The sequence below is a fragment of the Pongo pygmaeus genome, chromosome 9 (genome assembly GCF_028885625.2).
Source record: "Pongo pygmaeus isolate AG05252 chromosome 9, NHGRI_mPonPyg2-v2.0_pri, whole genome shotgun sequence".
Taxonomy (NCBI): Eukaryota; Metazoa; Chordata; class Mammalia; order Primates; family Hominidae; genus Pongo; species Pongo pygmaeus.
The window spans coordinates 30,727,510-30,837,103 of NC_072382.2; the positions used below are offsets into that span (position 1 = coordinate 30,727,510).

Below are 109,594 nucleotides of genomic sequence, written 5' to 3' on the forward strand. Positions count from 1 at the left end.
CTTGGCTGCATTGTGTCCACATCCTAGGGATCTGTGAAGGTTGAACTTAAGAGTGATGACTTAGGGTATCTAGTAGAAGAAATTTCTATGCAGCAAAGTATTTAAGATGTAGCCTGGCTGCTTATAACAGCCTAAGATCAAATACAGGAGCAAAGGAATGACTTAAATTTGGAATTTATATTTAAAATGATAGCAGAATGTGAAAGTTTGGAAAATTTGCAACTTGACTTTGTGATAGAGGAGGAATTCAAGCAGCTACAGAGCAACCACTGGCTAAAGAGATTAGCATGACTAAAAGGGAGCCAAGTGCTATTATCCAAGACAATGGGAAGGTCTTGAAGGCATTTCAGAGATCTTTGAGGCAACCCCTCCCATCACAGGCCCAGAGGCCTAGGAGTAAAGAATGGTTTCAGGGGCCAGCCCCAGGGCCCTGCTAACTTGCACAGCCTTTAGACACTGCTCTCTGCATTCAGGCCATTCAACTCCAGCTTTGGCTCAAAGGGCCCCAGATACAGTTCAGGCTGCAGCTCCAGAGGGCACAGCCATAAGCCTTGGCAGCTTCCACATGGTTTTAAGCCTGCAGGTGCTCAGAATGCAGAAGAGAAGAAGGCTTGGCAGCTTCACCCTGGATTTCAGAGGATGTATGAGAAAACCTGGGTGCTAAAGCAAAAGCCTACTCTATGGGTGAGCACTTGCAGAGAGCCTCTGCTAGGAAAATACAGAGGGGAAATGTTGGGTTGGAGGCCCCATACAAAGTCCCTACCAGGTTATTGCCTGGTGGAGCTATGGGATGGGACCGCAACCCTCTAGCCCCGAGAGTGGTATGGCTACCTGCAACTTGCAACCTCAGCAGGGAAAAGCTGCAGTCACTCAACTCCAATCCTTGAGAGCAGCTGTGGGGGCTGCACCTTGCGCAGCCATAGGGGTGGAGCTGCCCAAGGCATTGGAAGTCCACTGCTTGCAGAAACATGCCTTGGATGTGGGACATGGTGTCAACAGACACTATTTTGGAGCTTTAAGGTTTAATGTATGCCCTTCTGGGTTTTGTGTGGGGCCTATTACCCCTTTCTTTTGGCCAATTTCTACCTTTTGGAATAAGAGTATCAATCCATCCCTGTACCACCATTGTATCTTGGAAGTCAATAATTTGTTTTTTATTTTACAGGGTCAGGAAGAAATTTGCCTTGAGTCTCCAATGATGAGACTCTCTAGACTTAGGACTTTGGGACTTTTAAGTTGATACTTCAAATGAGTAAAGACTTTGGGGGACTGTTGGGAAGGGATGATTGTATTTTGCAATATGAGGAGAACATGAGATTTGGAAGGCCAGGGGCAGAATGCTATGCTTTGGATATTTGTCCCCTCCAATATCCATGTTGAAATGTAACCTCAATGTTGGAGGTCAGGACTGATGGGAGGTGACTGGATTATGGTGGCAGATCCCTTATGGATGGCTTGGTACTATTCTCATGATAATGAGCAAGTTTTTGCTCAGCAAGTTTACATGAGATCTGGTTGTGTAAAATTGTGTGGCACCTCCTCACCCATGTTCCCATTCTCGCCGTGTGATGCTGCTGCTCTCCTTTCCCTTTATGCCATGATTGTAGCTTTCTGAGGCCATACCAGAAGGTGAATTAGATGCTAGTGCCATACTTACTGCAGAACTGTGAACCAATTAAATCTCTTTTCTTTATAAATTACCCAGTCTGATGTATTTATTTATAGTAATGCAAGAATGGCCTAACATAAGCTGGGTGTGGTGGCTCAGGCCTGTAATCCCAGCACTTTGGGAGGCTGAGGCGGGTGGATCACAAGGTCAGGAGATCGAGACCATCCTGGCTAACACGGTGAAACCCCATCTCCACTAAAAAATACAAACAATTAGCCGGGCATGGTGGCGGGCGCCTGTAGTACCAGCTACTTGGGAGGCTGAGGCAGGAGAATGGCCTGAACCCAGGAGGTGGAGTTTGCAATGAGCCGAGATCGCACTTCTGCACTCCAGCCTGGGTGACAAAGCGAGACTCCATCTCAAAAAAGAAAAAAAAAACAAAAACAAAGAAAAAGAATGGCCTAATATAATAAGTATGTGAATTTTCTGGAGAATAAGTCTGTATTTTCACCAGTCTCAAAAAAGTGAAAAAACAAACAAAAAGATTTACTGTTTATTCTATGTATCTGGGGGAAAAAACTGTCTCATCCTACATTAGGATAAATTTTACACATAATCATTATTCTATTGTCCTTTAATCCAAAGACCACCAAATTTATTCTGTATTTCTCTCAAAGTAAAAGATGTTAATTTTTAAATGCTGCACTCAATATTATTATTAATATTTGAATAGAAATTATAATACATACCATTTTCGAATCTTAAACTTTTATTTCAAATATTCAAACATAAAATTGCTGACAATAACCATAATATTAATGAATGGAAATATTAAAATATAAAAAGTATTGAAACTTATATTTCATTTTATTTGAAAACATTTGACATGGAAATACAGGTCCCCTGCATCAAATAAATCCATTGCATCCTGGTACCTGAATTTTCTCTGAAATAGAAAAAAAAAAGGCTCTTGGAAGCCATTAAACAAAATGTAAGGTTATTTGTAAGAAAATAAACTGAAGTGCAATTCTACAAAACAAAAAATAATCACCAAAAATGATTTCTGAGGTATATTTATGTAGATTACCGTAGTTAAAATAAGAAAATGTAAAATGGGTACAATGTATCTACTGTTACTTAAAATCTTTAAACATCAAAAGAATACATCATCTGTCATACAATCACTGAAGACACACACATATCTGCAATCAAAAACCACCTGCATCCAAATAATGGTTTATTCCTCCCAACTACCACTGGCGCTTATATATCCTGCCTCTTATCTGTGTGGAATTTGAACTCTGTTTGATGTAATGCAAGACCCACACTCTCAATCAAAAAAATCTTTATCTTCTTCTATATCTTGTGGGAAAAAAATCTGAGGCAAAACTAAATTCCAGTTCACCTGGAAGAAAAAGACATCTTTTTCTCCTCCTCTTGCTTCTCAATGCATGTTTATTAATCCCAAGGCTCCTTTTGACCTCACCGACCAATCATCAATTTTCATCAGCCATTATCACTGGTCCCTGCAATGCACCTGAGTGGCTTGGCAGGAAAACTTGTAGAATCAGGTTTCACAGGAGAAAAATACATTGCACTTCTGAAGTCCCAGTATATACTTCACACACACACACACAAATGCTCGATTCAGTGTGGCGAATTTCCCTGGAGTACGTAATTGCACTTGCAATAGGCATTGTTAAAAATAAAACTCTAGTATAAAACTAGGGTCTAGGATATTGCAATCTCAACAATAATGGCAAAAAACCATAGGCAGTGTTTCTACATATTGAAATTCCTGCAGCCAGATGTTCCCAGGGTTTATCAAAATGTGATCTGATTAAGGGATTATTGGAAAGGTTGTGCTATAAATCATGCTCTTAGTCACATGCATTCAAAACAGTTCCTACAGTGTTAGAAAAGGATAATTTAATACAGGAAAGTATTTACAGTGCCACCAATAGAGTAAAAGAGTAGAAATGGGTAAAAAAATCTATAAACCAGCATGACCATGCTTCAGGGAATAGGATGATTATGTGAATTTAGCTGTTTATTAGTGCAGAGACATGCTGCAAGGATTAAGCAGGATGAAGGGAAAGGGTGGCTTAGTAGCCCATTCATTTCCAAAAAAACAAAACCAAGAGTTTTCAAAAAAACTAATGTTAAAATATGTATATGTTTTTGACAACTACATTAGAAATGACTTTGATATTCTGCATATAAAAAGCAAGGAAAACTGCTGTATTTTTTAATGAAAGATACTGAGTTCAATCCCTGCAGAAGCACCAAATACATACCATTTAAGATAATGTCACTGATGCACTTTTGACAACTAAATTGTCAAGCTCTTTGATATACTGTGTATGAAGAGTAGCAATTATGGCCAATAAAATCAAAGGAAGAAAAACTAATTAACACTAACATATCATTATGACTCACTAGCATATAAAATTCCATGCCTGCTCTACATTGCCAGCAACTGGCAAATCCCAAATTCCTTAGGATGCAGATAATAGTTTCCAAATAACTGGAGCCACAAGAGGGTTAGGGGGCCCTTTGGAGCTTTTGTGTTGCTTTCTTCTATCAACAGGGCCAGAGCACACAAATGACTTAAAAACTTGCTTACCCCTGCCCCATAAAAATGTAATCCCAAGATCATGTGCTATAGTGATTAGTTGTGAATCCTAAACAAATTCTGATACTACCTTATAAACACAGTGATTAATTTGTGGTGGAAAGAAGAAGGGCTTTGGGGACAAAAGGACTATGTTCAATTTCCAAGGCAAGTATTTATTACCCCTAAATAACTTTGAGCAAATCATTTAAACCCCCATGAAATGGAGATAATAACAACACCTACTCCTCAGAATTGTCGTAAGGAAAAATGAGTGTGAAAACATTCCACAGTGGTAAAAAGCACTGTGTAAATGTTAACTCTTCTGCTGTACTGCATTTGGACTCCATCTAAACTTAGCAGATGGAAAAATACAAGGTTATCCTGCTACACAATTCTGAATCCACTGAAAGTAAACTGATCATTATAGAAAGAATAACACACTGCAGAGGAGAGGACTCTATGAAACCTAGATTTAGAAAAATTGATTCAGGTTTCATTTGGAGAAAGTCTGGCAAAATGTTTCAGTAAGACATGAAATATATTTTTAGACATCAAGCTAACATATATTTTTACAAGCCTCTGTGGCTTCAAGATTGTAAGCAGAAGCTCTAAATTTGGAAACTCTAAATTACTTGAAATTAAAAAGTAAAAATAAAGAATCATACTTGGCTTCTGATAGCTAAGTAAACGTATATTATCAGAAGATTTAATAACTAACTGTAGCTAACAGGTGTATTCTAAATTCATTATTGAAAAATCCGTGACAGCAGATGACCTCCTAAACTCTGAAGGTTACAATAGATACATAATTTAAACATAAAAAAGGACTGATTTTCTCAAAGTTGTCCTGATGTAAGGTATTTCTGCATAAATATAACAAATGGGTAAATGCACTGAGAGCACTTTGTAAAGGTCATCATGCTGTACAAATGTAAGATATTATTAGAAAAATTTAAAAAGTTCTTTTGAATCTTATAGAACAAGCCAAGATATGTAAAATTACAAAAATGAAGAATTATTCAAAAATGAAATAGAAGGCACTTATCATATCTCAATACAAAATATAATAAATCGAAGGGGAAAAAAATGAAAACCACAAGACCAGTTTCTTTCCTGGCCTCACTGGCTGTTCTTTGACAACCTTGGCTTTGATTTTCATGACAGCTCCCCAACACACACAGATATTTGCTCATCTCTGGTCCCCTGCAGTTACTCCTGTTCTGAGTTATTGAGCTTTCAGATAACTGATTTTTCCTGTTGCTTTTCGGAACTCACTAAAAGGCTCAAGTAATCAGCTCATCAGTTTCCATTCCTGACTTGAGAGCATCTGTAGCATCTTACTCCAACCTACCACCTCTTGGATGGTGAAGCCCCATACACAGCAGTAAAGGGTGCTAGGAGAAGCCCTCAATGCAACCCAGAGGGAAACTCAATTCCAAAAACCAACTCATAAGTGGTTGCCCTACTTAAAATTCCATTGAATCTTGGCTTTCTAGAGAGTCCTCTATGCCTAATGGGTCCCCTAAGCTTGCCTGAGAGTTCATGGTAAACCCAGAGGTTTTTAATGAATTATGAGCATTCATAAACTTCTGGAGGTATTTGGAGGTGTACAACCAGTGGTGTTTCAGGACATCTTCCATCTCGTAGCATTTGGACTGCCTGGCATTCATTTTCCGGAAGCGCCTAAACAGTTTGTTACCAGACTCATTTCCCTCACTTGCCCATGCCCCAATGGAGCCATCCCTCTCAATAATTTCAGGAACATGTGCCAGGGTTTTGTGAAAATAATTGGTGATTTTTCCCTCATACCTATACTTGAACTTGGTAGAAAGGAGCTCAGCAAAACGCTGTGAATTGAAACTGTACTGGCAGAGGGATTCTGGGCACTCTTTAGCAGGGCATGATGACCGCCATACTGGTTTCATCTTCAGGTAAAGATCCATCAGCTCCCTCAGAGCCTCATGCCTCCCCTTGGAAGGAATTAACTCACAAACTGCATCCACAGTCTCTTTGGTCATGAGCTTCCTGGCAAAGTTGCCATTCATCCTCATGATTGGTTTGAGGTTCATCTTCTTCCGGAGATGTTTGTCCAGTGTGGCCTGCCATCTTTTCCTTTCCTCTTTGGAAGCATTGGGATTCTTATACACTTCCCCTATCTCTAGCTGGAAGATCTTGTAAAACTCAGCTGCATTGCCAATGTCACAGTGGAGTGCGTCTATGGAAGGGACTGTCTCAATGAAAGGTTTAGCTGAGACCCCTTTCACCCGATCCCGCAGTTCTTCCACAGACTCATGGTAAGGGTTGGAACGCCAGACCTCATAACGTTCCAGGTTCTCAGCATGGCTTCTGGTTATAGAGTGGAAGACAAGATTTTGAGAGGCTTCCAGACGGGTGGCATCACAAAGAGTACAAATGTAGACTGAGCCAGAAGCCTCGAGGCCTTCCACTTCCCGCACAAGTTTTTCATCATAGCCAGTGCCCCTGAAGATGAATTTGAAAGTCCGGAGAATGCCTCCCAGCTCAAGCTTTAATTCACTGCTCTTCATGGCCTCCCTCTCAGCAATGAGAGGGCTCAGGATGGCAGTCAGGGTCTCATGGTCAGACTCATCTGCCAGCATAAGGCACAATGGCTTGCAACACAGTTCAGAGTTAGGTTTGGCTTCTTCAAATACCTTCAAATTCTGAGAGCTGTGGGCAATAGTAATTTTCATGATTGTGAATGAAAAACGGACTGCCTTTTCTGGAACTACTGGCCCACTCCCATGCTTCTCACTCACATCTCCCATTCCATCACAAGACTCCTTCACCACCACAGTGAAGGGGCCATTCAGGTAATCATCAAGGTCTTGGGATCTTATGCCTTCCAAGATGTCTTCTTCCATGTCCATCAAAGCAGACACCAAAGCTGAATCATAGCGGAACCTCTTTGCAATGGTGTCCACTGGGTAATCATCCACAGAGGATGACAGTCCAGACAGCCCATCAATAATGCCAACATCAGTGCTGGAAGACACATTCTTCAGAGGTGGCTGCCACTCAAAGTGGTGGTAGCCCGGCAGAAGTATCTTCTCAGCATTCCGAAGGGCATGCAAAGGCTGAAAAATCTGTCTCCCTGTGATGGCTTTCACAGTCCTGTACATCTTGTGGTACTGACTGCAGCTGAGGAAGGTGTTGACACGGATGGCCAAGCAAACAGCTGGCTGCAGGCCAGAGCCCTTTCCCTGCATGATGGCCTCCAGCTCATCAGCTTGCCTGTGCTCATTCCTCGCCCTCAGAGCCAGCAGGAACAAGGTCATGCACACGGACTTCACATCTCCACCTTCTTCTTTGTCAGCAAAGGCTTTGACTTGCAGCTTGAGCTCCCTCAGCCGGTGCTTCTGAGCTCTCCGAGTCAGCGACAGAAGATGTTGGCGGGGCCGGCCCCCTTTATTAATGTGCACAAAAGTCTCTTTTGATTCCTTGTGACTTGAGATGTGGTGATTATATTTTTCCAAACTGACCTCCTCATTGCACTCTTTTGCTGGACATTTCACCATCAGGGAATTCAAGACGTTCAGAAAGGACTTCACTGGACTCTCCAGGTCAGTAGGGAAGCATGGATATCGGCAAGAGGGACAATAGCTGCCCATGACTTTGAGGCATCTGAGAATGCAGACCCGGCAAAAGACATGCTTACAGTTGGTCTCCACAGGGTCAGCCAGAATGTGTTCACAGATCTGGCAGGAGATGGATTTCACAAAGTGCTCCGGGAAGTCCACTGCAAGGAGCTTGGTACTAAGATGTATCTTACTGCAGTTGGCGATCTTCTTCATGACATCCTTGCTGCTGATCCTTGCCTGAGCTCTTCTCTTGCGCTGACTGGCTTGTCTCGCTTGGTCAAGCACAGTTTTGAGTTTTTTGCTGAGCTGCAAGTTTGGCTGAAGACTCTTCCTCTTGAGTCCCCGACGGGCAGTGTTGCAGATGTCACAGGATGGTGTGTGGGGGTGCCACTCCATGGTCACATTCCTTGGGAAGTAAACCTCACATGGGGCACTGCTAAACTTCCTGTGCATGATGCTCCAGCAGTTATGGCAGAACTCAGTGGGGTGGATCGAGTCAACATCTGCCTTCACATCGATCCGGAAAACCTTGGCAATGAGGTCCGGCCAAGAAGTAGCTCTCTTTTCCTTCTTTCGTAAAAGGCCTAGGGTTTTACCATCCACAGGACCATGGACTGGATATCTCCTGTTGTGCTCATCAGTTCTAAAAGAATTCCCACAGATGCGGCAGAGATGTCGAAGGTTGGCTTGATGGATCGCTTTGCCTCTTGCTTTCCCGTTGTCATGAAATTTCTTTGAAAACTTAGGGTGGACTTTTAACAATGGCTGAGTTGGGACTGGCTTCTGACCATCAGCCTTGTCCAGGACTGCTGGAGATTGCTCCAGAGAGGGTTTCCCCTCAAAGGAATCCTTCTTTTCCTTTTGAGCTTCTTCAGGTGTCTTTTCAAAGGATCTCACCCGGAACAGCTTAAATTTCCATTCTGAAAATTTAATATGTGGGTGCTGAATTTCATCTGGGGCAGAACTGAGTCCCAAGGTGGGTGGGAAAGAGGCTGCCATGCTGGCTGAGGTGCCTGAGAACAATGAAAACAAGTCATATTAAGACCAATATCAATATCCCACTGATGTATCTTATAAATAATAAAAATAAATACATTCAATTATTTATTCATGTATTCCAAAAGATATGTATTAAATCTTCTACCTTAATATATCATGTTAGGTGCTGATCATAGAGTTATTTCCTCTTCTGACAGTGTTTATGGTTACTTATACCTGTTAGACACATATAAATGTTTAAATATATACATGTAAAGTTGTATTTCCTTCCACAAAAACCTTAAGGTCTTTAAGGACAGAATCTTTGATTCATCTTTGCCTCCCCAAGGGTCCCAGTATACATTAGGTGCTCAATAGTTATTTGTTCAGTAAATGTAAAGATAAACAGGCTACTAAAATCAAAGAAAAGTAATATTTTCCACATTGTATTAGCCTCATTGCACTAGCTGGACAATATATTTCCAGCTTTTTAAAGCAGTCTTCCAGGAGGTTGGTTGTTTATTTCTTCCAAATGGGTCATAAAAGGATGATAAAGCTGCAAACCCAAAGAAACTAATTATTCACTACTTGAAAGGATGAAGTGAATTTTGAGCTTTATGAATGCAAACTAATAATAAGTATCATGGATAGTAATTATGCTTACAATTTTAATTAGTGAATGCTGTTGTAAATTATAAGGCTGTGTCTACATTAGAAACAAAAAACACGAACTCTAAACCTGCAACAAACCAGAGTGTACATAGACTGAGATTCTAAGGGACTTTTAAGATGAAAAATTCACATGGTTTCAGATAAAACTCACACAGGTCATCCTGAAAGTCATTGTCGGTCGATGGTCATTAGCACTATAGTTTGTAACATAATAAGAAGAGGTTGGAGTAATGTTTCTCTTCTGGTAAAAAACATTGGCAATTACATATGCCAGGAAACCCTACTGATTTGAGTTGTAGTGCACAGATCGCTAGCGATGCAGAAAAAAACTCTAACAATGCCATGTGAGGTGTACTCTCTAGACCCAATTAGATCAATCTTTCCCAAATTACTTAGTACATAATTGGAAAAAGAGCAAATGTATTTTCAATCCATCATCCCATCCACCTATCAAATTTGCGTGGGTTAATTATTTTGACCCACCAGTTATATCAAGTAACATATGTTTTTCCCTCAATTGATCAACTAACAAAATCGATGACAATTTTTATGGTCACATAGTTATGGAGACAAATTCTCAGACGAATATACTTTGAGCAGGGGTGGGATTAGGAGGCACAGAGGGGCAAGAGTTAATGCTGACAGCTGCTACAAAAGCCTCTTTTCAAGTCCCTGCTTTACTGAAGTTTGTTCCATCTTCTATGCATTACACATCAGAAATTGGTGTTTTGGGGCACAGGCACAGTGGCTCATGCCTGTAATCCCAACACTCTGGGAGGCCAAGGCGGGTGAATCACTTGAGGTCAGGAGTTCGAGACCAGCCTGGCCAACATGGTGAAACTCCATCTCTACCAAAAATACAAAAAAATTTAGCCGGGCATGGTAGCAGGCACTCGAAATCCTAGCTACTCAGGAGGCTGAGACACGAGAATCGCCTGAACCCAGGAGGCAGAGATTGCAGTGGGCCAAGATCACACCACTGCACCGCAGCCTGGATGACAGAGCAGAACTCTGTCTCAAAAACAAAGAAATGGGTGTTTTTCATAAAAATTAAAAGCAAATTTCTAAGACTTGATTCACAGAGAAATCCTATTAGATTGTTCCCTATGCAGGACTATGCAAGAGTTAAACAATACACAGCCATTTCAAATGTCTCATTAACCTCAAAAAATATTTCAACTGCAGCCCAACGAACACCTCAAAATTGCTTATAGTTCAATTCTGCTTCCTAATTCTCTTCTGTGGCAGGTGCTAGGTCTTTCCCTGTGGCTCCCCTGCCTCTTAGGTTGAACTCAACCCCAAATGCCTTCTCATTCCTTTAGCATTTTACTTCCCAGCCTATACTTAAAGCACTTGCTCTCTGGTATTCCAAGACAATATTTTGAGTAATTCTTTTTAAAATGCATGACCGTCTCTAGAGCTCATCAAGTTTAATATTGACTTTCACATTGAGTAAGTCAATCATCAGGCATGTTTGTAGGATCCTTAGAACTATCTCATTTCCCTACACATTTCTCCCCTGACTCCCACTGGCCTGCATTACTATACCAAAATCTACCAAACTACATTTATTTAAATACTCCTGTGGAAGGCAACCAAAGCAAAAGTGGACAAATGGGATTGTATCAAGTTAAAAGCTTCCGCACAGCAAAGTAAACAATCCACAAAGCGAAGACACAATCCACATGATGGGCGAAAATATTTGTAAGCTATGCATCTGACAAGAGATTAATAACCAGAATATACAAGGAGCTCAAACAACTCTATAGGAAACAATCTAATAATCTGATTTTAAAATAGGCAAAATATCTGAACAGACATTTCTCAAAGGAAGACATACAAATGGCAAAACAGGTATATGAAAAGGTGCTCAACACCACTGATCATCAGAGAAATGCAAAACAAAACTACAATGAGATGTCATCTCACCCCAGTTAAAATAGATTGTATCCAAATGACAAGCAATAATGAATGCTGGCAAGGATGTAGAGAAAAGGGAACCTTCATACACAGTTGGTAGGAATGTAAATTAGTACAGCCACTATGAAGAATAGTATGGAGGTCCTCAAAAAAACTAAAGATAGAATTATTATATGATCCAGCAGTCCTACTATTGGGTATTTATCCAAAGGAAATCAAATCAGTATGTTCAGAGACATCTACACTCCTGTGTTTATTGCTGCACTATTTTTTATCCTTACTTGTGATTTTTACTCCCTAAAATAGACGTGTATTACTTTTGGTAGAAGATAAAACTTTAAAGAACTAGACTTAGATTAGATATTTTTTATCTATTCAATTAGCAAAAATTAAAACTACTTATATGGTTCAGCATTAATAAAGGCATGGAGAAATTAAGATATCTCCATACATTCTTGGGAGAAGTATAAATTGGTATAAAATGCCTACTAGACAATTGAGCAATGTCTTTAAAATTTTTGAATATATTATCTTTGGTGCAATAAATCTCCTTTTGGGAAGTTATCCAAAAGAAACATTTCCACAGGAATGCAACAATATTTATACAAAGACAGAGAGAGAGATTTGTTTCCAAAACTGTTACTTTGAAAAAGCAGGAAACAATATAAATAATTACCCAAAGGGCATTTTTAAATAAACTATGGTCCAGACATACAGTGGAAAACCATGCAGAAAATTTAATTTTCTGTATGCACTGATGCATATGTGCAATTTCTGTATGCATCAGTGACATGGAAAGATGCTCACATGAAAAAGTAGAGAATAGAATGACAATAGCAAGTATAGTAGGATTCTCTTTATGTAGATATGTTTGTATTTATACATATATGAAATCACAGGAATTATGAAAGGATATACACTAAAATCTTAACAGTGTTTAATTTCTGAAAAAAATAGAATTGGCATTGTTAAGAGGGCCTTTTGCACTTTTTATTTTATTCATTTTTGTATCATTTGAATTATTCAAAACAAGCAAGTAACTATTTTTATTAATTTTGTGATACCTTTATTTTGGATAAAACTGTTTTAAAGACTAGATGTATATGTGCTCATAGTCACTTTTCCATATTTTCTTCTAAATTTCCCCCAGAAAAACTTAAGATCTGGCTAATTTCAAATCTGACCACCACCCTTAGTTTTTCTTTCTTTTCGGATGAACATGGAGAAAGCAGGCTAAAATATGGACCTGTAGACAGCACGAAGTTAGGACTGTGAAAGAGTTATCTTGGATTCATATTTTTTGACACTCAGAAACCTTGCAAATGCTTGATCTCCTCTCTTCTAACAAAAGATCTCAGCAGCAGACCAGCCTCAGGATGTCAAAGGCCGAGTGGTTGGTGCTGGCTCAGCCCTGTCCTCACCGGCCACTGCCATCTCGACATTGCCATCTGACATCAGAGCTACAGGGGTGCCTCCCTCCACACAGCACAGATTCATTTTGACAGACTAGTTTGGGGTGGCTTGGACAGTGCAGGAACAGTAGTTTCTGGTGAGTGATATCATTAGTTCAGGAGACCAGGGCACAGCAGCAGCAGCAGCCCCCCATTTCCATCCCAGCTGCCCACCCTACACACACACACATACACCCCGTTACTTGGCCCACAATCTTCCCTCCTAACGTCTTCAACTTAGTCTGTACACAATTTCCAAGTAATAACTGTGTGCTCAAGTGTGACCTCTCATTATCACACCCGTTCCACTTATTCATTCACTCTGCAAATACTATCATCTGTTTTTTGCCAAACATCATGTATCAAAAATGTGACAAAATAAAAAGCCTTTTTATAAGTCTCAAGTATCCACAAAATAACACTACAATTCTTGCTCTTCCTTCAGACAACCTCTTGCATGAACCACTTCAGAAAGAGAAATATATCATCACAATCCCTGGCCAGGAATCCTGACTCAAGAACATAACCTCAAAGCAGGGTCTCTACCGTGGCAATTCTCAAAATTAATACAAATCAGAATCATGAGCGAGTTTGTTTTTAAAAAGAAATGCAGTTCATCAGGTCCCAAAGAGTCTGGCTGTTTGGGAAGGAATCCAGAAATTGCATTTTTAAACATTCAGTGATTCTAAAATGAGTGAATATTTTGAGAAACACTGGTCTCCTACTTAGGCCAACCTAGTTCAGGAAATGCCTGGCAATACTTGTTAATACCTGGGAAACCATACATTTCCTCCCACCCTAGAATTTATGTTCCTGATTATTTTTCTCGCCTAAACTAACAGTATTTATTTCCAAGAGTCTCACACCTTACCTTCTGCTGATTTGTACACATTCATTCAAGAAGCACTCCTTAAACCTTTCTTCTGACAATAGCATTCATTTATAGTAATTCAGATATTTTGCATCTTTCTATGAAACTTCAGTGGCCCTAAACTTGGCCTCTTGTACCTTTTTTATTTTCATACATTAAAAAAAAATTGATGTAGCTTTGCTCATTCCATCCCCTCATCACCTGGAAGGAAAAAAAGCTCAAGCACTTCTAGTTAGAAACATAAAAATGTAATAAATATTTTGGCTCAAGGCATGAAAAGTATGAGTGTTACCTTGCTCAGCAGGCTGCCTGGCCAAAGTGTTGAGATGTCTGCAATTTGGTTGATATTACTCAATACCAAAGAAAAGGCAAAGTGTGTTCTCTGCTCTCTCCTTGCTCTCTTGTTTCTCAGAACATACTGCTGAGCTGTTTATCAGCTTCCACTGTCCTTCCCAGCCTCCCCCACCATGGAGGGCTAACCACAAATGATGGCAGCCAATCATGGGCCAGGAGACCCCAGCTCCAGCTGCCACCTGGCTCTTTAGGAAGCTTAGCTCAGGGGGGCCTGAGTGTAGAACCATGTGCAAGTGTTTGCTGGGGCACTGGCTGCCAGTTCCCTCCCTGAGAATGTTTGGGTTGGAAATGGTCTTGTCAGTCAGTATAAGCCCCAGCTTTTGCCAGGGTTCTGTATCTCTGTGCCTCGGTTCCACATCTGTAAAAAGGAAATGCTAGTAGTATATACCTCAAAGAGTCAATAATGCTATACAATGAGAGTTATTATAGGAAAATACTTGAAACGATGTCTGCCTCTTTGCAGATGTTCATCAGATATTAACACCACTATGGAATTTTTTTATTATTATCTTGAAATGTTATCCAAACAATCTCAGAACCTTTCAACCTGGTCAAATCTTGCTGAGGAAGGTTGATGCTCCTTGTAACTACTCTCAGTTTAAACATTACTCGAGTATGGACGTCAACAGACCTGGATTTAAATCTTGACTCAGGCCTTTGATTCATTGCTTAAACTTTATGAACTTGAATCTCATCACCTGCAACCTAAGATTAATAATATTAGTCCCCATTATTGAGAGCAATGGGCTAGGCTTGTAAGTGTTTTATGTGTCATTTAATTTTCACAACAATCATACGCATCTGATAGTATTATGTCTAAAAAGAAGCGACAGAAGTTCAGAGCAATGGAATGACTTGCCCATGGTCACACAGCCACTACTTAGTGAAGGTGGGATGGAATTCCAAAGCTCATGTTCTTAATCACTCCATTATACCGCGAAAGGAGAATAATGAAAGCCACTTTGTAGTAATAGTCTAAGGATAATTCAAGAATGAATAGGTGTATACACACCTCTGTCTCTGTTTCAAAACCCCTTTATAATTCTCAGACCAGCTTTATCCCCAAAGTCTTTCTGTGTTCAGCTAATAAGTGAGAGATTCTTTGCTTGTCTGATTCTCAGCAAAAACTGTCAAGGAGGCAGTTGCAAGGATTTCACTGTTCTGTGCTGCCCTCATTCGAGGCTCCTCTTACATCTCCCACTCTTTCGCATTTGGACCTATTTAACCACGCAACAGCCCTGGGGCCACAGCTGCTCACTAAAGACGAGGCAGAAGCCACTGCAGTTACACTGGGGGAGAGGAGAAACTGGTCTGTGGCTTCTAGGAGCTTCAGTGTGTTTTTCCCCAAGGAGATGCAGCCTTTACCTGAGGGTCATATTTGAGGCAACATGGTGAGAAAAGGCAGGTGAGAGCTAAGAATTTCCTGAAGACAGTGTTCATGTTCAACAGGACCATCAGGAAGCAAGCTTTGTGGCCCTGGGCCCTCCTTACACAATGAGGTCAAGTAGAGAGGAGTCATAACATGACTTACATGCAAGAGGGTGTCCTTCCCCCCCATCCTCCTGCTCCTTAAAATCTTGCATCTCCAATGGACTTAAAGAAAGAAAAAGAAAAGGCCAGATGTTCACGCTTCCCCTTGAAGGAAAGAGCAAAATAATAATATCCCACAGTATTAGAACAAAGCAGCAAGTTCAAGCATCAGGCTTCAGTTCTGTAGGTTCACTTGGAAGTTACATGAAATTAAGTGACAAAATGCACTGGTTTCTTTTGGACTTTCCTTGGTTTAGCACCGAGAGTCTAAGGTGAACAGAGTTTGTTGGTTGCCCATAACCTCCAAAGCAGAGTTAGAAAATTTCTCTGAGCTCAAAAATTTATAAATGGAATCCTTTTCAATTTTTCTTGGACAAGTAAGCTGGTCAAACGGACTCATCAAAGAATGGTGGGGGTGTGAGGTTCAGACCAGATAATGGAGGAGCTTTCTCTCTCTCCCTCTCTCTCTCTCTTTAAAACATATTTAACATAGATTTCTGTATTGCTCAATTTTTCATCAGTCATGTATACTTTTATAATTAGGAAAAATCACAATATTTACAAATGAAGTACTCAATGAATTTTAAATGAGACATAACAAAATATTGGGTGCATATGAAGATACAGTTTTCTAATTGCTCTGTTTGATAAAAGTCTGGATTTGTATACATCACCAGTATTTCCATGTTTGTCCCAATTTCACCTCCCAATTTCTCCCATCCGTGTTGAAATCAAGCCGCTTGTCTCCTATTGAGAAGTGAGACCTCCCTTGGATCACCTGGAAAAAACAAGTTAAACAATGGCCCATTGTCCCTCCGGACACTAACATTTTATTCACTGTCTTTATTTCAAATCTTTCCCACATGACAAGCAAATCTTAACTTGCATCATAAAATAGCAAAGTCAGAGATGCCTAGGATCCATGTTGTTCCCAGCAAATTAAAAATAAAACACTGCCGACATGTATTGGCCAATTGTTGCAAGAGACAAAGAATGAAAAGGGTGAACTAGAGCCTGGACAATTTGATGCCAAGCTCCAGCCTTGAGCGCAGACCTCCCAGACTAGTGATTAGCTGTGGTTAGTCCTGGAAGAGCCGACAGGCCCTTCACTGGCTCTGCTCCTCCAGGCAATGTGCTCCCTGCATCCCTGCTTTCACCTGCCTCTCCATCCAAGCCCCAACCCCCCTTAGCAGGTTGCCTACACTTATTCCCCTTGGCTCCCAAAGGCCCTTTTAAGAGACCTTTTCAAATTCAATTTCTTCCCAGACAGCAATGAGTTCCAATTGCTGATAACAATCAAAATCTACTCCTGCAGCCATGGTCTGAGTGTGTGAACGCTGCATTTTGAGCTCTTATCATAATTCAGCAGATGCTGTTTACGGACATTGAGATTACATACATAAGCATGTGTCTTATACATCTCTAACTAGCAAAACTCTTGTCTTCTAACATCACCAATTTGAAAGCCAGAACTAGAAGGGAACTTAGAGGTTACTTGCCCCAACGCATGTATTTTATTTATTCCTGAAGGGCAGAGTGTTCCTGTTCCATATCACAGAAGGAAATTAGTAGCAGAAATAGCATTACAAATCCGATCTCCCAGCTCCCAGGACAACGTTCTTTCCACTACACTGAAAAGGGAACATCCCTCCCTAACCCATCCAAGATGCATCTTAGACGGTAAAGAAACTCAAGCTGGCAATGGAGCAGAACCTTAAGAGGTCGTCGCTAGATCGGAGCCCTGGGTGAGCATGCAAACTCGCCACCCTGCACTGGTGGTGGAGAGACAGTGTCTCCACACAATCATTTCTCCCCCACTTTCTCTGTCTTAAAATTTTTTTCTAATTAACTCAATGTGAATTACCCCTGTTAGTAAAATCTCTAATGTGTTATTAATTGCTCTAAACGTCGGCTGCAGCTCACTCTCCATGCTTTCAGGAGTGCTGCTGCGGGCTTTCTGATTTTAGCTACACTGTTTTCTAAGCAGCTAGTGCCACCGTGTGGGCAAAGAAAAGTCTATATTCTTGACTATCAGAAAAAGCCATAAGAAAAAGTCTCAGAAGTTGTTGAATCCATGAACTGGTTAAGAAGAAATCATGTATTTGCTTCTCTTCTCTTCCCTCTTCCCCTTATCCCAATCTCTATTCTCTCTACCCCCTCTTCCACCATCACTTACCTTTGTAGAAATCCCCCATAATTCCTATAGACTAGGAAACAGAGCCAAAAGCTTAAAAGGTCAAAGTAACTTGCACAAGACCCCACATTTCATTAACTCCAGTCTTCCACAAAGGTCAAGAGACAACACAGGACTCCATTCTCATTGTCTTGCTAATCCTGACCAGTCCCAGAAATGTGTAATAAATGCCTTCTTCTTATTTCTCAAACAAGAGAAGACATGAGGACCAGGTATTCATGAGAAAATCTGAAGAGCTGAGAGTAAAGGCCGGTGCATAAGATTGCTAAATATCCTTTCTAATCAGGAGACATCTGTTCCATTTCCAAACCTTACAAAATAGTGAGGCATTGTTTTGCCTCCTCATCCTACTTACCTGCAAAAGATCGCAGATTGAGTTCAAACATTGACATAGGAGGAACATGACCTAAATTTCTCAGAGCTAGTATACAGGTTTGGGGAATAAGCTTTCTCAACTCTACAGTAAACATAATGGCCTGAATGCCTAATTGCAGGATACCAATAAATGTCTTTACAAAAAGCCAAACTGGGCAACTGCCCAGTTTGCCTCAGTGAGGGCTTTCAAATTTCACAATATTTTTTTGAGGATAAGAAAAGGTTAGTTTTTAAGACAAAGGAGCTTTAGCTTTAATTTAATTCAATTATGTTTAAACTATAATAACTATGTGGCTTTGTTTTATATATAATGAGAACAATTGCTAAATTTTTCATAAATTTTAATTAAAAACTATATTCACTTTCAACTTATGAACAGTTAGTGCTTCTGGAGAGAGATGGAAAAGGAGCATCATTTTCTGATTATTTTTGTACAAAAATCTGCTATGAGAGAGAGAGATTATTACAGGAATTGGCTTGCACAATTATGGAGGTCAAGAAGTCCCACAATCTGCTGTCTTCAAGCTGGAGAACCAGGAAAACCAGTAGTGTAATTCAGTCCAAGCCCGAAGTCCTGAGATCCAGGAGCACGGTTGTCTGAGGGCAGGAGAAGACGGACATCCCAGCTTAGAGAGAGCAAATTAGGCCTTCCTCCACTTTTTTGTTCTATCTGGGCCTTAAACACATTAGGTGATGCCCATCCACATTGGTGAGGGTGGATCTTCTTTACTCAGTCTACTAACTTAAATGCTAATCTCTTCCGGAAATATGAACACAGACATACCCAGAATCATTTTAGTAGCTATATGGGTATCTCTTCGCCTAGTCAAGCTGACACATAAGATTAACCATCACAAGCCCTAAACGGGTTGATTAAGTTAAGATGGGGTCATTAGAGTGGGTTCTAATCCAATCTTACTGGTATCCTTATAAGAAAAGGAAATTTGGACATACACACAGAGACACCAGAAGTGTGTGTGTACAAAGGAATGACCAGGCGAAGACACAGTAAGAAGGCAGTTGTCTGGAAGCCAAGGACAGAAGCCTCCCGAGAAATCAAACCTGCCTTATGGGAATTGGATCACACAATTATGGAGATTGAGAAGTCCCACAATCTGCTGGCTTCAAGTTGGAGAACCAGGAAAACCACTGGTATAAATCAATAAATCAAACTTTGATCTTCTACTTCAAGCCTCCATACTATGAAAATACATATTTTCTGATGTTTAAGCTACCCAGTCCATAGTATTTTGTTATGGTAGCCCAAGCCAACTAGCACAGTGGAGATCACGTCCCTCATCTTGGGCATTTCCTTCATCCACCCACCCAAGGAGGAAGAAGAAGAGGTCAAATTGGAAGATACTCATTGGGCTTCATTCTTAATGAGCGAGTATGATTATCATGGCCATTATTATCCATCTAATGTTGAGCTGTGGTGTGGGATACTGGTTAAAAACCCAGGGGTTGGAGTGCCGTAACATTGCTTTAAATTCTAGCCCCAACTCTTGCAACCTGTGTGATTTGGGGCACATTTCATAACCTCTCTGACTCCATTTTCTCATTTGAAGATGAGAATAATAATATGAAGCTGGTAATGTTCTTGGCAGAATTAAGTGAGTTAAAACATTTGAGGTGCTTCGCACACTGTTAAATACAATGTTATGTCAAGAACTCACAATCCTCCTCCAAAACCCACTCCTCTTACAGTCTTTCTCAGCTTGCTTAATGGCAACTCTACACTTCAAGGCAAACTCTTAGAATTATCTTTCATTTATCTCTTCCTCTAAATCCTCATGCCCAATCAGTTAACAAATTCTAATCTTGTTAAAACTATAAGTCAAATCACTTTACTTCTCTAATCAAAACCCTCCTATGGTTCCTATGGTTCCCCATCATGGTTAGAATAAAAGCCAAAGGCCTCTCAAGGGCCAACAGGGAACATGACTTTCCCTGCCTTTTCCATCTTTTCTCCCACTTACCCGCAGCCACAGTAGCCTCCTTGCCGGTCCTCAAAATGTCCAGATACGCTGACATTGGCCATTCTCTCTGCTTAAAATATTACCTTAGACACATTAGACACTGCTGTATAGTCAGGGGTCTTCAGAAAAATGAAGCCAATAAAATAGAGAGAGATGAGGAATTGGCTCACACAATTATGAAGGCTATTACACTCTGCCATCCGCAAGCTAGAGACTAAGGAAAGTCAGTGTTATAGTTTCAGTACCAAGCCAAAAGTCTGAAGAGCAGGAACAAATCTTAGTCCAAGGCTAGGAAAACAATAATTTCCCAGCTCCAGCTTCAGCAGTCAGGTAGAAAGAGAAAAAAATTTACCCTTCCTCCTCCTTTTTGTTCTATTTGATTCTTCCATGAATTGCATGATGCCCACCTCATAGGGGAGGGCTTTACTCAGTCAAATAGTTTAAATGTTAATATAATTCAGAAAAACACTAATAGACACACCAAGGAATAATGTTTAGCCAAATATCTCAGCACTCTGTGATCCAGCCATACTGACACAAAAAAATGAATAAACAAACCTGGGGTAATTGGTAGGGCAGAAAAAGCTAATGAGATTGTGAATCAAGAGTGATGAAATTTGCATCAAAGGCTGAAGAGTAGGTCATCCAAAGACCTCACCTCACCCTCAGTTCCCTCTGTGGAATTCTGGGGAAAAGGAAGCTGTAGGAGACCATGCTCACCCATCTGCCTACAAGGCCTGGAGAACCAAGCACCTTGTATAGTGTGGTAAGGAAGGTGTAAAGAAGCCCCAAGAAAATCCGTCTTTTCCTTCCTCAGCCCCACATTGTGCTCCAAGTGAATGAGCCATTTGGACTGCATCACCAGAGTGCCCTCAACCTCCAGCTTCCAGTTTAATCCAGACATTGGGCAACACCATAAGTACCTGAGTATGGCAGGAGGGAGACAGTATAATTGTGCCTAAGGAAGGCACATGGAAGATGTTGTCAACAAGATGGCTGCCTAGACTTGTCAAAGCTCACCTTCTCCACAAAGAAGGACAAAACAACAAACAAATAACTACACTTTGAGTACAGCGTCTAATGCAGAACACTGGAATTCAGCAAGGAAGTGACGAAACCCTCTGAATCATGGAGATTCAAGACGGCAGTATAGAGAAGGAAATGAAGCACACAGCCAAGATCAGCTCAGAGCCAAGAGGGATTCCCTATAGTGGGGAAAAGGGGGAAAGGTAGTCAGGAGATCCCTAGCAGCCCTCATTACCACTGCAGATGCCTGAAATCCTAGGTACAAAAGACCCCCACAGTCCCCACAGTCCTCACAGCCCCTAAGCCCAGTATACAAAAGCTGCCTGGAGTCCACACAGCTCCATTGCTCCAGAGTAGGAAATCATGGTGGGTTCTTCCCTCCCCAGGACCCAAACTACTATGGAACTGCATCATGCTGAGAGCAGAGCCACCAATAAAGTGAATTCTGTTCTGGAAGCCAGTGTCCTGGCATATCCACATACGTGGAGCCCTGCCATCATTCCACCAGACAAAAGACTACAAAGCCAGGAATCCAAGACTCCATCTCGATTCAGTGGTTCAGCTGTAAACCCTGAACCTAAGCTCACACAGTGCCCTGCACCCCGAGAAACAGGCAGTCTAGAATAGAAAATAAACCTCCCCCAAGACCAGGGGCACTGCCATGCATGCCCCCATTGCCCAAGGACTGATCACCCAATGCTTGCCACCACTGGCAATACTGTACTGGTGCCCAGCAGAGCTACCATGCCCAACACATACCCTACCAGGGCCTGAGAACCAGTCCACCTATCATTCCCCAACCCCAGCAAAGCCATATCACTGTCTCTACAAACACCATTGATATTGATTACAGCCAAAGAAATCACATGGATACTACACTACTGCAGCCACCGGTAACCAAATCCAAACCACTTTACCCAATCGACACTATAGGACAGACTCACAGGAAAAAGTCTTTCTCTACAAAAGCTAGTCTGTAAAATTAGAAGAGGCAACTGCTCCAGCAGATGCACAGATGCTAATAAAGGAACACAAGAAACATGAAAAAGCAGGGAAATATAACACCTCCAAAGGAATTCTCCTGTAACAGACCCTAAAGAAGAAACTCTATGAAATGCTTGAAAAGGAATTCAAAACAATGAGTATAAGAAAACTCAGCAAGATACAAGCAAATACAGATAGACAGTTTAACAAAATCAGAAAAACAATTCAAGATCTTAGTGAGAAATTCAACAAAGAGATAGATACCATTAAAAAACAGAAATCTTGGAGGTGAAGAATTATGTAAGTTGAATAAAAAATATAATCAACAGCTTCAACAACAGACTAGATCAAGCAAAAGAAAGAACTTCTGAACTTGAAAACAAGTCTTTTGAAATAACCCAAACAGACAAAAAGAGAGAGAGAGAGAGTAAGAAAAATAAAAAAGAATGAAGAAAGCCTATGGACTTTATAAAATACCATTATGTGAACTAATGTTTAATTATGGGAGTTTGAGAAGAAGAGAGGGAAAAGGCAGAGAAACTCTAATAAAATATTAGCTGGAAACTTTTCAAGTATTAGGAAATATGTACACATATGAATTCAAGAACCTCAAATGCCCCTGAACAGATTCAACTTCAAAAGGTTCTCTCTGAAGCACTTTATAGTCAAACTGTCAAAATTCAAGGACAAAGAGAGAAGTGTAAAAACAGCAAGAGAGAAGTGTAAAAACAGCAAGAGAAGAGTGTCAACTCAAATATAAGGGAATCTTCATTATACTAACAGCATATTTATCAGCAGAAATCTTGTGGGCAAGGAAACAATGTGATAATATAGTCAAAGTGCTAAAAGAAAATTAAAAAACTGTCAATCAAGAATACTACACCCAGCAAAACTATCCCTCAGAAATGAAGGAGAAACAAAGTCTTTCCCAGAGAAGCAAAAACTGAGGAAATTTATCACCACTAGACTGGTCTTACAAGAAATGATTAAGGGAGCCCTATATCTGGAAGCCAAAGGGCAATAACTACCATCAGGAGAACAAACAAAACTATAGAACTCACTAGTAGAGCAGATACACAGATGAAAAACAGAAAGTAACTAAACTTTGTCACCAAGCAAACCACACAAAGATAAACAGTAAGAGATAAAGAAACAAGGAAGAGAAATGCAAAACAACCAGAAAACAATAAAATGACAGAAGTAAGTCTTCACCTATCAATAATAACATTGAAAGTGAATGAATGAAGTTCCTCAATTAAGAGATATAGACTGTTGAATGGACAAAAACAAACAGGACATAAGCATGTGCTATCTACAGGAACTCATTTCAACTACAAAGACACACATAGACGAAAAGTGAAGGGATGGAAAAAGATATTCCATGCAAATGGAAACCAAAAGTAAGCAGGAGTAACTACGCTTATATTAGATAAAATAGACTTTTAAATCCAAAACTGTAAAAAGAGATGGCACCATTATATAATGACAAATGAATCAATTCAGTAAGAGGATACAACAATTGTAAATTTACATGCACCCAACACCAGAGAACTCAGATATGTAAAGCAAGTATTGGATCTAAAGGGAGAGACAGACTCCAATACAGTAATAGTTGGAAACACCAGCAGCCTACTGTATCAACATTTAACAGATTATCACAATAGAAAATCAACCAAAAATGGATTTAAACTGTAATATAGACCAAATGGACCTAACAGACACTTATAGAATGTTTTATCCAATACCTCCAGAATACACATCCTTCTCATCAGCACATGAAACATTCTCCAGGATAGATTATACGTTATGCCACAAAACAAGTCTCAACAAATTTTTTAAAACTGAAATCATATCAAGTATCTTTTCTGACCACAATGGAATAAAACTGGAAATCAGTAATAAGAGAAATTTGGAAACTGAAAATTTAAAATGTTATTGAAAGAAATGAAAATAGAAACACAATATACCAAAGCCTCTGGGCTTTGTAGGTATTTAATAAACATTAAGTGTTACATGGGAGTAATGAAAAGGTACCCTTCCCTAAAAATATTGGAATTAAGTTCACCTCCTGAGACTTACACTATAAGATCAATATACTATAAAGTTTGATCCATAATAGATCAGAACAGACACATGAAAGGTCATATTAAAAAGACAAAATGCAGTGGTTTCCAACTTGGACAAAACTTGAGGATACATATTAAAATATGAAACAAAGATATTTACAAAAGTGAGAGGGTTCATTATTGTTAAGGGTTGAATTGTATCCCCTTCCTGTAAATTCATATGTTGAATTTCTAACCACCAGTACCTCAGAATGTGACTGCATTTGAACTCTTTAAAGAAGTAATTAAGTTAAAATGAGGTCATTATGTGAGCCCTAATTCAATATGACTGGTGATCTTAGAAAAAGAGATTAGAACACAGACACACACAGAGGGAAGACAATGTGAAAACAAAGAGAAAATATGACCATCTACAAGCCAAGGAGAGACCTCAGAGAAACCAATTCCACTAGCACCTTAATCTCAAACTTCTAGCCTCCAAAGTTGTGAGAAAATAAACGTTGGTTGTTTAAGCTACCTACTCTATGATACTTTGTTATGGTAGCCCTAGAAAACTAATATAGCCATTAGTGGAAACTTAGAAAATTATAATCAGAAAGACCTATGATACACACATACACATGCCAAAGGAAGGGAGTCATAAACCCAAAAACTGCCACTTTCTTATCATTGAGGCACATACAGCTAGAAGAATACCTAAAACTATCATTGTCTGAATTTACTACACTTTTTAATCATCCAGCTAAATCCTTTTGCTTTGACTGCATTCTCACCAAGCAACATTCTGACTACAATTTGATATTCTGTAGGAGAGTTGCTATCAGTTACTTTCCCATCTGTCCAATACTTTTGCCAACTGAGAACAACCTCTTCTTTCATAGTAAACCTGACATTGCTATCAGTCATCTGGCCCTGCCTCCTTCACTGAACCAAGGCCAGCCAATCAAAAGTTCCCAATTCCTTAGATAAAGTGATGGATCCAGGGTTAGTCACATGACCCAACTAGGCAGAGTACTTCTGTGGGATTGATATGAACAATAGAGAGAAAGGACACTTTTTTCTCTTAGTCTGTGATACCAAAGGATCTCATATGCTTGGAGCTGCCAAAGTCCATCATGCTATCTTATGAGAAAAACCTACATGAGAATGAAGTCCAACTAGGCAAGAGAAGGAAAAAGGCACTGAGAAAAGACTGATGACATCATTTAAACTCTTGGACGCAGCTATGCCTGAAATAAACTTCAACTTCACAGGCTTCTCTGTAATAAGAGTCAAGCAATTCCATTTCCCGTTTAACCCAAGTTGAATTTGGGTCATCTAACCCTCAAAACCATAAGTCCTAACTAATATATGTGAAGATCTTTTCTTCTGCCATTGTGAATAGTCCTTAGAAACTATGCCTTTCTAAAAATGTGGGGTCACCTCATAAGGAAAAGTTCAGGTCAATCCACGGTATGTTTGGAATTTTAGAGCCTCTTTGATGTTCTAAATAAGTCTCTTTTTTTCTCTTAGGGTAGGTCAAATTTGGATTCCTGATTAAAGCAATTACCTGACCATCTTTTGATTTGGTATACAATTCTTAATCGGAAAACCAAAAACCTTTTTTTATTATTATTATACTTTTAAGTTCTGGGATACATGTGCAAGACGTCCAAGTTTGTTACATAGGTATATGCTTGCCATGGTGGTTTGCTGCACCCATCAAGCCATCATCTGCATTAGGTATTTCTCCTAATGCTATCCCTCCCCAGCTCTCCAGTCCCCAGCAGGCTCCATTATGTGATGTTCCCCTCCCTGTGTCCATGTGTTTTCATTGTTCAACTCCCACTTATGAATGAGAACAAGTAGTGTTTGGTTTGCATTCCTGTGTTAGTTTGCTAAGAATGATGGATTCCAGCTTTATCTATGTCTCTGCAAATGACATGAACTCATCCTTTTCTGTGGCTGCATAGTATTCCATGGTGTATATGTGCCACATTTTCTTTATCTAGTCTATCATTGATGGGCTTTTGGGTTGGTTCCAAGTCTTTGCTATTGTGAACAGTGCTGCAATAAACATACATGTGCATGTGTCTTTATAGTAGCATGATTTATAAATCCTTTGGGCATATACTCAGTAACGAGATTGCTAGGTCAAATGGTATTTCTGGTTCTAGATCCTTGAGGAATCACCACACTGTCTTCCACAATGGTTGAACTAATTTACACTGCCACCAACCATGTAAAAGAGTTCCTATTCTCCACATCCTCTCCAGCATCTGTTGTTTCCTGACGTTTTAATGATCACCATTCTAACTGGTGTGAGATGGTATCTCATTGTGGTTTTCATTTGCATTTCTCTAATGATAGTGATGATGAGCTTTTGTTTGTTGGCTGCATAAATGTCTTCTTTTGAGAAATGTCTGTTCATATCCTTAACCCACTTTTTGACAGGGTTGTTTGTATTTTTCTTATAAAGTTGTTTAAGTTCTTTGTAGCTTCTGGATATTTGCCCTTTGTCAGATAGATAGATTGCAAACACTTTCCCCCATTCTGTAGGTTGCCTGTTCACTCTGATGATAGTTTCTTTTGCTGTGCAGAAGCTCTCCAGTTTAATTAGATCCCATTTGTCAATTTTGGCTTTTGTTGCCATTGCTTTTGGTGTTTTAGTCATGAAGTCTTTGCCCATGCCTATATCCTGAATGGTATTGCCTAGGTTTTCTTCTAGGGTTTTTATGGTTTTCAGTCTTACATTTAAGTCTTTAATCCATCTTGAGTTAATTTTTGTATAAGGTGTAAGGAAGGGGTCCAGTTTCAGTTTTCTGCATATGGCTAGCCAGTTTTTCTGACACCATTTATTAAATAGGGAATCCTTTCCCCATTGCTTGTTTTTATCAGGTTTGTCAAAGATCAGATGGTTGTAGATCTGTGGCATTATTTCTAATGCCTCCATTCGGTTCCATGGGTCTATATACCTGTTTTGGTATCAGTACCATGCTGTTTTGGTTACTGTAGCCTTGTAGTATAGTTTGAAGTCAGGTAGCGTGATGCCTCCAGCTTTATTCTTTTTGCTTAGAATTGTCTTGACCATATGGGCTCTTTTTTGGTTCCATATGAAATTTAAAGTAGTTTTTTCCAATTCTGTGAAGAAAGTCAGTAGTAGCTTGATGGGGATAGCATTGAATCTATAAATTATTTTGGGCTGTATGGCCATTTTCACGATATTGATTCTTCCTATCCATGAGCATGGAATGTTTTGCCATTTGTTTGTGTCCTCTTTTATTTCCTTGAGCAGTGGTTTGTAGTTCTCCTTGAAGAGGTCCTTCACATCTCTTGTAAGTTGGATTCCTAGGTATTTTATTTTTTTTGTAGCAATTGTGAATGGGAGTTCACTCATGATTTGGCTGTTTGTCTATTATTGCTGTATAGGAATGCTTCTGATTTTTGCACATCGATTTTGTATCCCGAGACTTTGCTGAAGTTGCTTATCAGCTGAAGGAGATATGGGCTGAGACAGAGTTTTCTAAATGTACAATCATGTCATCTGCAAACAGAGACAATTTGACTTCCTCTCTTCCCATTTGAATACACTTTATTTCTTTCTCTTGCCTGATTGCCTTGGCCAGAACTTCCAATACTATGTTGAATAAGAGTGGTGAGAGAGGGCATCCTTGTCTTGTGCCAGTTTTCAAAGGAAATGCTTCTAGCTTTTGTCCATTCAGTATGATATTGGCTGTGAGTTTGTCATAAATAGCTCTTATTATTTTGAGATACATTCCATCAATACCTAGTTTATTGAGAGTTTTTAGCATGAAGGGGTGTTGAATTTTATGAAAGGCCTTTTCTGCATCTATTGATATAATCATGTAGTTTTTGTCATTGGTTCTGTTTATGTGATGGATTACATTTATTGATTTGCGTATGTTGAACCAGCCTTGCATCCCAGGGATGAAGCTGACTTGATCATGGTGAATAAGCTTTTTGATGTGCTGCTGTATTAGGTTTGCCAGTATTTTATTGAGGATTTTCACATCGACGTTCATCAGGGGTATTGGCCTGAAATTTTCTTTTTTTGTTGAGTCTTTGTTGGGTTTTGGTATCAGGATGATGCTAGCCTCATAAAATGAGTTATAGGCAATTTTCTCTTTTTCTATTGTTTGGAATATTTTCAGAAGGAATGACACCAGCTCCTCTTTGTACCTCTGGTAGAATTTGGCTGTGAATCCATCTGGTCCTGGACTTTTTTTGGTTGGTAGGCTATAAATTACTGCCTCAATTTCAGAATTTGTTATTGGTCTACTCAGGGATTTGGCTTCTTCCTGGTTTAGTCTTGGGAGGGTATATGTGTCCATGAATTTATCCATTTCTTCTAGATTTTCTAGTTTATTTGCATAGAGGTGTTTATAGTATTCTCTGATGGTAGTTGTATTTCTGTGGGATCAGTGGTGATATCCACTTTATCATTTTTTATTGTGTCTATTTGATTCTTCTATCTTTTCTTCTTTATTAGTCTGGCTAGCAGTCTATCTATTTTGTTGATCTTTTCAAAAAACCAGCTCCTGGATTCATTGATTTTTTGAAGAGTTTGTGTGCCTCTATCTCTGTCAGTTCTGCTCTGATCTTAGTTATTTCTTGTCTTCTGCTAACTTTTGAATTTGTTTGTTTTTGCTTCTCTAGTTCTTTTTATTGTGATGCTAGGGTGTCAATTTTAGATCTTCCCCACTTTCTCCTGTGGGCATTTAGTGTTATAAATTTCTGTCTAAACACTGCTTTAGCTCCAACCTAGCATGACAGGCCAACATTCAAATTCAGGAACTACGGAGAACACCACAAAGATACCCCTTGAGAAGAGCAACCCCAAGACACATAATTGTCAGATTCACCAAGGTTGAAATGAAGGAAAAAATGTTAAGGGCAGCCAGAGATAAAGGTCGGATTACCCACAAAGGGGAAGGCCATCAGACTAAGAGTGGATCTCTCTACAGAAACCCTGCAAGCCCGAAGAGAGTAGGGGCTAATATTCAACATTCTTAAAGAAAAGAATTTTCAACTTGGCCAAACTAAGCTTCATATGTGAAGGAGAAATAAAATCCTTTACAGTCAAGCAAATGCTGAGAGATTTTGTCACCACCAGGCCTGCCTTACAAGAGCTCCTGAAGGAAGCACTAGATATGGAAAGGAAAAACCAGTACCAGCCACTGCAAAAACATACCAAATTGTAAAGTCCATCGACACTATGAAGAAACTGCATCAACAAATGGGCAAAATAACCAGCTAGCATCAAAATGACAGGATCAAATTCACACATTACAATATTAACCTTAAATATAAACAGGCTAAATGCCCCCAATTAAAAGACACAGACTGGCAAATTGGATAAAGAGTAAACACCCATCGATGTGCCATATTCAGGAGACCCATCTCATGTGCAAAGACACACATAGAATCAAAATAAAGGGATGGAGGAAGATTTACCAAGCAAATGGAAAGCAAAAAGAAAGCAGGGGTTGCAATCCTAGTCTCTAACAAAACAGACTTTAAACCGACGAAGATAAAAAAATACAAAGAAGAGCATTACATTATGGTAAGGGGATCAATGAAACAAGAAGAGCTAACTATCCTAAATATATATGCAGCCAATACAGGAGCACCCAGATTCATAAGCGAGTTCTTAGATAACTACAAAGAGGCTTAGAATCCCACACAATAATAGTGGGAGACTTTAACACCCCAGTCAATATTAGATCAACAAGACAGAAAATTAACAAGGATATTCACGATTTGAACTCAGCTCTGGACCAAGTGGACCTAATAGACATCTACAGAACTCTCCACCCCAAATCAACAGAATATACATTCTTCTTAGCACCTATTCTAAAATTGACCACATAATTGGTAGTAAAACTGTCCTCAGCAAATGCAAAAGAATGGAAATCACAAGTCTCTCAGACCACAGTGCAATCAAATTAGAACTCAGGATTAAGAAACTCATTCAAAACTGCACAACTACATGGAAACTGAACAACCTGCTTCTGAATGACTACTGGATAAATAATGAAATTAAGACATAAGTTCTTTGAAACCAATGAGAACAAAGACACAACATACCAGAATCTCTCAGACACAGCTTAAACTTTATTTTTTTTAAGTTTATAATGTTAGTTGCAGCATGGTTTGTTACAATCTGTTGAAAATGGCCTAAATGTCTGCCAATAGAAGAACAGAAGCTGGAAAAAGTACAAAGTGATCCAACTTGTATAGACAGCAATTTGGCAATAATTGTCAAAATTACATATGCACTGTTTGTCTTCTAGGGCTTTTGTGACAAAATATCACAGTCTGGGTGGCCTAAATAACAGAAATTTATTTTCTCACAGTTCTGGAGGTCAAGGTGTCAGGAGAATTGGTTTCTGGTGAGATCTCTCTCCTTGGCTTGCTGATGACCATCTTGCCGTGCCCTCATATGGTCTTTTCTCTATGACTCACTTTCTTGGTGTCTCTTTCTCTTCTTACAAATGTGACACCAGTCACATTGAATTCAAGCCCATCCTTATGACTTCCCTTAATCTTAACTCCTTCTTCATAGATCCTATCTTTAAACACAGACACATTGAAGGTTAGAGCTTTAACTTGTGAATTTTGGGGGGACACAATTCAGCCCATGCACTCACTGTTTGATCTACAAATTCCACATCTATTTAATTTATCCCAAGAATATTCAGATACACTTTAATGCAAAAAAAGATATGTGTAAAAATTATTTATTGAAGTTCGGTTTGTAATAATAAAATATTGAGAACAGCTAAAGTTGTCACTGGATAAATAAATTCTAATCTATCTTTTCAACGGAATGTAATGCAACCATTGTATTAGTCCATTCTCACACTGCTACAAAGAACTACCTGAGACTGGGTAATTTACAAAGAGAAGAGGTTTAATTGACTCACAGTTCCACATGGCTGAAGAGGCCTCAGGAAGCTTACAATCATGGCAGAAGGCAAAGGGGAAGCATGGTTGCAGAAAAGAGAGAACGAGGGGGGATCTGCCACACACTTTTAGACCATCAGATCTCGTGAGAACTCATTCACAATCATGAGAACAGAATGAGGGAAGCCCCGCCATGATCCAATCACCTCCCACAGGGTCCCTCCCTCGACACATGAGGATTACAATTCTAGATGAGATTTGGGTGAGGACACACAGCCAGACCACATCAACCATTAAAAAGAAAAAGAAAACTACTTAAATGCAACGGTCTTCAAGAGTTATTGTTAGTGGGAAAAAGCAGGATACAGAACAATGTACATGACATCATTTGGGTGAAAAGAGAGGGAAAATATATAAACATATATTTTGCTTATATATGCATCAGATATCTCTGGAAAGATGCACAAGGACCTGTTAACACTGGCTGTCTTCAGAAGGGGGAACTAGACTAGAGAGAAATTCTTAGATTCCTCTGGTACCATTTCAGTTTTGAAAGGTTCCAGGGTGGAATTCGTTCCTTATCTCCAGCCCCTAGAGCTGCTTTCTTTGTGTTCTATCAGAGTGGCCACATCATTCCAATCTCTGCCTCAGTGGTCTCCTTGTCAGCCCTTCTATGTTAATAATTCCCCCTTCTTCTCTGATAAGAACACTTAGGATTGTATTTGGGGTCCATCTGGATGATGCAGGACAACCTCCTTAACTTAAAATCTTTTTCACTTGATCACATCTGCAGTCTCTGCCACGTTTATAGGTCCCAGGGACTAAGCCCTGATATCTCTGAGGGCCATTATTCAGCCAATTGTACCTACCCTAAAAAAATGGCTAAAGGAAGTTTACTGGTTCATGAATTGTGGAAAATGTTCCATATGAATATGATTTGTTAATAAAGGAAACCAGGTAGGGCTATGAGAGAATTCTCTGTACTATCTTCTCAATTTCTCTGTATCTTTGAAACTCTTTTTTAATGTCTATTAAATTGGAAAACACCAAACATGCAACACCATAAAACCAAGGAATTGTGCTTCTGGCCATTTATCCCAGAGAAATGAATACTATGTCCGCATAAAAACTTGTCCACAAATCTTTATAGCATCTTCTAATTAGTCTGTTGACACTCATTACACAGAAAAGAAGAAGTTCCCCCAAAAAAGGTTGATTTGCCTTAACCTAGGCCTTCTGAATTTAGTGTATTCCACAAATAATAAATTTGCACCAAGAGGTAAGTCGTTTTATTCCTGTATGTGATCAATATTTCTTGAGCTAGAGAAGGAGGTTGGAAGGAGAGGTGGAAGGGAGAGGCCAAACAAGAGAGAGGCTGGTAAGAGCCTCCAAGAAGGGCCCCTGTGCCCAAGCTGCACTTCTAACTCAGTCAAGAGCAGCGTTAAGTGCCACAACAGAACCACCTCCCAATGAGTTTTGGGATCTGAGGGCAGGGAGGGTCTGACTTCTTGGGTAGAGCCTGGAAAAGTGAGCAAACCCCACAGTTCTGCTATGGCATGCCAGCATGTGGCCTGGCAGCAGCAGAGGCAGTAAAGCCGTGTGGGGTACAGGGCATCAGAGGGATGAGGCAAGCATATCGTGGGTTCTCTGATGCTGGACTGGTGAAAAGCATACTGGGTATATACCCAAAGGACTATAAATCATGCTGCTATAAAGACACATGCACACGTATGTTTACTGCGGCATTATTCACAATAGCAAAGACTTGGAACCAACCCAAATGTCCAACAATGATAGACTGGATTAAGAAAATGTGGCACATATACACCATGGAATACTATGCAGCCATAAAAAATGATGAGTTCACGTCCTTTGTAGGGACATGGATGAAATTGGAAATCATCATTCTCAGTAAACTATCGCAAGAACAAAAAACCAAACACCGCATATTCTCACTCATAGGTGGGAATTGAACAATGAGAACACATGGACACAGGAAGGGGAACATCACACTCGGGACTGTTGTGGGGTGGGGGGAGGGGGGAGGGATAGCATTGGGAGATATACCTAATGCTAGATGACGAGTTGGTGGGTGCAGCGCACCAGCATGGCACATGTATACATATGTAACTTACCTGCACATTGCGCACATGTACCATAAAACCTAAAGTATAATAATAATAATAATAATAATAATAAAAGAAAAAAAAATAAAAATAAAAATAAAAAAAATTAAAAAAAAAGAAAAGCACACAGAAGTAGTTGAGAGGCAACCTCACACTTCCAAAGAGGAGGAGGAGGCAGAGGTACAGTCAGATGACCAGGGTGACGTCCACAGAGACTGGGGTCTAATCAAGGCTATACCTAAGACCCTGAGAGGGTCAGCCAGGGTCTGAGACCCTGAGAGGATGTTAGCCAGTTCCCTATCTGCCATCCCTGAGCCATAATGTCAGAAATGTAGGAGTCGCCAAGGAAGAAGAAGATGGGGGAAGAAGAAAGATCCAGTAGTGACTAGTTCAAATCAGAAGTGACAGAGAAAACAAGGCATTGATTAGATTAATTTTTCCTGCCTTTGAGTTGATGGGGATTCCTAATGGAGATTCAGCTGGCTTAGAAAAATAAAGAAGTGGACTTATTTGCACAACTGAGATCTGTAAATATTTTGCATGTGAATTTTATGTATAAGGTTTTTTTCTATTTTTTTTTTTACACTGGAGGTATATAACATATAGAGCAATAATTATGTGATTGATTAAAAGGAAAAAATTCAAAACATGGTTTATGGCCCCAAGCTCAACAACCATTGACACCAAGCTTCATTGCCTTCATGTGGCACTGCTAGTTCATATGACTGAAAGTCCCCTGTTTTCTGTACCATTCAATGCCACAGAGGCCACACTCCCAATTCTCCTCTCACTGTTCTTCTCCCTGTCTTCTGGGAACAAGCAAAGGAGTGGCTGGTCAGAGACCTTTTCTGTACAGCAGGCATGATCCGGATCCATAGAGGTGCCAACCTCTGGTTACTTCTGGGGCAGCCCCTCTTCCTCTTGGGCATCTTGGTCATAACAGATGCCACTAGTTCACTGTCTATCCCAACTTTCCCAACTCAGACTCTCAGCAAAACATTCCAAAAGAGGCCTCAGTTTCTTTGTGTGTAGAAGGAAAGGGGAGGGGATAGAGGTCGATAATAAACTATGCCAGCATCTCTATGTTACCCTGTGTACCACCTTCACAACCATTCCCTTATCCAGATATCACCCGCAGCGTTATGTGTTTAATATTTGTCTTTAAAGAGACTCACTTTGTTCAGTTAAATTAATTTATATAAAGAAGGACTTTTATATGATATCAAATGGTAGTAGTAGAAATACAATGTAGGAGAGAGAATGCTCTCTAATAAAGAGAGGGAAGATAGTGAATGTGAGAAACAAACTCACCTGTCCAAACCCAAACAATGAACTCAGAAAGAACAGTGAAAGTGAGACTTTTAATGACAGTCTTGCAAGATCGGGTGTCTGATAGGCAGGCACACCCAGCACAGTTTCAACAAGCAATTTATCCCCTAGTGCGCAGGTCCATCCCACTGTTCCTCATAGGCTGAGTACTATGGGGTCACAATCTTCCCAGATGTTGCCTATTGATTTTTGGGTAGGGTTGGTAGGTGGTTTTTTTTTTAGGGTTGTCTTGCTGCATTTTGTTGCAGCCCACAATGCATTGCAATCCTAGTTACCTCAGAAGCTCTTAAAGTATTTGACTTATGACCTAAGTAGCTGGACAGGCTGATTAACAACAGACGGAATGAGCTACTTTGCAGGCTAGTACGCTTTTATATTAGACTAAACTTTTGGTTCTGGTGAGGGCAACTAAGAGTGGGGGGCAAGAGGGAGAAGGGAGAGGCCAACAAGCAGGCATCGGCTATCCAAGCAGGGGCCTAGCATTTCCTGTTTCTTATGTCGTTTGCTGACCTAAGCCAATTCAAGGCACTTTGTCTTGGATATGGACCACTGTATACATTATTTCGTTTAGTGAATATAAACAGAAGTGTCAAAAGGCCTACCAGCACTAAACAGATACTTTCTCCATCCCAAAACTAAAAAGATGGAAAGAATATTGGAAATGCAATTCAGTGTTAATGTGTGTTCAACATTAATATGTGTCCATGTAAAATCATCTTGTGCACCATCTGAAATCATTTCATGTGCCACAATAAGACTTTGTGAAGCACCAAAGAATATGACGTCTAAGAATCCTCCCAATGTGACCTGTGTGTGTAACGAGTCATTTCACATCTGTCACTGATCAGCTGACAATGGAAAGTCAATTCAGGAGTATGCCCAGTGGGTGGCAAGATTGAACCGAATGCTGCAGATGCAGGACTTTCTTAATATAGCTTCATTGTTTACAGCCCGCAGCTGCTGTTTACAGCTCAGCACCACCCTTCCTCCTCACCTGCTATTTGTCTACATCTGCCTCTAGGTCCCTGAGGAAAACAACAGACCAGCATATCATGTCATGTGGAAACCGGAACTGGGGACTCCTAAATACTCATGTTTGTTGGGAGAAGGCCCCAGCCCCTCTTCCCTCACACCTTGTGGAATCTGAATTCACGTTTAAACCTAGGTAGGAAACAGAAAGGATCAAGATCACTGTGCCCCTGAGTCCAATTTGAGGATTTAAACCAATGAACTGTCGAAGTCAAAATAAAAAATGGAGAGACGAATCTCTGAAATGTAAGATTTTATTTGGGAAGAAAGAACTGCAGTTCGGACCATACACGGAGACTGGGCAGTCTTTGGTATGGCCAAAGAACAAAGAGAAGATTGGAGGTTTCATTTTAAAAAATGAAGAAAAGAGGCCGGAGGCTTTGGCTCACGCCTGTAATCCCAGCACTTTGGGAGACCAAGGAGGGCAGATCACGAGGTCAGAAGATCAAGACCATCCTGGCTAATACGGTGAAACCCCGTCTCTACTAAAAATACAAAAAAAAAAAAATAGCCATGTGTGGTGGCGGGCGCCTGTAGTCCCAGCCACTCGGGAGGCTGAGGCAGGAGAATGGCGTGAACCCGGGAGGCGGAGCTTGCAGTGAGCCGAGATCACGCCACTGCACTCCAGACTGGGCGACAGAGCAAGGCTCCGTATCAAAAATAAATACATAAATAAAATAAAGAAAAGAAATGTTAAGTATTGTTCTTTGAAAAGTTCACTGGCACTAGTAAGGCTCTGGGGGGCTGGCAAGCTTCAATTGGCGAGTGACATCGGTGAGTAAAATTAATCTTAGAGCCCTAGCAGGTTGTCTCAGAAACCATTAGACAAAACTGGTTGAAGATTACAGCAGGCAATTTCAGTAAGCAGGTTTGCAGAGAATTACATTCTTGGAGCAATGTTATGTGTTCTGACTACTTCTCCCCCAGCTTCTCGACTCTGTTTTAGTTAGGTATAACAAGAATGACTCAATTCGTAGGATCAATGTTCACACGACCAGCCCTCCAGCACTTTTAAGCATAAACATTGTGCTAGACAGGAATTATAGAACACAATAACCTGCTGCTTGAAAGCTACAGGTTAATTGGGCAGATGATATTAAAGCTATTGCTATTAATGGATGGAACAAAATAGAACATAACTGCTAAGTGACATGACAGAAACTAAAAGAAATGTTTCAGAGGAGATTCATAGAAGACCAAACGAATTCTTCTTTCCCAAATGTCCCTTTAAAATACCTGTGATTTACATTCAAAAAGAGAGAAAATTTCAGCAGTACTTGATATTAGTAATAAAAACTGGGGCTGGGTGCAATGGCTTATGCCTGTAACCCCAATATTTTGGGAGGCCGAGGTGGGCAGATCACCTGAGGTTAGGAGTTCAAGGCCAGCCTGGCCAATGTAGTGAAACCCTGTCTCTACTAAAAATATCAAAATTCTCCAGGCGTGGTGGCAGGTGCCTATAGTCCCAGCCACTCTGGAGGCTGAGGCAGGAGAATCACTTGAACCTGGGAGGCAGAGGTTTCAGTGAGCTGAGATAGCGCCACTGCACTCCAGCCTGGGCAACAGAGCAAGACTCTGTCTCGAAAAAAATAAAAACAAAAAAACTGGACATATGCAAGATCCCCAGAAGAAGTCTCTAAAGATTAGCAGATGATGGGTAGACAGAGTCTATATTAGTCACCTAGGGCTGCCATAACAAAACACCACAGACTGGATGGCTTAAACAAGCATTTATTTCTGACACTTCCAGAGGCTGGAAGACAAAGACCAAAGTGTCAGCAGGCCTGGTTTCTCTTGAGGCCTCTCCCGTTGGGTTGCAGATGACTGCCTTCTTGCTGCGTTCTTCCATAGCCCTTCCTCTGTGCATGCATCCCTGGTGGTGGTATCTTATAAAGATACCAGTCTTATTGGGTTAAGACCCCACCCTTACGACCGCCTTTAATCTTAATTACCTTCTAAAAGCCTGATCTCTAAACACAATAACACTGGGGTTGGGCTTCAACCTACAAATGTGGGGGGTACACAATTCAATCCACAAGAGTCTCAATCCATTCATCAATTTTTTCAGAGAAAATTGCCTGGAAGAAAAACAGAAGAAAAAGACTGAGAAGTAAGGGGAGGGAGAAAGAGAAAGTGCATTAATGATTGAATTGAGGCCTCTTCCTGAGCGACAGGACAGCCCCGTGGACAGGTTCCAGCTTGGAGATGGGTGGGAAAGGAGGTGACCCTGATGAACTGGGCAGCCCAGAGCAAACAGGCTTTGAAGCATGAAACTGAATTGAAAATCCACCTCAGATAAGAAGCTGTCACAAGTATTTGAGAAGCAGACTTCAAAGGCAAGAATAAAAATTTACTTCAGCCACGCATCACTGCACTAACCAAGAAATCAGCCAAAGGAAAAAAGGTTAAAGACCCCCTCAAAAAACCGCTCTAAAACTTCACTGTGCCTTTTTGCAAATGCAGCTTTAGACACATGTAAGATTTATGCTGAGTTCAATGAACATGTATTTGTTTTACCATCTAAAAGAAAATGCGTGAAACTAAAAGCAACCTGCAAAATGTACAACAAACCAAAAACCTGCCCCATTTGCTCTTATTCTTCCAAATAATTACCTATTGAATAGAGCAAGAACAATTTCAATGTGAGTTTGTTTGCCTTTGCATTTGGAAAGAAAGCTAGTATTGCCTTTTCTATATGTGGTAGATTCGGACTTTACACCCAAGCAGGAGCTGCAGCTAGCATTTGGGACTGCAGCTGGCCCCTGGACAGCACCCTGAATGGTGATAGGAGAAATAGGCAGCATACTGTTCTTTAACACTACTAGCTCTACATAGAATTCTCCTCTTTCAAGGATCAATAAGAGAACAAAATCAATGTGATATCTATGAAGAAATTCTACAGTACAATGAAACACATTTTTAATGACCAAATACTTTAGTAGAAAAGGCTTTTTCTAAAACAGAAGAAAAATTGCAACATTTTTACTTTTGTTCCTATAAGTACTTGCCTCCATTGAACAAGTAAGGGCCTTGGTAAGAAGATCAGCCAAGAAGAAAGTACAATGAAACTAACACCCAAGTAGAAGGGGTAAAATAAATTTATGCTTTAAAAGACAATTTTACAGCTTGGTAATGCAGAAGACAAACTGGAGGAACAATCCAGGATCGCATAAGAAATGAATAAAGAGATGAAAATAATCAGGGAAAAAAATGGAGATAGATAGATACTATAGGATAAGTGAAATGGTAAGTGGGTGTTCCCCCAAAGATAACTGAATCAAATCAAATGAAATGGAATGCAATCATTATTCAAGATGTAATTAAAGTCAGTTTTCCAGAGCTAAAACAAAGCTTTAGCTTTTTAGGGCTTATCATCATACTCTCATAAAGATAATGAACAGAGATCTCCTCAAGGCATAAGTTATTAAAATTTTAAAATTTAAAGAATAACAAAGGATCTGGAAAAAATCTTTTTCAAAGAAAAATACTTACCCTTGAAGCACAAAGATAAGGAAGTATGATAAAATAAAATGACTTTTTCTATGCTATTTGGTATTTTATTTGATTTTTTCTGTTTAAGCTTTACTGAGGTATAATTGATAGATTAAAAATATATAAATTGACGCACAAAAATGTACACATTTGATGAGTTTTGACATGTATATACACCCATGATACCATCACCACAATCAAGACCCTAAATATGTTTATCACCTCCGAAAATTTTCTTATGTTCTTTTACATTTTGTTTTGTTTTGCTTTTGTGTGAAGAACACTTAACACGAGGCCTAAACATATTTATTTAAACATATTTTAAAGTGCACAATACCATATTGTTAACTATAGATACTAGGTTGTACAACAGATCTCTAGAACTTACTCATCTTACATAACTGAGGCTCAATAGGTATAAAGATTTTTTATTTCTATTAAAGTTAGGAAAATGATTTCTGCCTCTGAATTGTTTTATTGTTGTTGTTTGTTTTGTATTTAAAATAAATACATTGGCCGGGCACGGTGGCTCACTCCTGTAATCCCAGCACTTTGGGAGGCCGAGGCAGGTGGATCACAAGGTCAGGAGATCGAGACCATCCTGGCTAACACGGTGAAACCCCATCTCTACTAAAAATACAAAAAATTAGCCAGGTGTGGTGGCGGGCACCTGTAGTCCCAGCTACTCGGGAGGTTGAGGCAGAAGAATGGGGTGAACCCGGGAGGTGGAGCTTGCAGTGAGCTAAGATCGCGCCACTGCACTCCAGCCTGGGCAACTGAGCGAGACTCCATCTCAAAAAATAAATACATAAATAAATTTACTTTATATATGTAGTATAAATATAAAATTTTTATTTACTTTATAAAATATAAATATTTTATTTACTTTATATATCCTCATCCTTTCACCTACCTATGCTATTTTTCTTAATTTGTCTTTTTAAAAAACTTTGAAATATATTACACATACAAAATGTTTTTATGCACAGTACGATGAATGTTTATAAAGCAAATACCCATAGAACTACCAAACAAATCAAGAAATAGTATCTTACCAGCATCTTAGATGCTCCTTTTTACTCACATCTTAGAGTAAATGCTTCTTGGTTTTATTTTAGACTTTTAATACCTAGAAATACCTCCCTAAGAGCAAGATTTTTGAAGTTTGTGTAAATAAAAGAGCAATAAACTTTTTTCTGGCTTCTTTCATTCAACATGATGGTTAAGATTCAGCCCATTTGTTGTGTATGGGTCTATTTTAGTTGGTTTCATTGCCATATTCTATTGTATAATATATCGAAACTTACTTAAGCATTTTACAGTGGGTAGCCATTTGAATTGTTTCCAGTTTTAACTAATAGTACTTCATTTCATTAGGTTTTTTGTAAGTTGTTTACAATTGGATTTGATGTTTTAATCCTATCCTTCCCTTGTAATAGGTGACTTCCATCCATTTATATTTATTATTACAAATGATTCACTTGTTTCTATTTTTTATTACTTTAGCTTCCCTAAGAAGTGGAAGACTCACCTAGTTAACTCTGTAGGAGAGAAAGAGAACTTGATAGATATCCACCTGGTCTAGCAGATCTGAAAGAGATGAATACCTGATAAGGACCAGAAATTAAATTATACATAATCCACAATGATGAGCTAACAATAATTATCTTTCATGGGTTAATGATATAGCATTGAAATATTTAAAACAAAAAAAAGACTATAGACAGAAATTCACTTGTAACAAGAAAACACACTACTATGTAATAAATTATATGTGTGTATCTATTTATTTTATTTATTTATTTATTTATTTATTTATTTATTTATTTATTTGAGAGGGAGTCTTGCTCTGTTGCCCAGGCTAGAGTACAGTGGCTCTATCTTGGCTCATTGCAACATCCGCCTCCCAGGTTCAAGTGAATTCTTCTGCCTCAGCCTCCTGAGTAGCTGGGATTACAGGCACACGCCACCATGCCTGGCTAATTTGTGAATTTTTAGTAAAGACAAGGTTTCACCATGTTGGCCAGGCTGGTCTCGAACTCCTGAGCTCAGGTGATTTGCCCACCTCGGCCACCCAAAGTGCTGGGATTATCACATCTGGCCTATATGTGTGTATAGATTTAAACAACGCATATATTATAATTAACGTGTTGAACTTGAAATAGATATATCTCAGACTTTACATCCTATTTTTAAAAAATGCTGACAACTTCTTTCAGGAATCCATAGAATTGTTGAACTTGAAATAGATACATTTCAGACTTTACACCCTATTTTAAAAAAATGCCAACAACTTCTTTCAGGAATCCATGGAATATTTACAAAAATTGATCACATGATAGACCTTGATGCATTCCAAAATGACAGAATTTTATGGAACAATCCTTCAGTCAAAATGTAATATAATGTAGTCAAAGGTAAAGAGAAAATTGTGATGATCTGAATGTTTCAAAACATAACCCTAATGGCTATTAGATCAAAGAAAGAAGTAAAATTACAATTTTAGTCCATTTACAGGGCAACACTACCACGTTAGAACTGGTAGGATACCCCAAAAGCCGTACTAAAATGTACATTGATAGACCTAAATGTATAAGTTTTTAAAATATAAATGAAATCAGCATGCAACTGAAAATTTTTAAAGGCTTAAAAATTAAATAAATTTTAAAAAGGCTTAAAAATTAAATAAATTTTAAAAAGGAAAGAAAAATGAAAGGAGAAAATAATTGTGGTAGACACATTGATTGCAAAACAGTCACAATCCTTCACCCTTCCCTACATCTTTTGCAATGTAACTTTGCACGTCCTCTCAACAAGAAGTAGAATCTATTTCTCCACTCCTTGATTCTAGATTGGCTTTCTGACACGCTTTGGTCAATAAAATGTGGCAGAAGTGAGGATTGCCATGGCAATGGAAAATATCCAGTATGGCAAATTGTACATCCTAAAGTGACACGTGACTTCTGCTCACATTTCACTGGGAAAACAAGTCATGTGACCACACCTAACTCCAAGGGGGCAGGACAGTACAGCCTTCCCATGGCCAGAAGGAAAACTAGAAACATTTGGTGAGCAAAACAGTGTTTATTATTGTATGAAACAATCTTTGTTTGTTTCTTGTTGCTTTTTTTTCTCTTTCTCCACTAGAGCGTACTTTTCATGAAAGCAAGGATCTTGCCTGTTCCTGCTGTATCATACAAAATTATTTGGTAATGAATCTGAAAATTTTATTAATGTAGAAAAATTTCTAAGACTATAATTTGAATTGCTTATAATTTAAATTGCTTAAGAAGTAGCCTATCTGAAGAGAGCAATTATGGAATAATTATAAATATGAAATAGATATAAATATTTAAAAATTACCTCCAAAAAGTCTTCAGGGATCAATATTTTTTTTTAACCAATGAGTTTCTCAAAATTCTTAGGAAAAGCTAATTATAATGCTACATTCATTTGATTTAGGTTATTTAAAGAGCTAAAAATACCAGGAATCAAGTGTAAGCCTTTACCAAAACCTGAAAAAAGTAGTATTACTTAAAAAAGTGGAAATTTTATCTGGATGCTTGGATGGATATTAGGACATCTGTTAGTAACTAATAAATAGTTAAATATAATTAATATCATACATATGATCACCTTAATCAAAAGTGAAGGATGCTTATCTCAATATCAATAATAATGATTACTATCACAAATCAAACATCAGCCAGAATACTACTTAACAAGGAAAGAATAGAGGCATCCCCATTTAAAAAACGGAGATAAGGGAAACAAAACACATTCACCATTATTTAACATTGTCTAAACATTTTAGCTGAGATCATGACATGAAACAGAACTAAAAAATAATCCATGAAAAGGAAGAGACAAAATTATCATTATTCTTCTTCCATATGGTTGCCTACTTAGACATTTTATGAATAAACTGATAAGTCTTTGAATTCATAAAAGTTTAGTAAAGTGCATATAAAATTAATGCCCCTGAATGTTAAGTAGGTGCACTGTGCACTGCTTACCAATATGCCTCAGTCCAATTCGACAGAACACAGGCACACACCCATTACATGAATTGGGTTTATTACTTACAGATGGGCAACAAGGGCAACATAAGCTGAAGATTCATTGTAAGCTGATCTCTCAAGGCTCAGGAAAGTTGCCCAGGGCAAATGGAATCTTATTTACGCGTACTCAACTAGCACAGCAGCTGAGGGACCCCAGAAAGTAGCACCCCCTCCTCTGGTTTTATACCATGGGGTCATATCACATGCTGGGCCTACGTGTTGAAAGACATCCTGTTTCTATGGGGAACCAGAACAGAACCGAGGTTGTTCTGGCTAGTTCCCTCTTATCTCAGGATGTTGCATTCCTAGCACATTCTGCAGCTATTCTTGAGAACTACAAGTGAAAAAAAGGGAACAATTCAGCTGGTCTGACCTCCCAGAAAACTGTTCTGCAACTATAATAGCTTCTTGCATATGCAACAGAATATATACAGCAGTTTTACCCTATACATTTATACCTATGATAAAGTTTATACATTAGGCATAGTAAGAAATTAACAATAAACTAATAATAAAATAGAATTATAACAACGTACTGTAATAAAAGTTAATGTAAATGTGCTGTCTGTCTCTCTTTCTCTCTCTCTCTCTCTCAAAATATCTTATTGTACTGTACCTACTTTTCTTCTTGAGATCTTTTAAACTCATAACACAGATGGCTGGCTAAGTGACTAAAGGGCAGGCAGCATATACAGCAGCAAATAAGCTGAGCAAAGGGACCAGGTAAGATTTCATCACACTTCTCAGAACAGTGTGCAATTTAAAATTTATAAATTATTTCTGGAATTTTCTATTTAATATTTTTGGGCCACGGTTAATCATGGATAACTGAAACCACAGAAAGCAAAACCACAGACAAGGTGAATTTCTGTACTAGAGACAAATTTCTGGAAAGCATCGGTCATAGATGAAGTTATTAAAATTATGCTATTGAATGAAATAGAAAAGTGTTTATAATATATTGCTAAATGAAAAGAGTATATCATATACTAATGTGGTACCATTTTTGTAAAATACAAATATAGATATTTAAAAATGATCAACATAAAATTAACATATATAATACTTCCCACAAAACACATAAAAATATTCCAGACAGACTGGAATGACAGACATAAAATATTAACACATAAAATATTAACACATAGTATCTCTAGTTTAGAATATTAAAAATAACTTTCAGTTTTTTCTCCATATCTTTCTTTTTTCCCAATATTTCTAGTGATTTTCTATTCAAAATAATATATTTAAAGGAAATTAAAAGGGATATATATTTGGGGAGTATATCTCATTAATAAATGCAATAAAAACATGAAATATCTAGAAATAATCTTAAAAAGAAATATATATAACTGCCCTAGAAATCACATTACTTTCCTGAGAGATAAATGGAGAATTAAGAAATGAGAAGGTATTTTGTGGATAAAAATATATAAGCATTCCTCAATCTAAAACTCAACATCATGCTAAATGGAAAAAAGCCATTACAAGCATTCCATTAAAGTCAGAAGGAAGAAGCAAGACTTCCATTTGCATTGCAATAAAGTATATAATATTTTCAAAGTTTCTAGTTCACATCATTTGATAAGAAAAAAGGTTATTGAATGGCCACAGGAAGTTCTTTAAACAGAAAGGAAATGGCAAAGTATCTTGGACCATCAGAAAAAACACATGGTAACTAAAATATCAGTAAATACAATAGACTTCCCTTCTCCTCTTGCGTTTTCTAAATTATGTTTGATGGCGAAAGCATCACCAAAATTATGTTTGATAGTGAAATGTAAAGGAGGTACGTTTTCTACATTACGCTCATATTAGTAAAATGATACCAGTAGACTGTATAGACTGTTTATATAAATCATATGTATACATATATATAATGTAATGCCTAGAGCAAAAATGTTGAAAATCTGTACAAAAAGACATACCACTATATAAAAAATCAAAATGGAATTCTAACGAATGTTTAAGCAATTCACAGAAAAAAGAAAACAGAGAAATGAAACACAGAGATAAAACAACTAATAAAACAGCAGACTTAAGCCACAACATACCAATAATTACATTAAGCAAATGGCCTTAATATACCAATTACAAGACAGAGATTGACAGAATGGATTAAAAAACATTCAACTATATGTTGTCCATATGAAACCCATTTCAAATATAATAATAAGGACGGGTGGAAAGTAAAATAATGGGAAAATTTTCATGTAAACATTAACCAAAAGAAAGCAAGAGTAGGTAGCTATATTAATAGCAGATAAAATAGATGCAAAGTAAAGAAAATTACCAAACACAAAGAGGGAGCTTATATAATGCAAAAATAACCCCTTAATCTGTCAAGAAGATGTAACAATTCTAAATGTGTATGCACCAAACAAATGTGTATGCATCAGACAATGTGTTGAAAAATAAGTGAAACAAAAACTGAAAAAACTGAAAGGAGAAATAGACAAATCCACAGTTATGGTTGGAGACTGTAACACCCTTCTCTGAGCAGTTGATGTAACACCTAGACAGAAAATTGGCAAGGATATAAGAACTCAACAGCACCATCAACAAGTAGGAGCTAAACAACATTTACAGAGCACTCCATCCAACAACAGCAGAATACACATTCTTTTGAAGGCCCTAAGGAAAATATATCAAGAAAAACCATAAAGAAACTCAACAAATTTCAAAGAATCAAAACATATCAAGTGCGTTCTCTGACTAAAATGAAGTTAAACTAGAAATCAACAATAAAAAGTTAGAAAAAAAATATCCAAACACTTTGAAAGCAAACAACATACTCCTAAGTAACCAGTGGGTCAAAGAAAAAACCTCAAAGAAATTTTAAAAATACATTAGACTGAATGAAAATGAGAATACAACTTATAACTCATAGGACACAACTAAAACAGTGGTAAGAGGGAAATCTGTAGCTCTAAATGCATATATTAGAAGAGAGAAAAAGTCTCAAATCAAAAATGTAAGCTCTTACTTCAAGAACCTACGGCTAGCTAGAAGAGAAAAATAAAGTCAAAGCAAGCAGAAGGAAAGAAGTAATAAAAAGAGGAGCAGAAATCAATGAAATTGAAAAGGCATACCTATATAGAAAATCAACAAAACAAAGACTCATTATTTGAAAATGTCAATAAAATGGACACAATTTGCAAAACATCTTGCAAGATGAACAAAGGAAAAACAGAAGTAATAAGTTATCAATGTCAGGAATGAAACCGGGATATCAGTATAGACCCTGCAGATTTAAAAAGTAAAATAAGGGAATAACAACAAACAACTCTGCACATATAAATTTAACAATTAAGGTGAAAATGGACTAATTCCTCAAAAAACATAAACAGCCACTGTTAACCCAAAATGAAATAATTTAAGTAGTTGCATAGTTATTAAGGAAACTGAATTTGCAATTTTAAAGAACTTTAAGAAAGGTAATCTCCAGAACTAATGGTTTCACCGAAGAATTCAACCAAATAGTGAATAAGGAATCGATATCAATTGTACACAATCTTTTCCAGAAAATAAGAGAAAAAAAAACCATTCCCAATTCATTCTGTAAAGCCAATATTAACCTTATACCAAAATGAAATGAAGATATTACATAAAGAAAATTCTAAATCAATATCCTTCCTGAATACAGATAAAAAATTCTTAAATATACAATCATGTCATCTGCAAACAGAGACAATTTGACTTCCTCTTTTCCTAATTGAATGCTCTTTATTTCTTTCTCTTGCCTGATTGCCATGGCCAGAACTTCCAATACTATATTGAATAGGAGTGGTGAGAGAGGGCATCCTTGTCTTGTGCCAGTTTTCAAAGGGAATGCTCCCAGTTTTTGCCCATTCAGTATGATATTGGCTGTGGGTTTGTCATAAGTAGCTCTTATTTTGAGATACGTTCCATCAATACCTAGTTTATTGAGAATTTTTAGCACGAAGTGCTGTTGAATTTTGTTGAAGACCTTTTCTGCACCTATTGAGATAATCGTGGTTTTTGTCGTTGGTTCTGTTTATGTGAGGGATTATGTTTATTGATTTGCATATGTTGAACCAGCCTTGCATCCCAGGGATGAAGCTGACTTGATCATGCTGGATAAAGCTTTTTGATATGCTGCTGGATGCGGTTTGCCAGTATTTTATTGAGGATTTTCGCATCAACATTCTTCAGGAATATTGGCCTTAAATTTTCTTTTTTTATTGTGTCTCTGCCAGGTTTTGGTATCAGGATGATGCTGGCCTCATAAAACGAGTTAGGGAGGATTCTCTCTTTTTCTATTGATTGGAATAGTTTCAGAAGGAATGGTACCAGCTCCTCTATGTACCTCTGGTAGAATTTGGCTGTGAAATCCGTCTGGTCCTGGACTTTTTTTCGTTGATAGGATATCAATTATTGCCCCAATTTCAGAACCTGTTATTGGTCTATACAGAGATTCGACTTCTCCTGGTTTAGTCCTGGGAGGGTACATGTGTCTGGGAATTTATCCATTTCTTCTAGATTTTCTAGTTTACTTGCGCAGAGGTGGTTATAGTATTCTCTGATGGTAGTTTGTATTTCTGTGGGATCGGTGGTGATATCCCCTTTATCATTTTTTATTGTGTCTATTTGATTCTTTTCTCTTTTCTTCTTTATTAGTCTTGCTAGTGGTCTATTTTGTTGATCTTTTCAAAAAAACAGCTCCTGGATTCATTGATTTTTTTTGAAAGTTTTTTTGTGTCTCTATCTCCTTGAGTTTTGCTCTGATCTTAGTTATTTCTTGTCTTCTGCTAGCTTTTGAATTGGTTTTCTCTTGCTTCTCTAGTTCTTTTAATTGTGATTATGTTAGGGTGTCGATTTTAGATCATTCCTGGTTTCTCTAGTGGCCACTTAATGCTATAAATTTCCCTCTACACACTTCTTTAAACGTATCCCAGAGATTCTGGTATGTTGTGTCTTTGTTCTTATTAGTTTCAAAGAACATCTTCATCTCTGCCTTCATTTCGTTATGTACCCAGTAGTCATTCAGGAGAAGGTTGTTCAGTTTCCATGTAGTTGAGAGGTTTTGAGAGAGTTTCTTAATCCTGAGTTCTAATTTGATTGCATTGTGGTCTGAGAGACAGTTTGTTATGATTTCTTTTCTTTTACATTTGCTGAGGAGTGTTTTACTTCCAACCATACAGTCAATTTTAGAATAAGTGTGATGTGATGCTGAGAAGAATGTATATTCTGTTGATTTGGGGTGGAGAGTTCTGTAGATGTCTATGAGGTCCACTTGGTGCGGAGCTGAGTTCAAGTCCTGAATATCGTTGTTAATTTTTTGTCTCATTTATCTGTCTAATATTGACAGTGGGGTGTTAAAGTCTCCCACTATTATTGTGTGGGAGTCTAAGTCTCTTTGTAGATGACATGATTGTATATTTAGAAAACCCCATTGTCTCAGTCCAAAATCTCCTTAAGCTGATAAGCAACTTCAGCAAAGTCTCAGGATACAAAATCAATGTGCAAAAATTATGAGCATCCCTATACACCAATAACAGAGAGACAAATCATGAGCGAACTCCCATTCACAATTGCCACAAAGAAAAAAAATACCTAGGAATCCAACTTACAAAGGATGTGAAGGACCTCTTTAAGGAGAACTTGAAGGAAATAAAAGAGGACACAAACAAATGGCAAAACATTCCATGCTCATGGAATGGATAGGAAGAATCAATATTGTGAAAATGGCCATACTGCCCAAAGTAATTTATAGATTCAATGCTATCCCCACCAACCTACCACTGGCTTTCTTCACATAATTGGAAAAAACTACTTTAAAGTTCATATGGAACCAAAAAAGAGCCAGCATAGCCAATAGAATCCTCAGCAAAAAGAACAAAGCTGGAGGCATCATGCTACCTGACTTCAAACTATACTACAAGGCTACAGTAACCAAAACAGCATGGTACTGGTACCAAAACAGAGATATAGACCAATGGAAAAGAACAGAGGCCTCAGAAATAACACTGCATAGCTACAACAATCTGATCTTTGACAAACCTGACAAAAACAAGCAATGGGGAAGGGATTCCCTATTTAATAAGTAGTGCTGGGAAAACTGGCTAGCCATATGCAGAAAGCTGAAACTGGATCACTTCCTTACACCTTATACAAAAATTAACTCAAGATGGATTAAAGACTTAAATATAAGGCCTAAAACATAAAAACCCTAGAAGAAAACCTAGACAATATCATTCAGGACATAGGCATGGGCAAAGACTTCATGACTAAAACACCAAAAGCAATGGTAACAAAAGCCAAAATTAACAAATGGGATCTAATTAAACTAAAGAGATTCTGCACACCAAAAGAAACTATCATCGGAGTGAACAGGCAACCTACAGAATGGGAGAAAATGTTTGCAATCTATCCATCTGACAAAGGGCTAATATCCAGAATCTACAAAGAACTTAAACAAATTTACAAGAAAAAAAACAAACAACTCCATCAAAAAGTGAGCAAAGGATATGAAAAGACTTCTCAAAAGAAGATATTTATGCAGCCAACAGACATATGAAAAAATGCTCATCATCACTGGTCATTAGAGAAATGCAAATCAAAACCACAATGAGATACCATCTCACACCAGTTAGAATGGCAATCATTAAACAGTCAGGAAACAACAGATGCTGGAGAGGATTTGGAGAAATAGGACTGCTTTCACACTGTTGGTGGGAGTATGTAAATTAGTTCAACCACTATGGAAGACAGTGTGGCAATTCCTCAAGGATCTAGAACTAGAAATACCATTTGACCTAGCAATCCCATTACTGGATATATACCCAAAGGATTATAAATCATGCTACTATGAAGACACATGCACACGTATGTTTATTGTGGCACTATTCACAATAGCAAAGACTCGTAACCAACCCAAATGTCCATCAGTGATACACTGGATAAAGAAAATGTGGCATATATACCATGGAATACTATGCAGCCATAAAAAAAGGATGAGTTCATGTCCTTTGCAGGGATATGGATGAAGCTGGAAACCATCATTCTCAGCAAACTACCTCAAGGACAGAAAACCAAACACCACATGTTCTCACTCATAATTGGCAGTTGGATAATGAGAACACATGGACACAGGGAGGGGAACATCACACACTGGGGCCTATCGGGGGTGGGGGGAGGGGGGAGGGATAGCATTAGGAGAAATACCTAATGTAATTGATGAGTTGATGGGTGCAGCAAACCAACATGGCACATGTATACCTATGTAACAAACCTGCATGTTGTGCACATGTACCCTAGAACTTAAAAAAAAATTCTTAACAAAATACTTGCAAACAGAATTCAACAATATATGAAAAGAATTTTGCAACATTTATCTCAAGGATGCAAGACTAGTTCAATATTCAAAACCCAGTTAATGTAATCGACCATTCTAACAACTCTGACAAGAAAAGTCACAATTACAGTGTTCTTATATAACATAGTGGTAGAAGTTCTAGCCAGTTCAATAGGCAAGAAAAGGAAATGAAAAGCATACAAAACACAAAGAAATGAAACCGTTTCTATTTGCAGATGACATGATTGTCTGTGTAGACAATCTGATAGAATTCACAAAAAAAAACCCTCCTAGAATTTAAAAAGTGAGTTTAGCAAAGCAACATAAGATAACCACTAAAAATATAAATTGTATTTCAATATACTAGCAATGAAAATGTGCACACTGGAAAATGATTTATTTATTTTTGTAATATCATTTAAATTGCTCAAAAAAAGCTTAGCTATAAATCTAACAAAACATATACAAAACATGTAAAGGACTTGCATTCTGAAAACAACAAAATGATGATGAAAGAAGTCATAGAAGATCTAAATAAATTGAGACATACCATGTTCATTGACTGAAATATTCATATATAGTAAAAGTATGAATTCGCTTGCAAATTAATACACAAATCTAACACAATTCTTATCAAAATACTGGCAAGAATTTTTTAAGATTGACAATATTATTCTAAAATTTATATGGAAGGTAAACGACTAAAAGAGCTTAGGGAATTTTAAAAATCTAAAGTAGGAAGAATTTATCTACTTGACTTCAAGACTTATTATATAGCTACAGTAATCACAACTTTGTAGCATTGGTGGAGGGATAGACATAAAAATCAATGAAAAAAATTGAGAAACCAGAAATAGACCCACATAAGTACACCCAATTTTTTTTGACAATGGTGCAAAAACAATTCAATAGACAAAAAATAGCCTTTTAAACAAATGGTACTAGAGCAATTGGATATCACAAAGAAAAGAAGGAAAAAGAGAAGAAAGAGGGGAAGGGATGTAGGGAGAAAGGAAAGAAAGGAAAAAAAGAACAAGGAAGGAAAGAGAGGGAAGGAAGGAAGAAAAGAAAGAAGGAAGGAAGAAAAAGACTTGACCTAAGTCTCATCTCTTAATACAGAAACTCAAAATGAATCACAGTAAAAAAGACTAACAATCCAATTAGAAAACGGGCAAATGATATGAAAAGACATTTTTGCCAAATAGAATATATGGATGGCAAATAAGTAAATGAAAAGATGTTACACATTTTTAGCCATTAGGAAAATGCAAATTAAAACTACATTGAGGCCAGGTGCGGTGGGTCATGCCTGTAATCCTCAGCACTTTGGAAGGCCGAGGTGCGTGGATCACTTGAATCCAGGAGTTTGAGGCCAACTCTGGCAACATAGTGAGACCCCTGTCTCTACAAAAATTATGGAAAATAGCCAGATGTGGTGGTGTGTGCATGTATTCCCAGCTGCTTGGGAGGCTTAGGTGGAAGGATCACCTGAGCCAGGGAAGGTGGAGCCTGCAGCGTGCACTGATTGCATCATTGCGTTCCAGCCTGGGCAAGAGAGTGAGACCTTGTCTGAAAAAAACAAAACAAAACAAAACAAAAAAAAACAGCACACACAACATTGAGATATAAGTACATATTTATCAGATGCCTAAAATAAAGCTAAATCACTTATACATTGCTGGTGGGAATGTACCTTGGTAGAGACACTCTAAATAACTACTTTGCCATTTCTTTTCTTTTCTTTTCTTTTCTTTTTATTATACTTTAAGTTCTAGGGTACATGTGCACAACATGCAGGTTTGTTACATATATATACATGTGCCATGTTGGTGTGCTGCACCCATTAACTCGTCATTTACATTAGGTATATCTCCAAATGCTATCCCTCCCCCCTCCTCCAAAGCTAAAATGCAATTACCATGACTCAGTAATTACACTCCTGGATTTAACCCAGAAAAATGAAAATTTATGTTCACACAGAAACCTGCCACAGGAATGTTCATAGCCAACCCCAGTCCAAAAATCTACACACTATATTATTCCACTCATATAAAATTCTTGAAATGATAAAAGTATAGAAATAGAGAACAGATTAGTAGTTTGGGGGGTTTAAAGGTGGATAGAGGAGGAGAGAGTGGGTGTGGTATAAAAGGGCAACATGACGGATGGATCCTGGTGATAGCAGAAATATTCTATATCTGACTGTATGAATGTCAAGATATTGTCATATTAGCCTACAGTTTTGCATGGTGTTACCATTGGTAGAAACCGAGTAAAGCATAAATGGAATTTCTTATATCTTATAATTGCATGTAAATTTACAATGATCTCAAAATTGAAAGTGTAATTTTTTTAAAAAAATTATGCAATGGCCAGCAAATGCAATTGTGAACTTGGACTGGAAACTGGATGGAAGCCCAAGCCAAACATCCATCTCTAACAGATATTTGAAGTACATTTGGAGAAATTTAAATATGGGTGTGTATTGGATAATGTTTATTATGTAAGTTAAGTTTTCAAGTGTGATAATTATATTATAGTTATGTAGAAAACTCTCCTTGTTCTTAGTTGTATTAGCCCATTTCACACTGCTGATAAAGACATACCCAAGACTGGGCAATTTATGAAAGAAAGAGGTTTACTGGACTTACAGTTCCACACGGCTGGGGAGGCCTCACGATCATGGTGGAAAGCAAGGAGGAGCAAGTCACATCTTACATGGATGGCAGCAGGCAAAGAGAGAGCTTGTGCAGGGAAACTCCCATTTTTCAAACCATCAGAACTTATGAGACCCATTCACTATTATAAGAACAGCACAAGAAAGACCCACCCCCATGATTCAATCATCTCCCACCAGGTCCTTTCCATAACATGTGGGAATTATGGGAGCTACAAGATGAGGTTTGGGTGAGGACACAGAGCCAAATCATATCATTCCACCCCTGGCCTCTCCCAAATATCATATCTTCACATTTCAAAACGAATCATGCCTTCCCAATAGTCCCCCTAAGTCTCAGCTCATTTCAGCATTAACTCAAAAGTCCACAGTCCAAAGTCTCATCTGAGACAAGGCAAGTCCCTTCACCTATGAGCCTATAAAATCAACAGCAAGTTAGTTACTTCCTAGGTACAATGGGGGTACAGGTGTTGGGTAAATACACCTGTTCCAAATGGGAGAAATTGGCCAAAACAAAAGAGCTAAAGAGCTCATGCAAATCCAAAATCCAGCAGGGCAGTTAAATCTTAAAGCTCCAAAATTATCTCCTTTGTCTCCATGTCTCAAATCCAGGTCACGCTGATGCAAGAGGTGGGTACTCATGGTCTTAGGCAGCTCTGCCCCTGTGGCTTTGCAGGGTACAGCCCCTCCCAGCTGCTTTCACAGGCTGGTGTTGAATGTCTGCAGCTTTTCCAGGCAAACAGTGCAAGCTGTCAGTAGATCTACCATTCTGGGGTCTGGGGGATGGTGGCCCTCTTCTCACAGCTCCACCAGGCACAGCCCCAGTAGGAACTCTATGTGGAGGCTCCGACCCTACATTGCCTTTTCACACTTCCCTAGCAGAAGTTCTCCGTGAGGGTCCCACTCCTGCGCAAACTTCTGCCTGGGCATCCAGGCGTTTCCGTACATCTTTCTGAAATTTAGGCAGAGGTTCCCCAACCTCAATTCTTGACTTCTGTGCACTCGCAGGCTCAACACCACATGGAAGTTGCCAAGGCTTGGGGCTTGCACCCTCTGAAGCGACAGCCCAAGCCATACCTTGGACCCTTTTTGTCATGGCTGGAGCAGTTGGGACACAGGGCACCAAGTCCCAACACAGCACACAGCACAGGAGCCCTGGGCCGGGCCCACAAAACCACTTTTTCCTCCTAGGCCTCTGGGCCTGTGATGGGAGGGGCTGCTGTGAAGGCCTCTGACATACCCTGGAGATATTTTTTCCATTATCTTGGAAATTAACATTCAGCTCCTCATTACTTATGCAAATTTCAGCAGCTAGCTTAAATTTCTCCTCAGAAAATGGGATTTTTTTTTCTATTTCATTGTCAGGCAGCAAATTTTCCAAACTTTTATGCTCTGCTTCCCTCATAAAACTGAATGCCTTTAACAGCACCCAAGTCACCTCTTGAATGCTTTGCTGCTTAGAAATTTCTTCCACTAGATACCCTAAATCATCTCTCTTAAGTTCAAAGTTCTACAAATCTCTAGGGCAGGGACGAAATGCATCCAGTTTCTTTGCTAAAACATAACAAGAGTCACCTTTTCTCCAGTTCCCAACAAGTTCCTCATCTCCATCTGATACCACCTCAGCCTGGATTACATTATCCATATCATTATCAGCATTTTGGTCAAAGCCATTGAACAAGTGTCTAGGAAGTTCCAAACTTTCTCACATTTTCCTGTCTTCTGAGCCCTCCAAGCTGTTCCAACCTCTACCTGTTATCCAGTTCCAAAGTTGCCTGCCCATTTTCAGATATCTTTTCAGCAGCACCCACTCTGCTGGTACCAATTTACTGTATTAGTCCATTTTCACACTGCTGATAAAGGCATACCCGAGACTGAGCAATTTACAAAAGAAGGAGGTTTATTGGACTCACAGTTCCACATAGCTGAGGAGGCCTCACAATCATGGTAGATGAAAGGCACATCTCACATGGCAGCAGATAAGAGAAGAGAGTTTGGGCAGGGAGACTCCCATTTTTAAAATCATCAGATCTAGTGAGACTCATTCACTATCATGAGAACAGCACAGGAAAGACTTGCCCCCATGACTCAATCATCTTTCACCAGGTCCCTCCCACAACACATGGAAATTGTGGGAGCTGAAAGATGAGATTTGGGCCAGGCGCAGTGGCTCAAGCCTGTAATCCCAGCACTTTGGGAGGCTGAGGAGGATGGATCATGTGAGGTCAGGAGTTCGAGACCAGCCTGACCAACATGGAGAAACCCCGTCTCTACCAAAAATGCAAAATTAGCTGGGCGTGGTGGCACGTGCCTGTAGTCCCAGCTACTCAGGAGGCTGAGGCAGGGGAATCGCTTAAACCCAGGAGGCGGAGGTTGCAGTGAGCCGAGATCATGCCATGGCACTCTAGCCTGGGCAAAAAGAGCAAAACTCCAACTCAAAAAAAAAAAAAAAAAGAAAAGATGAGATTTGGGTGGGGACACAGAGCCAAACCATATAATTAGTATAATGAAATATTTAAGGATAACATGTAACAATGCCTGCCCCTTACTCTCAAACCATTGAGAAATTATAAACTGGAGAAAGGGAAGTGAGATGAAAGAAGGAAAGGAAAGCAGCTCCATAACCAATAGCTATAAACTTTGTCCCATATTTTAAGAGTTAAGATCTCAACTAACAAAGTAATCTTTAATGTCTCACTGGCCTGGACAAACACAGCAATTCCTTTTTACAACACTAATGTTTTACTTTCTTAGATAAAGTCTGTAACTCTTTTATATATCTGATATGTTTTACTGGATAGATACTGTAACCTTTTTCAAATACATGTTATCACTACATTTGAATAGCTTTTTTCAGCCAGGTGCCATGGCTCATGCCTGTAATCCCAGCACTTTGGGAGGTCAAGGCAGGTGGAACACCTGAGGTCAGGAGTTTGTGACCAGCTGGCCAACTTGGGGAAACCCCGTCTCTTCCAAAAATACAAAAATACAAAAAATTAGCTGGGCGTGGTGACACGTGCCTGTAGTCCCAGCTACTCGGGAGTCTGAGACAGGAGAATCACTTGAACCCAGGAGATGGAGGTTGTAGTGAGCCAAGATCACGCCACTGCACTCCAGCTTGGGCAACAGAGCAAGACTTAGTCTAAAAAAAGAAAAAAAATTAAAAAATAAATAGCCTTTATCCAGTTTGTGAACATATGACTCACATTTCCCTCTTGGCTGAATGTCCTTGGGTCTCGTCTTCCCCACTGCAATGTCAGCAAGAAAACAAGGTGATTCTTTGAGGTGGCTTTAGATTGCATTCCTCTCAAAAGAAAGCTTGTGATGTTGATGAATTTAGGAACTGTGGGATAGTGGTCCTCAAGCCCTGGTGGGTAAGCTCTTCCTTCCTTTCCCAATGTAGTTCTTATATAAACAGCAAGACTATGTTTTAAATTTTTAAATTGGTAGTCAATTTAAATTTAAATTCCAATCACGGTGGCTATTTCAGAAAGTAGAGCTGAGTTGCAAAATATTAAGGAGGACATTTTTACTTTTTATTTTATAATCTGTAACATGACTATTTTCTCTTGTCTGTGAATTTGAATTTCTTTTTAAAGTTGTGGGTGTGGGTTGGTGGGAGGGCGTGGAGGGGTTATGTTCATTTGGTTTTTAAGACAATACTCAATCTTAGAATCCTGGAAAGAACAAATAGGATGATACCAAGAGCCAGATGGAACACAAATTGATATCTTTCTGGGAAGTCATTTGTAACAGGAGTCACAAATATTCACAGCCTTTGGCCTACCAATTTCCATTGAAGGAATCCTTCTTAAAGTCATAATTTAAAATGATGACAAAGATTCATGCAAAAAAAGTTCATTGGCACATTATAAATGCAAAGGTGGAAGAAATAACCTAATGTTCAACCTTAGAGGAATAGTTAATTTATTATAAGTGCAGTTGTATAGATAGGAAACTGTACATTCTTTAATATTATCATGAAACATTTGATCACAAATAAAAATGTTTGATGTGTTTAAAGTAAATATAAGTAACTTTAAGAGCAATGCAACTAAAGCTGTTGAATTTCAGTTTCCAACTGTGTTCCAATGTCTAATATTTTATTTCCTCTCTGGAATATGATTTTTGGCACTTCCCTACCTTAGTTTTGAGGGATTTCCCATCAGAAAACACACCCGTCTGGTCATGGCTAAAATTCTTTGTTGCCCATTGATTTCCAATATTGACCCTTTATATCCCTACCTTACTGATGCAGAAAACAACAAAAAAAATGTGAATGGTCCTTAATAAATGCCTTAAGAAATAATTACCACCATTATCACCCTCAAATAACCATTTTAGAAATCTTCCAATGGGCATATATCAAATCTTCAAAGGACATTAATTTATTTAACATAATTGATATCCCCTACAGAATCTTCTTCAGGAAAGTAGTAGCATTAGCTCATTCAGAACATGAACATTACTTGGTTATAAGAAAGCGAACACTCATACCATTCAGGACATAGGCATGGGCAAGGACTTCATGTCTAAAACACCAAAAGCAATGGCAACAAAAGCCAAAATTGACAAATGGGATCTAATTAAACTAAAGAGCTTCTGCACAGCAAAAGAAACTATCATCAGAGTGAACAGGCAACCTACAGAATGGGAGAAAATTTTTGCAATCTACTCATCTGACAAAGGGCTAATATCCAGAATCTACAATGAACTCAAACAAATTCACAAGAAAAAACAAATAACCCCATCAGAAAGTGGGCTAAGGATATAAACAGACACTTCTCAAAATAAGACATTTATGCAGCCAAAAGACACATGAAAAAATGCTCATCATCACTGGCCATCAGAGAAATGCAAATCAAAACCACAATGAGATACCATCTCACACCTGTTAGAATGGCGATCATTAAAAAGTCAGGAAAAATAGGAACACTTTTACACTGTTGGTGGGACTGTAAACTAGTTCAACCATTTTGGAAGTCAGTGTGGCAATTCTTCAGGGATCTAGAACTAGAAATACCATTTGACCCATCCATCCCATTACTGGGTATATACCCAAAGGACTGTAAATCATGCTGCTATAAAGACACATGCACATGTATGTTTATTGCGGCACTATTCACGATAGCAAAGACTTGGAACCAACCTGAATGTCCAACAATGATAGACTGGATTAAGATAATGTGGCACATATACACCATGGAATACTATGCAGCCATAAAAAATGATGAGTTCATGTCCTTTGCAGGGAAATGGATGAAGCTAGAAACCATCATTCTCAGCAAACTATCGCAAGGACAAAAAACCAATCACCGCATGTTCTCACTCATAGGTGGGAATTGAACAATAAGAACACATGGACACAGGAAGGGGAACATCACACACTGGGGACTGTTGTGGGGTGGGGGGAAGGGGGAGGGATAGCATTAGGAGATATACCTAATGCTAAATGACGAGTTAATGGGTGCAGCACACCAACATGGCACATGTATACATATGTAACAAACCTGCACGTTGTGCACATGTACCCTAAAACTTAAAGTATAATAATAATTTTTAAAAAAAAAGCGAACACTCTCATGTTGTTTGTTAAAGCAATGTTCTACTTAGTAAATCCACAAAGAAATCTGTTTTGTTCTGGCAGGAATTGGGATGAAAGTGACTTTTTGGTGGATGCATTCTGCAAGTTCAATTTGAAATCGAAAGTTATTTTGTTCTTAATAATCACATGGTATTAATGACCACACCATATGAGAGAGGCAAATGTGTGTAAAGACTGCAGGAGTCTGGAATATGTGTCCTACTATATGTGATAGAAAACGAAAAGGTATGATAGCATTAACAAAACACACTCAAACACACACACACTTACACAAACCTTCCATTTCCTTTTATAGTAAAGCCATTTGTAATTTACCTAATTTTGTCATTCTAATAAACCTCATTGAAGGCTGACTCTACTCTAAAAAAATTGTATATTCCCCCCACCCCAAAACATTTGCATTTAGTTGTTTGGAACAAAATACACATTCTTCTATAGAAACAATGTTATAAATTGGGATTAGTTTTCCAGTCAGCCTCACAAGAGACAATTTGGTTCATACTGTAACTAAAATATGTTTGCAATGAAAATACGCAATTATTGAAAATAATACTGTTGCATAAAAGACATGATTTCAACTACATTGTGGGCAATTCAAGGAAACTAATCGTGATTTAGTGTCCTTTTTGGGAAATCATATCACAAATTTGAATCAGGAACACTGGAAACAAGTATCCCGTTTTTCCTACCAAGTTCAAACCTCAGTTTGGGACACTTCCTCCTGTCCTGCCTCAGATTCTCTCCTTTTGCTGCTGCTGCAAGAGCCTTCACACCTAGCAACCATCAGCAATATACACAAACCAGGCTTTTAAATTCAGACACTTCCTAAACGATAAACCTCCAATTGTTTCAAAATACAGATAAACCAAAAGCTTAAATATATGTTTTTGGGCCGGGTTCAGTAGTTCACACCTATAATTCCAGCAGTAAGTAGCAAAGTCAAACAAAGGCACATGCTCCAACATAGATAAATATTTATTAGGTGAACATGTTAAGCAATGATATTGAAAGGAAATGTAGGCATCCTTTTGCTTTATTTCAGGTTTGGGGTGATTTTAGTAATTTTTAAATATGTGTCCAGAAGGGAAGGTACAAAGAGAATTCATAAGGTATTACTTACTTCGGTGAATTAATCTGACCTTTAGCTCAGTTCAAAAACTGATTCTGCAGCCGGGCGCGGTGGCTCACGCCTGTAATCCCAGCACTTTGGGAGGCCCAGGCGGGTGGATCACGAGGTCAGGAGATCGAGATCATCCTAGCTAACACGGTGAAACTCCGTCTCTACTAAAAATACAAAAAATTCTCCAGGTGTGGTGGTGGGCGCCTGTAGTCCCAGCTACTCGGGAGGCTGAGGCAGGAGAATGGCGTGAGCCCGGGAGGCAGAGCTTGCAGCGAGCCGAGATCACGCCACTGCACTCCAGCCTGCGCAACAGAGCGAGACTCCGTCTCAAAAAACAAACAAACAAACAAACAAAAAACACAACACTGATTTTTACCACACCATGTGTCTGGGCTGTAACTCGGCTCACAAGAAATATACAGGCAAATCAGACAAAAGCAATTCATTTGCATTAAAACTATAATTCACAAGTAGATCAGATACTTACATCCTCTGCCTGGTACATTTTTTCCCTCAAGGAAAGCAGTTAATTGGGTGAATTTATCATCTCAACATTGCTTGATGAACAGCGGCAAAATTAAGAACAAAACTGGCTCCAACGCAGTGGATATGTGCCCACCTTCCCCTTTCTTCAAAATTAAGAAAAAAATAGACTCATTCCTTTATCCAAGAGCAGGAAAAATGAGTGTGGCCACAAAAAAGCCTAGGTTTTTGATTGGGATTTGGGGAAGACAACGGAGAAGGAGGGCACATATTTGTATTCCTTGCTAGTAGATGGGCTTTACCAAGGAAAACTCGTTGTCTTGGAAATTTTGGAGAACTTTTGTAGATTTCAACGTGATTTCTAAAACTAAACTTCTGCCTCCTGGTGGCTCAGACTCTGCTTCTAGCCTGGACAGTCGACAACCAAAGGTGCATCTCCAAAGCCTGCCATTACTGTGTACAGTCTCCCCGGGAGCCTCCCTGCACACATCCACATGTCCACACACCTTCCCTTCCCTCTTTGTCACCCCCTCCCACTGCCCTGCCCCTCCACTTCTCAACACCTCCTTCCTCCACTGCTCTGAGCACTTTCCCTCATGTTGATGGAGTACGGCAGTGGGGAGGATGGAGAAGAGGGTGGAATGGTGGGGGCTGCCGAGAAACTTAGGACACTTGGAGTGTATTTTAAGGCCAGAATCCTGTATTCAGAAATATCCCTTCATGTGCTTCTTTGGCTTCATTAACTGCTGGTAGGAATTGTAACATTTAACAACTCAAAGATTATGACATCAGGCCATCTCCAAAATGCCTGCCTTTGAAAATGGGCAACCAGGGGGAGATTTTGATCCAAGGCACCTCCTCCTCCAAACAGCTGCCACGCTAGATCTCTGACCTTGCCTAGGTCCCATCATATCGAATTCCTCTTTCCCCTTTTAATTAACTCATTCTTTCTTGGTCTATACTTTCATAAAAGGTTAGCATATCTACGTTCTTATTCTTGCTTCTGGCACAAGAAAGATTCTGACTCTCAGGTGTTTTTGTCCAGATTGCATGTACCAGGTTGCATTTCTTCTCTGAACACACAGTCTCGCCAGGTTGTGTCACCTCCTTAAAACAGCTGGGCACAGACACCTTCTGGAAAGTTTTGTGTCCCCTCAGGAGTATGCCCACTCTGATCCGAAGCCTGCTGCTTTAGTTCCTTCTCCCTGCCTCAACCACACTGACTTTAAGGCTCTGGATTATAAATGTAGCTTATTTCAGCTTTAGGGCCTTTGCAATAGGTGTTCCCTCTGCATGGACCACTCTGCTTAAAGATCTTTGCATGCAGAAACCATCACTCAGGTTTTTAGTTTAAATCTCTCCTTCACAGATGAGTGGTGAGTGAGGGAACGAAGCTGCATCTGTATTTACAGCCACTCCCCATCCTCACATTACTGCCTGAGCTCCACCACCTGCCAGATCAGCTGTGGCATTAGATTCTCACAAGAGCACAAACCCTTTTGTGAACTGCACATGTGAGGGATCTAGGTGGCACACTCCTTATGAGAATTTAATGCCTGATGATCTGTCACTGTCTCTCATCACCCCCAGATGGGACTGTCTAGTTGCAGGAAAACAAGCTCAGAAATCCCACTGATTCCACATTATGGTGAGTTGTATAATTATTTCATTATATAATACAATGTAATGATAATAGAAATAAAGTGCACAATAAATGTAATGCACTTGAATCAACCCAAAAGCATCCCCCTGCCCCACTCTGCTCTGTAGAAAAACTGTCTTCCATAAATCCACTCCCTGGTTCCAAAATGTTTGGGGACTGCTGCATTGCTGTATCTCCTGGGCTAAGAACAGTGCCTAACACATTCTATTAATTATCTATTGCTGTGTACCAAATTACCCAAACTTTAGAGCTTAAGACAACATTTATTATATCACAGTTTTTGTAGGTTCCAGCTTAGGGTCTCTCATGAGATTGCAGTCAAGATGTCATCTGATGGCTTGACTGGGGCTGGAAGATCTACTTCCAGGATGACTCACTCACAAGGCTTTGGCAGAAAGCCTCAGCAATCGTCTGGCTATTGGCAAGAGGGCTCGGTTGCTCAGCAGCCTTTCTAAAGGGCTACTTGGGTGTCCTCAGGACAGGGCAGTGGTTTTTCCCTCATAGCAAACAAGAGAGAGCAAGACAGAAGCTGCAACGTCTTCTACAGCCCAGTCTAGGGAGGCACATTCTGTCATTTCCACAATATCCTGTTTGATATGGTTTGGCTGTGTCCCCACCCAAATCTCATCTTGAATTGTAGCTCCCCTAATTTCCACGTGTTGTGGGAGGGATCCAGTGGGAGATAATTGAATCACGGGGGCAGTTTCCCCCATACTGTTCTTGTAGTAGTCAATAAGTCTCACAAGATCTGATGGTTTTATAAAGGGAAACCCCCTTCACTTAGATCTCATGCTCTCTCTTGTCTGCTACCATGTAAGACATGTCTTTTGCCTTCCACCATGATTGTGAGGCTTCCCCAGTCATTTGGAACTGTGAGTCCATTAAACCTCTTTTACTTTATAAACTACCCAGTCTCAGGTATGTCTTTATCAGCTGTGTGAGAACAGACTATTATACTGTTACATGAGGCAGCCCTATGTATTGTGGAAGCAAACTACACATGGGCATAAATACCATCTTCAAGGCAGGCTGCCACACACACCTATAATGGTTGTTCAATAAGTGTATTTTGAGCTAATGAATTGTGTCATAATTTTATAATTCAACTTGTAGAGAGCCATCTTATTTCCAAATGTTTGGGGAAGTTTTACCTTCCCAACTCTACCTTCAGCTGTATAAAAGTATATCCTATTTCATTTTTCAAATAGGATGTGAGAAACAGCAACCCAGGAATGATATTGTCTTAGTTCAATCTGTGCTGCTATAACAGCATAACACTGACTGGGTAATTTATAATGAACAGAAATTTACTGGCTTAGTTCTGGAAGCTGGGAAGTCCAAACTCAAGGGGCTGGTATCTTGCAAGAGCCTTCTTGCTGTGTCATCCTATGTTGGAAGGGCAAAGTGAAGGCAAGAGAGAAAGAAAGAGATGGAGAGAAAGACGGGGCCGGACCAAACTTGTCCCTCTATAAGGAACCTACTCCCAGAATAACGAATTCACTCGCATGATAATGGCATTGATCCATTCATGAAGAGTGTCCTTCCATGACCCAAATACCTCTCATTAGGTCCCACCTCCCAAAACCACCACACTGGGGATCAAGTTTCCAACGCATGAAATTTAGGAGACGCATTGAAACTATAGAAGATATGGAGGCTATATTTTTATTCACATTTGATTTACTTATAAGGACAACTGGACAAAATATTTTAAATTATTAGGTTGGTACAAAAGTAATTGGCATTTTTTCCATTAAAAGTAAAGGCAAAGACCACAATTATTTTTGCACCAATCTAATAGCAGCTTTTCAGGAAACCTGATCATTGTGGTTGATATATATAGGTAACTTTACTAATAGGAATATTCAATTATTTCCATCTGCGTAGGACTTCCTAGTTTGCAAGGTATCTTTCCATATGACCTCATTTGAACTCATAACAGCTCTGAAAAGAAGATAGGATAGATTTCATTACAACTGTATAGATAAGGACATCTGACCAGGTTCCAATTTCAATGAGAGTCAGAAGCAGGAGTAGAAGTTTGGCTTTCTTATTTCGAGTATCAGGAAAGACTTCAAGAAAGAACTGTGCATAAAGTAGGCTTAGCTATGCAGCAGAAAAGACAATCCCAATATCTCAATGGCTTAAAATAACAGGCGTTTGTTTCTTGCTCTCGTAAGTCCAATGCAGGTGGATTGACTTTCCAAGGCAACTGCCCTTCATACATCAACCCAGTGAAACATCTCTTCCCTCTTGTAGTTGCCCTTTGCTCCTTGGTTGCACACAGGGGAAAGAGTCTTGCAATGAAAATAAAACGCTTTGACCTAGGAATGATATGCATCCTTCTCGTCATAGCTCACAGGCCAGAACTAGTCACGTGGCCCCGCCTGATTGCAAAAGGAAATGGTATTTGTAAGTTTCCTGTGTGCCCAAGGCATGGATGAGCACTAAAACTCTCTCCTATATTGAATAAATTGGATTTGAAGAAGTAGGAAAAGGCCCGTTGAGGGCACTTATGAAAACGATGTAAAGAAACTTACACAGAACACCTAATCTTTTTGAAAGCCTGGTGCTGGAGTCTCTCACAATAGATTTTTATTATTTTATCCTGACAAAAGCCTGGTAAGGTAGACATTATCCCCTTTTTTATAGTTTTTGGTCATTGTAGTTCATGGAGGTTATGTAACCTGCCCCAGAGCTCACATTAAGAAGTGGAGGGAACTCTGATTCTCTTACTCTTCCTTTTCTCCAGCTCTCAATTTCATATAATGATCTTTTCTTCTATCCCATAAGAGATTTAATTTTTAAGAGGAGCTTCTAGGGAGGGATGCACAAAGGCTGGCAATGTTTTATTTTTTAAAGCTGGGTGGTGAGCACACAGATGTTTGTGTTCTTTTTATGTCTTAAGTATTTCAAAATACAATCTTTTTAAAAGGGGGTTGATAGAACCTGAGAACCAGTGATAAATTCTTCTTAAAAAGAGAAGCATTTTTAATGAATATTGGCAGCCAGAAAGTAGGACATACAGTATTGGTAACATTTATTGAGCCCATACTATGTCCCAGTTTTGGGTTTGTTTGTTTGTTTGTTCCTTGAGACAGGGTCTCACTCTCACCCAGGCTGGAATGCAGTGGTGCAATCATGGCTTACTGTAGCCTTGACTGCCAGGGCTCAAGCCATCCTCACACCTCAGCCTCCAGAGTAGCTGAGACTACAGATGTGCACCACCACACCCAGGTAATTTTTAAATGTTGTGTAAAGATGGGGTCTCACTATGTTGCCCAGGCTGGTCTCAAATTCCTGGCCTCAAGTGATCCTCCTGCCTTAGCCTCCCAAAGTACTGGGATTATAGGCATGAGCCTATTTGTGCCTGGCCAGATAGTTTTAAATAATTTCTTTACATATTTTATCTCATCCTTCCGACAACACTGTGAGATAGATACTATTATTATCCCCATGTTAATACGAGATGAGAAAACTGAAACAAGTACAGATTAAGCATTTTACCTAAATCACACATTTATTAAGGGAAAAACTGGTTTGGAACCAAGCATTCCGGATTCAGGATACATACACATGACTACTATCCTGGAAAACCTCCCCTAAGAGGTGGACGATGAACCAAATATACAGAGGTGGATGAAAATCTTTTGTGCTTCTCCAGCAAAATGCGTGGTACATTCTCTAGACGTTTATGACCAGTTAAACAGGGAATTTAAAATAGTTTTCCCATGACAGAGAAAGACAAAGCGCTGGTGTTCTTCGCAGGAAATTCAAAGAAATATTTAATGCAAGGGCTGACTCCCTTGGACCGGATGAAGGGGAAGAGCAGGTAATAATAGAGGGTTCTATGGATCGCGGAAACTTCCTGGGCAAAGAGGGTGGAGCTGGGGAGGGGTTTAAGAATTCCTGAAGGTCAAGCGATCTAGCCCAGCTGGGGTTTTCTCCTGCTTGGAGAGGGGTGCTATAAAAGCGCAGTTTGGGATTACTACCGTCGCCACTGCTCACCAAATTAAGTTATTCCGGGAGTGATCTTCTCGTCGCCATCCTCATTCCAACACACACCCATTGACACACTCGGGTTCGGCTGTGCGGTGCAACGAATTCCCAGGTGGGACACCCGAGCAGGAAGAACGCCAGGCGGCGGGGCGGGGGGCGCCGCCCGGCCCGCGCCACAGTCCTCCTGGAGGATCACCGCCAGGGGGCACTCTCTCCGAACTCGGCCGCTCTGTCTCCTCTCCGGCGCGCTCCCTGCCCCTCGCTCCCCGCAGCCAGCAGAGAAGGCGGAAGCAGTGGCGTCCGCAGCTGGGGCTTGGCCTGCGGGAGGTCAGTGGAGGTGGCGAAGGCGCCCTCTGGATCCAGAGTTTGACGTCCAAGCAGCCTCGTCTCGGCGCGCAGTGTCTGTGTCCGTCCTCTACCAGCGCCTTGGCTGAGCGGAGTCGTGCGGTTGGGGGGGGAGCCCTGCCCCCCTGGTTCGGCCTCCCAGCGCACTAGAGCGGTGAGTCTCCTTCAGGCGCCTCCTCCTGGCGGCCGCGGCCTCGCTTCCCAGCGGTCAGGGACGCCGTCCCCCGCCCCTTCGCTCTCGGCAGGTCGGGGACGCAGTCCCTGTCCCCTCGCTTCCCACCAATCGGGGACGCCTCCCCTGTCCTTTCGCTTTTCACAGGTCAGGGACGCCGCCCCTACCCCCTTGCTTGCCACAGGTCGGGGACACCGCCCCTGTCCTCTCGCTTCCCGCTGGTCGAGGACACCGTTCCCTGCCCCTCGCTTCCCGCAGGTCGGGACGCAGCCTGTGTCCCCACGCTTCCCACAGGTCGGAGACACCGTTCCCTGTCCCCTGACCTCTGCTCCCCAGGCCTCCTCTTCCTCGCTCACTCCACCCCCTAAAAAACCCCGCGTCGCCTTCCTCAACCTCGCTCCCCTCAACTCCGCTTTTTCCCCTTCCCAGATAAGGAAATTGCCTCCTGCAGTTGTCAGCTCCTTGGAGCAAACACCTGCTTAAATTTTTAAAAAATCCTTTACGTTCCTGGCGACTCCGTCTGTCACTGTCATGGGAAAGCTATTTTTGGATTCCCTGTTGAACTCGATAGAAGTCTCAGGCAGCGAGTTAAAAAAAAAAAAAAAAAGGCTCAGATGACACGAATGTTTTCTCCCCCGCCCCTACACTCGGTGGTTGGAGCGATTGTTCCAGACGCCGGGTTGATAAAGCTGTTCCTAGTATTTGGCTTAAGGGGATCTCCAGCTGAGTTAGGACTGTCTTGAATGTGAACAGAAAGCACCTAAAGTATTAGCAGCTTCGCTGTATGGTATTTAATTGTTTCTTTCTCTGAGAGCAGATTACTATTACTGAATGTCTTGTTACACAGGTTCCATGTAGAAACGAGAAAAACTGGTAAAGAAATTCTGTCTTGGCCTTGTGAACTCGGCTGCTATCATTTCATTCATTCTCCTTTGATTACTAGGGAAGGGAGAGGGGCTTTTCAGATTTTGAGGTTGAGGGTATAGGCAGGAACAATGTGGCCTCTTTTGTGACTCTAGGAAGGAGTCTGGCATGTGGTGGGTACAGGATCACATGAGAGTTTCAGCCTGCATGCACCACAGTATTTCAGAATTGTAACATGAGCTCTTCTCTGTGATAAATTTGGGCATGTGATGCCGATAAACTTTTGGCTACTTAGATTTAGAGAGAAGTTCAAATCCTTGCCTCCTGGAGCAGAGTAAATAGTGCCCAGGAAGGGGAATGCCCCTTGAATTTGGATTCAAAGTTAAGGCACAACAGTTGAGTATTTTGCAGCGTCTCTTGGCCTTTGGAGTATATTCGTAGGTCTTCACACTTTAGAAATTTAAGAAGCTGGTAAACAGTTTCTGTTTCTAAAGCTAGTAGCAAATTAAAGATAATTTCTCATGTTTTCTTTACATGGTTTTACTTTAATAAGTTACATGTTTACTCATGTATGAATTTCAGTTGACTTAAAATTGACTCATTTAAGACATAACTTGTTGACTTCTTTTAACTTGGCACATACCTCCTTAGCATCTGCCTTGGAGGACAAACTTTTTGTAGATTATCCTACTTCCCCCTCCCCCAAGACATGTTACAGTATTCTCTTTTGATTATAATGTACACCCAGATACTAATTTGTGAATTTAAGTCATGATTTATGACAAGGCTGTTTTCAATACTACTCATTTTACAGCTGAAATAAGTTAGCAGTAGTTACATTCCACAATCTTTAAGGTAGTGCTTATCATACTAGATTTCACAACTGCAAAAGGGAATTACAATCAGGACACTCTTAACATACAAGTTAAGGAACAATTTATACTTTGTTCCATCCCTTCATTAATTCCTGTAGAAAGCCACGTAAGTATACTAGAATAGAGACTGTAAGAAATTTTTATTTTAGGACTGGCATAATGGCTCATGCCTGTAATCCCAGCACTTCGGGAGGCTGAGGTGGGAGGATAGCTTGAGACCAGCCTGGGCAACATGGCAAAACCCTGTCTCTACAAAAAAATACAAAAATTAACCAGGCTTGGTGGCACACACCTGTAGTCCCAGCTACTTGGGAGACTGAGGTGGGAGGATCACTTGAGCCCAAGAGGTGGAGGCTGCAATGAGCCGTGATCGTGCCACTGCACTCCAGCCTGGGCAATAGAGCAGGACCCTGACAAAAATATATATATATATATGTATATATATACGTATATACGTATATATGTATATATACGTATATACGTATATATATACGTATATACGTATATATACATGTATGTGTATATATGTGTATATATATGTGTATATATACATATATATGTATGTGTATATATGTGTGTATATATACGTGTATATATACACATATATAATACGTATATATGTATATATACACACATATACATGCATATATGTATATATACATATATAATACGTGTATATATACATGTATAATACATATACATGTATATATGTTTATATGTATAATACATATACATGTATATATGTTTATATGTATAATACACGTATATACGTGTATATATACATACATACATATATGTATATATGTGTAATACACGTATATACGTGTATATATACATACATTTATATATGTATGTATGTATAATACACGTATATACGTGTATTATACATACATTTATATATGTATGTATGTATAATACACGTATATATGTGTATATATACATACATACATTTATATATGTATGTATGTATAATACACATATATACGTGTATATACACGTATATGTACGTATATATATATATTTTACAAAAACATTCTTACTTATGTAAAATCAAAGTTCTATCTCCAGCCTGCTTTTGTAGCAGATCCTATGACACATTAGGAGGTTAAAAAGTAAAAAAAAAACCTGATAGAGCACAATATTTTCTGCATGCATGCCAGATCATCTTTTATTTACTTCTGTAGCTGACACAAAGCACTTTTTGTTCTTCTCTTAGTGTTAGTTATCATTATAATTAAGTTAGAAAGGTGATTTTTCCTGAAGTCATTACAGTCCTTAAAACTAAAGGGACAAAATGTTTTACCAAAGAAAGAGGAAACAAAAATGCTAAATGGCAGTCAAGAATTGTTTTTAATTTAATTTTCCCTTTATGTCTAGTTACATGGAACTAAATACTATGGACTTAAGGGATGACTATATGAAAAAGTTTATTTGGAAAATAGGAAGCTTCTGGATTGCTTCTTAAAGCATGGAAAGTAATGTGAAACTTGAAAGCAAATAGATTTTGAACATGCTCACTTTTATGTGTCACACTGCATTCCCACAGTGGAGTTCCTTTTAAGGAATTATAACTGATTAGACAGATTTTCTTAGGAACACATTAGCTATAAAAGGTCTTCAGACCTAAAGACCTTCAAGCCTTTTGAACTGGACTGGAAGCAGGCAGTGTATAGACTATCCAATAAACTACATTTTAAACTGGACATTTGGGCAGAAAAGAAAAGATACACCTAGCTTCATAATTTCTGCCTTTGTCTTCTGGCCAGCACTTGGATATATGTCATACAACCAAATAACAAATACTAATTTCTGAAAAGTGATTTTACTTAAAAAAAAAAAAAAAAAGGTTCAAGACTGAAATATACCTGATGTTGTCAAGCGTAGAGAAAATGGACTCTTGCATATATACCGTGCTTGTGTGAGTGGAAATTAGAATGTCTTTGATACATATTGGATAACCAGCATTATCTATCAGAAAGCTTGAAAAGTTACATACCCTCTGATCCAACAATTCTACCTCTAGGAAATTTACCTAAGGAAGTAATTGGACACAGAAATGTACAGATATACCTCATTTTATAGCACTGGTTTTTTGCACTTCACGAATACTTTTTTTTTTTTAACATATTGAAGATTTATGTCAACCCTGTGTTGTGCAAGTCTTTCCATGCCATTTTTCCAACAGCATGTGCTCACTTTGTATTTGTCTGTCACATTTTTGTAATTCTTGGAATATTTAAAACTATTATGTCTGTTATAGTGATCTGTGATCAGCAATCTTTGATGTTACTATTGTAATTGTTGTTTTGGAGTACATGCACCACACCCATATGAGATGATGAACTTAATAAATGTGAGAGCTCAGACTGCTCTACTGACCAGCTGGTACCCTTACTGTCCCTCTCCTCAGGCCTCCCTACTCCCCTGAGACACAGCAATATTGAAATTAGACCAATTAATAATCCTACAATGGCCTCTAAATGTTCAAGTAAACCAAAGAGCCACATGTCTGTCACTTTAAATCAAAAGCTAGAAATAATTATGCTTACTGAAGAAGGCACATCAGAAGCCAAAATGGTCCATTTAGCCAAGTTGTGAATACAAAGGAAAAGTTTTTGAAGGAAATTAAAAGTGGTACTCCAGTGAACTCACTAATAAGAAAGTGAAACAGCCTTATTGCTGATATGGAGAAAGTTGTAATGGTCTGGATGGAAGATCAAACTAGCCACAACATTTCCTTAAGCCAAAACCTAATCCAGAGCAAGGTCCTAATTCTCTTCAATTCTGTAAAGTTTGAGAGAGGTGAGGAAGCTGCAAAAGAAAAGTTGGAAGCTAACAGAGATTGGTTTATGAGGTTTAAGGAAAGAAACGCATTTCCGTAACATAAAAGTGCAAGATGAAAGAGCAAGTGTTGATGTAAAACTACAGCACATTATCTAGAAGATCTAGCTACGATCGTTGATGAAGGTGGCTACACCAGACAACAAATTTTCAGTGTATACTTAACAGCCTTTTATTGGAAAAAGATGCCACCTAGGATGTTCATAGCTACAAACAAGTCTATTCCTGGCTTCAGAATTTTAAAGGACAGGCTGATGACTCTCTTGTTAGGGGCTAATGCAGCTGGTGAATGTGAGTTGACACCAGTGCTCATTTACACTTTTGAAAATCCTAGAGCCCTTAATAATTATACTAAATCTACTCTGCCTGTGCTTTATAAAGGTAACAACAAAGCCTGGATGACAGCCTATCTGTTTACAGCATAGTTTCCTGAATATTTTAAGCCCACTGTCAAGAACTGTTCAGGAAAAAGAGATGCCTTTCAAAATATTACTGCTCATTAACAATGCACCTAATCACCTAAGAGCTCTGATGGAGATGTTCAAGAAGGTTAATGTTGTTTTCATGCCTGCTAATATAACATTCATTTTGTAGCCCGTGGATCAAGGAGTCATTTAGACTTCCAAGTCTTATTATTTAAAACATGCATTTCATAAGGCTATAGCTGCCATAGAGAATGAGTCCCCTGATGGATCCGGGCAAAGTAAATTGAAAACTTTCTGGAAAGGATTCACCTTTCTAGATGCCATTAAGAACATTTGTGACTCATGGGAGGAGGTCAAAATATCAGCCTTAACAGGAGTTTGAAAGAAGTTGAACTTGAAAGAAGCCCTCATGGATGACTTTGAGGGGTTCAGGACTTCATTAGAAGTCACTGAAGATGGTAGAAATAGCAAGAGAACTAGAATTAGAAGTAGAGTCTGAAGATATGACTGAATTTCTGCAGTCTCATGGTAAAAAACTTGAACAGATGAGGAGTTGCTTCTTATGGATGAGCAAACAAAGTGGTTTTTTGAGATGGAATCAACTCCTGGTGAAGATGCTGTGAACATTGTTGAAATAACAACAAAGGATTTAGAATATTCTACAAACTTAGTTGATAAAGCAGTGGCAGAATCTGAGAGGATTAACGCTATTTTTGAAAGAAGTTCTCGTGGGGTAAAATGCTGTCAAACAGCATCACATGCTACAGAGAAATACTTCATGGTAGCAAACTTCATTGTTATATTATTTTAAGAAATTTTCACAGCCACCCCAACCATCAGCAACCACCAACCTGATCAGTCAGCAGCCATCAACATTGAGGCAGGACCCTCTACCAGCAAAAAATATTATAGCTCGCTGAAGGCTCAGATGATCGCTAGCATTTTTTAGCAATAAGGTGTTTTTTAATTAAGGTATATACATTGTCTTTTTAGACATAATGCTATTGCACACTTAATAGACTACTGTATAGTGTAAAAATAACTTGGTATGGGAAACAAAAAAAAATTGTATTATTTGCTTTATTATGGTATTTGGATTATTGCGGTGGTTTGGAACTGAACCCAAAATGTCTGAGTATGCCTGTATATGGGAATAAAAATAACAAAGGATATATACCCTAGTGTAGCATAACAGCATCATTTGTCCTCAGATTTGGAAGGTATAAAGGGGGCCCTATACCGTATTTTATGACCCAGCTGTAGTGACTAGTTCTGCTATTTTCTGCTGTCTTGCCATTGTTTGCTTCCTTTCAATCTGTATGAACCTTCCCTAGGAGTCCACATCAGATATAGCAAGGCTATGGGAGCTATTTTTAACTTCGGGAATACTGTATCAAAACTAAATAAACCACAGCCGGGCTCGGGGGTTCATGCCTTAATCTCAACACTTTGGGAGGCCAGGGCAGGTGGATCGTTTGAGGCGAGGAGTTCCAGACCACCCTGGCCAACATGGCAAAACCCCGTCTCTACTAAACACAAAAATTAGTTGGGCGTGGTGGCAGGCGCCTGTAATCCCACTTACTGGGGAGGCTGAGGTGGGAGAACCCGGAGGCAGGGGTTGCAGTGAGTTGAGATCGTGCCATTGCACTGCAGCCTGAGCGACAGAGTGAGACTCTGTCTCAAAAAAAAAAAAAAAAAAAAAAAACCTAAGTAAACCACATGCCAAGTTTCTTTGCAGATTCTTTGGAATTCTGTCAATGTAGTGTAGTAGTGCTGGACAGACCATGTTTAATAGTAGCTGTGGCCAGCACTTTAGTGTAATAAAATAAAGGCAAATAAATTTTAAATGCAGCTTCATGGACAAATTGGTCAAAACATGGATAAAAGTAGTGTAGTACAAAGTGCAAAGCTCCAAGGTCAGGTAGACTTGGGTTCTGATCCCAACGCTGTTACTTATTAGTTGGGTAATCTTAGGTAAGTTACTTAACCTTTTAAGTTCCATAGTTACCACTTTGATAAGTGGTGACAACAAAACTTAAATACTACGTAAAGTTGTTGTAATAACTCATTCTTACTGCCTGGCACTGTTCTAAGTGCTTTGCACATATTAACACATTTAATCCTCTCATTAATTCAGGTGGATTTTATTGTTAGAACCATTTTACAGATGAGAAAATTGAAGCACAGAAAGGTTATATAATTTGCCCAGCTCATAAATGGAAGAAAAGAGTTAAATTCATATCATTCAATTCCAGCACCTGAGCTCATCACCACTTATTAGCACTGCCTTTCCAGCCAGAATAGTGCCTCATTGTAGGCGGTCATCAAGTGCTACTCAGAATCTTTGAAAAGAATAAAAAGGTATTTGTAGTGGTAAAAGGATTGAGTACTACTGTCTTAATCCTCGATTTGGTGAAGTGGCAGCCAGGAACTTTATATAAAAGTGAGACAAGCAGGAGAATATGACTGGAGGCCTACATTTCTGTTTCTTGAATGATATCTGACACGTGGCGTTTGCACTGCTTCTCGTAATGCCATCAGGCAGATGGGGCATTCATACTTGCTTTCCAGGGGTGGGTCAAACTCTACATCATATCCCTGGATCTCCTCCATAAATAGCTAGCACTATTCTGGCTGGAAAGGCAGTGCTAATAAGTGGTGATGAGCTCAGGTGCTGGAATTGAATGATATGAATTTAACTCTTTTCTTCCATTTATGAGCTGGGCAAATTATATAACCTTTCTGTGCTTCAATTTTCTCATCTGTAAAATGGTTCTAACAATAAAATCCACCTGAGTTACTGAGAGGATTAAATGTGTTAATATGTGCAAAGCACTTAGAACAGTGCCAGGCAGTAAGAATGAGTTATTACAACAACTTTATGTAGAAATTTTTTTCAAAAGTAATTATTTAAAATACAGATGTGGTTACATGGGCTGTGAATTGCTTTTAAATATTAGCTTCTCGCTTGTAAATACCATAATGGTTTAGAATTTGAGGGTATCTCCTCTGCTCATGAAACCAATAGTTTTCCATAGGCGAACAAAACATCACTTGTTTTTCCAGTCATTAATAATGAAACATAGTCACTTGACCTGACTGAAGGCAGAAGGACATAAAAATACACTTTTTCTATTCTATTTTTAATACCTAATAGAAATCTCCACACTGAGCATTTGGAAGTCCTTATAGAATTTTAGACCTAGAAGAAGAAACCAAGATCTAAATGGTTAAGTAACTTGCACTAAATCACACATCTAATAGTGGCACATGATCACCTGATTCCTTGTGTACTGCTTTTCCTGGCTCTGAGCTGCTAGCCATACTGTTCCCTTCAGCTCAGGATACTTGAAGGAACTTCAACAACATGGATAAGTTCTTTAGCGATGCTTAGTGAACACTTACTGTATGAAAAATCTTGTGCTAAGTACTGAGGAAATGGAAATTAAAATATTTAGCTCAATCACAGGAAACAAACATGTAAACAGATAAATGTGATATAGAAGAGTATTACAACTGAGGTGCTTCTCCTTTTTTAACTTTATATGCTGTCATTCTGCTAGATCATGAACTTGTGAAGGGACCCAGCTTTCTTTGTGTGCTCCAAGTGATTTGCACAAATAATAATATATATATTTATTGAAGGAGAGAATCCGGTAACTTATAATAGTCATGAGAAAGCTCAAAACACTTTTAAAAGTTTTCTGTAAATAACATACAGCTGATGTACATGAATTAAAAAGTGACTTGTATAGATAAGCTATGATGTATATGTGTGGGGTGTGAGTGTGTGTGTTACTTATAAAGGCATTTTTTTCTTGCTATTTCTACAGAGCAAGTGATAATCAAGTTACTATGAGTCTGCTAAACTGTGAAAACAGCTGTGGATCCAGCCAGTCTGAAAGTGACTGCTGTGTGGCCATGGCCAGCTCCTGTAGCGCTGCAACAAAAGATGATAGTGTGGGTGGAACTGCCAGCACAGGGAACCTCTCCAGCTCATTTATGGAGGAGATCCAGGGATATGATGTAGAGTTTGACCCACCCCTGGAAAGCAAATATGAATGCCCCATCTGCCTGATGGCATTACGAGAAGCAGTGCAAACGCCATGCGGCCATAGGTTCTGCAAAGCCTGCATCATAAAATCAATAAGGTACGTGAGCATGAGAAAAAATGGTGTCCTATAACAGAACCAGATGCAGAGAACATTGTTACATAGAACATGGAACATCCCAAAAGTAGTCTTATACATAAAAAGCTACTTAGGAAAAAAGAACAATGGACAGAAAATTGAGAAAGTTAGATTCTTATCCCAGTTTCCACTGTTGTGTGAAAAGTGACTTGAATCTCTTCCTCTCTTGACCCTTGGATAAATAAGTAAATAATTTGCGACTTTTACTTAAAGCAATTCTAATGCAGACTGGGGAGTGACTCTATGCTTTAAAGAAAATAGTATTTTTTAAATGTACCTTAAATTATGATGCTACTAGATAAGGATAATCTCAACCACACAAAGAATACTGACTCTGTAAGTGATCAGTTATTGTGATTTTAGGCATATTAAGTCTTGTCTATTACCTAAAGTGTATGGTCAACTGTAAAATTACCAGTATTTTTAAAGAAAGTATTAACTGAAGGCTCTACCTTCATAATATATCCAAAATCCAGTCCCTTCTCACTTCCTCCCTCTGCTACCACCGTGTTGTGACTCACCACCAGCTCTCTAGCAGGCCTCCTGCTTTCTATTCTTGTCTTCTTCCAGGCTGTTCTCAATACAGCAGCCGGAGTGAACCTAGTAAAATAAGTAAGATGATGTCATCTCTGCTCAGACCATTGTAGCAGGGTATCTGGGAGTAAAAGCTAAAATCCTTATAAGACCCTGTGTGATAGGCCCATGATTCATTTCCTGACCTCTTCTCTGCTGCACTCTTTGTCCTTCTACCCATTCATTCCCTCTTTGCTATCCCTTGAACATGTCAGGCATGCTCCTGCCTTGGTGAGTGGCTTTAGCTCTTCTGTTTGCAACACTCTTGCCACAGCTAACCCCTTAACTCTTCCACTTTGGCTCAACTCTCACCTTCTCATAGGTCCCCTCACCACCCTATTTATACCACAGTGTGGTTCCACCTTTCTTGCGGAACACTCCCAATCTCTCCACCTGGCCCTACTTTTCTTTTTTCCCTTAGCACTTTCTGCCTTCTAAAGCACCAAATAATTTATGGGTTTATTGTCTGCCCCACTGAATGATAAGCTCCTTGAGAGCAAAGTATTAGGTCTGTTTTATTTCTTGATTTTTCCCAAGTTCTGGAAATAGTGCCTGACCCATAGTAGATGATCAGTAAATCATGGTTGCTTTAACTGAATGAAAGTACTTGCAATTTCCATGGAAATAGATACATTTTACTATAATTCAAAAGTACATGGGAATTTTTTAGGGGACTAAGGAGTCCTATACAGGACAAAAAATTGGATGAAGGGGGGCAGATTTTATGTTCTTCAACAAATAGCCATCTAGTTATATTAGTGAATTCGTTGTAAGTCTGTCCTGGCAATTTGTTAGTCTCCAAAGTTTTTATCTGCCAACTTTTACATTAACTTTTCGATAAAACTTGAATTTAAGAGTAACTACATCCACACTCGGGACTTGGCTTAATTTAAATCACAAAAGATAATGTCTGCTGTTTCAATTTTAGGGAAAGATGTATTACGCAGTGCTGACTTAAGATCTATTTTGGGTAGACTTTCTCAACCTCGACATTATTTTATTTTATTTTATTTTTGAGATGGAGTCTTGCTCTGTCTCCCAGGCTGAAGTGCAGTGGCGCGATCTCGGCTCACTGCCATGCCCAGGAAGGTGGCTAATCTTCAGCAGCTTTTTAATAGCAAGATGTTCATGAAAGTAGTGGGACAGTGGTCTGAAAAGGAAATACAACCCACAAAAAGAAGTCTGAGGCTTTTTTTTTCTGTCTCCCTGTAAGCTTTTTAAAAATGAACACTTAGCTCCAGTGTTCTTAAAGGAACTGCTCTGAAATTTCTCATTGAGTATGTTTATTCAAGGAATCAAAGTGCATCTCAATACAATCCCATTTTCTTTTTCTGAGGATAGTTTTTTCCATCATAAGAAAGAATAAACCACTGAGAAGCAGGACATAGAGGTCCTTTAACTTTCTGTAACATTGGACCCTAGACATACAAATAAAGGAAACTTGTTGCCTGTTAGCTGGAGTGTTATAGTGACTATTTCAGAGTAAACTTTAAAATGTGACCTCATGGAGGTACTGCTTAAATTTTTACTTACGACTGAGCAATTGCATTATAGACATGTTATTAGTACTGTGAGCAGCATATTCCATCTTTCTAGTGTATTGTATAGGTGTGACAACACAGAGGCCAGACTGCCAAAATTCCCATTCTTTCACTTCATTTTATACCAATCAAAATATCTTATTCAGCTAATTTTTCTCAAAAAGCTGGAATCTATCCCACCATATAAAAATCCCTTAGCTTTTGATAGGTTATCAATATGCTAGTTGTACTCATTTCATAAAAGAACAGTTTGTAAGCTGTCCATAAAAGGACAGTTTGTTTTGGTGACCTGCAATACAATGAGTTAAATTGTTTTTACTTGTGAAACATTAAATGGAGAATTTATATATGGTGAATTAAAGTTGTTTGGATTTTCTAATGTGAGTATTTAAATCTAATTGTGTGTATTTTGTTTCTGTTAGGGATGCAGGTCACAAATGTCCAGTTGACAATGAAATACTGCTGGAAAATCAACTATTTCCAGACAATTTTGCAAAACGTGAGATTCTTTCTCTGATGGTGAAGTGTCCAAATGAAGGTTGTTTGCACAAGATGGAACTGAGACATCTTGAGGTATTAAAGTTCTTTTCTAGCTGTTAGCACATGTATAAAAGGAAGTTCCTACAGAATAGGGACTTTGCCGTGTCCATCTGTGTATTGCCAGTACCTAGCATATGATGATTGGTTAATAAATTCTTGCTGAATTAATGCCAACCCTTTAATTATTGAATATAAATGTAAGTAGAAACCAGAAATATACTGTTTTATCTACTCTGGCTTTGCCCAGCAGTAATTTTTTTCAAAAATCAGTATTGTTTCATAAGTTTTTGGTGAGCTTTATCTGCAGTAAAGCTGAGGAGCATTTTAAATACAGGTGTCAGCCAGGCATAGTGGCTCACGCCTGTAATCCCAGCACTTTGGGAGGCTGAGGCGGGCGGATCACAAGGTCAGGAGTTCGAGACCAGCCTGACCAATATAGTGAAACCCCGTCTCTTACTGAAAATACAAAAATTAGCCAGGCATGGTGGCGTGCACCTGTAATCCCAGCTACTCAGGAGGCCAAAGCAGGAGAATCACTTGAGACCAGGAGGTAGAGGTTGCAGTGAGCCGAGATCACGCCACTGCACTCCAGCCTGGGTGACAGAGCGAGACTCCGCCTCAAAAAAAAAAAAAAAAAATACAAGTGTCACATTTTAATCTTACGATTTCATTTTTGTCATTTTGAAATAAGCAGTAATTCCCAAGTAATCATCTCAGTATCCTCATTATACTTTTTTCTCTCTGTTTTTCTAAATTGTGCATTTTATTATGAACTAAATGGAATACTCCTATAGTTTGAGATTAACGGAAACAATCAAGATTGTAAAATAATTTGCTTTTATACTAAATAGATCAATTATTAGCTTGGTGATTTTTACCAGAAATTTAATATTAGTGTTATATTTGAAATTAAATGTTTAAGACAGATATACTACTTGCTCCTTTTACTTATTAGCTCTTAAAAGAGAGTGGCCTTTTTGACACAGTAATAAATTGATAAGTAGGAAATCTGACTTCTTTCCAACACTCTTTGCTAATTGGATGCATGAACTTGAGAGTTCACATTCTTTGTATAAATTTGCAATCCACGACCATTTTAAAAAATTCACTAAAGACGTTCATATTGTGAATGGTTCTGTGGTGTGCACTAGACAAAGTAAGTTCAGTAGCCTGCTGAAAGAAAACAGTATATAATTAGGAGAGATTATATGTAGAAGACTTGAGAGTTGGCTGATACTAATCCATTATTTTTTTAATTATAGGATCATCAAGCACATTGTGAGTTTGCTCTTATGGATTGTCCCCAATGCCAGCGTCCTTTCCAAAAATTTCATATTAATATTCACATTCTGAAGGATTGTCCAAGGAGACAGGTTTCTTGTGACAACTGTGCTGCATCAATGGCATTTGAAGATAAAGAGGCATGTACTAACTTGGATTTGTTAAATTCACTACTTCTTAAAACATTGTTCTTAAATGTGTACTTAGGGAGTTAGCAGTAGATAAGGATGTGACTCCAACTCTGAGTCTACATTATCAATTTTGGGAAAAATGATTTTTAAGAAAATGTTCAATAAGCCATTTTAGTATATAAGTGTAGAATTTGTATTTGCATGTCTTTCTTAAAAAAAACATTTATACTAGTTATCACTATTGTAGATATGCAGGTAACAGAACTTCTAGGAAAGGCATATGCCGATCAGCTTTCCTGTGTGATATTTTAATAACCAATTTTGGATTGGAGACAAGTAGATTAAGATAAGATCTACACAAAATTATTTTGAAAAAGAGGATAGGTTGTTATAACTATTATGAAGAATAAATCAAACCCACAAAGTATGTTTCCTTGATGATACTTCATCGTGCGGCGTATATAATGTATTTACTTCTCATTTTGTATGTTAAATTTAAAAGTTTATCCTTTTTTTTTTTTTGAGACGGAGTTTCATTCTTGTTGCCCAGGCTGGAGTGCAATGGCGTGATCTCAGCTCACCACAACCTCAGCCTCCTGGGTTCAAGCGATTCTCCTGCTTCAGCCTCCTGAGTAGCTGGGATTACAGGCACGTGCCACCATGCCCAGCTAATATTTTTGTATTTTTAGTAGAGAAGAGGTTTCTCCATGTTGGTCAGGCTGGTCTTGAACTCCCGACCTCAGGTGATCCTCCCACCTCAGCCTCTCAAAGTGCTGGGATTACAGGCACGAGCCATCACGCCAGGCCAAAAGTTTATCTTTTAAAAAGAAACTTGGTAGTATCTAACAGCATCATGATTATAGGACAGTTTTTATATTCAGAAACTGAGATAGATTAAGTAGTCTTGTATTAATATTGCCAATAAAAAAAGCTAACCCTGAAATCTAAGCCCTTGATCCCTATCCTATGTATACTTTTATAAAATAACCTGCATATAATTTGTGTTTTTATTCTATTACTTAGATACTTCCTTAAACTACAGTTTTTATAAATTCACGTCGGCAGTTTTTCCCCACTTTGAGATCAAGCATATCCATTACATTGATAAAATATTCAAAAAAAGTCAGCTAACTTGGTATAAATGTAGAGAAGTCTCAGTCATAATTAGAGTAAAATGACAACTCCTTTTTTTCTTTTTTTTTTGGAGACGGAGTTTCACTCCTGTTGCCCAGGCTGGAATGCAATGGTGCAATCTCGGCTCACCACAACCTCTGCCTTCTGGGTTCAAGCGATTCTCCTGCCTCAGCGTTCCAAGTAGCTGGGATTACAGGCATGCACCACCATGCCCGGCTAATTTTGTATTTTTTAATAGGGACGGTGTTTCTCCATGTTGGTCAGGCTGGTCTCGAACTCCTGACCTCAGGTGATCTGCCCTCTTTGGCCTCCCAAAATGCTGGGATTACAGACGTGAGCCACTGCGCCCGGCCCGACAACTCCTTTCTAAACTTTAGTAAATTAGATTGACTTAACCTCGAAGGCTAATTATTTCTCAGCACATCAACTAAAGTCATTATATTCTAGAAAATAAGGCTCACTCTTCTGGGGCATATGAGAACCTGAGCACCAAATCCTCATGTCCTAATAAAAGATTTGTTCTTTAACTCTACTGACAAGAAATTGTAATTAAATTGTCATGCTGCTGCTGAAAATTTTTGGAAGATTACCTTTGGAGAATTATAGCCTCGGCAGATGATGTCCGAGGTAGATACAGGTGTACCGCCTCAGGATAAAAGGAAGGGATTTGAAAAATTATTTTTTATATACTACCCTGCTCTTTTAAAGAGCTGGAAGGTTGAATGAATCTCATTATTACACTGGGAAAGAGAAGGAAAATAGCCTATATATTACTCTCACTTTCACTCACTTTTGCTTTGTACAAATTGATGTCCTTATTTGTTTATAGTGAAAAATTGCTTTTTATCAAAATTAGTTGTTTTCACTTTTTCAGATATTCTCATGCTTTAATTATATTTCTCTAATAAAATTCAGATCCATGACCAGAACTGTCCTTTGGCAAATGTCATCTGTGAATACTGCAATACTATACTCATCAGAGAACAGGTATTATTCATTTTCATAAATTATTATTTTCATAAACAGCTTAAAGAAGTGAATTAGGTTTTTTAATTGAAAATTTAAATCAATAAGGCAAAGAAATACAGACTGAAGAAGTATTAGAGCTGTGTGAAAATTTTTTATATAAATTAATATAAGTAATAAATACTTTCAGGGAGAACAAAACATCCAGCCCTTTTTAAGTCTTTAAAATTCCTAAGTCATTAACATAATATCTGTGCTTTTGTATATTCATAAAAATTCCCAACAGAACCAATTTTAAGATAAAAATAATCAGAAGTAAGGGTCCCCATTTAAAGAAAGAAAAAAATAAGATATATATATATTTACACACTGTGAAATGAGGATCTCAAGTGTCCAGAGATTGGCTGAAAGAATAAGAGGGAACAGTGAAATAAAGGAAAGCAGTTCTGTTCGGTAGGAGAATATTATTTGTAGCTGTAATCCCTGAGGCATACAGGGAAGTTTTCAGATTTTCAGGACCTGTAGCCCTTCTGTTCAGTTGTCCTGTAGGCCACTGACCAGGCATCATTAGAAGTAGTAATTGTAATAGAAAATTATATGGTGGGGTTTTTTTGTTTTTTGAGATAGAGTCTCACTCTGTTGCCCAAGCTGGAGTGCATTGACGCAATCATGGCTCACTGCAGCCTCAAATTCCTGGCTCAGGCAGTCCTCTTACCTCAGCCTCCCAAAGAGCTGGGACTACAGGCGTGCACCACCATGCCCGGCTAATTTTTTATTTTTTTAGATTTTTTGTAGAAACGGGGTCTTGTTATATTGCCTAGACTGATCTCGAACTCCTGAGCTCAAGCAGTCTACCCACTTTGGCCTCCCACAGTGCTGGAATTATAGGTGTGAGCCACCAAGCCCAGCCCAAAGATTGTTTTGACTATTAGTAGAGAAAGGAAAATTCCATCTGATTGTTATCTTCTGACATTTGGGGAGTTTACCCACAAAATATGAATATTAACCATTAAATATTTATATACCCATGAAATCTGTAAACCCAGAGATCATTATTGATATACCTTACTGAGAAGCAGCAAGCAAAACCTGTCACTGGACAAGTTTGTTAACCTTAAAACTTTTTCATTGGTTTGTTAACAGTCTCTTAATTTTTCCAACAAAGCCTTAATTTGATGGTGTTAAACTTCTTTTGCTTATGAAGTCCTAACTCGTTTTCCTTTTTGCTGTCTTTTAATATTTAAAGGAAACCATGCAACAGATTAAAACCCAGCAAAAGAAAATACAGGAAAAAACCCTAGGCTAAGAGTCAGAAAACCTGGGTTTTAGTCCTAGGTTTAAACTGTATTAACTGTGATTTTAACTGTGCCCTCTCATCTTTAACAAGTTGACATTCTAAATAGATCTGGGATCAGCAAACTGGCCTGCCAGCTAGATCTGTCTCACTATTTTTGTAAATAAAGTTTTATTGAAAGACAGTCATGCCCGTGTGTATGTCTTGTGTATGGCTGCTTTTGTATGACAGTGGTAGAGTTTAATACTTGGGACAGAGCCAGTACAGCCCATATTTACTATCTGATCCTTTACAAAAATTTTATTGGTCCCTGTTCTACACTGTTCCCTCTTGAGAAATGAAGGGTTGAATTATAATAAATGGTCTCTCAGGTACTTCCTGTTTGAAATATCTACAACTATAGCTACATTAAATTTCTAAAGGGAATTTGGCACGTCTTTGAAAAAATATGATTGAGTATAATGGATCTTACCTTAGGGAATGTGTCTTACAGTCCCAAAATCCAGGACTGAGACTTTCTTTAGAGCTTCTATTAATGTGTTTAAAGTACCTTCTAACATCTGAGTCTCCCCATTGTAGCTAAAATATGCCCAGCTTAACAAAAGTTAAGATTTTTGAAAGGTGGTCAAAGATGATTTTTGAAAGGTGGTCATGAGGCAAGTATGGGTGTAATCAGTGGCTTCAGTGCATGCAGTTGACTGGTTCCTATTAAATGGCCTAGACCATTGTGGGAGTCTTAATCCAGTTTGCACTTGTAGCTATTGTCAGGTGTTTTTTCTGTAAAGTGCCACTAGAGGGTGCCAGTTCCCAGCAAGAGGAACAAATTCATTTTCTTGAAATGAATTTTGAATAATTGGAGGGGATATTATGAGATGTTGATATTTCCTTTCTCTATAACTTTTGAAAGTAGATGTTCTTTTAATTTTTGTGGGTGATGGTTTATGCTGCACCTATTCAACTGCCAATGTGGTACAAAAGCAGCCATTGACAATACAGTTTAAATGTGATCGCATCAAACTAGAAAATGATATGCAAGGAAGAGATTTTTAAGCCTTTGTTTTGGATTTCAGATGCCTAATCATTATGATCTAGACTGCCCTACAGCCCCAATTCCATGCACATTCAGTACTTTTGGTTGCCATGAAAAGGTAAGGTTTTTTTTTCTTTTAATTCTTGAATATAAGTAAAAAAAATACTCAGTTGCATCATGTAGTGGAGAATAACAACAAGAATGTAGATGTAGTTGTAAAGCAGTGTAATAAGTTATATAATAGAGTTATTCATGGATGCTGTGAGCAGAAGCAAAGGCATACTTAGTAATGCCTAAAGCATTCAGACAGACTTGACAAAACGATGCTTTGGGCTGAATCTTGACAGGTGAAATAGTTTCCCAAGAAGACAAGGGAGAGAAGACCAGTGAGAAGGAGTGAGCATGGTGATTTGAGGAACTACAAGTAGTTTGTGTTGTGCTAGTTCAACCCAATAGCAATGTAGATGATTTGAGGTGGAGGTGGAGGTGGGGGTACTAGTACCTGAGCTGTTGGAATACCTAAGTGAAGACAGCTTGAATTATGGCGATGACTGTGAAGATAGACCTAGGAGCCAGTACATATTTAGGAGAGAAGATCTATTGCCTGTGTGACTAAATAAATGTGATGAGTGAAGGAGAGGGAGGCATCTAGAATGACTCTTGGTTTCTGGCCTTTGTCACTGGGTAGATGGAAGGGCCATTCGGCAAAAAAGAGTGAAACAGGAAGAACTGATTGGAGGTAGAGTTTAAAAAAAAAATCTGTTTTAATGAATTGAGTTACAGATAATGACTTCACCCAGCTAGGGAACAGGTGGGATGACTGACATGCATTATGTGCTATCTTAAGCCCCAAAGAGAAATTAGGACTCAGAGTATTGCTTTGGGGAAGTGATTTGTGGTGATAATGGAAGTTGTGATTGAGATCATATAGAGTATGTACAGGAAAGAGAAGTACGCCAAGGAAAAGAGCCATGAACAAACAGTATAAGAAACAGATGAACCAGGCAAAGAGAAAGTAGTATTATTATCTCCAAAATTAGTTTCAAGATTCATGATCAGTAGTGTCAAATGTCTGAGATTGATCATTGTTTATGATATGTCTTTCTTTCTGGAGAGTGCAGTTACACTTTTGGTTTTCCATTATACTTTTTTTTTCCTGACTTACGTATAACAAACATACATTTAATAATTTAAAAAATAAAATGAGCAAAATGGTATGGTTATATTTTGTGGAAAAATTCTGTATTGTTGTGCTTAGAGAAAAAGACTTGAAAGAAATAAAATGTTAATGGAAGTTAGGTGAGATATTAGGTAACATCCTTTCTTTTTGGTCATCTGTATTTTCTGGGTTTTTTAAAGACTATATGACCTTTTATAATAAAAATTGTTGTATTATGAATGTTTTTCGTATAATGGGGTGTTCTTAATGACCTTAGAATGGCATGGTGCCAGGAAAAATTCCAATTTGCAATAGATTTGTATACTGGGAATTGCCGACAATACAGGTAGACTATATTCCTGACTTTATAAAAAAAAAGAAAATGGTATTAACTAGAGAGAGACAAAAGCTCTTCAGAGAGTTTGTCCTTTTTTGATGGGAAAGACTTTAATAATTGTATTCTAAAGGAAAGTGTTAGAGGAAGAGATGTTTGAAGATGAAGAAAAATCACTGAGTAAAATCTCTGGGATGTTGCAACAGGTCAGGTAACATTTAGAGCACAGGTGGAATGTTAATCTTGGAGAGGACAGGCATCTCAGTCAGAAAAGAAGGATGTGTGTAAATACATTTTTTGTAGGTGGGAGGGAGATTTATATGAGTGAAAGCTGGGAGAGTAGTCATCAGATAATCTGTTTTTCAGTGAACTAAGAGGCAGTCACCTCATTGGATCAAGAATCTGTTGAAGGCAAAGGAAAATTGTAGAGAATTGAGGGAAGTGGTGTGACTACTTGAAAACTTCTTATTTGACCTGGCCAGGTCCTTTTCCTACTCCTCACGGTATCTATTCCCAGCCTAAGGCTTGTGCTTGATTTTTAGATGCAGAGGAATCACTTGGCACGCCACCTACAAGAGAACACCCAGTCACACATGAGAATGTTGGCCCAGGCTGTTCATAGTTTGAGCCTTATACCTGACTCTGGGTATATCTCAGAGGTCCGGAATTTCCAGGAAACTATTCACCAGTTAGAGGGTCGCCTTGTAAGACAAGACCATCAAATCCGGGAGCTGACTGCTAAAATGGAAACTCAGAGTATGTATGTAAGTGAGCTCAAACGAACCATTCGAACCCTTGAGGACAAAGTTGCTGAAATCGAAGCACAGCAGTGCAATGGAATTTATATTTGGAAGATTGGCAACTTTGGAATGCATTTGAAATGTCAAGAAGAGGAGAAACCTGTTGTGATTCATAGCCCTGGATTCTACACTGGCAAACCCGGGTACAAACTGTGCATGCGCTTGCACCTTCAGTTACCGACTGCTCAGCGCTGTGCAAACTATATATCCCTTTTTGTCCACACAATGCAAGGAGAATATGACAGCCACCTCCCTTGGCCCTTCCAGGGTACAATACGCCTTACAATTCTTGATCAGTCTGAAGCACCTGTAAGGCAAAACCACGAAGAGATAATGGATGCCAAACCAGAGCTGCTTGCTTTCCAGCGACCCACAATCCCACGGAACCCAAAAGGCTTTGGCTATGTAACTTTTATGCATCTGGAAGCCCTAAGACAAAGAACTTTCATTAAGGATGACACATTATTAGTGCGCTGTGAGGTCTCCACCCGCTTTGACATGGGTAGCCTTCGGAGGGAGGGTTTTCAGCCACGAAGTACTGATGCAGGGGTATAGCTTGCCCTCACTTGTTCAAAAACAACTACCTGGAGAAAACAGTGCCTTTCCTTGCCCTGTTCTCAGTAACATGCAAAGAAACAAACCGCGGGAAATATGTAATATCTACTAGTGAGTGTTGTTAGAGAGGTCACTTACTATTTCTTCCTGTTACAAATGATCTGAGGCAGTTTTTTCCTGGGAATCCACACGTTCCATGCTTTTTCAGAAATATTAGGCGTGAAGTGCCTGTGGCATGTTGCAGCAGCTATTTTGCCAATTAGTATACCTCTTTGTTGTACTTTCTTGGGCTTTTGCTCTGGTGTATTTTATTGTCAGAAAGCCCAGACTCAAGAGTACTAAACTTTTAATAATAATGGATTTTCCTTAAAACTTCAGTCTATTTTTATAGTATTATATGTAATATATTAAAAGTGAAAATCACTACCGCCTTGTGCTAGTGCCCTCGAGAAGAGTTATTGCTATAGAAAGTTGAGTTCTCATTTTTTTAACCTGTTACAGATTTCAGAGGATTTGAACCATAATCCTTGGAAAACTTAAGTTCTCATTCACCCCAGTTTTTCCTCCAGGTTGTTACTAAGGATATTCAGGGATGAGTTTAAACCCTAAATATAACCTTACTTATTTAGTGTAAATATGTCTGTTGAATAATACTTGTTTAAGTGTTCCTTCTGCCTTGCTTACTTATTTCCTTGAAGTTACGAAGTAGCATCTTCCCCAGAGTTTATAATGCTGAGAACCATGTGGATACTAACTGCTCATTGTTATGCTATGTAACCCTTTTTGTCTGTTCAGTGCAGAGTGAATTTCACAGCTCTGCATATGTCTTCATTTGTTTAATGCTTACAAGACAGGAGATGCACACATACAATCAACAACATAAAAATTAAAAGTGACCCAAGTAGTCAGCGCATGTGGCATCTCATTGGTGGTGACAGAAGCTATGTGAGCCAGAAGTTTTCAGCTCTTTTGAATACCCTCTGGTTTAGTTCGATTAAAAAGAACAAAATTGATTTCCTAAAATCAGAATTTTTTAAAACTTGGGAGATGATTGGAGATACCTAGGAGGTCACCAAACTAAGATTAGAAGTCATAGTGGTTGTGTCACAACTTAGCTTGAGTATGTTGCTGTAGCCTAACAACTGCAGGTTCTGAGAAGGATCCTGTGGAATCCTGGAAGTAGCCAGATTTTCCTAATAGGGAGAGATGATTTTTCTGTGTGCCATCATGTATTTGTTAAAGGCCTATATATAGATATAAAATATCGTGGAATCTAGTTCTCAGGGAGACCCGCAACTAGTATAAGCTTATAAAGGATCTAAAGATCCATCCACCATTTAAAGTTGTCTGGTAATGAGAGATGACATTGTATCCCCCAGAGAGGCCAAATCAGAGTCCCCAGCCAGGGTTCTAGATCAGCCTTAATTTCAAGAGAAAGCCAAGGACCTCATCTGCAGGGGAGTGTGGTTTTCAGCCCCCAGCGAGTGTCACTTTGAACTTTCCCTTTGCTTTTTTCTCTCTTCTCCCTCCCCACCCACCCTTAGGCTCCTGATGTGGTGAGTTTGTTATGGAGTGAAAATAAAAGTCAAGCAGAGACCTTGTTTCCCGTGCCACCATTAGTACCACAAGCCCATGGCTAGTTACCACATTATTTCCTGGCAGTTTGTGTCCCTCAGCTGTGCCTTCCAACCAGCGCCTGAGAATCACTGCTTACCACCCTCTAGGTAGGGAAACCTACACTGCTGCTGTTCCTGTGATTGTTTTACAATGAATAAATAATTGTCAAGTTCCATTTAAAAACTAAACAGTAGTATTTTTGTATTTGCGTAGAAAAAGCCTGAAGGAAATATACTAAACTTTTTGTTGGCTTATTTTCCTTTGCGCTTGCTTATATTTTTTACGTTTTCTACAATATATACTTTTATCAGAGAAAAAAATTAAATGTTGCCACAAAACATTCAATCTCCACACCCCCAGCTCAAAAAAGGAAATGATATTTAAAAGCTTCCTGGTCAGATTTCTATTAAAAGCATTGGCTGTGCATTAGGTACAAAGAGGAGTCATTTCCTGCCTTGGTGATACTATTTTTTTCTACTAACTCAAGAGTCTTTAAACAAAAAAAAAAGTTGTTTTGCCTAATTTCAGCTTTTAGCAAGCTTCCCATCTGTAAAATGAGTTGGACTAGATATTTCTACAGTCCCCTCCAGCCATAACATTCTGTCTCAAATTAAGTTCCAACCAGCAGAACGTTGACAATACTTAACGAAAGTATTTTGCCAGTAGAAAATGTCTTTAACTTACTCTTTGCTGACACTGATACTTTCCTCTAATTTAGTGTCTATCAGCTGGGTAACATCTTAAGTAAAATGAGCAATTTTAACCCCCAACATTTGGCATTTTGTCATAAACCAGCCAGTTATTTTATGCTGGTCATTCATCGTGACTACAAAGTAGAATAGTCAGCTGTCATTCCAAATAGAAAACTTTTGACTTCAATCAGAATTAAGCCTTAACCTGGAAAGTTAGTTTCTTCCTTACATTTTCCCAATCTCCTACTCTATTCTTAAATATGCTAGTTTCACTCAGTTGGGTATACAAGCCTTTGGGCTTTATGTTGTATGTTACTAACCACCTTTTAACATATTTATCTTTTGGCATCATTCTGGGACATTGCTAAATTAAAAAAGAAATTGTTTCCACTTTTTCCGGAGATGTCCAACCAAAGGTTTTTGTTTTGTTTTGTTTTTTGTTTTGAGACAGTCTCGCCCTGACGCTCAGGCTGGAGTGCAGTGGTGCAACCTCGGCTCACTGCAACCTCCACCTCCCGGGCTCAAGCAATTCTCCTGCCTCAGCCTCCCAAGGAGCTGGGATTACAGGCGCCCGCTACCACGCGCAGCTAATTTTTTTGTATTTTGAGTAGAGACAGGGTTTCACCATATTGGCCAGGCTGGTCTGGAACTCTTGACCTCAGATGATCCGCCCCCCTCAGCCTCCCAAAGTGCTGGGATTACAGGCATGAGCCACCACGCCCAGCGTCCAACCCAATGTTGGATGAAACTTGCTGCATGTCATACATTTTGCTATTGGCAAACAAGTCTGAATGTTGATTTGAAGTTTGGTAGTTTATTACTATCTATTGGCAGCAAAGACTGTTATTGGTATACTACAATATGTTTTAACTTTTATTTGGGGGATAAATAGTAGAAAACAGGATGAAGACAGGTGTTTTTTATCCTAATGATGGAATAATACAGAGATAATGGACGATCTCTAGCAATTTTTGTGACCCATATAAAATTATACAGGTCACAGTATAATTCTCTATTACTGTTTTTATACCAGTAAGTCTTAGATAAACTAAGAGCATGCTTATGAATTATGTGTACAGTTAGAATGCAGTATTTTTACAGAGGAACAATTGCTTGTATGTACTAACACTGTTCTCTTCTTGGCTTGCCTCAAGTTCTACTCATTATTTTATATAAAATACCATTAGGCTGGGCATGGTGGCTCATGCCTGTAATCCCAGCACTTTGGGAGGTGGAGGCTGGCGGATTGCTTGAAGCCAGGAGTTCGAGACCAGCCTGGCCAAAATGGTGAAATCCCATCTCTATAAAAATACAAAAATTAGTCAGGTGTCATGATGCATGCCTGTAATCCCAGCTTCTTGGGAGGCTGAGGCACAGGAATCGCTTGAACCCGGGAAGCAGAGGTTGCAGTGAGCCGAGATCACGCCACTGCACCCCAGCCTGGGTGACAGAGTGCAACACTGTCTCACAAAACAAAACAAAAACATCAGATTCTGTTTGTGATGCCTAGTTGCTTACAACCTAAGCAGTGCAATGCCTTAAGGAAATGAAAAGGAGCCATAAGTAGTCATTTATATTTTTATTTTGAAGTATGCTTTTTCTAAACTCCTAGATTGACATGATGGACTGTAAGTTAGTTTCTCCGCTTCTATCCTTGTGCCTGTAGAGTGTACTTGGCACTTACAAATTCCCAGTATCCGGAAAGATGATCTGATGAAATCAAATTGGATAGATCTTGGCAGACTGTGACACTCAATTACAGCCTTCACTTTCAGTCAAAAACGGACACTTGCAAGGAGATGCCTGGTTGTTTCACTAAATGTCACTTGTGTCTGTAATATTTTAAAGCTTTTTCCCCACAGGAAATTTGGGTTATAAAATCCCAAAAAATAAGTTCTAGGTGGGAAAAGCATTTTAGGAAATGAGAGATGTGGTGCTGCTTTTCCTCTCTCAGAGTGCTTTCTCAGCAGGACACTAGCCCTGCCTTTATTTAAGATGGGGAAGTTGGGGCATGTGCCTCTGCTCTTAATGTCTGCAGCTCTGAAGGTAGGTGCTGTCCCACTCGGACAATCGCCCAAGCAGCAGTGACCATAGTTCTCTTCTATGCAAGTCCCCAGGAGAAGGTAAACTGGGTGGAATGGGGATGTGTTCTGGTTGCTGCGGAATCCCCTCTTCTTATCACAGTGCCTGGCACATTGCACACGCTCAAATACGTAATAATGAACATTTATTGAAAGCAGCAGTTGAAGCTGACCAATTTCTGGTACCTTAATTGTCACGTAAATTTTAGATGGTAAGGCACAGATGTTACTTCTTTTGCTTTTTTTCTTCAGCACTTGATAAAATTTCCCAAACATGCAGAAATGTTGAAAGACTTGTATAGTGAACATCTACCACCTAGAATCTGCAGTAATATTATGTTACATTTGCTTTATCACTTGATAGATGTTACTTTTAATGAGACTTCAAGTTTGGTTTCTCTAAACAAAATATTCTAAAATAACTGAACAACTTTAATCAATTTAAGTTCTTTGGGGGAACTTGGGACATTTGCTTCGTAACTGGAATTGTAGCCCTAACTTTAAGCTAATTTTAAACTTTGTAAATTTGTTATGCTGAATTTCAGTCTTATTTACTTTGCCTGAAGGGGTATTTTTTATAATGGATTAATTTGAAGGTCCTTGATAAATTGTGCAGAATATTCTCGTGTTATTTCTGCACTTGATAAATTATCTAATTTCTGTGGTGAGAATGTAATTTGGGGCCTATTTTGTTTATACAAGCTTCCAGAATTATGTTCTCAGAGGGATGAAAAGGTATAATTTAGCATATAGGTCACTAAATTAGGAGCTAAGACAGATTTTTCTCCTGACTGACCATGGGTCAATCAGTTTTGTCTTCGTGTCCTTTTCCCTGTAAAGTAGAAACTAGAATTTGAAATTTAAATATTAAATAATGGCTAACATTCATTAATGTATGAATGTATTAAGAAAGACACTGTGAATCCAGGGAGGCTTCTCATAATTCTATAAACTGTATGACAAGCTGTGGAATGAAATCTGACTTTTGAAAATTGAAACACATCCAGTGGTCTTATCACAAAGCCTGCTGTTCCTCAGAACTTAACTATTGCCACGGAATTTGTAAGCAGTTATCCTAATCCATCTGGACTCTGAAAATACATCCTTCCTGAGAGGGAGTGAATGCAAAGATAAGGGTGGGGAAACACTAATCATGAAAAGAATGAAAATCAGTGTTCAGTTTTAAGAGCAGGTTGTATTGAAGGAAGGGATTAAAGGAATTATCCAGATTTGAGGTGGCACATCTTCCACCACTCCCCGCACCATCAACATGCATGGAGCGCATAAAACAAGCCCTGCTCCTAATGGCAGTGAAACCTCGGATGGCCTCCATCAGGTCAATACAGCTGAATTGCCGGGCTGACTTAAGATTGAAGGACTCCATTTTAGTAAGTAGAGAAGTGTGACCTTTCTAAACCCAGGTTGTGAATGTGGATTCACACTTATCTCACAAAGGCACCTGGAGTTTTAACTTTGTCATGTCTCAGTACTGGTTGCAAGGTATGACCAAAAGTGTTCCTTGAATGGCACCTTTTTGAATATTAATTTAGAAGAAAACATGCCAGACTGACATACCTACCCCCTCCCCACTGTTACTACTTCCTTACCAGCCCTATGTACTACATCGATGTCTACAAGAAAGCACTCTTCATTAAAATGAAATATATATATTAAAATATGATAGTCCAAGTGGTTTTTGTTAGTTTGTTTTTGTTTTTGTTTGAGACGGAGTCTCGCTCTGTCACCCAGGCTGGAGTGCAGTGGCGGGATCTCAGCTCACTGCAAGCTTCGCTTCCCGGGTTCACGCCACTCTCCTGCCTCAGCCTCCTGAGTAGCTGAAACTAGAGGCGCCCGTAACCACGCCCAGCTAATTTTTTTTTTTTTTTTTTTTTTTTTGTATTTTTAGTAGAGACAGGGTTTCACTGTGTTACCCAGGATGGTCTCGATCTCCTGACCTCGTGATCCACCCGCCTCGGCCTCCCAAAGTGCATGGATTACAGGCATGAGCCACCGTGCCCTGCCCAGGTGGTTTTTAATGAAATAACTATACTTTGATTTTTGCTTCATAGTTGTTCTATTTGGGGGACTCTGTAACTCACTATATTGGAAGAGAACAGTTTCAGGCACTAGTTTTCACTTGAAATAACTAATACTTGCTCCTTCAGGAAATGGTAAGTGAGGTTTCATTTTACTCCTTGGTGTGGGCTGTGGTTTCTGCCCTGGGGCCTTTAAGACTGCATTTTACAAAACAAAATTAGGCTTAAAGAGAGAGGAACTTCCATAACTACTTTAGGTCCAGTGAGAAAAACAGATAAATTGAAAGTGTGAAGCCAGATAACATGAATTTATTCCCAACAAATAGAGGCAGAAAGGGCTGTGGCTGTCTCTGCCATCTCCCTAGTTACCAAACTCCCTGATTGGGTTTTTAAGCAAAGCTGCCTCTACTGTGGAGCTATTAACAGCATTTTTAGGAAACTCTATGGGTCAACCCCTTTCTCTTCTAAAGTAGACTCAACTTCCCTAAGTGGAGTACAGAAGCTGGTAAGATATGTAATTACTTTATAAATGCCACCTTAATTTTTAAATTAAAATTCCACTGTTGTTAATCCCAGAGTAAGCAATAAATTTTTTTAAAATATTCCACTTCTTATTTTTGGTTAACTTCTCAACACTTCTATCTTCTAGTCTATTCTGTACATGTCTGTTACTCTTTTGTTACATTTTTTAAATTAACTGTTTTACCAGGGCCAACAGTGGCAAGAATACTTTACCATGACACTTGCAACCTTGTCAGGGAATGATGCATAATCACAATAATTTTTGCTTCACCTGGGTAGGGTTTTGCATATTTCCATAGAAAAGCAAGTCTGATTGTCACAGAACTTATATTCCTGAAAGGTAAATTATAAAACCACACTGAAAAATAGATTCCCAAATTCTGAAAAATAATTGTTCCTGTCTTTCCCACTTTCCCACTTGTTCTAATATGATTGGCAGAGACTGAATTTTGTTTTTAATGTGAGTATTGGGGGTGGGGGACACTTGTCCAGGGAGGTCTGGCCTGTCTTGATCCTAGCTTCATTTCCCCCCAGGTCACTTAACCTGAAGCTAAATAGGTAAAGTAGACAAAGCCCCAGCAAAAGTGTTTAAAGTAATAGTGGTGGCTCAGCACTTTGGGAGGCCCAGGCATGAGGATCAGTTGAGGCCAGGAGTTTGAGACCCCAATATAGCGAGACCCCACCTCTACAGGAAAAAAAAAATTAAGTAGCTAGTCATTGCCTTTGTAATAGGTAGGAACCTGAAAGTAAAATTTATTTCAGCCCTAATGTGGTATTCTTTTGGAGCCATTGTGAAAGAAGAAAAGGAAAGCTCAGGTTTTCTGAATACAGTTGGGCTGAGTTAAATTTGACTTTTTAAAATGCCTTTAGGGTCAGTTTTTTGCGATTTTTTCTTCCTTTGGCTCAGAACCCACAGTAAAATTATATAGGTTGATCATAGAAAATTAATATGCATACTGACTTAGCTGAAACAAAAGGTTTATGAAACACTTCCTTTTACCACATTCTATGCATTCTGGTATTTTCTGCCCTTTTTTTCACTTTTAAAATGTAGTCCAGGACACAAATGAGTTTATAAGACTGCAGCTTGCCTCTTGAGTCAAGACTGCCCAGAAGGTTAGAGGCCAAATTTGTTCACACACACACACACGAACACTGTCAAGGATCTTTAGTCCACAGGGGTCAGCCTGACCTCCCAGGACCCTATTTTCAGGGCCCTCCCAGCGCAGCCTTGCTCTAATTCCATGTGGTCTGGGCTCCAGTCCATTCAGCCCCTGCAGCCTCACCTCTCAGGGCCTGGTCCTGTTGCATCTGCCTCTCCCTCCTTCCCCCAATTTGAGGTAATCTCATTGTTTTCTGGAAGGAAAACCCCATCTCCCCTCTTTTCCCCCAACATTCAGGTCCTCTCCCACTCCACTTCTCTAAACTCTTGGAAGAACTTGAGCTTTAGGAAAACAAAGTCTAGAAAGATTTACAAACTCCTTTGTTGTATTTTGTTAGTTTTGCCCCTGCCTCCCCTGAGGCAATGAGATAGGGTCTTAACTGTTTGAATGAGAGCAAAAGGGAAAAGAGGGTTGAGACATCTCAAAAAAATTACTTTCAGCATTGAACATCTCCTTAATTAGAATGTGCACTTTCAAGAAAGGGCTAGACCTCTCGTAGATGGGAATCAAAATAACTATTTTTGGCCCTTGTTAAAGAATAATTTTCAAAAAAGTATAATGACTCTTAAAACAGATACCAAATGAGCTCATGTGAAAGGTTTTATTTCACTCTGAGGAAATAAGGCACATGTTATAACTGACTCAAAGGAGAATCCAAAGAAAAGATACTCTTATGGACCAGGAATATTGAAATAAATATGCAAATGGAGCCAAAACTAGCTTCTTCCACACTTCAGGGAGAAAGTCAAGAGAACCTCCTGGATAAGACATAATTTGCATTTCTAGAACAATTATTTTGCATTGTTACCAGTTATGTACAGGACAGAGTTGTAAAATAAGCTCCTTTAGACTCAAAACCAGATAGCCCTGTTATTCTATTGCAACTCTTATTTTAAGCCTTCTTAGAATCATCTATAAGCTGAAGAGTGTGCATAGACTAGACAATGCATAGTGTGCACAAATTTTTCACCACATTCGCAATAATTCAATTCAGTGTCTGAATTATAAATAGGTTTTTGGTGCCCATTTCAGCCTAGAATTGGACTTCTCTTGTCAGTTGGTGTGAGATGATAGCTGCTTATAGCTCCAAAACTCCAAACTGGAGGACATCGACAAGGCAAGAATAGAACAAACCCAGCTCAAGAACCATGTGGCAGTAGGTGGCAGCAAAACTCTAAAGAATGCAGCCTTCAAAAAAAAAATTGTAAAATAGGATTAACCTCGAGTCCTTGGACCTTTAAGGAGTCCATAAATCCCCCTGAGATTGTATGCAAAGGGTTACACTTGGTGCATTTTTCTAGGAAGAGGATTATTAAATTTTTGCTCTAAGTCTGGTGAAAATTACAAAGCACTTTCCGCAAATATTGGAAATCTTCTGTCCCAACTGTCATATTGATGAGTTAGCCGCCAAATCAGCTTCGAGTTAGAAACAGCTGAGGAGTTATTACGTCAAGGCGTATGAAAATGATATTTTTTAAGGTCAATTAAAAAGTCAAATATCAGCCATGTCATGTGATTCAACCTATTTATACAGATTCCTGGTGGTTCCCAGCCCTACCTGCTTTCTGATACAGCCAATAAGTGGATGAACACCTGAGATCACCTACCACATCCAAATTGAAGTTTACGAAAATGGATTGTTGGATTCCAGCCCATCCCAGGCCTCAGTGTTAAACTTCAGCTAACTCCATCTACTCTGAACAGTGTGAATCCATATAGCCTTAGATCATCACCAGCACCTAGTTTACCAGGCGATGTTCTCAAGGTGTCTAGTCTGAGTACCGTCAGCTTCAGAATCTCCTGAGGAGCTTATTAAACTGCAACCACCAAGGCCCACGTAAACCTCCCTGAATTAGACTCTGATGGTGGGAGCTGGAAGGGGGAAGAATGTACATTCAAACAGGCTCCCAGGTAGCTCTTCTGCACCTAAAGAGTAAGCACAGTAGATAGGAGGAGAAAGTATGAGTTGAGGTATATCAGCTATATCAAAGTGTAATTGATAAAACATTAAAATCATGACTCATTCAAATACAGACACATGTCAAAGGTTTTATTTAGCTCGTTAGCTTATGATGGAGCCATTAGCTGGGAAAGCTGATTCTTGCAAGAGCACTTGAGGAAAAGGGCTTTATATAATCCACCAGGAAAAAATATTTTCAAAATGAAAAAAGTTAAAATTAGATAGCTAGATTACGGATGAAACTGGTTAATGTCCTGCAGTCTAATAAAATCATAACCTTTGGAGTTATCTCTCTTACCAGATACGAAAATACAATTAACATGTAACTTCACAGTATCTAAATAGCAAAGTCAAACACAGATACATTCTTCTAGAAAATTAAATGATCCTTGGGTGGACTTGTTAAATACTTCTCCAGTGTGACATTGAAAGAGCATGCCACTCAACTTTCTGCCTTATGTTCAGGTTTTAAATAACTCTTTTATACAGTGAATGAATACAGCAGAACATAAATGGGTGGACTCTACAACTCAGGGTAAGACAATTCAGGCAGTTCAGGCTGGAGCAGATATATTCAAAAGCAAGAACCAATTCAGAGGGAGAAGAAAACTGACTAATATAGAGAATTGATAGATAACCTCTTGGATTTATTTTAGACACTTAACTACAATCATTTCCTCCTCCTTTTTTAACAAGTGATTTGTCCTCTTCGTAGTGTTTTGTTTATAAGCTAGCCATTCCCTAATTATTTCTCTTAGAAGTTTCTCCTGAAAGTTCACTAAATTTTTGAACTTTGTTCTTTTGTTTTTAACCTAAAAATTTGGGTGCTGTGTTTGTTTAAACATCAGAAATGTCCTCTGATTTTTATGAAACAGTTACCAACCTGGGCGATTAAACTGTGACCATCAAGAAACATGAATCTAAATAGAAAAACCATGTGTTCCAAGCCAGCCTCAATGTTTTCTCATAACTTCTTTTGCCTTTAGAGAGAGAGATTAGGAATGAGTATCTCTGTTGTAAATAAACATCTAAAGTTCACCAACTTCATTTCATTTTAATTCCTTCTACTAATTTCAAGTAAAATTAAAATACAGTAATTTTTTGTAAAGTAATCTTGATGGTTATCTCTAAGTATGGTTACTTCTTTCTACTTTTCTGTATTTTTCTTTACTTTCCTCTATTTTTCAACCCAAAAACTAACTTAAATTTTAGCTAACTTAATTAGCTTAAGTTAATAAATTAACTTGATTTTTTAAAACCTACCTCATTGATCAAATTTACCATTCTTTAAGTTATTGATAATATCAACATCTATTTATTGGCAATTTAATTTTTTTAAATTGTTTTATTTTAAAATAACTATATTGAGGTATATTTTACATATCGTAGTATTCACCAATATCAAGATATTTGTACACCAATATTCATAGCAGCATTATTCACAATAGCTAAAATGTGGAAACAACTCAAATGTCCATCAGTGGATGAATGGGTAAACAAAATGTGTTATATATATGCAATGAAATATTTCAGCCTTAAAAAGGAAGGAAATTTTGACAAATGGTACAACATGGATGAACCTTGAAGATATTAAGCCAAGTGAAATAAGCCAGATACGAAAGGACATATTGTGCATGATTCCATTTATATGAGGCACTAAGAGTAGCAAAATTCATAAGAGACAGAAAATAGAATGGTGGCTGCCAAGGGCTAGGGGAAGAGAGGATCGGGGAGTTAGTGTTTAATAGGTACAGAATTTCTGTTGGGGAAGATGAAAACATTATGGAGATGGGTGGTGTTGATGGTTGTACAACAACATGAATGTACTTAATGCCACAAAACTACACTAAAATATGGTTAAAATGTTAAATTTTAGCTTATGTGAATATTTTACCACAATAAAACACACACATACAGAATGAAATTCTGATACACGCTACAACTTGGATGAATCTTGAAGACATTACACTAAGTGAAATAAGCCAGGCACAAAAGAACATATAGTGCATGATTTCACTTAAATGAAGTACCTAGGGCAGTCATTCAGAGAAAGCAGAATAGTGGTTGTCAGGAGCTGGGGGAAGGAGGGGATGTAGAGTTACTGTGTAATGGGTAGTGATTCTGTTTGGAAAGATGGAGAAAGTTCTGGAGGTGGATCATGTAGTAATGTAAATGTACTTCATGCCACTGAACTGTACACCCAAAACTGTGAAAATGGCAAAGTTATGCTATGCATATTCTACTGCAATTTAAAAAATAACAAATATCAGGTGTACAATAATTTTTAGTAACTTTACCAAATGGTGCAACCATCAACATCAATTAGTTTTAGAACATTTTCATCCCTGCAGTAAGAGCCCTCATGCCCATTTACATTTAATCCCCATTGCCATCTACAGCCCCAAACAATTAGTAATCTACTTCTGTCTCTATAAATTATATTCAGCTCCCCTGGACATTTCATATAAATGGAATCATGCAATAGGTGGTCTCTTGTGTATCACTTCTTTCATTTCGCACGTTTTTGAGGTCTGTTCATGATGTAGCATGTGTCAGCAGTTTGTTTCCTTTTGATTGCTGATTAGAATTCCACCGTATAGATATGCTTTGTTTTGTCTATCCATGCATGTCTCAACTGATGGGCATTTAGATTGTTTACAGTTTTGGCTATCATACATAATGCTACTATGAATACTGTCATGCAAGTTTTTGTGTAGACATGTTTTCATTTCTCTTAGATAGATACCTAGGAATGGAATTGCCGACTCATATGGCAGTTTTAGGTTTAGGTTTTGAGACACTGCCAAACTATTTTTCCAAGTGGCTCCACTATTTTACATTCCAACCAACAATATACAAGGGTTCTCATTTCTCCATATCCTTGCCAACATTTGTTATTGTCTATCCTATTATGTTCATTCTAGTAAATGTGAAATGGTATCTCACACTTGGATTTGCATTTTGCTGATGACTAATGATGTTGAGCATCATTTCATGTGCTTTTTAGCCATTTGTATATTTTATTTGATAAAATGTCTGTTCGGTTCTTTTGCCTGTTTTTGATTGGGATGTTTGTCATCTTTTTAATGATTTCTAAGAGATCTTTGTTAATTCTGAGTGCAATCCTTGAACAGATATGTGTTTTACAAATACTTTCTCCCAACCTGTTGCTTATCTTTTCCGGTTTTCAATGGTGTTTTTAAAACTGCAAAAGTTTTGAATTTTGATGAAGTCTAATTAATGGTTTTCTTTTATGGACCATGCTTTTGATAGCATATCTAAGAAATATTTGACTAACTCAGTATCTCAACAATTGTCTTCTCTGTTTTCTTCTAAAATTTTATTGTTTTAGCTCTTACATTAAGCCTGCAATCTATTATTGATTTTTCTGTATGGCGTGAGGTGAGTATCTAATTGTCCCATGACTAGTTGTTGAACAACATAGAACAGTTCTCCAATCAATTGCCTTGCATCTTTGTAAAAAAAAAAAAAAAAAAAAGGCTATAAATGTAAGGATTTATTTCTGGACTCTCAGTTCTGTTCCATTGATCTGTCTATCTTTGTGGTAGTAGCATTTTGTCTTTATTACTGTAGCTATAATAAGTTTTGAAATTTAGAAGTGAAAGTCCACCAAGTTTGCTCTTCCCTTTCAAAATTGTTTTAGCTATTGTAAATATTTTGTATTTCAACCTAAATTTTAGGATCTGCTTCTCAATTTCTACCCAAAAAGCCTGCTGAAATTGTGATCAGAATTGCACTGAATTTGTAGATGAGCTTGGGTACAATTGCCATCTTTGCAACACTGAGTCTTCCAATTCATGAACATGAAATGTCTCTCCCACTATTTACATCTTCCTTAATTTCTCTCAACAAAGATTTACACTTCTTTCATCAAATTTATTCTGGAATATTGTATTCCTTTTGATGCTATTGTAAGTGGAAGGTTATTCTTAATTTCATTTTTGGACTATTTATTGTTCACATATAGAAATACATCAATCTTGTATCCTTTGACCTTGTTTTATTATAGTTGTCTTTTCCTTCTAAGAGGGGCTTGTGGGTGTGTGTATGCCTCAAGATTTTCCACATAAAGGATCATGTCATCTGAAATAAAGACAGCTTTGCTTTTTCCTTTTCAAACTGGATGCCTTTGTTTTTCCTTTTTGCCTGACTGCCCTGGCTAAAATCTGCAGGACTATGTTGAATGGAAGAGGCAAGAACAGGCATCCTTTCCTTGCTCCTGATCTTTGGGAGAAAGCATTCAGTCCCTCACCATCACATATGATGTTCGCTGTAGGTTTTTGCAGATGTCCTTCATCAGGTTGAGGAAATTCTCTCTATTCCAAGTTTGTTAAATTGTTCTGTTTGTTTTTTTTATCATGAATGGTGTTGGAATTTTGAAGTTTGTTTTTTAACTCTATTCATAGTAAAGACATCACATGCCAATTACAGAAATTAGGAACATACAGACAACTAAAAAGAGCAATATAACACTCAACACTCATGATCTTACCTACTCAGAGACAGCCTAAACCTTTTCTCTGCCATATGTATGTATATGTGTATGAATACATGTGTGTGTGTATACCTTCTAATCCTGCAAGGTAGGCAGACATGATTGACTATAGTTTGCAGAAGAGAAAAAGACTTTCCAAAGGCCACACAGCTAGTTTAGCTGGGCATGAGAAAGGATCTGACTGACAGCAGTGGCAGCAGAGTGACAGAGAAAAAAGAAGGTGGGGTTTAAACCCTAAATAGTGACCCCTGATTTCTCTGTGAATTGGTTCACTACCTTATGCCCACTGGCTTTCTGGTGGCAGGTTTGGGGGCTGAGCCTCATGGCTCTCACACATTGTGTTGGGGGAACCCACAGAAGGGATTTCTCTTGAGTGGAGCAACTTACCTATGGGAAACTAGGGGCTCTGAGGGGCTTCCCAGCAAGCTTTTGCCTTTCTCAATGACTGTAATTCTGCTTGGCAATTGATAACTACATTTTCCAAGAGTGGAGGAGTTTACATTGGAGTTAAAAGCAAAGTCTCTGGAGCTGAACTATGTCTTGGTCCACATTCTGGGGCTGCCACTTATTAATTACTCCATGGCCTTGGACAAGTTAACTTACCATCTCTGTGCCTCAGTTTCTTCATGTATAAAATATTAATAATAATAGCATCTACCTCACTGGGTTGATATGAGGGTTAAAAGAGATAATATAGAGAAAGCAAGGATTATGCTAGCAACTGGCTACAGTAAACCCTAAATAAGTATTAAATGTTATTATTACAATTATTTGCCACAGAAATATCCTTGGAGATCTCAGAAGCTTGGAAAACACATAGGTTTTTTGGACTCCCCCTACATAATTCTAGTTGTCCATCAGCACAGCAGATGCCACAACCTTAGCCCATTTTCTCTGGAGGCTTTTCCAGTTGCACCTGCCCAGATAGTAAGAGGAGCGGCAGTTGATGGCAATATTCTGAGAGAAAGTGCCCCTCTGGTAGCTCAAGGGTAGATATAAGGCTCCATCCCCAGACTACCCACTTTAGGAAGTGCTTTATGTCATGGTTTCCTCCATGTTCCCCCTCCCACCCTGAAGATGGGCCCATTTGTTTCTCACTCTCAGGGCTCCCAAGCCTCTTCTACATAAGCCTGCTGCCTGTCCCCTCTTTCAGCCATATTTACATTTGGGGGAGAGATCATGGTTAGAGGTTGCTTGGGAAAGATTATCTGAATTTTTCTGCTCTGGCCACCCACATATGCATGCATGGATTCAGCCCGGGTCAGACGAGTCTCTCTTTATCCCCAAGAACTGCTGAACCCTTCACCTTCGACTCCAAGGGAAGGACTTAACAGAGGTGAAGTCTAAAACCATGTGAGGTGGTGCTCCTTAGAAGCAGCTGGTTGGATCAGGGATGGATTCATGATTCTTGAATCAGACCAATCAGATTCTTGAGAATTTGGCACAAGAAATTCAAAGAAGTTAGGCTGTGGTCCATGAATTGGAAGGTTCCTTAGACTCAGATTGGGATAGCCTTTTGGGGATCATGTGTACCCAAGGGCAGAGTATTTACAAAGAAGTGTGTGTGTGTGTGTGTGTGTGTGTGTGTGAGAGAGAGAGAGAGAGAGAGAGAGAGAGAGAGACAGACTACCTTTTTCAGAGTACCTTTTTCAGTCCAGAGTTCCAAGAGTCCCTGCAGAATGTCCTGCCCTTGGGTTAAATAATACTCCTGTGTGCACAGGACCTCTCCAACTAGTTCAGGCAAGCATACCACAGGCAGTATGGTGCTTAGAGCAGAGCAGCGATTAAAAGCTCTTTGGCAAGAGATCAGACAAAACTAGGTTTGAATGCTCTCTCTACCATTTTCTGGTTGTGTGACCTTAGGCAAGTTGCTCAAGTTGCTCAACCTCTCTGAGCTTTAATTTCCTCATCTAGTAAAATGGGGATGATAATATTTACTTCATAAAATTGCTCAGAGGACTACACAAAACAAAGAATATGAAATACTTAGGATGATGCTTGGCATATAGTCGATGACCAGTAAATGATAATTTATGTACAGGTTAAGCATCCCAAATCCAAAAATTCAAAATCTGAAATGCCCCCAAATGCAAAACTTTTTGAGCATCAACATAATGTTCAAAGGAAGTTCTCATTGAAGCATTTTGGATTTTGGATTTTCTGATTTGCGATGCTCAATTGGTAGGTAGGTATAATGCAAACATTCTAAAATCTGAAAAAACCCTGAAATCTGAAGCACTTCTGGTTCCAAGCATTTTGGGTAAGGGATACTCAACCTGTATTACAATTCATACCTTCTCTTTGAATTGACCTTTTATCATTATGAAATTTCCATGATTCTAAATTGGTAACACTGTTTCTTTTGCTAGTGTTTACATGGTGTATCATTTTCCATTCTTTTATTTTCAATCTTTCTGTGTCCTTATATTCAATGTGTGTCTCTTATAAACAACATATTATTTTTTATCTTGTTTTACTAACCTTGTCTTTTCATCAGAGTGTTTACTCCATACATAATTACTGATATAGTTGTGTTTAAGTCTGCTAGCTTGCTTTGGGGCATGACCCTTACTCCTAGACTGTGGCCCTTTGGGGGTCTCAACCAAAGCCCAGGATGTTTGCCAAAGCCCTTCCACCTCAGTGGGACTTGAACCTCTAGCTCCTCAGCATCATTTGGCAGCTGAACTTGGTTCACGTATTTAGCATCCCAGTTGTTTTCCTTTCTGCTGATTTCTTCTAGTTCTCACTGTACTTGTGCATCTTAGGAGTCAGCCAACAGCTTGAGGGGAACTTGTGTGCATATTTCTCATTCAGCCCTTCCTATCATTCTACCTTCAAACTCCAGCAGCTCTGGAAGCTTTAAACTCTCCTCTTAGCCTAGTCAGACTGCTGCTTTCTGCTGTTTACTCCCTTGTACCCTCACCCACTCCAGGGACTCGGGGAAATCCTCTCAGGGGAAAAGCCAGGAAGAGTGTGGAGCTTTCCTCATGTTTCCTTTCTCTTGGGGATCACAGTCTCTCAGGTCCTGCCTGCACTGGTTGTTCTCCAGTTCCTTTGAACAGTTCCTTTATATATTTTGCCCTGCTTTCCTAATTATTTTATAAGGACAATTAATCTGATACAAGCCATTCCCATATGGCCAGAACCAGAAGCCTAATGCGATTTCCACTTATTGAACCCTTCTCAAAACTGCTCTAGACTAGGCAGCAGAAGTTTCTGTTGGCAGGCAAATGACTTAATCCTTACTTCAGCCTACAGAGAATGAAATGACCTCATAAGTTGGACCACAAACAAAGCTATCTGAGATATTTAACTGATATCAGACTGAAATTTAAGCACTTGTTAAGAGTTATGCAGTCCTGAGAATATAAAAGAATTCAGAAGTCTATTCGGTTCAAGGTATTTACATGGCTTAGGTTTTCTCTCAAAAGTCATTAGACCTAGGCTAGAATCACCAAGGAAATGAAAAGCCAATCTAATGAGTGACTTAGTGAGAAATGCATACTGCTGAAGGTAACTGAAGAACTAGGCAATTGTACGATACAGGAACAAGGGCTCCGAGGTCAATTCTTTTAAGCTATGAAGTCATTGACTAAGCAACCACAAATAGGACCCAGTGTCTCTTGGGGACTCACACAAGAATCAAGTATGCTCCACCTATAAACTCAAGAATGCTGAGAAGCAACCACCAAAATTACTGGAAGGGATATAGTTTTCTTAGGTGGGGGGAAAAGAAGCCACTCAATGTCTGCAGCTCTGGGTCTCACACCCAAAGGAAATTTCTGGTAGTGATTTGCGTTGGTTACCTGGAATGGTTATTATCTTCTTTAGTGGATATTTTTTCAACCCTGGTTCATCAGTCAGGGGCTAGTCAGAGGACAAAGGCCACATCAATTATTTTAACAGACAGAATTTAATATAAAGAATTATTAATCAAAAATTGGACAAATAAAATGGCAAAGAGGGGACCCAGAGGAATCACAGAGGTGGTAACTACAGGAAGCAACTACCACCCTTAGAACTGGGGAAACAAAAAGAAGTGTTAGGGGTTATTGAAATTTAAAAAGTTAGAGGAGGGGCCCCAGAGGGCTTCAGAATTCTGAGGAGGGGCCCCAGGCTGGACAGTGCTTGTATCTCTAAGGGGAGATGTTGAGGCTGGTTCTGGGAATGTGGATAAACTGCAAAGAGTAACTCAACACTGCTGCTGGACCCAGCTGTCTGTGCCAGCTGATGTGGACAAAGACAGGATGAGCCCAACTCCTCTCCCTCCACCAGTCCCCCAGGCTCCCTCTAGCACCCTTCATTGGGAGAACCTACCAGGGACCCAGCTGACAAAGCAGCAATGTGGTTTGCAGAATCCCAGCCACAGCATCCCAAAAAAAGGAGAAGGCTCGAAACTGAGAGACAATATCTCACCAACACTTCAGTAAGGTTTAGATTTAAGAGTAGAAATATTTAAAAGAAACAAAACTGTAGCATTAATATTTTATATTAGGAAGGAATATGTGCCTATTTGGTGTTTCAGAATGTGATATTTAAGAGAATAAAGCCCATTAGGCTGACAGTTTTACAACTCCACTTTAAAATGTATAATTGAGAATTAATTTAGACTTGTGATTTTTTAATGGTGACATCTAAGTTTGAGTATAAAAACATTTAAGAGCACTTAGATTTATCTTTTAAGTTAAATTTATTAGCTTCTATAAGAGTTTAAAATTTGGGATGATTTTGCCTGTGGTCAGAAAAACCAAAGTACTTTAAAAATAAATACATTAAATTTCTAAATCTGTTTTAAAATGGTTGAAGTGCTGAGCTATGCTTGTAAATAAGAGCAAGCATTATTGAAACACTCCTCCAAAGTTATTGCCAAGATCTGCTAGACTTATAAAATAGAATAATATTTGTAAGCTGAATTTAAAAGCGTAAAAAAAGTTTAAACTTTGCATCTGAAATGGAATATTGATTCTAAAGACAAAATTATATTTTAAATTAAATATAAACTTATTAAATTATTACTTTTTTAAAGACAAATTTTAACATAAGTTTTTTTTAAAAAGCCCCGAAATCTTTTCTACATAAGAAATTTACTGTCCAGGATGCCAGAGTCCCTACGTCATGAGGTTTTCTAGAAACGATTGCAGAAAAGCAAGAGATGCAGCTTTGTTCCTCAGCTTTTCTAGAAACTCTGGAACATCTCTTACCTTGTAGCAAGCTGAGCAGATTCTGCCCCTGGCTTAGCTATTCTTCATTTTCTATCAGGCTAGGGTACCTCCTAGAATAGAAAGGGATGACCACTGGACTTGTGGTGAACCTGGGGTCAAGTCCAAGCTCCATTGCTTAAAAGACCCAAGGCTCAGTTTGCTCATCTGCAAAATGGGGGTGACCCCTGCCTTGCAAGGTTGTTGTGAGGAACAGCCTAGTACTCGGCCCTCATGCTAGATTCCTGAATGCAGAGAGGGTTGGGACAAGGAGGCTCTTGCCTGAGTTCACTGGCCTGGGACACTCCCTCTTCTTGGCAGGAGAGCTTCTTCAAAGAGATGGCCATATGGCAAACAACAGGTGCTCTCACTGTCCTCAGGACTGCCAGGTCCCAAAGCAGTCTCTTACCACAGACAGAAAGAGGGCAGGCCAAGAAAATGAGCTGGCTCTGGAGCAAAACATCAGTCCTGTGAACAGGGTTAACTCTCTGTAGGGAAGTGGCGGACACTGGCTGCAGCAAAGGCAAGGAGTTGCAAGAAGGGCTGAGACTCCCACCTGTGTTCACTGGGTCACCTGGCCACACAGCCTCGGTTGGAACATGCTTGGAGAGAGCTGCATGGGGAAGATCCCTCCCTGGAGAAAAAGGAGAGAGGCGGTGTCCTTTCTCACATACCTGGGAGGGGCAGGGTGGAGATCAGAATTACACCATCCCATTCATTTATTCAATGCACATGACTTAGAAACTTCTCTGTATTGTGAGGCCCTAAGCCTGCAAATATAAATCCTACCCATTCTTGACTTCCTGGATTAAGCCCCTAAGAATGTATAGAGGTTGAAGTGGCTGCTTCTATCTGGAGAAGTGGTGAGGAGGGCCCCCAGGGAGAGGGAACAGTGGGAGCATGGCAGGGGATGTGGAGATGGAAGGCGGCTTCCTGGGACAATGAACAGTCCTGGTGAAGCTGTTGGTCTCCAACTCGAGGGAGTCAAAGAGCAGCCAATGAGGCCAGGAAGGTAGGTGGGGCCAGCTTGTGAAGGACCTTGAAGTCAAGTTCAGGCGTGTGGATTATATTGAAAGCCAAGGAAAAGTTTTAAGCAGGGGTTGCATCTTAGATCAAATGGGAATGTCCATAAGGGAGAGATGGAGTCTGTACACAAATACAGGAAGTACCAAGTTGTGTAAGTCCAGACTGGGGATGGTGAGGGCCTGACAGAAGGCAATGAGGCAACTAGAGATTGGAGCCTGGGACTACAGAATCGTGGTCTCTGTGGGAGTCTAGGCCATGGTAGGTGGAGGTCAGGCCATAAAGTCCCCAGGCCATGTCGCCCAGTCTCCCCTGAACACTGAGACCAGCACTTGTATGCTGCAGTTTCATCTTCCCAGGCTCCCCAGTACATCCCATGGCTGGCCTTTCTCCTGCTGGGAGAGAGATTTCAGCAGAGGCGGCAGCGGAGCAGTACCCACAGAAATCTTCAGTCCAGCTGAGGAGGGATGGAGACAAGAAGCATGCCAGAGAGGACACCAGTGCATCTCTGGCCAGCTGAGGGACTCAAGGACATTTAAGGACTTTCAGAAGAGCTTCAGCCAACTTACCACTGCTCCTTAGTGTGAAGGCAGAGCCCCTGGGGTGGACACTTTTTGTCCATCTTGCTTTCCTTCTCTTTTCCCGTCAGATTCCACTGGGCTGGAGGACAAGGAGTTTCTCAGTAGCTAAGCTGGTCTTTCGGGAGCTTGCTACCCACAAAGAGTAATCAGTAGAAGCAGCAAAAACTAAGGATTATGTGGTAATCATTATTCTGTGGGGCAGAATAAAGACACCCCCTCCCCCATCAAGGATGTCCACATCCTAATCCACAGTACCTGCGATGTATCCTACAAGGCAAAAGGGACTTTGCAGATGTGATTAGAGACCTTGAGTTGGGAGATAATCCTGGATTATCTGGATGGGCTCAATGTAATCAACAAGGGTCCTAGGGAGGCCGAATGTAGTTTGGAGTGATGTCATGTGAAAGGGACTCAACCCACCATTCACTGCTGGCTTTGAAGATGGAGGAAGAAAGCCACAAGCCAAGGAATATGGGCAGCCTCTAAAAGCTGGCAGAGGTAAGGAAACAGATTATCCCTTAAAGCTTCCAGAAAGGAATGCAGCCCTGACACCACCTTGATTTCAGCCGAGACCCGTCAGACTTCCAGCCGACGAACTGTAATAATAAATATGTTATTTTGAGCTGCTGAGTCTGTGATAGTTATGGCAGTGATGGAAACAAAGCAGATCGTAAGGCTGGCTCCTTGTCACTCAGCTCTTGAGTCAGTTGACTTGGAGAGAGACTTCCTTTGGCCATTCTACCCACAGTCATCCTTTCTTTACTCTCCAGTCACTGGCACTTTGCCATTTCATCCAGTGTTGTTTGGTAGTTGTGATGCTTGTGTTGACCTGATTTCCAGCCTTCCCCCCTGCAGTGTAAGCTCTATGAGAGCAGGAACCTTGGTTATTTGTCCATCACTGTATCCCTAGTACCAAGAAAAGCGCCTACACACAATGGAAGCGCCACAAATGTTTGATGGGTAGATGGGTGGATGAATGAATATGATGGTGCACTGCTATGTCATGGGCACACTAATGACATGAAACCTATTGAGGCAGAATGCTCAGTGGTTATTTATCATAGTTATGACCTGCAAAGGCTCAAACAAAACATACACACTCTCCTTTTACATCCTACAGGA

At 39.1% G+C, this 109,594-nt stretch overlaps 2 protein-coding genes across 5 annotated transcripts; one reads left to right on the top strand and one right to left on the bottom strand.

Moving 5' to 3' along the window:
* Positions 1 to 2,360: 2,360 nt before the first annotated feature.
* RAG1 (recombination activating 1) lies at positions 2,361 to 66,227 on the bottom strand. Of its 4 annotated transcripts, XM_063670983.1 has the most exons (3): positions 66,043 to 66,215; positions 40,639 to 40,697; positions 2,361 to 8,838 (listed from the first exon to the last, which is right to left on the bottom strand). In XM_063670983.1, exon 3 carries the CDS (start codon positions 8,822 to 8,824, stop codon positions 5,693 to 5,695), a length of 3,132 nt encoding a protein of 1,043 aa, XP_063527053.1. In that variant the 5' UTR covers positions 8,825 to 8,838; positions 40,639 to 40,697; positions 66,043 to 66,215; the 3' UTR covers positions 2,361 to 5,692. The 4 variants fall into 4 exon arrangements, with proteins under 4 accessions (XP_063527053.1, XP_054294663.2, XP_063527055.1 ...); XM_054438688.2 differs by lacking the exon at positions 40,639 to 40,697 and having other exon boundaries at positions 66,043 to 66,227; XM_063670985.1 differs by lacking the exons at positions 40,639 to 40,697; positions 66,043 to 66,215 and adding an exon at positions 14,010 to 14,131.
* Positions 65,924 to 88,956, top strand: TRAF6 (TNF receptor associated factor 6). The gene is made up of 7 exons (XM_054438689.2): positions 65,924 to 66,532; positions 75,389 to 75,706; positions 78,282 to 78,432; positions 79,662 to 79,820; positions 81,861 to 81,932; positions 84,276 to 84,353; positions 86,271 to 88,956. Exons 2-7 carry the CDS (start codon positions 75,411 to 75,413, stop codon positions 87,081 to 87,083), a joined length of 1,569 nt encoding a protein of 522 aa, XP_054294664.1. The 5' UTR covers positions 65,924 to 66,532; positions 75,389 to 75,410; the 3' UTR covers positions 87,084 to 88,956.
* The last annotated feature ends 20,638 nt before the right edge of the window (positions 88,957 to 109,594 follow it).

Bases quoted from the DNA above. Each gene is read 5' to 3' on its own strand.
- RAG1 (XM_054438688.2), bottom strand. From the start codon at position 8,824: ATGGCAGCCTCTTTCCCACCCACCTTGGGACTCAGTTCTGCCCCAGAT.
- TRAF6 (XM_054438689.2), top strand. From the start codon at position 75,411: ATGAGTCTGCTAAACTGTGAAAACAGCTGTGGATCCAGCCAGTCTGAA. The intron at 78,433-79,661 runs GTATTAAAGTTC...TTTTAATTATAG, and splicing joins TGGAACTGAGACATCTTGAG to GATCATCAAGCACATTGTGA. The intron at 84,354-86,270 runs GTAAGGTTTTTT...CTTGATTTTTAG, and splicing joins CTTTTGGTTGCCATGAAAAG to ATGCAGAGGAATCACTTGGC.